A 121,896-nucleotide genomic window follows, 5' to 3' on the forward strand; every position below is an offset into this window, starting at 1 on the left:
GGTTTGGGGGTAGAGCCTTAAGGAACCATTAATTCACACAGCCCCTTTGAGCAAATTAGGAAAAATACCTCTTTCTCTTGGAGCATAGCTTGGTGGGAAGGGCACAGGCCGATCTGGGCTCCACTTGTTTCCTGGGCCAGGCAACTTTTGCAGTGCACAACCTGAACAACTGCACAAGGGAGCCTTGTGGATACTCTTGCCTCTTCTCCTGGCACCAGGACCGTACTGCACACAGGCAAATAGGACCATTAATTCATCAAATGCTCATCAAATGTGCTGAGCTCTGGGGACACAGCTGAGAAAGGCCTTTGCATTTCAGATCCAGTCTGTTCACAGAAACAGGGAAAAGTAATGAGTTGAAATGAGGCGAGCCAGGCACTGTGCTGAGAGTATCATCATGAGTCTTGTCATTTTATCCTCTCAACAGCTCTGGGCTATAGAAACAGAATTCACCCCTGGCTCCACAGAGACCTATTACAGAGTGACTACAGTGCCTTAGACAGAAATGGCCCAAGACAAGGAAGGGGCTAGGAAGCGACTCCCTGACGCCTCCGGCTCCGTTCTCTTGAGCTCAGATGGCACCTCCCACTGAAGTCAGGGGACAATGCAGCCTGAAGGGTGAGCTTAGGGCCGCAGACAGAGCAGAAAAGGGTGGAAGCTGAATCTGGAGTAGCAAATATCACTAACTGTATTTTGCAGATGAAGAAACAGGGACACTAAGGCCCAGACAGATTCAGTAACTTGCCTGAGGGCACATAGCTCATAAGTGGCTAGGCATGAGCGGGGAACCAACCACGCAGAGCCTCCCAAAGCACAGGGGCTGCAAAGGTCCAAGTGAGAGATGTCTCTCCCTGAGGGGAAGGCTCAAAAATGACTTCCCCAGGGGGCGCCTGGGTGCCTCAGACGGTTAAAGGTTTGACTTCAGCTCAGGTCATGATCTCACAGTTCGTGGGTTCGAGCCCTGCGTTGGGCTTCGCTGTCGTCAGCACAGAGCCTGCTTCGGATCCTGTCTCCCTCTTCTCTGCCCCTCCCCTCCCCTCGCTCTCGTGCTCTCTCTCTCCCTCTCAAAAATAAATAGTTTTTTTTTAAATGAGTCCCCCAGAAGCTAAGACTAAAGGCAAAGTCGGGGCAGGGGTTAGGAAAGGGTGGAATAAAGCTATTGGTAGATGAAGTGCATGTGCAAAAGCCCTGGGTCAGGAGAAGCGATCGTGGCTTCGAGAACGAGAGGGGCAGAGCCAGCACTGGGGTAGGAAAGCTTAGGGTGGTCCCCCGAGGAAAGGCTCCCCAGCAAAATTCACAAGCCGGGGAAACAGGCACTGGAGAGCTTCAGTGAGGGGCCATCTGACCTAGTCTGCCTCCCAGGAAGATCACTCCAGAGTGAGGGTGGGAGTGGTGAACTGGACAGCCTCGAGCTTTGTAGGAAGCAGAATCGTCGGTAAGACCCAGGCTCTGGGATGGAGGGGGAGGGGGCACACCAGGGTCGCTGCTGGACTGGAGGCATGGACAGCTGGAGGGGCCTTGTTGCTCTCTATTGTAAAGGGGGTCGGGGAGCGAGCCTGGGGAGGGGCGTGTTCCAGGCAAGGTTCTCGGTTGCAGACGATAGAATCCAGCTCGCAGGCTCTTCGGGAGGGGCCGGAAGAACTCAGCACCTGCGCCCGGGCCAGACGGTTGCAGCACCTGTGCCCCTGGGCGTCCTGGTGGCCACCGTCACCAGAGTGGCTCCTAGACTTTCTGTAGCACCTCACCCAGGCTCGTGTGACTGGCCAAGCCCAGACCACATACGGATGCCTGGTTGCCGGGGCCTCTGGGAAGCATGCTTCTGTCTCACTGTGTGGGAAATGCCCCCAACCTAGGAAGGATGTGAGTCACCAAAAGGTATGACCAGTGTTGGCCAGACACAGGCAGATGTGAGTTCCATTTGGCTCATGCTGAGATCGAGGGGTCTGTGAGGCCTGCAGTGGGGGTTATCAGCAGTTTTGGGTGCCTATGCTGGCTGGAGCTCATGGGGAGGTGTGGGCCATGCCATTTAAGCCATTTTCCCCTCAGAGATCTCAAGCACCCTTGAAGTGTTGTTTACAAATTGTGTGATGACTTTTAACCCTCACTCAGGTTATGGTTAAAAAGTATTACGATACTCAGGTTCTATGGACTTAAGAAATTGTGTTTTCAGTTGATATAGTGACTTGTTTACTTATTAAAAAAAAAGTCAGGATTCACTAATATTTGCACTAGGGTGGGGCTGGATAAATTCGAATCTTGGATTTGAATTTGGGAGTCGTAGAATTTCTTATCTGGAAAGATCCTCAGAGGGTTGCAGCCATCGGCACGGGTTTCCCCATGTCAGGTCTGGCCCGAGACTGAGCGGGTGCAGCTTGGCCTTCAGAGAGCCCTGGCCTCAGGCCTGGCTCCACCTCTGTCAAATGAGGATAGGATAGCCCTATGTCCAAGGGCTGTTAAGGAGTAGATGGGAAAATATGGACGGCACTTGGTTCCAGGCCTGCCTGCACACACCAGGCACTAAATCAGTGACCAGCCCTCTGCTCTACCTAAAAGCCCTTCAGGTATTTGAAGACAAGGATCCAAATGAAAACATTTTCACTCTAGCATAGCATCGAAAACAACAACAAAAAACCCTTATGAATAAATCTACTGAAAGACACATAAGACCTCTACGCTAAAAATTATGAAATGTTATTGAGAGAAATTTTTTAAATAGAGAAACATACTATGTTTTTTGGAATGGAAGACTCAACGTTTTAAAGAAGTCAGATCTACTCAAACTGCTCTGTAACTCAACTCAACATAAACGCAATAAAAATCCCAACAGGTTTTTTGGTTTTGTTTTGTTTTGTTAGAAACTGATAGGCAATTATAAATTTATAAAAAAAATACAAACGGCCAAGAACAATCAAGGCAATGTTTCAAAAAAAAGAACAGGGGGTGCCTAGATGGCTCAGTCGGTTAAACATCCGACTTCAGCTCAGATCATGATCTCACTGTTTCCAAGTTCGAGCCCCATGTCGGGCTCTGTGCTGACAGCTCAGAGCCTGGAGCCTGCTTCAGATTCTGTGTCTCCCTGTCTCTCTGCCCCCTCCCCCGCTCTCTCTCTCTCTCTCTCTCTCTTCAAAATAAACATTAAAAAAAAAACTAAAAAGAAGAACAAAATGGGAGGACTTAGATAAGCTAATATCGAGACTTGCTCTAAAGTTCTATTCAGGAAGAATGCCGTGGGGTTGACATCAGGATGGCCAAATAGCCTGAAAGAATAGAACTGAGTCCAAAAAATACAAAACAAAACAAAACAAAAAATAATTGAGTCCAGAAACAAGCACGCACGTAGGTTACCTAATTTATGATAGAGTGCAATGGGAAAAGGTGGTCTTTTCAGTAAATGGTGCCAAGTCAATTGGATATCCTTATGGAGGAGACACTATCTTGACCCTGACCTCATATTTGGCCATAAAGATGGATGAGATTCTGACTCATGCTACCACATGGACGAACCTTGAAAACATTATGCTATGTCAAAGAAGCCAGATACAAAAGCCTGCATATTGTAGGATTCCATTTATATGTAATGTGCAGAATAGGGAAATCTATTGAGACAGAAAGTAGACAAGTGGTTGCTTAGGCCTGGGAGTCGGGGAGGGATGAGGATAAGGGTATGATAGCCAAAGGACACGGGATTTCTTTTTGAGGTGATGCAAATGTCCTTAGATTGCTGATGGTGGCACATCTCGGAATATCTTACCAGCATTGAATTGTACCCTTCCGATGGGTGGATTGTATGGTATGTGAATTATCTCTCAATAAAGCCATTAAAAAAAAGGAGAGTATCTCATGATGTTGGTAGAGGTTTCTTAGGAAACTAAGAGTGCTAACCATAAAGAGAAAAATGATAAATCGAACTATGCTAAGTCAAGAACGTTTGTTTGTCAAAGACACTATTAAGAAAGCAAAAAGGTGACCCACGGACTGGGAGAAGATACTGCAACCCATATCCAGAATGTAGAACGTCTACTAATTTTTAGGGTATTTTTTTAGTCCCTTCACCGATTCCAGATATGTCTTGATTTTGAATCCCTTCACCACCCTGGTTGTTTGTGGGAGACACTGCTGATGGCTACCCACAAAACCCACCATCACCCCCTCCTCTTTTGCAACATTCTACCATAGAGCCTGGGAAGCCCCACGTTCGCTTCCTCAGCCCTCTTCCCGTTAGGGTGACCAGCTTATCTGGTTTGCCCAGGATGTGTCCAGTCTTAGCACCAAAAGTCCCCGGACCTCCCTCAGTCTCAGACAAACCCAGATGGTTGGTCAGCCTATCTGCAAGTATGAGTGGCCATAGGACCCAGTTAAATGGGACCTAGACCTAAATGGACCCAGACCTAAATGAAAGTCTCTTCAGAAGCATCTGGACAGGCTCCGGTATCCCAATAAGGAGGATGATGTGGGAAGGGAGCCTGCAGATTTGATCTGTCCCCCATCCCCTTGCCTTGAACACGGGTATTATTCCTGGGGCTATGGCAGTCATCGTGCGAGTAAAGAATAAAAGTGAGCACACCAAGAGTCGAGAAGCGAGCGTGTGGATGGAGCCTGGCTCTTTGGGGGAACGATGCCGCCCAGTTCAATCAGTGCTGGCCACCGCGGAACCCCGGGCTTCTATTCGTTTAACTCATTGTTGGTTGCATTTTCTGTTGCAGCCGGAGGCACTTCTAATAACTATATCATTCTTTTCCAGTTGTTATGATATCTCTTAACATTGAGCACTCAGAATTGATCTCAACATCCATTTCTCTCCTCTTCCTTCCCAGGAATCCCTGATTCCGACTGGGATCCCTACGGTTCTGGGGCATTCAATCCCACGCCTGGAACCTGGAGTAAAGCTAATTACAGGACTCCGTCCAAGCTAATTAGAACATTCCATCCCTGGCCGGGGTCAGGTTTGTCTACTTGCAGTCGCTCTTCTGAGCCTGCGCGTGGGGCACGTATCCCTGGCAACTGCCAGCACCCACCCCAGGGCCAGGAGGAACGCCTCGCCAAGATAAGTCTCCACCGCAGAAGGAAGAGCAGAGAGACAGCGGGACCTCAGAGACCTCCCTGAGCCCCAGGAGCAAGCAGGGAAGCCCGAGGATTGATGAGAGCAGGGGAGGCCCACCTTCCCCTGGATTGCCCTTCTCCCGGGTCCTGATACCAGTCACAGCAGACCCGGGACAGCCCTCACCTCCCTCCAGGACTTGCCTAGGCAGTGCATAGCCTGTAAGGCCCTCTCCACCCCGCCTTCCTGGGAGGTCCAGCTCAAATGAAGCTTTCAGTCCCTCTGTGACAAGCATATCCTCCCCACCCCGGCTGCCCGTGGCGTTTCGCTCAACCCCTCCTAGGACCACATTCATCAATACCTTGTTATGGTGTCACTACAACTCGTTACGGGTGTAAGATCTCCCCAACACCGCGGGCTCCTAGGTCACAGCTCGTTATTTTTATTTTACGAACTTTACGTATACGTTCTTACTGTGGAAAAGTACGCACAACACAAATTTTACTATTTTAACCATTTTTTACCTGCCCCACTTCCGACCTGGGGAGGTCCAGCTCTCCTGGCACAACCTGTTGCTTCTGGGCTCAAGCGATCCCCCCCCCCCCGCCTCAGCCTCCTGAATTTCTGGGGCTACAGTTGTACGGAAGGGTGCTTAGCGTAACCATTTTTAAGTGTACAGGTCAGTGGCATGACATATTTTCACATTTTTCTGCAACCGTTTTTATCATCCATCCATAGAACTTTTCCATCTTCCCAAACTGAAACTCTGTCCCCATTCAACACTCACTCTCGGGGCACCTGGGTAGCTCAGTCAGTTTGGTATCTGACTTCAGCTCAGGTCATGATCTCACGGTTCGTAGGTTCCAGCCCCACGGTGGGCTCTATGGTGACAGCTCGGAGCCTGGAGCCTGCTTCGGATTCTGTATCTGCCTCTCTCTCTGTCCCTCCCCCACTGGCACTCTGTCTGTCTGTCTCTCTCTCAAAAATAAACGAACATTAGAACAAATCAAAAAACAAACCAACCCGAACTTTCCATCCCCTTTCCTTCTGCCTCTGGCAACCACCGTTCCGCTTTCTGTCTCCATGAAGTCGACGACTCCACGTGTCTCATGTAAGTGGAGTCACACAGTATTTGTCTTTTTGTGACTGGCTTTTTTCACTTGGCATAATGTCTTCAAGGTTCAGTCACGCTGTAGTGTGTCAGAATTTCCTTCCCTTTTTAAGGCTGACTAATATTCTGTTGGGTGTGTAGACCATATTTTGTTGATCTGTTTCTCCATCAATGGAGGCTTACATCGTTCCCACCTTTTGATTATTGTGCGCATGGGTGTACAAATATCCGTCTGAGTGCCTGCAAGCAATTCTTGTGGGATTTTTTTCCTTGGTCCCGTGAATGTGGTATATTAGGCGAACAGATGTTTGTATATTGAACCATCCTTGCTTTCCAGGAATACATCCCACTTGGTCATGGTGTACAATCCTTTTAATATGCTGCTCAATTGAGTTTGCTAGCATTTTGCTGAGGATTCTTGCATCAATATTCGTAAAGGGTATTGATCTGTAGCTTTCTTTTCTTGTAGTTTCTTCCTCTGCCTTTCGTTTCAGGGTAATGCCAGCCTTGTGGAATGAGTTGGAAAGTGTTGTCTTCAATTTTTTGGAAAGGTTTGGGCGAGATTGGTGTTAGTCTTTCTTTAAATTTTGGGGGAGAATTCACCAGTGAGGTCGTCAGGTTTAGGGCTTTTCTTTGTCAGAAGGTTTTTGATTACTGAATGAATCACCTATTCAGGTTTTCAGTGATTCAGTATTGATAGGTCGTGTGTTTCTAGAAGTTTGTCCATTTCAAGTAGGTTGTTGGTGTGCAACCTTCTTATAATCAGTTTTCTTCCTGTAGAATCAGTAGTGATGTCCTCACTTTCATTTCTGATTTTAATAACTTGAGTCCCCCGCCCCCTTATCCTGGTCTCTCTCAGTCCATCTAACTAATGGCTTATCGGTTTTGCTAACTTTGTCATGTTCTGAAGAGGCAAATGTGGTTTCACTGACTTTCTCCCTTGTTTCCTGTTTTCTATTTTATTGATCGCTGCTCTAATCTTATTTCCTTCTTTCTGCTAGCTTTGGGCTTAATTTATTCTTCTCTTTCTAGTTCCTTCAGTGGTAAAGGTAGGTTGATGATTTGGGATCGTCCTTCTTTTTGGTTTTTTTAAATGTTTATTTTACCTATTTTGAGAGAGAGAGAAAGAGCGGGGAAGGGACAGAAAGAGAGAGGGAGAGACAGAATCCCAAGCAGGCCCCGCATTTTCAGCGCAGAGTCCAACGTAGGGCTCAGTCTCACGAGTCATGAGATCGTGACCTGAACCGACATCAGAGTCAGACACTCAACCACCTGAGCCACCCAGGCGCCCCCTTCCTTCTTTGGGAACGTGGTCTTTTACAGCTATGAGCTTCCCTGTTAGCACTGCTTTCGCTGCATCCTGTAAATTTGGGTCTGTTGTGTTTTTATTTACATTCACACATCTTTAAAGTCATTTGAAACTTCATCTGAGCGGCCGCTTGCCCACAGATGGGGAGAAGTCAGAACCAACTGATGCTGGGGTCTCTTCGCGCTCGGGCCCACAGGACAAACGAGAACTTGGCTACTCCAGGCAAGCCCTGACTGTCGGGGAGAGGGACTCCCCTTGGCATTACCCATTGCTCAGGCCACACTGAATGTCTGGCAGCCTCACCTGTTCTTTTCCAGCCCTAGAATCCGAACATCTTTTGCTGCTCCTGGGAGTCAGAAGGGTGCAGACTCTTGTCCCAGGTGAGGTGTCCCCTTCTGGACGCAGGACCCGCCCTCTCTCCTTTGGAAGGCTTTTATAGCATGATACGATGCGGGAGCAATTTCTCAGTGTGGCGCCACACTCCAAAATTTCAATAAGCCTCTGGGTCTTGAGTTACTTGTTTGAACATGTTTCACCCCAATTCAACTACACGTACCTTTGTCTTGAATCCTCCTTCTCCAGAGGCCTGGAAGTTGCTAAGTGTGTCCAAAGGATGGATGAGTAGATGATGGATGCCTGGAGTTGATTTTTTTTTTTTTTAATCAGAAGGGGGGTGGGAGTGGTGGAGCGTGTCCCCAGGGATCACCTGCCAGGAGAGGGGTCTATACTGTCCGCGTCAGGTTCTCCCGATGGATCGTGATGCTCATGGCCGACCCTCGTCCTTTCCTCATTGGCCCTCATCCCTCACATCACACCCAGCACCCCATCTGTCTGTGCGAATATCTGGGCAAAGCAGCGTCGGATACTACAACCAGAGAGGTCCCATATTTTTCTCAGGGTCCCACAGCGAGGGCGGAAGACCTTCCCGGTTATCCGTGACACTGAGAATACCGGGTGATACAGCGGCAGGTGTGACAGCTGGCCCGTGACCACCACCATCTCAGTCTTCCCAAAGGACGAGGAAACTGGGGCTTGACGAGAGGCCGTGTCCCGCCCAAGGTCAGGCAACCAGCAAGCAGCAGCCTCAGGATTTGCACCCGGGGTCTGGCAGACTCCTTCGCCAGCCCCCCTAACACAAGACTCTCGCAGTTCGGTTCAGCCCAAGCCTCTCCTTTTAGAGACGAGAACTGAAGAGGTAAGCCTGAGCCGTGAAGTGTCCTGTCCGAGGTCACGCAGCTGAGGAAGGCAGAGCCGGGGTTAGAAGTTGCCAGCTGCTTCATCCAAAGCTCTTTCTGGACACCCACCCCCCAAGGTCCACGATGAGCAGTGTCAAGTTTCTTCTCCCGTTTCCTGAAAAGCCGAAAGGGGGCCCCACCCCGCAAGGTGCAGGGCTGGTATGAGAACCGGCCCCTCCTCCAGCCCCCCCCCCTCCCCGGGTGTCGCCGCCTCTCTCCGAGGCAGCCCTGCTCTCCCGCCCCCGCGGGGCGGCAGGCAGCACGGGGGCGACGGGACCCCCGTGCAGACCGGGCGGGCACCGCGGTGAGGGAGGCTGGGCGGCCGGGCCGGCAGGTGAGCACCCGGCTCGCTCGCAGTCCGCACGGTCACTCAGGCAGGTGCAGCGCCAACGCTCCCAGCGCGCCAAGCTGTCCGTTCCGCGCAGAGCTTGGTTTTGGACGCCAGGGCCCACCCTGAGCGCGCACGGTCCAGGCCAGCCGGGAAGTCAGGGGACTGGGGTCGAGCTCGGAGCCCCCCTCCTGGCTGCGAAAGCAGATGCCCCCCCACCCCCCGCCCCATCCTGTGTGTAGGCACCAGCGCCCAGAGCAAGCTGGTGTTGGGCCCCGGGATTGGGAGCTAACTGCCCCCTCCCCCCACCAGCCGCCCTCAGCTCGCCACCCATGGGCGCTGAGGGGCAGATCCGCAGCTCCCTCACCTTCCGGGTGGGGACAACCTGGTGCATGCTGACCGCTGTCCCAGAGGTCCCCAGCAGAGCTGAACCCCAGCTGCCCACAGCAGTAACCGGGTCCTCCCTACACCCTACTACTGAACCTCCTTTTCTGCCCCACCTCGTTTTCACTCCCGTGTCCATGCTCCTTGGAATCGCTTTCTGGATACATTCCTTGCATTCAGAGCTTGGCCTCGGCATCTCTTTCCGGGGAAAACTCGCCCGAGAAACGGGAATTGGCATTGTAATAACAGCCAGGGCTTGATTGAGTGCCTGCGATCGCCCAGATGCTCAACAATTAGATGAGAAATCCGTAGTTGTGATTGTTTTCCGCATCACATCACTCAGGCCAGTTATCTCAGGCTGCAGTAACAACCCCCAAATCTCAGTGGCTTAATACCACAAAGGTTGGGTTTGGGGGGATGAGGCCTCTCTCCTCACAGATCTTCAGGAACCGGGCCACGGGGTGCTCAGTGCCTTGTGACACCATCTCAACGTGAGGCCTTAGCGGTTGCCAAGCCAAAGACAAGATCGTGGAGAACCAGCCATTGGCCTCTCTTCCAGGATGTAGCATCTACTAACTACTATGGTGTGGTTTCCCTGACCCTCGAGTCTCGGGTACCACGCCTCCTTGGGGGAGTGGGGGTGCGGGGCTGGGGGTGGGGGTGGGGTGAGAATGGAATGCATACCTCCTGGTGCCCAGCGGAGGGGGGGACTAGCAGCTCTGGGAGCACCGGTACAGCTGATCACTTGACATCATCCCATCCGTCACTTGACAGAAGAGGCTCCCTGGCCCAGAGGAGCCAGCTCAGCAAAGCGTCCACGGCTACCCTCTGTTAAAGCCGCCACTGCAGCTCTGGACCCCGGTCTTTGCCCGAGATTTCTGAAGGACCGCCCGCGCTCCACTCTGCACTCACCGGGTCTGCGCCGGCTACTGTCGTACCCCGAATCTTAGTGGCTAGGACAGCAACCCTACTGCTTCTCCCCCTTCCTCAGGAATTCTGGGAGCTCTCCTGGATGCAAGTGCAGTCCAGAGCCCCTCGGAGTCTCCGCTTGGCATGAGCTCAGGGCTTGTCCCTGGGCTTCCTCACAGCATGACAATGACCTCAGACATCAGCACTGCCTGGGGGACATCGCGGCAAACCAAGCGGAAACTGCAATGTCTTTTCTGTCCTAAGCCTCAGGGTGCTTTGCACGTGCTGTTGCCCCTGCGTGAGTTCACCTTCTCCTGGATTTCCGGATTCCGGGGGCGAGGTGAGGTCACATTGCAGAGACCCTGCAGGACAGAGATATTGGTGTGGACACCGCATCATGGGGGTGCACCCGCGCCGCATCCTGGCGACTCTGCCCCCACACGGGGAACCGAGAGATACGGAAATTGAGAGCCGGAAGGTCACGGTGAAAGTGAGTTGCAGAGTCAAGACTACGACTCAGGGATGCCGACCCCTGTCCCCACAACCTCCCAGCCCACTGCAAGGGTCCTGGCCGGACCCTTCCTTCAGGTTGAAAAGTGGAGCTTTTTTAGAGGAATTACTCAAAGGGATGGAGAAGGAGGGGGTGTTGAAACAGGGAAGGGACGCCACCTCCTCCCGTCACACCCCTCTCCTGCATGGAGAAAGTTCTCGAACCACCCAAATTCAAACACGAATCCACTTGTCCGAACTTCTCTTTGTCACATTGTGGAAACTGAGGCACAGGACAGGAAGGGGGTTGGGTAAGGTCACGCAGAGGGTGAGTGGCAAAGTGGGGGCTTGAGCCAGGGGTTTCCTAAGCCCCTGGGCCATCGGGTGTGTGTGGGGGGGGTGGATGTGGGGACAGCATGCAGCTCAATGAGACAGAACACAGATGTCAGCCTGCTTTCCAAACAGAACAGCTGGCACCGGACTTTTAAATTTTTTAATTTTTGTGTCTTTTTAAATGTTTTCGTCAGCCCTCCCCGGGGCTGTAAAAATAGAGCAGCACAGACGCAGGCAGGGCTAAGCCAGGAGCCAGCCTGAATATGCAGCTGAAGGCTGCAGAGCTGCGGAAAGCAGCAAAGCCTGATGAATCAACCAGTGTCCTGAACAAGTCGTCTGCCTCCTTCCCCACTCCCTGTTGCTCCCTCCCTCCCGGCCTGCAAACCAGAGGAGAGGAGCCCCTGCCGGAAAGGGAATGGGCGGGGCCTCTGGGTTCCGGGGACAGTGGGTCAGAAGCCCAGGGCGATGGGAGGAGCCGGCTGCCTTGGGATCACCTCTTCCAGGGAGCCTTCCAAGTTTTCAAGAAGGTGCTTCACCTCCCAGGAGAGGTGTGGAGACCTGTTTTCTCTTTCTCCCAGTCTGGCTTCTTTAAACACACCCTTTGCCTTCCAGAAGCCCCACCCGGGGGGGCTGCCCCACCCCTCCCAGGAGTTCAGGGTTACTGCACGCACGGACACAGGTCCTTCAACCTCACCTAACCCTGGTTTCTATCTCTCTGTGAGATCGGTTTAATTCGAACATCTATTTATTTATGGGTCCCGCAGACACCCACCAGGCGCCGACCAGTCCCTGGGCCGGGTACAGATGAGGCTAAGACAGTCTGACCTAGAAGACATTTACAGTCACCCAGGAGGCTGGGGTGTGGGGAGGTCACTGTAACGGGAAGCTGATGGCTAAAGCTGCCATAACAAGCTAAGGCCACCAGGCAGGTGCAGAGTGGAGTCTCTGCCCACCTCTGTCTCCTCCCCTCACCCCTGCTTCCTGTCCCCATCTACACTAGCAGCCACATGGGCTTGTTTCAGCCCCCCAAGGCCCTGTCCCTCCTGCCCTGGGGTCTTCACACATTATCCCGCTGTCTATCACCCTTACCACCTCCCCTGCCTAGCTAATTCCCGCTCCTCCTTCTTGTCCCAGTTTAAATGCCCCTCTCCCATGGAATTCACAGAGCAGCGGGTACCTACGAGGTCTCCACCATCAGGGACCTGATCCTCGGCTTCCTGGATCTGGAAATCGTTTTCCAGAGGCTCCAGGGAGAGGAGGCTCAGGGGGCTGGAACCGGGAGACCACCGTATCCACGGGAGAGCTGAGGTCCCCTAGCTAGCTGGATTGCCCAGGAGCGAGCTCCTGGCGTCCACTCGGTGCTGACACGTGCCCGGGGCTCCCCGGGCCTCCTGAGGTGGCCACCCCTACTCGGAATCCCTGCAGGGGAGAGAGTGGGGGGGGGGTCCTCATGGCTCACTGTCACCTTCTCCTTTGCTTGTGTGGCCCGTGCTCAGGAAGGCGACCACGGGGCCCGCCTTCCCCGGTGTGATCTTGCACCTAGGGCAGGGCCCCGCACGCTGATGACCGTCCCCCCTTTGCCTTTGGCCCTCAGGGATCAGCTGGAACCTGAGCGTGAGCCCAGGCTGGGGAGACAGCACGAGACCTGGCTCAGGTCTAATGCAGCCGCAGATGATCACCCAGACTTCCTGCCAAGACATTGCTGCAGAAGGAGGCCCACCTAGAGGCCAGTCGCTGCCCTAGGGGGTGGGGGCCACCCCTGCCAGGCCCTGGTGGCTGGCTCTTCATCTGGGGGAAGGGTCTGTGGAATGGCCCCCAGCTGAGGTGTTGTGCTCAGACTCTGGCACTTGGACGTGTGGGCACGTGGGCACCGCCCCCCTCCCCGCCCCCGCCGCCTGCCGCCTGGGTTCTTGATGGAGCTGAGGGTTATATTCCGCATCGGCGCGTACTCACCCCTGCGCTTGCAGCCTGCCGGCAGTGACACAAACCATCTCACCGAAAAATCGCATGTTGTGTGCCGGTCACACCGGAGCAAAATCATCATCTCCCAGCTACCTGTCACCTCCAACGTGCTTTCTGCCACGAGGTTCTGCCAACTCCCCCGGGCTCAGCAGGCCCTTGAGGGCCACAGTAGCTGGTAAACGCAGGACCTGATGACAGCCACCCCCGGGAGGACCCTCACTGTGACCTGAGCCCCCTGAGAGAGGCACGTCTCCCAAGAGCCACCCTCTCTCCCACCTCTGTCTGTTATAGAGCCCACGTCCTAATCTCTGACCTTCTTCTCTGCAAGTCAGAGAGGTTTTCTGTTGTTCCCGGGAGCCCCGCGATCTGTCTCAACCCTGAGGAGACAGCCTGCCTGTTTCAAGCCCACACGCCACCGCTTACTAGCTGTGTGGTCTTGGGCAAGTGGCTGAACCTCTCTGAGCCTTGGTTTCCACATCCGCAAATGGAGACAATACCGGTATCCGCCTCAAGGGCTCGCTGTGAGGATCACATGGGGCAACAGGTATAGTTAGACCAGCAGCACACGGTAGGCACGCCACCCTTACCCCCGTGACCTACGGCTCACATGCCAGCCTGAGGCTGGGGCCTGTCACCTGCTGGGGCCCATGCAGCAGGGACACTGGGCAGAGGGCATGTCAATGTCGGAGGAAAGGGGCAAGTGCCGGTGGAGCAGACTTGAGAAGGACAACGCACGGGGACGTCCGAGAGGTCGAGCAAGCATGGGCAGTGGGCCTGGAGCCCAGGAGCACAGGCGGGCTGCAGGGGGTGGTGGGGGGCTGCCTGGGAAGGGGAGGGGGTTGCTGCATGCGGAGAGGAAGGGCCAGGGAAAATTCCAGCCTGTTGTGGAGATCGGTTTGTTGGTTCCTCAGCAAGCTAAGCATAGAATGACCATATGACTCAGCCGTTTCACTCCTAGGTATACACGCAAAAAAAAAAACCGGAGAGCAGGTGTTCAAACAAAACCTCGCACATCGTTGTTCACAGCAGCGCTGTTCACGGTCGTCAAAAGATGGAAACAACCCAGGTGTCCTTCAACAGGCGAATGGTAAACGTCAACGTGTAATCTACCCACACAAAGGAATACTATGTGGTCATAAAAAAGGAGGCCCTGATGCATGCCACAGCACGGATGGACCATGGAGATACGGTAAGTGAAAGAAGACAGACACAGGAGGCCATTGTTTGGTTCTGTTCATACGAAATCTTCAGAGCAGGCAAATGCACAGACGGAGAGTGGATGGGTGGTTTCCAGGGGCCGAGGGAGGGGAGAATGGAGAGTGACTGCAAGTGGGTTTGGGGTGATGAGAAAGTTCTGGCACTAACTAGACAGTAGGGCCGGTCGCACAGCATGGCGAATGTACTTTAATGCTATTGAATTGTGCATTTGTTAGCGGTTACAATGAGAAGTTTTATGCTATCTGTATTTTACCACAATTAAAAAAATAAATCAACGAAGTCACACCATTTGGCCACAGGCTGACGTCCTCTTCTGGTCTCTTTGCTGCCACATAGGCTCCCTGGAGAACTGGGCTCTTCCTTTGGCCCTGAACATCACACCGCGGGAGGAGAGGCTGGATCATCGAGGTCAGGGCAGTGAGATGGGAGGGTGCTGACCACTTCCTGGCTCTGGCCGTTGGCCACCAACCGGCTATAGGACCATGGGTGACTGGGGCAACCTCTCTGGGCTCCAGGGGCCCTATCTGTGACCGCAGGGTTGGATTATCGCTGACGACAGAGGTGATCTCAGAGAGTCTGTCTCTTCTTTCTCCGAGAGCCTGGATGGAACCACATGTCCTGTACTGACTCATGGGAGCATCAGAACAGCCAGCACGGTCTATCCCAGGACCTCTTGTCCAGGCTTCCGATGGCCCCAGGGGCTGTGGGGGCCAGCACCCTCCCCCTGCCAAGCTCTCAGAGTCCCTCGTTCCCAATTCTGGAAAGTAGCCCAACATGTGAGTCAGGGATTCTATTTTTTTTAACTTTATTATTATTATTATTATTATTATTATTTTGAGAGAGAGAGAGTGAGGGAAGGGCAGAGAGAGAGGGAGAGAGAAAGTCTCAGGCAGGCTCCAAGCCCAGCGCAGAGCCCAATGTGGGGCTCCATCCCACAACCCCGAGATCATGACCTGAGCCAAAACCAAGAGTGGGACACTTAACAGACTGAGCCACCCCAGGGATTCTTAATATTTCCTGGATCAGTCTTCTTTGAGAGCCAGATAAAACTGATAGACTCTCTCCCTAGAACGGTGCCCAGAGTAGGGTTAAGAGCCCCTGTTTATGGTGATTTATGTTCCTACGGTTTAGAGATTAATAGCAGCATCGGCATCAGATGGACCCAAGTCCAAATTTCGAGCCTGCTATGATTCACTATCCCTGTGTACATCCGGGTTTTCCATCTGCAGAATGGATGTATTAATAGCACTCACCTCAAGGATCGGATGATTCATACAAAACACTTGGGAGATGCTTGGCACTCAGTAACTGTTGGCAAGCTCAGACTCAGCTGCGCTTGGAGACTATCACCTCCCAGCTCTCACCTCCTCAGCCAAAAGAGGTCTCCCTTTGTCATCTTGTCCTCACTCTCCCAGCCCTCTTGCCCTGCCTTCCAAATGTCATTTCTCACAGCTGTCTTGCTCTTCCCCGCCCCCAATGCCAGGGGAACAATGGTTCTTGCACTTGGTCTCCCAATCCAACAGCTCTGCCATTGGCCCTTTCTCCCTTTTCTAAGAAGATGATCATATTGTCTACAAAATAATTTCTCTCTTCTTTTTCAAGACTCCAATCTCATGACCAGTCCATGTATCTTTGAAAGCAGTGTAATTTCTTTTTTGAACGGTATGTATAAATACATGTATAATATACATGTTTAAACACACATATATCATACGTGTGTTCCTTATTTTTGCTCCTTTGATCTGTCAGTTTCTGAGAAAAATCTATTAAAGGCTCCTGCTCTAATCGTGACACTGGCCACTTCTCCTTCTAGCTCTATCTATCAGTCTTTGTTACAAGCATCGTGAAACCATGTTGTCGGGGCATAAAATTTCATAGCTTTCATTTTGTTGGTAAACTGTCTCTTTTAGCAACATGAATCCAACTTTGTCCTCTGTTAATGTTCTTTGGATTCTGTCTTGTCTGATATTGAGGTATACTCACTGATATCCTTTTGTTAGGACTTACGTAGTATGTCTCTTTCTATTCTCCTATTTAGAAACTTCCTGAGTCGATACCATTTATATGTATCTCTTGAAGGCAGGATCTTATTCTTTGTGGAGATTTTTCTTGTGATTTTGACTCATTCACATTTATTGCAATTAATGGAATGTCTGAACTTATTCCTGATATTATTTCTGTATCGTATTTCTTATGTTTTGTGTTTTTTCCCTCTTTCCACGTACTTGTTAGATTGATTTCATTTCTTCCATTTCAGTGTTTCCTTCTAATAGTTTACAAGTTATACATTCTACTTCTATTTTTGTGCAGATTTCCCTTAACATTTTCACACACACATTTAGTCTTATCCTACAATTACTAGAATTAATCAGAATCTATATCCACCTTCCCACAAGTTTTAACATACGTTTGTTCTCCTCTGTTCCACAAACTCTTTAACTCCTTTGTTGATTAATATCTGTGTTTTTAGCTTCAGACTGTTAATTCTTATGCAATAACACTTAGATTTAATAAATTTTATCGGTTCTCGGCTAGTCATTGTTTCTTGTATTTCATTTCTCCAATTAATTTTCCTTCTTGCTAGAGCACTTCAGTTAGTATTATTTTCAAAAGGGAATTTTTTTTTAATGCAAAACATTCCAAGAAATCATGTGTCTTCAGGATGTGGTTTTATTCTTACATTTAGCTGGGTATAGAATTCCGAGTCTGAAGTTATTTTCCATTAGATTTTGAAGCTAATTACTTCATTTTCTTCTTGCTTCTAGCATTATGTTGTTTGCAGGTAGCCTGGTTTTTGTCTGGAAATATTTAGAAATGTTTATCCCCAGTGTTCTAAAATTTCAATACTCTTCCCAGTAGTGAATCTCTATTCATTCATCCTGCCTGGCACTGGTGACCTATTATAATCAGAGTTCTGAGACGGTGTCAGCCTCCACAACAAAACTCTGTTCTTTGTATCTCCCTCCTTTTATTTTGTACCTTCTATCTCTTCGTCCTTTTGTGCTGCATTTTAAGACTCCTTAATCTTCCAACTCACTGTTTGCTCTCCAGCTATGCCCACTCTGCTATTCAGCTGATCGATGGAGGGCTTTTTTCCATGACTAGCTTTTAATTTTCCAAAATCTCTCGTTGGTCTTTTTGAGGGTCCAATATTCTACCACATCTAAGGATACTGATCACACTAGTTCTAAATCGTTGCTCTGGTTACATAAGGTCCCTGACCTTGGGCATCCATCCTCTTGTTTAGGAGTTTGACGCCATCAGTAGTGGGACTTATCCTTGTGCCCAAGGTTTGCTCTAACTGCAAGCACCTCGTCGATTTCCCGCAGCCTGCCTTCATTCGTTCTAGGGGAATGGAAGGTACCACCACCCAATCCTTATTGTTCTGTGCTTAGGGCTCTCTAGTCTCCCTGGGTGTCACCATCTTTCTAGGACACTGTGTATCTCTCCAACTGTAGCACCCATGCTCCCTCCTCCCCACTCCTCCAAAACACAGATACCTGCATTCTCTGCCTGGCCCAAGTGTGTGTGTATATGTGTGTGTGTGTGTGTGTGTGTGTGTGCGTGCACACGCGTCACATGCATGTGGGTGGTAGGGAAGAAAGTTCAACTCACCCGGTGGTTTCCACGGAGGTACCCTAAACAATTATTCTGCCAGGAGCCCAGGACCCTCTTGAGTCCCCATATCCACGCCTCCAGAGCCTCTGGGCCCCCTCACGATTTGCAGCAGCCACCCCTCCCCCATGGCTCCCTCCCTCCATCCGCCCCAGCTGCCTTCCCTTGAAGGTGTTAGGCACAGTTTCTGACCTCTGCACGCCTGCAGGTGTTTTCTCCCTACTGGGAGCAGCAGCTCTGGATGGCGGGAACGGCATGGCCTTTGGAGCTGGACGGAACCCGGGCGTCACAGTCTCAGCTTCAATTTTCACAAAATCGAAACCAGATTATCCTTGCCTTACTTCATAAGCCATGTGGAGAGATTAGTGACGTGAGAAAGGGTCTGGAATATACTCAGTAAATGTTGGATCCTCTCCCCCTTCGGCCTCTTTCATCCACAAGACAGGAAATTCTTTCCCTAGAGCCCAAGTTTGAAGCCAGGGGTTCAGGCAGTTAGTGCTGAGGTCAGAAGAGGGAGGTGTCCCGGGAGACTGGGGCAGTCTGCGAGAACTTTCTTGGGGGTGGCAGGGGCAAGCAGGGGTGAGCTAAATGGGGAGGAGAAGGGGGCGCTTGCGGGTTGCGGGGGTGGGGCGGGATGGGAGAACAGAAGAAGGTCGAGCGGGAAATGTTGAGCAAACAGTGGTAAGCCTTGTTTAGAGTCAGAGGCCAGGCGCTCAAATGCCACCAGGGCCCGGGAGATGACTGAAACATGTGGGCAGGCCGGGGTCATGGAGGGAGCGGAGACAAATCCCCCAGCACACGCGAAGGAGTGAGCACTCCTGCGCACCGGACAGGCTGGACACGGGCCCTCGGCGGGTCTGACAGCAGGGCCCCACCTTGCAAAAGCCCCGCTCAGCACTGCCCCACCAGGAGAGCCACCAACTGTTCCAGCCAGACTCCAGGGCACGTGAGTGGCAGGGTGTAAAAGCTGCCCAGAGAAAACACTCTTGGCCGATAACACGAGCCTCAGGGCTCGGCACCTCTGGTTTGTGTGGACCATCTAGTGAAGGAGGGGAGAGAGGAAGCATGGATGGAACCCTGCGACAGCGGAGTCTCCGTGAGGACAGGGACCCATAAGGTCTCTCAGCACCTACATTCTCCCCTAGCCGGGCCCACCCAGGACTACAGTCTCCCTCCTGGTGTCTCCCTGGAGCCTGAACTGCCCCCCACAGCCCTGGGCTGTTTTAGGGGAGGGTTACAGCAGGTGGGATTCATCCATCTACTTAGTCATCAGTGGCTGAGGTCCCCTCTGTGCGCAGATCAGGCTCCACCCACAGGAGTTTCCAGAGCTTACACGGGGTCAGAAAGAGATGTTGGTGGTCGGGAACACCAGTATGGGACCAGAATATAGGGCAGATCTGGTCCAGCCGACTACCAGCTCCAGAGCCCCAGGGAGGCACCGAGCAGCCAGAGATGGTCCTCTGGCGCCACCCTGTGGCCATAGTTGACAACTGCAGGTCCCGCGCTACAACCTGCGTCGCCTGTTCCCTGTCCTTTCACAAAAGAGGATCCTAGCCTGGGAGGTCACGGCAGAATCAGGTAAGAACACTGTTCGCATCACAGGCTGGGTCTCCTTGGCCCCACTTCTCTCCGGCCTTCTAAGTTTTAAGTACCTTGATCATTTCTGGCCTCTTCTATGCCCCAGCCTATGCGTCTGACCCAGCTTCGTGCAATCTAATCAAGGATTTTAAAAATTTCAGCCAAATTGCGTTCATGGGACAGCCGACCGGGTTCCTGTTTCTATGCGTTTCTATCCTTGAGTCAGTTTGTCACAGCCCCAGCTTCGTCTGTAAAGGGCTGGAGGCAAGGTTTCCTGCCCAGCAGCCAGGCTGGACACGGGCCCTCGGCGGGTCTGACAGCAGGGCCCCACCTTGTCCACAGCAGCCCGGGAGGAAGGAGGAAGGGGCAAGAAGAGCTGGTCCAGGGGGGCCAGAATGGAGCTTAGGGAATTGGCTCCTTCCTTCTTTCCCTGCAGTTGCGCGCGCACTCACTCATCACTAGTGTCGCAGTCCACCCCGCTCCTCACACACAAAACACACCCGCGATTTCAAGAGTGCGCTGTGCTGCCACCTGCTGGCCAAGTCAGGACAAGCACCCCTGGTTCCCATCAGAGCCTCCAGAGGTCCCCCACCAAGCCGGTGGCAAGTCCACTCTCCAGACTCCCTGTTCCCAGTCCCTCCCATTGCCAGGCGGCCTCCTGGCTCTTCCCTGCAGGCTCTGGGAGCCCCACGTCTCCTCACTGGGTGGCCCAGGGCTTGATAACTAACCTCTCGGTGCCCGAATTCCTGGGCAGGTTGAGGGAAAAACCAAATACATGTAAGTTAAAAACGCTACAGATATGCAGATAGATGTCTGTTATTAACCATAACTGGTGACAATTTTTTTTTAATTGCCATTTAAAGCTAACTCAGTCTCTTTCCACCTAAAATGGTCTCCTTTGGTCTCTCAGGCTCTTTCTAGAAGCATCTAACTCTTAAGTCCCCACTCATTGGAGGGGCTGCTATCCCCTCTTGCTCTTCATAGGGTCTCCCTCATCTCCTCCCCGGTGAGAGGACATTTGGATGCAGGAGCCGGCCTCTGCTTGGGGCACTGGCCACACCTCATGTCTCCTGGTTTCAGGCCGTGAGCCTCACCCTACCCGCTTGCACTACTGAGCCCCTGCTTCAGGGGTAACAAGGGTATGCTCTCGGCCCAGCCAGATTGGGTGGTCCCCCTGCAGCCCTCAGCCCCAGGACCACCTTGCCCCTCCTTGGTGGCCACTAATGAGCTCCCAGGATGGTCCTTCTCATGCAGGGATTCTGAATTCGTTCCTTTCCGTGCTAAAGGGAGAGCCAGGATCTTGGGGACCAACTCGGTCCCACCGCTCAGTAGCTCCTCTGCTTGTGAAACTGGCCTCCTCAACCAGCTGGGGTTGCTGCTGGAATTTCTATCATCTCTCTCACACCCCTGACACCCACGCTTTGGAGAGGATGGGGATCCTCCCGCCCAGGAACCTGCTCATTCTCGCTCTAGCTGATTCACTCATCACAGTACCAGTGGGCCACTTTCTCCCTAGGGGGGACTTACCCAAGCCATCTCCCCCTTCTTGCTCACCCCACGGGCCTCCTGTCCTAGACAACAGGTGCCTGCCAGGACACTGGCAAATCGAGGGGACAGGAGGTTGTATACCAAGTGTCACGCATGCTCTGTTACATTTGTCCCTCTGCCTGGCCTGCAGGAGAATCAGTGAGCTTCCCTCTCCTCCTTCTCCCTTTCACCTCCTCCTCCTCCCCCCTCCCCATACCCCTTTCCTTGGGCTTGTCACTGAGGGCCAACCAGCCAACTCCTCTGGCTGCTAGGAATTGCAGTTCTGACCTGACCCTTATCTGCCCCTTGGGCCTGCTGCAGGCTGAGTGCCTGAATACTCTCCTCTTCAGACGGAGGCCCATCCCTTGAGCACTGCCTCGGCTTTAACCATGGACACCTGAGCCCTTAGGGAATTCTGGATTGGAGGACAGTGTTATGTAGAGGTCACAAGCCGCAGAACATGGCTACGTGGGCTAAAATCCTGGTGGCACCACCGACCTGGCACACCCTCGGTCGGGACAGCTGGCTCTGCTGAGACCACAGCCCCATCAGTAAGTGGGAGTGACCACAAGAGGGTGGTTATGAGGCCACAGAACGTGCTCTTCAGCTTGTGGAATGTGGAAGTACTAAGGAAATGACCGTTAGTGAGGTTATGATGTTGGAATGGGACCCAGTGGGGAAACCGTGACCCAGAAGAGTGGAATAACTATACTAAATCTTTCTGCCTCAGACCCCTGGCTAACCTGGAGGCCATGGCTCCCTCCAGGGGCTCTGGTCTTATTTCCAACATCATCAAAGGGGTAGATCTCCACTCCTGACAGGAGCTGAGCCTGTTGAGGCCAGCCAGTGAAGAAGGCAAGGGACCACGCTGATGGGCCACCTCATCTCGGGGCAGGACAAGCCTGGCTTTGCTACCAGGAGGTGGAGTCCCTTTTCTGCAACTCATTAAACGGTGCTGAAGCCAAACACATACTTCATGGGCTTTGAAGAAAGTCACCTTCATTTCACTTGTGTGTATCCTGTTGAAAGGAAGGAAGGAAGGAAGGAAAGAAGGAAGGGGGAGGGGGGGAGAGAGAGGAGGGAGTATGGAAGGGAGGAAGGTTGGGAGGGAGGAAGGGAGGGAGGGAGGAAGGGAGGGAGGTTGGGAGGGAGGAAGGGAAGAAAATCATAAAGCCGAGAAGTCCTGGCCTCTGTCATCAGCTGCTGCAGGTGTCCCTCCCTCCCAGCACAATGAGGGCAATGATGGGGCCCGGCAAAGTGGGTGCCACAGGACAGGCAGCACCTCCATGCTGGTTCTCTGCCCAGGCTCCACCTCCGACCTGACCTCCCCAACTCTTGTCCAGGTTCGTTCTGCTGCTGCTTCCCTCCTACGCTCTTCGGCAACCCCCTCCAGCCCCAGGCCCTCTGCACAGCCTTCCCTCAGCCAGGAGGGCTCTCCCTTCCTCTACCCAGACCTCAGCCAGTGCCGCCTGCTGGAAGGGGCCTGTCCGGGCCCGAGGCTGGCCAGGGCCCCACTCCAGTTGCTCCCGCAGCCCCAGACCTCTCCTGTAGCTCGGGGAATCACAGTGAGTTCTGGATGGCTCCTCTGCTCGTCAGGTGGGGCCGCATTCCGAGGCACTGACTAAAACATCTTTGCCGCTACAATTCTTTTTTTCTCCTTTAAATGAATTAGGCGGCTGAGGCCGCTGTCGCCTCAGGGTGAGGGATCCTGGATGAGCAAAGAACAAGCTCAGCAATCCGTAGCTTCGGAGTTTGTACACTCAGGCTGCCAATCAGTCCCGAAGGAGAGGCTGTGGGAGAGCCAGCCTGCTGAAGCCAGCACAGCACCCACGCCATAGCTCTGTAAGAAGCAGACCTAGAATCGGGCCTGCGCGGGCTGGGAGCGGACAGCAAGGGCTGGCAGAGACGAGGGACAGAGTGCCTGCGAGGGGGCTCTGTGCCCTGGCCGCCCCCACCCCACCCCAGCTTTTGCCCGTGGCCCTGGCGCTCCCTGCGGGTCACCAGGAGCCAGGAGCACGGGGAGGAGGCAAGCAGGCAAAGGGGTCGCACCGCCCCCCAGCGGGGCACAGTCTGGAGCAAGTCTCTCCCTGTGGCCGAAGGGCCCCCCCTCCCCCACCAGACGTGGAGGGGACAGGCTATCCCAGCAGTGTCGGCACCCACTGGTCCGGCGACACCAGCGTGAGGTTGAGGAAGGGGGTTCCCTTCCCCACTGCCGTCGACATGAAGAAAGGAGGCCCCTGCATCCGCACACCCCACCTCCCCACCACATATCCCGACACCCCTCCCACCCCGTGCTTGGGACACTCCCTGGGAGGAACCAGATGTGGCTGAGAAAAACCTGATGGGATTAAGTCTCCGTCAGGAGCAGAACGAGGCCCCAAGAGAGAAATGAGCTAAGTGGCTTGTTTTTTCAGAGAGCCAGGCTGGGTGGGTCTGGTTCACTGCTGTGGCCTTGGGCTAGCACCAACCCCTCGAGCAGCGGGTACTCCGTCCGTGGGCCCTCCTCCCGGCCAGAAGGTCAAGTCGGGCGAGGGTGCGGTTCTCACCAGGCCAGAGGCTGCGATGCCCTGCCAGTCCCAAGCTAGGGCGTCCCGGTGGATCTACACACCGTGACTACACAGGGGCGGCTCTAGGAAGAAGGCTTGCGGGCCCGGTGGGCAGGAAATGGGCCCAGGAAGAAAGTATATCATGCAGGTGAAATGGTCTCCTGGCTCTTAGACAGTGGCCATGTCCTCGAGTGGGCAGCCACAGAGGGTCTCTGGGGAGCAGCTGAGGGGCCAGCCCTTCAAGGTCTCACTTCGTCCAGAGCCACAGGCTGGGAGGGCCAGGACTCCTCTGGACACTGCCCTGCTTGGACCAGGTGACTCAACCCCAAATACACTCCTTGTCAGGACGGACGTACAGAGCCCCCACCCCAGCCCCGGAGGGATACAGCTGCCGAGGTGGGGACAGCACAGTGGAAAACTGCCCTTGCCCGAGCAGAGTCCTTCCTTCCTCATCTGGATGCCCGAGCTGGTGAGGCCCTGAGAGCCAGAAAGTCAAGAAGCTCAGGCTGGCTGAGCTTCAGCAACTTTCCCTCACCTTGTCTCCTACTTGACCCTATCTCCTGGGGCAGCCCTAGTGTACCTGTCACAGGGGGCCTGGCAGGAAGACTCCAGAGATGGGACAATCAGGGGTTCCCTGCAAGGGCAGTGGAGGGGGGAAGCCTTCAAGAAAGCCTGGGGATGTGATGGCTGGTTCATGTCACCCTTCCCAGCAGACCGAAAAGAACAAAAGTGGAGACTCTGACATCACCCCGCCCCCTCCCCACTTGGCTGCTGGGATCTCAGGGACGTGGGGTGAGAGGAGCACAGAGTGGGGGACCCTGCTCTGAACTGTGCAGGACAGGAGGGGCTGGAGACCTGGGGGCACAAGGAGGGGACCAGTCAGCATGGTGGAGGGTCTACTCAGGGGACCACTATGGCCGCCAGCTTCTCCACCTGCCCATCCCTCTTGGTCCCACGTAGCACCTGCAGCACCCACGGCGATGGGCGGGGAGGCTCCTCAGACCCCCTCATCAGTGTGGGGGGCAACCCCCCAAGATGTGCAGCTGGGCTCCCAGGGGCCAGACGCCGGAGGACCTCAGGCAAAGGCTAGAGGTGGCCACTCCTTGAGTGACACGTGAACAGCATTTATTTTCCAGGCCTTCAGCAGACGTTGCAGCCTGCTGACTGTGCTGTGCCCCGAGCAGGGCCCCAGGGCCGGAGGTACAAGAAATCTCGGAGCCGGTCAAAGGCAGGATGGCGTGCGGTGCCTGGAGACGGGCGTGCCCTGGAATTCAGGGTGTCTGCTGAATCCACGGTGGGTCCCTAGGGGAGCGGGGACCAGGTGGGCAGGCAGGGAAGGGGCTGCAGCTCAGAATGAGGGCTCGGGGCCCTCTCACTCCGGAAGCACCTCACTGCTGGCACCCTCGCCGATGAGCCGCAGACCCGGGAGTGGGGACTTCCCTGAGGGGTGGGGGAGGCCTGCTGGACCCTCGGCTCCTTCCGGTCTGGAGCCCCGAGCCCTGGGCAGCCCGGCCGTGGCCTGAGGTCAGCCTGCATCCCCCGGGGGGCACGTGTCTTGTCCAGGGCCCCTGGGCCAGCCCTGCCCCGAGATCAGTTTAAGGCCTGGCAGGGCTGGGGAAAGGGGGGAGACATGCAGTGGGCCCGGGACATCGGAGAGGGAGCCCCGGGCCAGAACACTAGCCCTCCCCCCCCCACCCCTCACAGGCCCTGAGGTGGGAGCCCTGAGGCCAGGGGCCCTGCGGAGAAGCCCGGACGGAGCACAGTCCAGCTCAGCGGGGCCGCTTGCTGTCCAGAATGGCCTTCCAGTCGTCTGCCCACGAGTGCAACCTGCGGCTGGGAGGCTGCAGCTGCAGGTGCCGATTGTGACAGGCCGTGAAGAGGATGTGCTCCCAGCTGGGGGTCGGCTCGGCCCCTGTGGGCAGGAAAGCAGCACTTGAGGCCGGCTCCAGGAGGCCCGGGGCGTCCTCAGCAACAGCGGGCCTCTCTGAGACCCGGCTTCCCCGTCGGTCAAGTGCTGACTGAGCCAGCACCGGCTCACTGGGGGGTTGCAAGGGTTGAATGAGATGGGCCACGCGGAGGAGCACCTGGGACGGCCCCCAGGGGACCCAAAGCAAACGGTGGCTTCCGTGGTGGTGGTGATGGTGGTGGTCGTTCTCACCACGGCCGCCCTCAGAGCTGAGCCCTGCTGACGCCCTGCCCTTCCCCTCCCTCGTGCTCGGCCTTCCCTTCCCTCGCTGGCCAGTGCCGGCTTCGCAGCTTCCCACCTGTCGACCGTGGGTAACCTTCGATCCCTCAGGTCCACCTGTCCACACCAGCACTCTGGTGCTGATCCTGTCCCCCGGGTTACAGCCTGACTGCCCGGCTCCTCCTGCACAGGCCTCCCCCCTGCTCCCCGTGGTCGGAGACAGAAGCTGGGCGGGGCTCCATGCCCCCCACGTGCCCTGACTCTCCTTGTGGAAGCACGTGGCTTGGGAGGTCAGGGGTGGGCACACGCATGAATCCCACCCTGTGGCCACACTGTGACCCGTGTGGAGATAGATGGGTGTGTTTCCCGAGCCAGCTCCAAAAGCCATTAGGGAAGCGATATTCTGTATTCTCCCACTGAGGTGACCAAAAGAATAGGCGTTAACTCTGAAAGCCCTGATGGCTACCAGGAGAGCCTGACCGAGTACAAAGGCAAAGCAGAGCAGTCAGGAGATAAAAGAAACCGAATTCTGACTGGTGTTTGAGTTCCTAGATTTACGGCAGCAGAAGCCTTCCTACCCAGTTAGGTGCGCTGATGAATTTCCCCGCTCCCCTCGAAGGTGGTATAAGGTTTGTTTGTTTGGAGGGAGGGAGGGAGGGAGGGAGGGAGTCACCCATCAGCAAAAGGGACAAATATAGCTCCTTCAACTAGACACATTATGCTTTTCTGTTTTCCAGCAGGTTCAGTCCACATTGCCCTTGGGGGAAAAAAACGGCTTTGTTGCTAAAAACAAATGCTTGGGGGCCGGCCTGGTCCTCATTTTAGGTGAGGTAAAAAGGGACTCATCCGACGAGTTACCCCAGGAGCTGAGACCCGCTTCTCCCGACTCCCAGGGGCACCCCTTCCAAGGCCAGATGCTGCCGGACGCTGAGAATAACCTTGCCTTCCCGGTAGGGGAGCACTGGAGGCTGAAGGCCTAACACACATCTGGTGATTAAGTGGGGACCACTCAGGACAGGGGCCGTGAGGCCAGCCCTGCATGCTGTCGCTCCCAGTGGCTCCCAGCTCTCCACACTCGCTCCTCACCTGCGGCAGGCCACTTGCCTGTGATGTCTGGCCGGTCATCTATGAGAAGGTCGGCGGAGACCACGGTCTTGTCTGTGGCCAGCACAATCTGATCCAGAAAGTCGGGGCCAAAGTGCTTCTCCACCCAGGCATACTGGAACACAAACAGGGAGGGGGAGAGGAAGGGGCCGTCAGGCCTGGGCACAGACACGGCTGGGGCACAGCCAGGCTTCTTCCAGGAGGAAGGGCCGCCATCAAGATGTGATGATCCCAGTGGCAGCAGAGGAAACATACTCAAGGAGATGGTGGGACTTGTCCATGTCCCCATAGCTAGAAAGCGGCAGAACCCTGGCTCAAACCCAGGCTGCCCGCACCCCAGCTCCAAGCCCGCACATGCCTGGCCTACTCAACCCAACACGCATGCTATGAAGGCCTCCTGCACCTTTTATTTTTAATGTTTATTTATTTTTGAGGGGGCGGTGCAGAGACAGAGGGAGACAGAGGATTCGAAGCAGGCTCTGTGCTGCCAGCAGGGAGCCCAATGCAGGGCTCGAACTCATCAACCATGAGATCATGACCTGAGCCGAAGTCGGACGCTCAACCGACTGAGTCACCCAGGCGGCCTGTCACCACCCATCATGTTTTAAAAAAAATTTTTTTTAAGGTTTATTTATTTCTGAGAGAGAGAGCATGAGCATGAGCAGGGGAGATGGGGAAGTGGAGGTAATGGGAGTATTACCTCACGGGACTCCTTTGGGGATTAAATGGGACAATGTACGTAAAAGTCTTAGCACAGTGCCTGGCACACAGAGAGTGCTCGTACAAGGCAGCTGGACAAAGGGTGCCACTGCTGGTCTCATCTCTCCTCTCCTGTGGTTCTGATGTGTCTGAGCTGCAGGACTTAAGCAAACCATTTAACCTTCTAAGACCTGTGTCTTTGCAGTGTGGTTATGATCACATTAAATCTGCGTAGGACACAGAGTAATGCCTGACACGTAGTAAGTAGTTAACAGATGTTACTTTAGTTAAACTTTGAGAGCCCTGAATTATATGTAAAAAAAGCTACTCGAATAAAGAAGTTTAGCAAGATGGCAGGATACTAGGTCAATACGCAAAAATCACTTGTATTTCTATACCTTTGGATATTGAAACGAAAGAAACAATACCTTTACAATAGCTCCAAAAATAAACATGAAACAGATGACTCTACTCTTAGAAACAGTTTAGATGGTAAATTTTTTTTAATTTTTTTTTTAAATTTTTGAGACAGAGAGAGACAGAGCATGAGCAGGGGAGGGGCAGAGAGAGGGGGAGACACAGAATCCGAAGCAGGCTCCAGGCTCCGAGCTGTCAGCACAGGGCCTGACGTGGGGCTCGAACTCAGGAGTTCATGACCCGAGCCGAGGTCAGACACTTAAACCAACGGAGCCACCCAGGAGCCCCCCTTTTAAAAAAAATTTTTTTTTAAACATTAGCTTTTTAAATTTTATTTGTTTGCACTAAAGCAAACAGTTCATCCATTTCTCCCATCCCCCACCTCTTACAACCACTGACCTGCTCTCTGCATTTATGAGCTTGGGTTGTTTTGTTTGTTTGTTTGTTTTCAGATTCCACATATGAGACAGATCATACAGTATTTGTTTCTGTCTGTCTGACTTATTTCTCTCAGCATAATGCCCCCAGGGTCCATCCATGTTGTCACAAATGGCAAGATTTTCTATGACTGAGTCATTTCATTGTGTATAATAACTAAATTTCTTTATCCATTCATCCATCAACGGACACTTAGGTTGTTTCCACATCTCGGCTATTGTAAATAATACTGCAACGAACAAAGGGGTGCATATATCTTTTCAAATTACTGTTTTTGTTTTCTCTGAATAAATACCCAGAAGTAAAATTGCAGGATCATTCGGTAGTTTTGTTTTTCATCTCTTGAGGAATCTTCATTCTGTTTTCCTGAGTGGTTGTACCAATTTGCATTCCCACCAACTGTGCACAAGGGCTCCCTTTTCTCTACATTTCTCGCCAACACTTACTATTGCTGGCCTTTTTGGCAACAGCCAATCTAGCAGGTGTGAGATGACACCTCATTGAGGTTTTGATTTGCATTCCCCTGATAATTAATCATGTTGAGCATCTTTGCACATACCTGTTGGCCATGTGTGTATCTTCTTTGGAAAATGCCTACTCAGATCTTTTGCCCATTTTGTAATCAGATTGTTTGGTTTGGGGGTTGTTTTTTCTTATGGAGTTGTATGAGTTCTTTATATATTTTAGATATCGTTTTTGCAATTATTTTCTTTCATTCAGGAGGTTGCCTTTTCATTTTGTTGATGGTTTCCTTTGTTGTGTAGAAGCTTTTTAGTTTGATGTAGTTATCACTTGTTTATTTTTGCTTTTGTTGCCTTTGTCTTGATGCCAGATTCAAATCACTGCCAAGATGTATGTCAAGGGGTTAACCGCCTATTTTTCTTCTGTTTTAAGGTTTCAAGTCATACATTCAAGTCTTTAATCCATTTTGAGTTAATTTTTGTGTGTGCTGTAAGACAGTGGTCTAGTTTCATTCTTTTGCACGTGGCTGTCCAACTTTCCCACCATTTCTTGGAGGTTGTCCTTTCTCCATTATCTATCCTTGACTCCTTTGTCCTAAATTAATTGACCACACATGCATGGGTTTATTTCTGGGCTCTTTATTCTGTTTCATTGATCTAGGTGTCAGTTTTATGTCAAGACTATACTGTTTTGATTACTATAGCTTTGCAATATCGCTTGAAATCAGGGAGCGTGACACTTCCAGCTTTGTTCTTCTTTCTCAAGAATGCCATGGCTATTTGGGGTCACTTGTGGCTCCAAATTTTTGGATTGTTTGTTCTAGTTCTGTGGAAAAATACCAATGGTTTTTTTTATAGCAATTGTACTGAATCTGTAGATTATTTTTGGATAGTATGAATATATATTTTTTAAGTTTATTCATTTATTTTGAGAGAGATAGCATGAGTGGGGGAGGGGCAGAAAGAGAAGGAGAGAGAATGCCAAGCAGGCCGCACACTGCCAGCACAGAGCCTGCTGCAGGGCTCGAACACACAAAACCATGAGATCATGACCTAAAGGCCCAAACCAAGAATCAGACACTTAACCAACTGAGCCACCCAGCACCCCTGGATAGTATGAAAAAAAATTTTTTAAAGGAAATTCTTTTTTTTTTTTTTAATGTTTATTTTTGAGACAGAGAGAGACAGAGTGCAAGTGGGGGAGGGGCAGAGAGAGAGGGAGACACAGAATCTGAAACAGGCTCCAGGCTCTGAGCTGTCAGCACAGAGCCTGATGTGGGGCTCCAACCCACGAACTGTGAGATCATGACCTGAGCCGAAGTCGGACGCTCAACCATGAGCCTCCCAGGCGCCCCAATATGAAAATTTTTTAAATATGAATTCTTCCAATTCATGAATACAAAATATCTTGACATTTATTTGTATCTTCTTCAATTTCTTTCATTAAGGTCTTATAGTTTTTAATATACAGGTCTTTCACCTCCTTGGATAAATTTATTCCAAGGTATTTTATTATTTTTGATGCAATTATGAATGAAATTTTCTTAATTTCTCTGACAGTTCATTATTAATGTAAAGAAATACAACAGACTTTTGTGTAGGATTTTGTATCCTGTAACTTTACTAAATTTGTTTATTAGTTCCAACAGTTTTTTGGTGGAGTCTTTAAGGTTTTCTATATATAATATCATGTCATCTGCAAACAGTGACAGTTTTACTTCTTCCTTTCCAATTTTTTTTTCTTGCCTAATTGCTGTGGCTAGGACATCCAATATTATGTTGAATAAAAATCCTGTCTTGTTCCTGCTCTTAGAGGAAAAGCTTTCAGCTGTTCACCCTTGAGCAGAGTATTTGCCCTGAATTTGTCATAATGACCTGTATTATGTTGAAGTACATTCCCTCTATATCTGCTTTGTTGAGAGTTTTCATTAAAATGGATATGGAATTTTGTCAAATGCTTTTCTGCATCTAGTGGGATGATCATATAGTTTTTATCTATTTTGTTAATGTAGCACATCACTTAGTTGATTTGCATACGTTGAGCCATCCTTACACTCCTGGAACAAATCCCACTTGATCATGGCATATGATCCTCTAAATGTATTGTTGAAATCAGTTTGCCAGTATTTTATTGAGGAATTCTGCATCTGCATTAATCAGGGATATTGACCTCAAATTTTCTTTTGTGTGGCATTCTTGTCTGGTTTTGGGATCAGGGTAATGCTGGTCTCATAAATGTGTTTCAGAGTCCCTCCACTCCCCTTCCATTTTGGGGAAGAATTTGAGAAGGGTTGGGATTAATTTTTCTTTGAATGTTCGTCAAGATTCACCAGTGAAGTCGTCTGGTCATGGACATTTGTTCACTGGGAGGTTTTTGGTTACTGACTCATTCTCCTTGGTAGTAACTGAGCTGTTCGGATTTTCTATTTCATCACGATTTAGTCTTGGAAGGTTGTGTTTCTCAGAATCTATCCATTTCTTCTACTGTTGTCCAATTTGCTGGCATATAATTATTCTCGGTGGTCTCTTATCCTTTGTATTTCTGTGGTATCAGTTGTGACAACTCTTTCATTTCTGGTTTTATTTGAGACCTCTCTTTTTTCTAGCACATTATTTTATGTATTGTAAAAGGCTGTGTCCTTTTTATTTTACTTCACAGTCATTTTTATATATAATTTACATACCATAACATTCAGCAATTTTGAGTATACATTTCAGTGGGTTTGCTTTAGTAATCCACTATGTTGTGCGACCATTGCCCATGTAATTCCAGAAGGTTTCCATCATCCTCCCAAAAAAACCCTATGCCAATTACCATGAACAGCCAATTTTTTTATAAATAGTAGCTGGGGCCAAAACATAGCATGAGCCCCAGTTTGAGACTCTCCTAGGTAGCACAGGAGGTGGGAGGTACCACCAGAGAAAGTTCCTGAAATGCTGGCAGTATGACTCTCACTGCTCCTAAAAGAAATTATGGTTTGTTTTGGTGGCAAATGATGTGCTTTTAGTGTAAGTCTTACAGGAGGTTTAAGTTCTGGGAGCAGTTGGACAATTGTGGTGTGAAATATGTGAAGAACTTTCATTCATTACCTTCTGAAGTTCAAAACTTGGCCGACATTTTTTATTTGAGTTCAAGTGAAGAGGCTCACTTATGGAGTGGAAATGTTTAACATTTATTCTTAAAATCAAACACAGAATCTAGCAGACATATCAGCTGGAGACCAGACTTCACATGAAAAGCACGTGTCCCATTGTTACGTCCAAGCATCTCACTTAATCCCACTTGTGATCGGAATACGGAAAAGTAACAGTAAAATATCATGCTTGAGCATGGAGCATTCACCGTAGATTGTTTTTAAATCTCTTCGGGGGGGAAAAAAAAACTAGTAATATCGTGCTAAGTTCTGAATCAGGTGGAATTAGAAAACGGGGTCAGCATAGCACAGGTACAGAGCACAGGCCCTGGAGTCAGACTGCCCAAACCTGACAGTCTGGGGATAATAACAATACCTACTTCAAAAGGCTATTATGAAGGTTAATGGGTCATTGCAGGTGAAGCCCTTGCCTGCATGTACATCTGGGTGTAAAATGTCAGCACGGTCGAGCCAGAAAGAAGGTTCTGGTTCTGATAACCTGAATGGTACATAATTCTGACGCCCTAAGTATGATAAAGAAGCTGACCTCTTAGCAATTGGGTTTCCTTCCTTTGATTGGGTCTCGAGGGGAATCAACTAAGGAGAAAAACTCCCACGTCTGCTGCCAAAGGCTGATGCTGTCCTGGGGGCAGGTGCGGAGGGAAAAACTCTGTGAGAGGTCCAGGTCGTGGGCACCCACCGGGGCTGCCATGAGGGCAAAACATCCATCCTCAGTTGACGTCCTGAGACAGGACATCACTCCACCACAGGCACCAGCAGAAGAATCAGCAGCAGCCGCCTGCCCCCAGCCTCAGCTGGCCAAGGACAGAGGGTCCGTCTACTAGGGATGGGAGGGCACACGGACGGTGGGAGGGGAGGTGGCTATAGCTACTTTCATCTCTTGGCAAGACACAGTCAGTCCGCCTTCCCCTCTGGCTTCCGGTGGGGGCGGGGCGGGGGGGAGGAGGTGACAATGTAGCTGAACGGTGACAGAGGGCTGGGAGATGAGCTTGCACCCCAGCCTGATCCCAAGCCCACATCCCAGCCAGGCCCCAAGGCCACCAGCCAACACAACTCACCCAAAGTTCCTCAAACATACCCCGCATTTTCCTGTCTTCATGTCTTTGTTCAGTACTCCACTCCCTCCACTGACCGACCCTCTGTGGCCCGGCCTGGCCCCTGCCTGACGCCAGCACAGCGCCAACCGTGTGACCCTCCCTCCCTGTAGTGCGTGTCATGGTAGACCCTCCTTGTGGGAGCCAGGAATTCTATCTCCTGGAATCTATCCTGTGGACACAATCATATGAAGATTTATTTACAAGATGACTTTGGCTATTAGCAATCATGTTTTTCCAAGAATACTTGGTGACAGAACAAAGGCTAAAACTACATTAAGTGGAAAGAGGATGCTAAACCACGGGAGATTTAAGTTTTGTTAAAATACATGTATTATATTTAATATGCATCAAAGAGAGGGCGCCTGGGTGGCTCAGTTGGTTAAGCATTTGACCTCAACTCAGGTCATGATCTCACAGTTTGTGGGTTCGAGCCCCGCGTCGGGCTCTGTGCTGACAGCTGGGAGCCTGGAGCCTGTTTTGGATTCTGTGTCTCCCTCTCTCTGCCCCACCCCTGCTCTCTCTCTCTCTCTCTCTCTCTCTCTCTCTCTCTCAAAAATAAACGTAAAAAAATTAATACGCATCAAAGAGAAACTAGAAAGAAACACCTCAAAATATTAATAGTGTTTTCATCACAGGTAGCAGTTTTACAGCCAGGGTTTTGATATTTTTTCCCTTTGTTTGGTCAGGGCATCCGCTGCCCACTATCACTGAGCCCCTTCCTCTGATAACAGCACCTCACTTTTTCTCTTCAAAGACCCCTGGCCTTGATGGGATGTCAGTCAGGATGCCCACCCTCCCCTGACCAAGGGTGGGGAGCGTGACCTGAGCTCAGCCGGTAAGCCTCCCTCCTGGGAACGTGAATCTTGGGCAAACACACCCACGGACGGAGAACGAATGGGGCTGTGGTCTTTGCGAGCACAAGTGCTTGGAGAGACTGCCTGCTGGCTCTGGCTCCCCAGCGGCTTGTCGACGGGCTGCTCCTTCAGATCCTCCGGTGGTTCTCTGAGCAAAGCAACAGCCTCCTAATAAACCCTAGTTTTCTTCAAGTTAGCGGCACACCGTTGATGTCGCTTGCAATGAAGGAGCCCCAAGTGGTATCATCTGTGTTCACTGGACTCTGAGCCCTCTGCAGTGCGCAGGCGCTGCGGGTGGGAGCAGCTAAGGGCGTGGGCTCTGGGACGCACGGCTCTGGACCAAGCCCTGCTGCCTGTGCGATCGCCAAGCTCAGGGACGAGCTGCCTCGCCTCTCTCAGCCTTCCTCTTCGTCCCTCACATCAGAGGAGCACCCTGTTTCACAGGGAGCTGCCGTACTGATAATAAAAGTACAGTGCCTGGCATAGCTAAGGCATCAGATAAATGGCAAACATGGTTACTGGAATGTGTTTGATGAGTGCCTGTTGAATCTATGCATCCGACAACAAACACTGAGTGCTGTCAGCGTGCCAGGCACTGGGACCAAAAGTGAGCAAGACAGACACAGTCGCTGCCCTCATGGGGCTTGCAGTCTAACGGGGAGACAGATAACAAGACACAGACGAAGACGTAAACCCCTTGCGAGTGTCTATACAGGAAACAAGGGGCTGAGGGACGGAACAGCAAGGCAGGGAAAGAACAAACTTTTAGACACGGGCAGGAAACGGGGTTGGGGGGGCGGCTGAGTGAGGCCTCAGGGAGGAGGAAGAACCAGGCACGCAGACGGCCCAGCAGGTTTAAGGGCACGCGCCGAGAACACCGGGCCTGCTTGAGAAATAGGAACACGGAGCATCCATTGAGAACGGAGGATCAGGAACTTAGGATGGCAGGAGAGACGGCTCGGGGGGCCTTGCGGGTTATGATGAGGAGTTTGTGTGTGTGCGTGCGTGTATTTTAAAATTCCATTTTAAAGTGCGGTGGAAAACTACTGAAAGGTTTTACAGCGTGGGACTCACATGATCTACTTTGTAGAACCGTGTGGAACTGAAACGAGCAGGCAGTACGGACGGCTCTTTTGGCGGTTCTGGGAAGAGAAGCTAAGGTGGTGTGACGGAGAGAGAAGCAGGCGGATGCCAGGACCCCGAACGGGAAATGCAACTTGCTGATGCCCTGGGCGTGGGGGGTAAGAAGGGCATCACCAAGATGGCCCTGTGGCTCTCAGGCTCAGAGGCTGGCGGACGATGCCAGTTTACTGAGAGGGGCAGACAAACATGAAATGGGGACATCAGGAGCCCGGGGGCATCAGGTTTGAGTTACCCAGAGCTCAGAGGGTGGTCTTGGGCTGAAGCCGTAAGGTGGGAGGGTGGGCATCAAGACGGAGCTTGAGTCCACAGGAACGCAGGAATGGCTGCCATTTTCTCAGTCTTACTCCACTAAGCACCAGGCAATCACCCTGACCACCCACTACAAGCACAGTTGAAATAGTTACTCTGGCCCAGGGACTCACCCCTGCGGGTGCACCTGGTGGACTTGTTAAAACACGCTGGGCCGCTCCCAGAGCTTCCGACTCAGAAGGTCACAGGAAGGGCTGGAAAACGTCCACTTCTCCCAAACGTCTGGGGGATGCAGATCCCGCCGGTCTGGGGACCTGACTTCGGATCATTGCTCTGCTAGAAGCAGCGGGCCAGGCCTTCAGTCCTAACTCCACACTTACTGGTGGCAGGTCCTTAGCTCCCTTGAGTTTAGCGCAACTCATGTTAAAAGTCGGAGGGTAACCAGGGAATGGGTGAGGAGCACGGAATGCAGTGGTGACGGCCAAGTGCCTTGCCTAATGCCACCGTTCCCTGCTCAGCAAGGGTGAGTTCCCATTGCACTTAACGCACACCCAAGGCACTCAATGTCGTGCGGACTGTGTATGTTTGGTTCCTAACACGGAGTTGGAGAGAGGAGAGACTGTGTGAGACACTTGAGAAAATTCCGTGCCGAGCAATCCCCCTGAGGGGGGGGGGGGGGGGGGGGGGGGAGCGGTGTTCTGGGTGCCCAGTCCCGCCTTCCCCGCCTTCCTGGACTTGGGAGGCTGCCCCCATTTCCCGTGAACCCACCTGTGGGAGGAGTGCCCACCTCCCGGGCAACACACCTTTCCTGTGGGTTTGGTACCACAGGTTCTCAATTTCCAGAAAAGCCCCAGCGTTACGTCATTCTAGTTCTTTCCAATAAAGATGACATGAGCATGTGTAGCAAGACGCCATGTAACCGCCTCACCTTTGTAAGACTTTTGTGTGAACAGAGTCAGGCACCCCAGTATTTCGGTGGGGGGTGCCTCCACGGCCTCCCCTGGCACGTTTCTCTCGTCTCACCCTTCACAAATGATGCTTCCCTAACATGGGGGTGGTCAGCCTCCCCAGAGAACCTGGCACCCTCCCCAGGGTCCACGCAGAGAACGTGCTGGAATTTCAGACTGGTGCCAGAGAAGATCTTTGGGAGAGGAGACGCTGGCACGGACAGGAGGGAGGGACGGGAGAAGAGGCAGACACGAGGCCGCCCGGGCTCCCGAAGGCTGTGCGGTGAGGGCCGTGCCTTCCCCCGGGGGGTACTGAGTGCCAGCACCCCTTACCCGCGGCACCATGGGGTAAAGGTGAGAAGGGGCAAAGCACCAGGCCCTCCAAGCAAGCTGCACATCTTACCTTCTCGTAGGGACAGTACTTGTACATCTTGATGGGACTCGTGCAGATGAAGACATCAGTGCTGCGACAAGAGGAAGGAGAGTCAGCCTGAGCACCCACGTCTCCGCGGCCTTCGTCACCCCCGCCCTCCTGCTCTGCGGGCGTCAGGCCCTCACGGGTCTGCACCCGCCACCTGGAACCGGAAAACCCACTGCCCTGCATTGCTGTCCAAGCCAGAGACATCTGCTCTGTCCCACGGCCCTGAACACCCACGTGCGACATCACCTCCGGCCCCGCGACCAGCTCGGGGACGGGCATCCCACGGACTGTGTATGTTTGGCTCCTAACACGGAGTTGGAGAGAGGAGAGACTGTGTGAGACACTTGAGAAAGCACTTCTGCATGTGGCCGGAGCCAGTTAGCTGGTGAATCTCTCGCCCTCTCGGGGGATCTGAACGGGGAGATGCCGAGAGGAGGAAGCATGAGCGACGAGAGGCCTTAAAAGGATGCAGAGCAAGTTACCTGAGGGAGAATCAGGGCCTCATGCCATGCAAAGCAAAGAACCCCGTGAGGGAGGAGCCTTGGGAGGGAGTGTGCCCGCCAAGCCCTCCGGCGGAGGCGACAGAGAGCAGCGGCCCCATCCTCTGGGTCAGGCTAAGCGGCCAGACGATGGCAGGGAGGCCCCTCAAGACGGGCACGGGCTCTGCTGAGGAACACCGCCTCCCCACCGTCTGGTGACAGTGGGGAACTGACAGGAAGGGCCTCGTCCCCACGGCCCAGGGGCCCCGACACAGCCATCTGGTCCCAAACAGCCACATAAAGCTGGCATCGAACGAGCCTGGGAAGACTAGGTTTCCTGGCTCCTTTTCTCTTTGGCAAATTAGTCCCCCGAGAGTCCGACCGACGTCAGACTGCCAGGTCCCCAGGCGAGAATGCCTGTGCCGTCCAGCGACCCCCGAGGCTTGGCTCTCGTGGCGCTGCCCCTGCCACCCTCACTGTCCCCGCCCGCGTGCAGGGTCCGTCCCGTAGGCACTCAGCCTCTCCTCGAGGTGCGCTCTCACCCCCTGCCCGCACTGAAACCTGGCCTCCCGCGAGGAACCTGCCTCCCCTGCGTGCCTTGCAGCGAAAGTTGTTTTTCCCTCACACCCCACGTGCTTCAGAGACACAAGATGAGGAGGCTCTTCCTCGCTTCCAGACCTTTCCTCCTGTTAGAGTGGATGGTTGGTCAGGTTCTAACAGGAGGCCTAGAGGCCAGCAGAGAGGAAGTCCCGGTCAACTGTGAGGAAAAGTCACAGGCGCCGTCCAGGCAGCACCCCGAAGCAAAACCACGGGAAACCGGATCAAACCAGACAGGCCCAAGATGGCTGACAGAGTATCACTAAAATCTCCTCCCTAAGGGAGCCTTGACAGGACCCCCCCCATCCCCACCCCCGACCAAATCAGGAAGAAAAAGCGAGTAACCCACAGTCCTGGAAGGGACCGCCCCCTGCTTCCAAGAAATCCCCGACTCAGGGAATGACTATTCCACCCTGCTGCTAACACCTGCCGGTGAAAGGCAGAGACTCAAACCTCCGTGGGCACAGCTCTCTCTTGAGCTCGCGGGGCCTCACCCCTCGAGAGTGTACTTCCGCTTTAATACACCCCCTGGCCTGTACTGCTCATCCGTTGCGTTGTGTCTGCCCTTGAAATCTTTCGGGAGACCAAGAGCCTCCTGCGACACCTTTGGACAGGCTGGGCCGAGGCCTCGGGGCCCCGGGCCTCCCCCGTCCACACAGCAACACTCCTTCAAAATCCCTGACTCGGTGAAGCCTGTGCCCGACGGCCCCACGCCTGCTGCCCTTCCCAGCTGCCGTCACCTGCCCAGGGGCCGTCCCTCATCCCCCCCACCGCCCGAGGGCTCACCGACGTGCCTCCGTCCCGCCCCATCAGCCTCCTCAGTGGCCACAACGTGGACACGCGCACTGCGCACACACAGTGGACCCAACCCCACCTCCCAGGTCCAGCCTGCACGCCTCCAAAATCCTCCTCTGCCCCACCTCCGACACCCTTCCCACGGCCACACCTGGATTGTGTCCTCACTCTGCCCGCCCCCTGCTGTCCTCCTGGCGGAGGCATCTTCACTCAACGGCAAGACAACAACCCCGAGGCTCAGCACGCTTCTGTCATCCCTGGCCACCGCCCTCCCTCAGGTCCCTGTGGCCCCCCTGCCATCTCCCCGCTCATCCTTCTCTCTCCCCCCCAAGGCCCTGAAAGAACCCAACTCTCCGGCTTCTACCTGCACCCAAGGAGCCCAATGTTGCACCTAATCAGTTTGGCCGTTTTAACCTTAAATTCATGACCACAACCCCAAGGCAGTGGTGCAGGAGCCCGGCAGCCTTTCCCCGCGAGGCCCCGCCGTGTGCTCGTGTTTCCGCTCCCCAGGACAGCCAAGGCACCACCCCCCTTTCCTCAGACTTCTCGGCCGCGAGACCCCCTGTCTTCCCATCGTGGATTCCAGAAACGTGCCTGTGCCTGAACTTCCTTCTCTCGCTCAACGGCACGGGAGGAGCAGGCCTGCCTCCCTCCCTCCTCTCAAGGCAAGCCCTTCATTGGTGTCCTGGATTCCATCCCTTTATCTTCGCAAGGAGATACTTGCAGGGGCGACACTTCGCAGGGGCCCTGCGACACCTCCTTTCCCTGCGCTCCTCTTCCATACAACTCATTCGAGCGTGTTCTGTTCTCTCCCGTCTTGTAACATACATACATACACACGCGACCTTGACCTCACACCCGCCCCTGTGACCTCCCATCTCTCTGACCCAATACATCTGCCAGGCGGCCTGCACTTGGTGACCCCACTTCCTCACCTCCGGAGCCTGCTTCAACCCACCCAGCCCGGAGCCCACCCCCTCTGCTCCACGGAAAGTGCCTGTTGTCACCAAGGACCCTCATGTCACCATACCCCACGCACACCCCACTCTCCTCTTGCTCACCAGCGCCCGAGCGGCCGTGCCCTCCTCTGTGACAGCTCCTGCATTGGCACGCCTGCCCCTCGCCGGCCGCCCCAGCATAATCTCCCAGCCTCTCTGCTGGTTCTGACCCTCAGGGGCTCTTTGCCTACACTCCCTGCTCAGTGACGTCACCCAAGGCTTTACACATCATCTTTATGCTGGTGCCCCCCCTCCCCCTTTAACTTCACAGTCCAGCCCTCTCCCCCGCGTGCCAGGCTCGCATCCTTAATGGTCTACTGAAGATCTCCATGTGGACATCTCGTCAGCATCGCAGACTCGGTTTTTCCAAAACGGAACATGTGGTCCTCCCCGCTCCCCAGACCTGTTCCTTCCCTAGTTAATGGCACTATTCTATTCATCTAGCTGCTCAAGAAAAAAATGAAAAATCACGCCTTTTCCTACCCTTCCCCCAGCTCCAATATCCATCCCCAGACCTATGGGGTCTACCTCCAACGCGTGTTTCATTCCACCGACTTCCCTCCACGGTCCTCACCCCAGTCCCAAGCCCCGCCATTTCTTACTGAGTTACCACAACCACCTCTGATGGTTCCTCAGTTTCCAACTCTGCCCCTGCCAAGCCTTCCTACCCCCATGTCCCAGCCTAGCATCCAGACTGACCTTTTTTTTCCCTCCCTGAGGGAGACTGTGAGCAGGGGAGGGGGCAGAGGGACAGAGACAGAATCTGAAGCAGGATCCAGTCAGCACAGAGCCCAACGCAGGGCTCAATCCCATGACCCTGGGATCATGACTTGAGTCAAAATCAAGAGTTGGACGCTTACCCCACTGATCCATCCAGGTGCCCCCACAGTTAACATTTTGAGGAAACGTTTTCTCTAGTGTTTTCCACAGCAGCTGCACGCCTTTACAATCCGACCAGCAGTGATAAGGGTTCCAAATTCTCCACATCCTCGGCCACACTTATGATTGTCCTATTTTTTTTTTTTATTATTACGGTCATTCTCGTGGGTACGAAGTGGTATCTCATTACGGTTTTGATTTGCATTTTCCTACCGACGAATGATGTCGGGGCCAATTTTCATGCCCTCGTTGGCCATTTGCATATCTTCTTTGGAAAATTGCCTGTCCAAACTTAGCGCCCCAAGCCCATGTTTTTAAAATCTAAGTTAAATCCCATCATTGTCTCTTCGACCTGCTCCTCTGCCAGTGTGCCGTCCCTCCCACCCACACCACGCTCCCTGAATTCTAGCCACACTGGTCTCCTCTGAGATGTCACTCAAACGAGCAGAATCCTTGCCCATCTCAGGGCCTTTGTACCCTGGCTCCTTACTAACTAGCTCATTCCTACCACTTAGCTCTGAAGTCAAATGTCACCTCCTCAGAGAAACCTTTCCACCCCACCTGAAGCAGTCCCTTCCCTGTTTACTCTCAAATATATCGCCTGTTTATTGCCTTCACAAAGCTTATTGCAAACTGAAATTATTTTTCTTTATACTTGCCATCTTCCCCACCGTATTGAAAACTCCTTGAGACCTGAGACCTTAGGTTGGGTGTCTTTATTTCGTGCTGGTACGGTGCCAGGCACATATGAAGTGACACACAAAATACGTGTTTAGTGAGTGAATGAATACATTGCCTCCTATGCCAGGCTCCGCGATCGTAGGCATGCTCACAACACCGACTCCACCTTTGGTGTCCTCCATCTTGCTCGTGGGCAAGCAGTGGCCTCCCTTGGGGGTACGTGTTCCAGGCCCCTTGGAGGTTAATGTATGCCCTGACCGGAATGTAGAAAGGCTTGCTCTCATCTCTCCTAATGATGTTGAGATACCTAGTAGAGGTAACATAGTTTCTTCCCCCGTCTTCTGGTACCCAGATGGCACCATGAGGTCTGTCAAGCGTTTAGTCCTTCTGACCTCACCACAGTGCTCTCTGCCGTCTCTTCCCTCTAGAAAATCTACGGCCTCACGTCAGGACTTGGCAGGGAATGGTTGTGCAGTTCTGGATCACTGCTCACCCGATCGCCCCATCAGAGTCATCCTGAATTGAAACTGTGTAAACTGTACAGAGTCCCCAGAAAACTGTATGTTTTCTGGTCTCAAAGCGCCTTCTCAGTTTGGAGGACGCTTTACTGTCCCTCTTTCACCTTCTAACAATAGGTATTGAAAGTCATGGCTAAACACAGGCGCGAGCGGGGCACCTGGGTGGCTCAGTCGGTTAAGTGTCCGACTTCGGCTCAGGTCATAAGCTCATGGTTCATGGGTTCATGGGTTCGAGCCCCGCGTCGGGCTCTGTGCTGACAGCTCGGAGCCTGGAGCCCGCTTCAGATTCTGTGTCTCCCTCTCTCTCTGCCCCTCCCCTGCTCGTGCTCTGTCTCTCTCTCTTTCTCAAAAATAAACATTAAAAAAAAAAACAACACAGGTGTGAGCACAACTAAACTTAGCCTTATAAATGAGTGGTGCTAAGTAGTCCCCCTAGGATGTCAAATACTTGCTTTGGCAAACACTGCTACCGTTTCATACATGTTTGAAGTTATACATATTATAATGACAACTACGGGGAAAAGATCTGTATGCAAGAAAACTCCAGCAAAAACACCAAAATATAAGTGGTTGTCTCAACGTGATGAGGTTCTAAATGACTTTTTATCCTATATTTTAATTTTCCGAATTAACCATTGTTTTTTTAAAACAAACATTTTTCAGCCTTCTCTTAGGGACTGACCTTTGAAGCCAATTATAATCCCGATAGAAAGTGCTCATTGCTTTAGACATCATGAGTTCCTTTTATTCATCACATACTAAAATCCATCATATTCTAGGGGTGCCTGGGTGGCTCAGTCGATTAAGCGTCCAGCTCTGGATTTCAGCTCAGGTCATGATCTCATGGGTTTGTGAGTTCGAGCCCCATGTTGGGCTCTGTGCTGGCAGCATGGAGCCTGCTTGGGATTCTCTCTCTCTCTCTCTCTCTCTCTCTCTCTCTCACTCTCTCTCTCTCTCCCTGCCCCTCCCCTGCTCATTCTCTCTCTCTCTCAATAAATAAATAAACTTAAAGAAATCCATCATACTCTAAGCACTAGGGAGATCCAGCTATGACTCATTCAGTTGCCGGCAGTGACTCCAAATCAGTTTTGGCTATTTTCACACGTCAAATGCCCCTTTCAAGGATAAGTCATGCTGACTAATGGCACTTTATATGGAATATACTATGCTAGTTGTTCTGGGGGAACATCTGCAGGAAGAATAGCATTTAAGTATCACTTAGTGTGTATCAAATTTAAATACAGAGCACAGACAAGAGGTGGGTGGGGGGATGGCTGAAACAGATAAAGGAGATTAAGAGTGCACTCACTATGATGAGCACTGAGTAATGTACATGATTGTTGAATCATTATATGGTACACTTGAAACTAACGTAACACTGTATGCTAACTATATTTCAATAAAAATTGTTTTTAGATGCATATGGAGGGGCACCTGGGTGGCTCAGTCTCTTGATTTTGGATCGGGTCATGATACCAGGATCGTGAGATCAAGCCCCATGTCGGGCTCAGCACTGAGGGTGGAACCTGCTTAAGATTCTCTCTGGGCGCCTGTGTGGCTCAGTCATTTAGGCGTCCAACTTCAGCTCAGGTCATGATCTCATGGTTTGTGAGTTCGAGCCCCCTGTCGGGCTCTGTGCTGACAGCTTGGAGCCTGGAGTCTGTTTCGGATTCTGCATCTCCCTCTCTCTCTGCCCCTCCCCTGTTTGTGGTCTGTCTGCCTGTCTGTCTGTCTCTCTCTCTCTCTCAAAAATAAATAACCATTAAAAATTTTTTAAAAAAAAGATTCTCTCTCTCCCTCTGCCCTTCCTCTGCTCGTGCTCTCTCTAAAATTAAAAAAATAATAATAAAATAAAAATGCATATGGCTTTGATCCAGCTGGTCCACTCTTGCACAAAAATACTTGCATGTGTACTCATTGTAGCCCTGATAAACAAGGAGCAATGGGAACCAACTTAAATGTCTATATGGAACGCATTAAATACATGATGGAATATGTATACAATAAAACACGATGCAGTAGTTACAAAGAATAAGATAGTTCGATAGTGTTGTTGGGGAAAGGTAGCTAACACATATTGTCAGGTACAAAAGAGAAAGCAATAGAATAACATAGAAGACCACATCCTATTTTATAAACAACAACTATTCTGTGAATGTTTATTCAGCAAATACCTCAGCCTGTACCCTGTGCCAGGTAGCACCCTAGGGACCAGGAATATAGCTCCGTGACCCCAGGGAGCTGACATTTGAGAGAGGAAGGGACAACACAGACACACAACATCAGCTTAGAGAACATACCCGGGGGGATGGGGAGGAATAGCTGGGTGGGGACAGTGGCCTCTTTAGCTACAGCAGCATGGCCACTTTGAAGGGGGGACACGAAAGCGACTCAGAGCTAAAGGATTAAAATCAATGTGGCCACACCAAGTTCTAGAAGGGAAATATTCCAAGAGGGTATGTTAAGAGTTCTGTAAGATCAGAAACAAGCTTGGTGCATCCCCGGGGCAGAAAATAAGCCAGCGTGCCTGAAGCAGGTGAAAAGAGGTTGGAGGGCGACACAGCGGGTAGCAGACCACCTCACGGGCCCGGCGGACTTAGGGTAGGAAGCCAAGAGGGAGAGAGGGAGGGGCAGAGAGGGAGGCAGACAGAGAATCCAAAGCAGGCTCCACACTGACAGCACAGGGCCCTACGCAGGGTTCGAACGCACAAACTGTGAGATCGTGACCTGAGCAGAAGTCAGACGCTTAACCGACTGAGCCACCCAGGTGCCCCCCAAGAGGTAGTTTTAAGAGGGGACCAACATCAGCAGAGTTTGGTTTAAAAATATCTCTCTGGCTGCTGGGTAGAACATACAAATTTATATACAGATAAACCTGTATTTGTAAACCATACAAATATGTACATAAATGCATTTTTTTATTAAAAATTTTTTTTCTTAATGTTTTTATTTATTTTTGAGACAGAGAGAGACAGAGCATGAGCAGGGGAGGGGCAGAGAGAGAGGGAGACACAGAATCGGAAGCAGGCTCCAGGCTCTGAGCCATCAGCACAGAGCCTGATGTGGGGCTCGAACTCACAGACTGTGAGATCATGACCTGAGCCGAAGTCAGACACTCAACCGACTGAGCCACCCAGGTGCCCCAATACATAAATGCATTTTAAAAGGTCTGTAAGCATACACCCCAAATTGTTAACGAGGATAGAAAGAGCGGGGTTGAGAGAGATGTACATGGGAGAGTGGAGAAAATGGGCAACTCACATTTTTTCACATATGTACACACTGCATTTTTCATAAGAATATACTCATGTGTTACTGAATAATAATAATAATAATAATAATAATAATAATAATAATAAAGGGTAGGGGCACCTGGGTGGCTCAGTCAGTTAAGCGTCCGACTTTGGCTCAGGTCACAATCTCGAGGTTTGTGAGTTCAAGCCCCGCTTCGGGCTCTCTGCTGTCAGCACAGAGGCTGCTTTGGATCCTCTGTCCCCCTCTCTCTCTGCCCCTCCCCCGCCAAAAAATAAAAATAAACACTAAGAAAAAAAGGGTAGTTGCCACTGAAGATAGTCCAAGGAAGCACAGCCCCTGCTCAGTGCTGGTGGAGGAAGGACACAGCATGCCAGGAAGGCTGTTTTAGGACAGTGGGCAGTAAAGGTATTCGCTCACTGTTCCCCTCCTACCTGGCACTCCCTTGCCTTCTGCACCTGCCAGATCCCTTTTCATTTTTCAAGATGACAGCTCAAGTGTCGCCACCTCCTCTGGGGAGTATTAGCCCCTGCCTTCTGTATTCATACATCTACCACACCACTTCTAGAACTATGTTCTAGTCATCTGTTTACTAGTGAACTCTTTGAAGGCAAGATCTCTTACCTACTTCTGTATCTGCAGCATCTTCTAGGAAGCCTAGCATGTAGCAGATGCCTGACAAATATTCCTTAAGTAACATTTTAAACCTTGATCTCTGTCTACTTCGGTACTAGATACAAAGCTATCCACTTAGTTACTGACTAGCTCCCTCTCTCTCTCTGTCCAAACTTTGGGCACTGACTGACCTTAGGAATCTACCCTGTTAGGAGCCAAATGGAAGTACAAGACCTGTGGTAGGGTCTAGACTTGCATTTTCACAAAAGCGTTACCAGGGAAGCTGTGGGGGGGAAAGTGTTCTAGGCTAGAATACATATGAAGAATGCTATATCCTCTGCTACCCCAGTGAAGGGTCATGATGCACACACCAGCAATCTGGAAGCCCTTAGAAGTCTGATCTTAATCCAATGCCCTCCATACTGTTTTGGTTAAAGAATACTTTTTTGTTGCATACCTACTAAATCTTGCAGGATAGTAACCACAGCAGCTAACATCTACTGAGCACTTACAATGTGCCAGGAGCTATATATACTGAGGACTTTCTCATAACCCTCCTTCTACACTTGAAGAAACTGAGACCCAGAAAGTTTAATAATTTGCCCAACATCTGAAAGTTAGATTCGGGAAAAGCCCAGATTTGAGCCTGGGCAGCCCAACTCCAGTTAGGATATAACCTTAACCACTATGCTATCTAGCACCCCAGAATACAGTTGGCTGAATGCGGTCCAGGAAACGCTGATCCAAACCCAAATAGAATTTTGAACAGCTTCAGTGCAGATACACATATGCTTTGCCCCTCTAGGCTCTTCCTGTAGGTGGAAGAAGTCGTACAACAGTATTCCACCATAAATCAAGTTCAAATCATAAACCAGAATGAAATACAGTACTCTGCAGGACCTGACTCAAGTCTAAAACTAAACTGCCAGCCAAATGAGTCTGAAAAACTCTAACTCAAAGTTCTAATGGTGGAACTTTGAACACTGATGATTTGGGGAGGCATTTATATGGCACGGTAAAGACCAAATCATACCTTATGTTTGATTGGTCATGCAGGCTGGTAAATTCAAGCAAAACTGTGACCAATAAAAGTTTATACAAGTCTAGAAATAAATCTTAAGCACTTATGGTCAGTTGATGTTTGTCAAGGAAGCCAAGACCATTCAATAGAAGGAAAAAAGAGTCTTTTCAACAAATGGTTCTGAGAACTGGATTTTCACTGACAAAAGATTGAGGTGGGACCCCTTCCTTACCCTTTATGCAAAAATTAACTCAAAATGGATCAAAGACCTACATGGAAGAGCTAAAACTATAAAGTTCTTAGAAGAAAACACAGGAGCAAGTCTTTGTGACCTTGGCTAAGGCACATGATACTTAGATACAACAGCAAAAACACAGGGGCAAAAGAGAAAAACAGATAAAGTGAATTATATCCAAATAAAAACTCTGGGTTTCAAAGGACACCACCAAGAAAGTAAAGCAACAACCCACATGGGATGAGAGAATATATTTGCAAATCATATATCCGATAAGGGACTTGTTATCTAAAATAAAGAACTCTCAAAAATTAGCAATAAAAAAGATCAATAACCCAATTGAAAAAAAATAGGAAAGGATCTGAACAAACATTTCTCCAAAAAGGATAAACATATGGTTAAAAAGCACACAAGAAGATGCTCAAAGCATAAGCCCTCAGAGAAATGGCAAATCAAAAGGACGATGGGATATCTCTTCACACCCACTAGGACGGCTACAATAAAAAAGACCACACGGGGAGCCTGAGTGGCTCGGTTGGTTATAAGTATTCAACTTTGCATCTCAGCTCAGGTCTTGATCTCAGAGCATGAGTTCAAGCCCTGCACTGGGCTCCATGCTATGTGTGAAGCCTCCTTTAAAAAAAAAAAAAAAAACAAAGCCCACAAGTGTTAGCAAGGGTGTGATGGAATCCTCATCCATTGCTAACGGGAATGTCAAATGGTACTGTCACTTTGGAAAAGTTTGGCAGTCCCCAAAATATTAAACATGGATTTACCACAAGACCCAGAAATTCTGCTCCTAGGTATATATACACCTAAGAAAAATGAAAACATATGACCACAAAAAAACCCAAAACTTGTACATGAGTGTCCATGGCAGTATTATTCTTAATACCTAAAAAGCAGAAACAACCCAAGTGTCTACTAACTGATGGACAGATGAACAAAACGTGGCATATCCGTACCGTGGAATATTACCCAGCCATGAGGTACTGATTTGTGCTAGGAAGCAGATGAACCCTGAAAACACAAGATGGCATAAAAGAAGCCAATCACAAAAGACCACACAGTGTATGTACATGAAATGCACGTGAAATGTCTCACACGGGCAAATCTACAGAGACTTAGAGTAGACGGTGGCTGCCTAGGGTTGCAAGGGAAGGAGAAGAAGGGGTGGTGACTGCTGATGGGTTTAGGGTTTCTTTTGGGGGTGATGAAAGTGTTCTGAAGTTGACCATGGTCATGAGTGCACAACTCTGCGAACACACCCGTTGAATTAGACACTTTAAATGGCTGTACGGCACGCGAACTACATCTCAGGATGGCTTTTGTGTTTTCTGTTTGAAGTCCTCAGGGAAGGCCATCATCTGTAACTGCTGATGGATTTTAGTGGGTGGTTATGGAGCGGGAGCTTCAGCTCACAGAAGCAACTGCTCCACCAGAAGCAAACAGAAACACCTCACACAATACTGCTTCCTCACCACCTTTCTCATTAGGTCTCCCGTTAGGCCCCTTCGTACCCCTTACTCTGTTCCTTTTCAGCACTGATCACAGTCCGTGATTATCTCCGCTTGTGAGATTCTTTAACGTCAGCACCCACTCTCCGGCAGGGCTGTGAGCTCCAAGACGGCGGGACAATGTGTTGTTCGTCTCTGTATCACTGGTGTCCAGGAGCATCTAACAGAGTCGGTTCTCAGATATTTGCTGAATACGGGCTCATCCAGCACCCAGTCACCCAGGTCCCGTTAGATTCAATATTTTCTCCTGTTACTGGATCAAAACACCTTACTAGCCTACAGGCCGAGTGTGTGTCACTCAGGGTGTTACCATGTCCAGGGCTGAAGAAACAAGCATGGAGGCCTGTGCAGGGACGAGGGAGAGAGAAGGCAGGGCGGCAGAGGGTGGGGGCAGCAGGGGAGAAGGGAAGGCGCCGGCAGGGGGAAGGCGCAAATACTCAGGCGGGAAGACAAACTTACTTTTCTAGGTTGGCCATCTGCTTCACAGCTTCCACAGCCCCCGGTAGAGGCTCCAGGTCAAGAAAGAAATTTTCCGATTCCCATATGCTAATGGCCTTCTCCTAAGAAGACGAGAGAGAAACATGCAACTTACAGGGTACTCAGCACCTCGCCTCACCACAAGGACGGCACAGCTGGGAAGAGCTGCTGACAGTAAGAGGGTGAGCCTTCCACGCTCCCCTTACCCCCCAACACACACACACACACACACACACACACACACACACACACACGGACACATCCCAGTGGGAGGGCAGGTCACATGGAGTATGTGTGTTCCAGCCCCTCTCCAGGGGCTCCGACTTCAGCAAGGATCCAGCAGAGACCAGCTAAGGTGTCAGGGGCCATGAATTCTGAAGCCTGCTCTGCTAGAGGCACGGCTAGGGCCACCTGGGACCCAAGGTAGGTCATGAATCATATGCACTTGCTTGATTCAAACGGCCAGAGGCATTGTAGAGGCTCTGAGGGTGGACCAGGTCTTGCCATGGCACTAGAGTCCTTGAATTCAAGAGCTGGAGGAACTTAGAGATTTTTCAGCGCACCTCTGTGCAGTGTAGGTTAAGGGGGGGCTGGTGGAGAGCAGGTGGAAGGCCAGTTGAGCAGAACTCCAGGCTCCTCACTCATATCAACTACGACAGCCCTTTTGTCTGCTTTGTGCATTGATATGTCAGTAAGTACTTTGTGTAAAACGTATTCTGCAGCTTTTAAAGTTTGAAAGCCATGGGGCGCCTGTATGGCTCAGTTGGTTGAGCGTCCGACTTCGGCTCAGGTCATGATCTCACGGTTTGTGAGTTTGAGCCCCACTTCGGGCTCTGTGCTGACAGCTCAGAGCCTGGAGCCTGCTTCGGATTCTGTGTCTCCCTCTCTCTCTGCCCCTCCCCCGCTCATGCTCTGTCTCTCTCTCTCTGTCTGTCAAAAATAAACATTAAAAAAATTGTTAAAATAAATAAATAAATAAAGTTTGAAAGCCAAAAATCCAGACCTGCATCTGTCATATGAGAAAATCAAGGCTCTGAATAGGGAAGGGTTTTTCTGAAATGTCACCCAGCAGAACAGTGGCATTGCTGAGAGCTGAACACCACCTCCCAAGTCCCAGGCTAGAAGTTTCTACCTCGTGTTACGGGGCCAAAACCAAGTCTGCAGAATGCCACAGTTCTCCAGGCCCGGGACAAGGGGAAGGAAGACAGACCCAGGCCTCTGAGGAGCAGGAACCTGAACCCCATGTGTGTGGTGCAGCAAGGGTCTCTGCCAGGCCACAGGCCACACGCTCCAGAACCACCATGTCATACGGGCAGGGAGAACCCTGAGATCACACTGGCCATATTCTTGCAAACTGTGGGGATTAAGCAAATGAGTAACTCTTGCTAATGTCTGTTCTCGTTTGAGCCTCACATCCCACAAGGGGCAAGAATTGCTATCCTTGGCTTACTGATAAGGAAACTGACGTTTACAGAGGATTTCTTTTTCAAGGTCACTTATGGGTGATACTGTCAGAACATGACTTACGGCTTCTGACTCACACAGAGGCAGCATAGGCTGGTGGAAAGCACACTCGACAGAGGGGTAAGAGGTCCTGGCCCCTTACTGTGTGACCCCGGGCTAACCACCTCACCTCAGTAATCGCGTCCCAGCCACCTCTCCCTCCTTCCATCACTAACGGGGCTCTGAAACCCTGGTCAAGGCACTTCCTGTCTCTTGGCTCAGTTCCTCAACTGTTCTGACCACGTGGGATTCCAAGTCAGTTAAAATGAGCACTGCCTTCCACCTCAGCCCCGGTGACCCCTCAGAGCACCATGGAGACCAAAGGGGATACAGATAGAGCAGTGTTTTGTAAAGCAGATGTGCCTACATAATTAAGCTGGGTTGACTGATTGGTTGTCTTTAACTGTAGATGCTGGGCCAGCTCAGCCCAGGTGAGACCCGGGGATGTCCTGCTGTGAGCTGTGCTGGGGATTTATTAAAATCCCATTTCCTGCAATGTTCCCAGAAGCAGAACTCAGCATGTCACTCCCAGAACACCCCTTCCTTCGTGTCCCAGGAGCTCTGTTCCTTTGCCTCGTCCTTAGAAAATGGTAATTCATCTCCTTAGTCCTGGGGCCTGCACACTTGTACAAAGGACTACAAAAACCACTGTCCTTTCCAGGATCGGGGACGGGCTTTATTTTATTGCCCTAATACACTTCTGGAAGGAAACAAGGTGCCCAGACTGTCAATACCGTGCACCGTCTATAAACGAACACACACACAGAGCAGGGGGGTATGTTACTGAGGCCGCAAAAAAATTACTAGGGTATTCTCTCCACTTCGAAGTTGGTAATCAGCCATTAGAGCTGGGAGGAGTGAGCACACAGAACTCTGGGAAAGTCACCTTCTGAAGTGCATGGTGTTAAGAGGGACATGGTGCTTGATTTTCTTTTCAACCTGCCTCTCAACAAACCAATTATTGTCAAGTAACCTTTTCTAAGTCGAAAGAAAAGTTACTTGTTAGAGCAGGACAGAGAAGAGGACTTTGGGGTGGCAAAAGCTAAATGTGCTTGGGAGGCAGACGGACTTGAGTTCCAATCCTAGCTGAGCCCCTTACTGGCTATATGACTTAGGACAAGTTTCCTCGCCTGCACGATGGAGACATAATGTCTATCTCACATGGGAGACAATGCAGTCAACCTACGGATACAAAATAGGCTCTAATACCATCATCATCATCATCATCATCATCAAACTTCTGGTGACCTAGGGGATCCTAGGTGGCCAATCAAGGGATGCCAGAAAACATCCAGCCTCTTTAAGCCGGCAAGGCAAAATCCTGTTCCTTTCACCAAACAGTTTAAGCTCACAAACCAAGCCATCTGTCTATAAACGTGCCTGGATATTTCCCCTCCATCCGTGGCGGACTCAGAGAGCAGAGCACATCAGGAGTCAGGGGGATGTGGCGGGCTCAGGTTCAGCAGGGCCGCCAGAGCAAGGGGATAAACCAAGGAGTTGATCCCACCCCATCTTGACCACTGACGCATTGTGTGATGTGCAGCGCTCCACTTCTCTGGACCTCAAATACCACTGGGAACTAATGCATTCATGGAAAAGGGCAAAAAAAGAAGGGTAAAGACACTCATCAAATTCGCGAGGATGAAGAAGTGGGCACGTGACTGTGGCAGGGGTCAAAGAGGACTTTACCTGTAACATTTATTTCATTTAAAAAATTAAAAGACTCGTGGCCAAATGCACCAAAACTTAAAAAGTCTGCTGAAGACAGTATATTACGCTTCCTATTCTCCTGACTTTTGAGAGGACAGCCACCAGCTCCTGCGCGCAGGGCTGCGCCCTCGGTCCTCCCCAGGCCCCCCTTTCACACGAGGACTACCCCGAGGCTCAGGGCGATGACCCACCCAAGGTCACGCGGGCTCCCGGCCCAGGACCGGGAAGGAGGGCCTCAGTCCCGCCGGGCTGGGCTAGGGGCCCCGGAGCGGGAACGGCGGCCCCGCCGCGGCGCCGAGCGGGGCCGGGGCGGGGGGCGAGGGGGTGCTCACGCTCAGGCCGGGCTGCAGGCGGCCGTACTGCTCCGACAACCAGAAGCCGCGCCGGTCCTCCAGCGCGATGTAGGGCTGGTCGGGGAAGCGCGCGCGGAACTTCCTGAGGAAGCCGCCCTCGAAGTCGGCCAGCACGCCGTCCATGTCCACCAGCACCCGCAGGGAGCGGCCGCCCGCCCGGCCCGCCGGCCCGCCCGACCCCCAGCGCCGCCCCGCGGGGAACGCCGCGCCGCGGGGCCGCCGCGCACACCAGCAGCCTAGCCGGATCATGGTCCCTGGCGGTCGCTCGCCGCGGGCTCCGGGGCCTGGGCCGCGCCACCCCGCCGGGCTGGACCCGGAGACATGACCGCGATGGGGGAAAGAAACCCCTGCCGGCTCGGGCGCGCGGGCAGCGCGGGGCGCGGGGCGCGGGGCGCGCGGGGCGCAGCGCGCAGGCTCTGGCCCCAGAGCGAGGCTGCGGCACGCGCTCCGGCGGAGGCGGAGCTCAGGGGGCGGGGCTTTGGGGACAGGCCACAGTCCCCTGCTCTCCACTCGCGTCTTCTCCCGGGACCCCGGGCCTGGACTGCCTCCTCCCACAGCCGCAGCGTGACTGCAGGAGCAGTGCGCGCTGATGGAGCGAGGCTGTGTCACTGAGCATTCACTGTATGGGGCTGTGGACAAAACTGACCAGGTCCCTGCCATCCATCCTGGAATTTACCTCTTAGAAGGCAGACAGATGAAAAGCAAACAAACGTACAAAACGGGCAAAAAATTTTTCAGAGAGTGACAACAGTATGAAGGAACCAAAACAGGATGATGTGCCCCCGGAGAGCCTCCCTGCTTTACAGCGAATATCTGGGGAGAGGCTGATATAAGTAGGACAAACAAACACCTTGCAAACATTACAAAGCCTTCATAAAACTGATGGTTTTCAAATAAATCTGTAAGTATATATTATTTTGTACCCTGGTATAGGTTTTGTTTGTTTTTTTTTTAGCAAAAAAAAAAACAACCCACAAAAAACAAAAACAAAAACAAACCAAAAAGCAGACGATGATGCAAAAAGCACCCGATGATGGAGAGGTGGGGAGACAGGCAGGGTGGTCAGGGAAGGCCTCTTGCAGGAGGTGATGCTGGAGCAGAGACATAAATGATGAGAATAGGGGATGTAAAACACAGAAAGACCGAGCGGTCCAGAGAGAGAAAGCAGCAAGGTCAAAGTCCTAAAGCAGGGAAAGAGGCTTTAGGGGGTAGAGAGGCCACTGAGACCACAAGCTTCATTCTTATATTTCCTTGGCACCATACTTGCTGAACATCTCCTATGTGCTTGGTGGTGGATATCAAGCAGTGAACAAAGTCCCCACCCTGATGGAACGGACATTTTTGGATCTTTCCGAAATTATGGTGAAGGAAGGGTAAGGTAGTCCACTCTGAGGCCAGAGAGGTAGAGCCACAAGGAAGCAGTGTGGAGCGGTTAAGAAAGTATTTGGGCTGTGCTGTCCCACTGACCCATGCTCCAGCCGGGGCACATAGTAGGTCCTCAGCACCTTGGCACAAGTGGTTACTCTCCTGACATCTCCCGGATTCAAGGGAAGAGACCAGGTCTGATTCGTCCCTGCATCCTGAATGAGTGAGTGAGTGAATGAATGTGATCCTGCAAGTAACCTTGTCTGGTTACTCCCTGACCCCATCACTAAGACTCCCCACTGTGTTTCTCCACTTGGATATTCATTCTTTAATTATGTCACCATGTGTTGCTTCCTAATTTTATTATAAAAGTTTTCACCCAGAGGAGTTGAGAGACTTGTATCATGAAGATACATATGCCCACCACCTGGATTCCACAGTTAACAGTTTGCTGTATTTGCTTTACCATACGTCAGTGCACCTTCCCATCCATCAGCCCATCTTATTCTTGGATGCATTGCAGAGTAAGCTGCAGACAGCAGCATACCCCACCCCTAAACACATCAGCCTAGGTAGCTTTAAGGGAGTTCAATATATTTAAAGGTAAATTTTACAAATGAAATGCACAAATCTTAACTTTATCATTCCATGAGATTTGACAACTCATCCCTAGGAATTCATCCCTAGGAAGATATGGAACAATGCTATCTGGATACAGTAGCCACTGGCCATGTGTGGTTGTTGAGTAATCAAAATGTGCCTATTGCACCTGTGGAGCCAAAGTTTCCATTTTATTTAACTTTGAATAATTTAATTTAAATAATCCACATAGAGGCACCTGGGTAGCTCAGTTGGTTAAGCGTCCAACTCTTGATTTTGGCTCAGGTCATGATCTCACAGTTCGTAGGTTCGAGCCTCATGTCGGGCTCTATGCTAATGGCGTTGAGCCTGCTTGGGATACTCCCTGTCTCTCTCTCTCTCTCTCTCAAAATAAATAAACATTAAAAAAATTAAAAATAAAAACAATAATGATCCACATGGCTGGTGGCCTGCATGTCAAACAATGCAGCTCTAGAACATTTCCATCTTCCCAGAAAGTTCCTTCCTGCTCCTCCTCCATCAAACCCATCTCCCACTGTTCTCATTTTTTTTTCACCATAGATGAGTTTTGCCTGTTCTAGAACTATAAATGGAATCATATGTTATATATTAGTTTTGTGACTTCTTTCACTTAGCATGTTTTTGAATCATTTGTGTTGTTCACGTTGTATCAGAAGATTCTTTTATTGCTGAATTCTATTTAATTGCAGGAATATATGTCATTTTGTCCATTTTCCCATTGATGGGCATTGAATTATTTCTAGTTTGGGGCTATTATGAGTAAAGCATCTATGAACTCATACAAGTCTTGGTGTGGATTTTCTTCTCTCTTGAGTAAATACCTAAAGCGGGATCATTGAGTCCCAGGAAAGGTGTGTGTTTAGTTTTATAAGAAACTTCCAGATATTTGGCGAACTGATTGAGCCATTTTACACACCCATAAGCAATGCATGCGAGTTCTGTTTGTTCCACATACTCACCAACATTTGATGTTGTCAGTCTTTTTAGCCATTCTGGTGGGTTATCTCACTGTATTTTATTTCTCATACAACACCATGTTTTGCTTCCTTTTTCTAAAATTATTTGCTTTATGGGGCACCTGGGTGGCTCAGTCAGTTAAGTATCCAACTTTGGCTCAGGTCATGATCTCACGGTTCATGGGCTCGAGCCCCACATCGGGCTCTGTGCTGACAGCTCAGTGCCTGGAGTCTGCTTTGGATTTTGTGTCTCTCTTTTTATGCCCCTCCCCCACCTCTCTCTCAAAAATAAATAAAAACATTAAACTTTTTTTAATAAAATGATTTGCTTTGGGGCACCTGGGTGGCTCAGTCGGTTGAGCGTCCAACTTCAACTCATGTCATGATCTCACAGCTCATGAGTTTGAGCCCCGTGTTGGGCTCTGTGCTGACAGCTCAGAGCCTGGAGCCTGCTTCAGATTCTGTGTCTCCCTCTCTCTCTGCCCCTAACCCACTTGCGTTCTGTCTCTCTCAAAAATAAATAAACATTAAAAAATTTTTTTAATGATCTGCTTTATTGTTTACTTGTCGGTTTATTTTTTGTCTTCCCCTTTTGGAATGTATGTTGCATAAGGGTAAAACCTTGTCTGGTTTGTTTAGTTTTATGTCCCTAGTGCCTAGAACAGGGCCTGACACATAGTATGTATTCAATAAATTCACTTGTGCATGCATTCAGCAAACAGTTTTTATGTGCCTTGAACAGAGTAGATATCACTAATCCCATTTGATAGGTGAACAAACTGAGACTAAGTGACAAGAGACATAGCCATGTTCAGCATAGCTAATAATAAATGGCAATCAGAGCTAACAGATACGGATGCCTCCTATGTGTCAGGCACCATCTAGGCTCTTTCTGTGAATTGTCTCACTTAACCCACAAAGTTGCTATGAAGAAAACTAATATTAACCCATTTTAAAGGATAAAAATACTGAAGCACCGAGAGATTAATAACTTGCCCCTTGATGTGGTCATTTTAAATAAATGATTTTGATACATGTCCTTTCAAAAGATGGAGCTGAATTCCTGTGCCCTGGGATACGGCTGGATTTACTTATTCACTTCTGACCAATAACATGGTAGAAGAATAGGTCATTAAAAGGCATTGTGGCGTCTCTCTCTCTCTCTCTCTCTCTCTCTCAGTACTCTCCCTGCCATGTCTATGGATACTCAAGCAGCCCCATGGAGAGGTCCCCATGTTAAGGAACTCAGGCCTTCTGCCAATACCCAGAGAGGAACTGAGACCACCTGACGTTAAGTAGTCATGTGAGTGAGCCACCTCAGAAACAGACCCTTCCACCCCAGTCAAGCTTTCGGATGATGTATCTTCAACTGATACCTTGACTACAATCTCACGAGAGACCTTGGCTCAGAACCACCCACCTCAGCTGGTCTCAGATTTGTAACTCAGAAACCGTGAGATGGTAAATGTGATTTCAAGCCTCCGAGTTTCGGGGTAATGTTACACATCAATAGGTCACTAATACACTAGGTCACTAGTAAGTGTTAGAATTGGGATTCAAATCAGTCGGATTCCAAGCGCCACCATGTACACAATGACATAGATCTTTCACCGAGTGTCTCTCAGGGGCCAAGCTCTGTGAAATGGTCTCCATGCATTAGTGGCTTTGATCGGAACCCGGTACCTGATCTTTGCACTGTAGCGCAGTGACTGGGGACGCAAGTTCTGGAGTTCGACCGCCTCCGTTTTAATCCTGACTCTGGCACTTACCAGCTATGACACTTTGACATGTCTTTAAACACCACTCATTAAATTTCCTCATTTGCAAAACAGGAATAATAATAGCACCTGCCTCCTAGGGTTCTTGTGGAATGACATGACTTTTTGCACTTAAAGCTTTCAGAACTGAGTCATACACATAGTAAGCACTCAATGCGTATCGGTTGTATTACCTCACATGTTGTTTTCTTTATCAGTCATGGTGACCTACACACAGCGTGCAAGCACTTTATCGTGTTGTATCTTCACAATGACCCCACAGGTGGGTATCTTCATTTCACAGGGTAGAAATAGCCTCAGGGAGGTAGAGTAACTCTTCCCAGGTCACACAGCGGGCCTGTAAATCAAGTCCATATGACTTCAAACCAATCCTTTTCATCATATGACCCTCCGACCTCTGCATTAATCTAGATGTTCTGCTAACCGGGTTAGGGCGGACAGAGAACTCACATTTACTGCGGGCTTACTGTGTGCCAGGCACTGCGCCAAAGGCTTTCCATATGTTCTTTCATTCACCCACGGGCCATAGCAGTGATTCACTGCATGTTTCCCCAGGTTCCTTCCTATGCTTGGCACGTGAAAGGCACGCAAAGAGTTCTTGGTGAATTGAAAATAGCCTACAGTGTGCCAAGTTGATTTTTATGATAAAAAGGATTATTTTGCCCTATTGGTGGAGGACCCCGCCTGCCAAAAGCATTGTCTTTGCATAAAATAGATAGGATCTCCTCCCACCCCACCGCTTGGACCTGTGTCTTCTTCCACTGTCCAGGCTAGTGTTTGCTGGTGATTCCTCCCAGGCAACATGATGGCCGCAAGAATAAGGCTTCATAACTCCACGGTGGGAGGCGGGCAGAAGCTTGGATCTGCGTGCTGTTCTTTCTGTCTCTACAGCATAGCTGTTTGTACCAATCCCCTCCCCACCGGCCCCCCGTGCTGGTCTACACTGAGATGCCTGCGGTCCTGGCCTGGTGCCTCTTCACAGAGTCCTTGAACTGCAGCCTCTGTGTTCTGACCGTCTCCTCGCAGCCCTGGGTACGCGTGAGCCACAGCATAGCCCATGCAGGATGCTACCTCAGGTCCACTTGGTGCTGGACACCTCCCTCAGATATTGCAGGCCTGCCAGTGAAGAGCCGTGCTGATCTGGCACCAAGTTGACACGCTCCTTCTCCAAGAGGGCTTGCCCCCTTCCCCGTTGATGCCAGGGAAGCTCTGGGAACGCCGTGGTTTCTAACCGACCTGCCCTTTGAGGCTTTCGACTCAAGAGTGAGAAGAAGCCAGGGCCAGCATCTGACTGCTTCCCTATCTAATTTTCCTCTCAAGCTCCTGGTTCCAGAAGCCTTTCCCATTTCTTCCTAGGTGTCTAGAAACTCCCTTTGGATAGAGTGCTCCCCACGGCAAAGAACACCATGCATTTCCTTTGCTATACGGAGGGAATTTTTACAATTTAGAAAATTTTTTTTAATGTTTATTTATTTTTGAGAGAGACAGAGACAGAATGTGAGTGGATTAGGGGCAGAGAGAGGGGGGAGACACAGAATCCGAAGCAGGCTCCAGGCTCCCAGCCGTCAGCACAGAGCCTGACGCGGGGCTCGAACTCACGAGCTGTGAGATCATGACCTGAGCCGAAGTCAGATGCTCAACCGACTGAGCCACCCAGGCGCCCCTAGAATTTAGAAATCTTAACCAAAAAGCTGACTTTGAATCAAATGGCCTTTGTATTCTAGCTGCTGCTATTTCCCCTTCCCTTTCTGGGGCTGCATAAACCTCATGGCTTAAGCTTATACAGCAAAAGGGGTAAAGAGAAAGAAGCCAGCTAACTCATAAGGGGAAGGTACGTCAGGATGTTTTTCAGATATGCTCTGCCCAAGAAAAAAAAGAAAAGACTTCACCAAAATTTAAAACTTTTTATGCTCCAAAGGGGCCTACCAAGAAAGTAAAAAGATAACCCACAGAATGAGAGGAAATGTTTGCGAATCGTATATCTGGAACAGGACTTTTACTCAGAGTATGGAAAGAACTCTTACAACTCCACAGTGAAAAGACAAATAACTCAACATAAAACGAGCAACGGGTACGAATAGACATTTCTCCAAAGAAGACACGGCCAAGAAGCACAGAGAAGACTCTCCACATCATTGCTCATTAAGGAAATGCTAATCCAAACCACAGTGAGATACCGCTATATACTTAATAGTGGCTAAAATTGACAAGACTGAAAATTCTGAATGCAGCAAGAACGTAAAGTAACAAGAAATCTCACGCATTACTGGTAGGCTTGTAAAATGTGCCACAACTTTAGAAAATAGTTTGGCCGTGGCCTCTAAAAGTTAAACTTAGAGTTACCATATGACCCAGAAATTCCACTCTTGGATATAAATCCAAGAACATTGAAAGACTATATCCACACCAAAACTTACACATGAATATTCATAATGGCATCACTCATAATAACCAAAAGGTGGTAATAACCCAATTGCCTATCAACTGATAAACAGATAAACAAAATGTGGTATTATCCATGCAATGGAATAGTATTCAGCCTTGAAAAGGAAGGAAATTGTGACCTGCTACAACATGGATGAGCCCTGAAGACATTATGCTAAGTAAAAGAAGCCAGACATAAAAGGTCACATACTGCATAATTTCATTTATCTGCAATTTCCATATTAGGCAAATTCATAGAGATGGAGAGTAGATTAATGGTTGCCAGGGGATGGGAAGAGGTAAGAGGGAATGGGGAGTGACTGCTAATAGGAAAGTGACTTCTTTTTGGAGTGAAGAAAATATTCTCGAATTAAGTAGCGGTGATGGTTGCACAACTTCGTGGTATATGAAAAACAGCTGAATTATAAGTAAATTGTAAAAGGGTGAAAGATTATGGCATGTGAGTTATATGTCAAAAACTGAACAGAAAGGGGCACCTGGGTGGCTCAGTCGGTTGAGCATCTGACTTTGGTTCAGGTCATGTTCTCACGGTTTGTGCCCCATGTCGGGCTCTGTGCTGACAGCTCGGAGCCTGGATCCTGCTTCAGATTCTGTCTCCGTCTCTCTGCCCCTCCCCTGCGCATGCTCTCTCTCTCTCTATTAAAAAAAAAAAACAAAACAGAAAAAACTGAAAAGAAAAAATATACTATGCCTCGAGTATGTATGTTTCATAGTTTCCTTAGATATGAAGCAGATACAAGATACCATGACATTTACAGTCCAGTCAGTTCTTATGTAAAAATTAAAGGCTCAAATAAATAATGTTTATTTATTTCTGAGAGAGAGAGAGCGCGAGCGAGCACGAGCCAGGGAGGGGCACAGACAAAGAGGGAGACACAGAATCCAAAGCAGGCTCCAGGCTCTGAGCTGTCAGCACAGAGCCCGATGCAGAGCTCAAACGCGGGAACCGTGACATCATGACCTGAGCTGAAGTCAGATACTTAACCGACTGAGCCATCCAGGTGCCTCAAAGCCTCAAAGATTTTAAACAGTAAGACATTTGAGTGTTGATTAGCTGTTTTGTTTTAGGATTTTAGAAGACATTTTTGTCTTTTTTCTCATCCTGGGGGAAAGAATTCACTTTTTCACCATTAAGAATCATGTTAGCTGTGAGCTTTCTGTAGATCCCCCCCCCCCCCGTTTTTAAATCCAATTAAGGAGTGCCTTTCTATGCCTAGTTTTCTGAGAGTTTTTAAAAATCATGAATGGATGTTGCATATTGACAAATGCTTTTTCTGCATGCAGCAGTTTATAGGATCATACAGTTTTCTCTTCTTCAGGCTGTTGTTGGCTGGATTACAATGATTTTCAAACAATGAACATCTCATACATTCCTGAGAAAAACCCTACTTAGTCATGGTATGACCTTTTTTTTTTTTTAATCTATTGCTGAATTCAATTTGCTTATATTCTGTTGGGGGTTTATATGCTTATGTTCATGAAGGATATTAGTCTGTAGTTTTTGTGGAAGTTTAAATTGTTGTTTAAGAATTTCTTCTTTTAAAATATAATGTGTAATGCTATACTATTTTCTCTAAGCACTGCTTTAGTTTCATCTCACAGAGTTTGATACATTGTACTTTAATTTTCATTCAGTTCTAATTTTTTTCTAATTTCCCTTGAGACCTCTACCTCCGCCCATAAACTGTTTAGAAGTGTGTTCTTTAATATCCGAATATTTAGAAAATTTTCAGTTATCTTTTTGTTTTTTGATTTCTTCTTTAATTCCATTATTGAGAGAACATGCCTTGTATGATTCCAATTCTTTTAAATTTGTTAAGGCCTGTTTTATGACCCACTACATGGTATAACTTGGTGAACGATCCACATGCACTTGAAAAGAATGTGTATTGTGCTGTTATCGGGTGAAGGTTATATTAAATGTCAATTAGATACAGTCAGTTGATGGTGTTGTTTGGTTTTTCTATTTCATTGCTGATTTGTTGTCTACTTATTCTATCAATTACTTACAGGGCAATGTTAAATTCTCCAATTGTAATTATGGATTTGTCCATTTCAGGGTTTTGTTTTCTTTTAATGTTTATTTATTTTTGAGAGAGAAAGAGACAGAGAGCAGGGAAGGGACAGAGAGGGAGGAAGACACAGAATCTGAAGCAGGCTCCGGGCTCTGAGCTGTCAGTGCAGAGCCCGATGCGGGGCTCTAACCCACCAACTGTGACATCACGACCTGAGCTGAAATCTGGTGCTTAACTGACTGAGCCATCTAGGCACCCCAATTTCAGGGTTTTTAAAGTTAATTTTTGGTTTATACATTTTGTGGTTCTGTTAGATTTATATATATTTAAGATTGTTTTATCCTCTTGGTGAATTGACTTTTTCAGCATTATTTTTATCTCTGTTAATTTTCCGTGTAGGATTTATCACTACAGAATCTGCAAACACTATAAGGATAAGAGAATACCATGAACAACTGTCTGTACATAATCTCACTATGTTTGATATTAATACAACCACCTCCAACTTTCTTTTCACTGTTTTCAAAGCATCTCTTCCCATCCTTTTATTTTTTATCTTTGCACTAATTTGAGCTGAGTTTCTTATAGATAACAAACACTTGGATCTATTTTTTGATACATTCTGACAATATCAATTCTCTTATTAGTGTGTTTAAACCATTTATATTTAATGTAATTGTGCATATTGGATTTAGGCCTACTATTTCATTATGTTTTCTCTTTGTTTCCTCTGTTTTTGATTTCCTGCCTTCTTTTGAATTATTTGAAATTTTCAGTATTTTTAATGTATCGATTGAGTTTTACTTTTTAGTAGTTACAATACATACTTAACTTTTCGTATACTACTAGTAATAAATATTTTACCACTTCGAGTAGAATATAGAAACCTTACCACTATAAGGTCCATTTACACTCCTGTTTTCTGTTGTAGTCGTCACATTTACATCTACAAACACTGGAAATTCCATCAAACCATATTATATATTTTTTTCATCATGCTAAATGTACTCTTTAATCCCCATCACCTATTTCACCCATTCCCTCCCACCGCCCCACCGCCCCATGACCATCAGTTTGTTCTCTATAGTTAAGAGTCTCTTTCTTGGTTTGTCTTTTTTCCCCCTCTGCTCATTTGTTTTGTTTCTTAAATTCCACATATGAGTGAGGTGACATGGCATTTGTATTTCTCTGACTGACTTACTTTGCTTAGCATTATATTCTCTAGTTCTAGCTGTTGCAAATGGCAACATTTCATTATTTTTATGGCTGAGTAATATTCCATTATATATATACCACTTCTTCTTTATCCATTCATCTATTGGTGGATACTTGGGCTGCTTCCATAGTTGGCTATTGTAAATAATGCTGTCATAAGCATAGGGGCGCAGGTATCCCTTTGAATTAGTGTTTTTGTATTGGGGGGGGGGGAGGGTGTTGTACCCAGCAGTACAATTACTGGATCATAGGGTAGTTCTAGTTTTTATTTTTTATTTTTTTTTTTTAAATTTTTTTTTCAACGTTTATTTATTTTTGGGACAGAGAGAGACAGAGCATGAACGGGGGAGGGGCAGAGAGAGAGGGAGACACAGAATCGGAAACAGGCTCCAGGCTCTGAGCCATCAGCCCAGAGCCTGACGCGGGGCTCGAACTCACGGACCGCGAGATCGTGACCTGGCTGAAGTCGGACGCCTAACCGACTGCGCCACCCAGGCGCCCCTAGTTTTTATTTTTTGAGGAACACTCGTACTGTTTCCCACAATGGCTGCACCAGTTTGCATTCCCACCAACAGAGCAAGAGGGTTCCTTTTTCTCCACATTCTTGCCAACACTTGTTTCTTTTTGACATTCTGACAGGGGTGAGGTGTTAGCTCATTGGAGTTTTGATTTGCATTTCCCTGATAATGAGTGATAATGAGCATCTTTTCATGTGTCTGTTGGTCATCTGGATGTCTTCTTTGGAGAAATGTCTGTTCGTGTCTTCTGTCCATTTTTTAATTGGATTATTTGTTTTTTGAGTGTTGGGTTGTATAAGTTCTTCGTATATTTTGGATACTAACCCTTTATTAGACATGCCATTGGCAAATATCTTCTCCCATTCAGTAGGTTGTCTTTTATTTTTGTTGTTTCCTTCACTGTGCAGAGACTTCTTTATTTTGACGTAGTTCCAATGGTTTCTTTTTGCTTTTGTTTCCCTTGCCTCAGGAGACATATCTTAAAAGAAGTTGCTGAGGTTGATGTGAAAGAAGTCACTGCCTATGTTCTTTTCTATGATTTTTGTGGTGTCAGGTCTCACATTTAGGTCTTTGATCCATTTTTAACCTATTTTTGTGTGTGGTGAAAGAAAGTGGTGCAGTTTCATTCTCTGGCATGTAAATGTCCATTTTTCCCAACAGCATTTGTTGAAGAGACTTTTTTCTACTGTATATTCATTCTTCCTTTGTCAAAGACTGATTGACCATATAGTTGTGGGTTCAGTTCTTGATTTTCTATTCTATCCCATTGATATTTGTGTCTGTTTTTATGCCAGAACCATACTGCCTTAATCACTACCACTTTGAAATATAACTTGAAGTCTGGAATTGTGATACCTCCAGTTTTGTTTTTCTTTTTCAAGATTGTTTTGGCTATTCAAAGACCATAGTATAAATTTGGCTTTCAAGCATTACTAACTGGACTGAAAAAAAGAATGGGATGCAGCCTAGAGTGGAAATAGGTTGTGGTGTGGGCATGAGGAATTAAATTAGAGGTATCAAAAATACCTTTTGGAACTTTAAAGGTAGAAGCGGAAGGAAAGGAGAGTAGATCCTCCAGAATACAGCTAGGAAAGCTCTACCTTGACTACCCTTCTAGCTCCGTACAAGGCACAGCTTGTTTGGAGGAGGTTGTGCTATTAACATATAAAGGCCACTGATACCTGCTTGGTAGCATTTCTACAAAGTTGTCATATGCTGCATGAAAAGAAGCCTGGACTGGGATTCTAGCAATGGAGGTCATATTCCTATATCTGCCACTAGTGTGCTGTGTGACCTCGGGCAAGTTACAGCTCCTCTCTGGCCTTCATCGACTCACCAGTAATAGGAAGGGGTTGACAAAATAGTCTCAGACAAATCGTTCTTGATTCTATCCATCTTCTACGTTTATTTTATTTTTGGGACAGAGAGAGACAGAGCATGGACAGGGGAGGGGCAGAGAGAGAGGGAGACACAGAATCGGAAACAGGCTCCAGGCTCTGAGCCATCAGCCCAGAGCCTGACGCGGGGCTCGAACTCCCGGACCGCGAGATCGTGACCTGGCTGAAGTCGGACGCTTAACCGACTGCGCCACCCAGGCGCCCCCTGTCCATCTTCTAAACAACCAACCAAACAAGCCAATTCTGCATGTGGCTGTGGGTAGAAACTTGGACCTGCTAAAGTGATCAAAGAAAGGTGGTGAATCTGGGAATATAAAGCGCGTTGGAGCAGAGTGCAAGGAAGTAGGGCATGTTTTTGTCTGGGTTCTTTCTTCTCACCCGCTCACCCCATGTTGCTGTATACTCTGGCAGTGATGTGGAGGGCTGCTACTGCCCCACTGACTGAAACTGAAGGCCTTTTCCACCCCCACATTTCACACTTGCACAATGTATATGGTGAATGGAAGTTCAGACTCTGGAGTCAGATATAGATTTAAATCCTAGTTCTGCCAGTAACCAACTATGTATCTTTGGCCAAGCATCTAAGTCTCTCTGAGCATCAGTTTCCTCTTCTGAACAACAAAGAACAAAAGTTGTATTGAGGTGCCTGGGTGGCTCAGTTGGCTCAGGTCATGATCTACCGGTTCACAAGTTCCAGCTCTGTGTTCGAGCCCATGTCAGGCTCTGTGCTGACACCTCAGAGCCTGGAGCCTGCTTCAGATTCTGCGTCTCCCTCTCTCTCTCTGCCTGTCCTCTGCTCATGCACATGTTCTCTCTCTCTCTCTCTCTCTCTCTCTCTCTCAAATAAATAAGCATTAAAAATTTTTTAAAAGAATAGAAGTTGTATCAAATGAGGATAGTCTACCTTAAGCTGCAGCAGTAATCAACCCCAAATTCTCAGTTGCTTAACAAAAGTTTTCTTCTCACTCATTATGGTAGGCAGCCTCCAAAATGGCTCCCAGGAAGCCCTGCCTCCTGGGAGTCATACTTGTGAAAAATCCCTGCTCATGGGTGTGGGCTGCACCTAGATTACAAAAAAAGGCTAGGACTTCAGTATTGCATCTTGTCCCACCCCTCTCGGAATTCACTTGCCATGTTATGAGTGGCCTTATGGAGAGGACCAAATGGCAAAGAACTGAGAGAGATCTCCAGCCAACCATCAGCAAGCAACTGAGGTCCTAAAGCTGTGAGTACCTGAATCCTTCTAATAACCATGCAAATGAGCTTGGAAGCCAACTGTCTCCCCATCAAGCCTTCAGATGAGATCACAGCCCTGGACAATACCTTGATTGTGGTCTTATGAGAGTCTTAAGGCAGAGGTACCCACGTAAGCTGTGACAGAATTCCTGATCCACAGAAATTGTGAGATAATAAGTGTTTCTGAAACACTAAATGCCAATCCTCTAGATTTTGAGGTCATTTTTACAGAACTCCATGTCCAAAGCAGTCTGAGGAATGCTTGACCCACCCTAGTCAGGGACCCATGCTGATGGAGGTTCCATCTCAACACCTGCATCCATGGGCACCCTGACAGAGGAGGAACCGCACACTGGCACTTAAGACCCCTACCCCAAGAGTGACACATGCCACTTCTACTTGTGTTTCACTGACCAATGAAGTCACATAGTCACAGTCACACTTAACTTCAAAGGAGGGTGGGAGGAAAATAAATGGAATATTTGTGAATAGCCCCTATGCCTCACACAATAAAATCTGCCTCCAAGGATTTTTTGGGAGGACCATTAAAGTGCTGTATCAGGATGCCTGTAGCTACAAGTAAGAGGAAACACCATGGGAACTTAAACAATAGAAGTTTGGGGGTGCCTGGGTGGCTTAGTTAAGCATCTGACTGTTGATTTTGGCTGAGGTCATGATCTCATGGTTCGCGAGATCGAGCCCCACGTCAGGCTCTGCGCTGACAGTGCAAAGCCTACTTGGGATTCTCTCTCTCCCTCTCTCTGTGCCCCTCCCCCTCTCAATAATTAAATAAACTTTCAACAGTAAAACTGTAAACAATCAAGGCAAATTTTTGGCTCATACTTTTTGGCGAAAGGTCTAGAGGAAGGATTACTGCAGGTAAAAATGGATCCGGTGACTCAAAGATGCACAGGGCTGGTTTCTGTACCTCTCTTCTCCGTATTTGGAGATATTGGCTTCATTCTAAACCTTGCTCCCCTTGGGGCTCCGAGGTGGTTGCCAGAAGCTGTGGGCTTCCTTGCTCAATCCAGCAGGGAAGAGTGGTCACAGAAGTCCCGAGCTTTCCTCTGATTGGATCATCCTAGTCATATGCTCAGGGTGGCTTGAGGGGACTGGTGATGGCATGTGAGGATGGTTTCCCTGGGTCACTTTGCTCAGATCTCCAAGTCAGGTTCCCTGGAACCACATGAATCTCCAAGTAGAAATGGAATGTGTGGATAGTGCGTGACACTGTTTTTTTCTCAGTATTATCTACTATTCCTTTCCTTTTTTTTTTTTTAACTATTCCCTTCTTTTGAGTCACTTTACTTGGTAAAGCTATTTCACTGATGAATTTGCAAATATGTAGTGGATCTGAAAACGCTTTACAAATTGAAAAAGCTGGACAAACCTAAGCGATTGTTATTATTGTTACAGACAAGTAGTACTCATGAGAGACACCAGGATCCTTCTCATTCACCATATTTTAGCCACACTGGCATTTTTTCCCGCCCAGAAACACACCAAGCTTGTTTGGGCCTTAAGATCTTTGTATACTGTGTTTGCTCCTCTTTCTCTGGAATTTATTCCCCTGGATCTTTTTTTTTTTTTTTTAATGTTTATTTATTTTTGAGAGAGAGAGAGACAGAATGCAAGTGGGTTGGAGGCAGAGAGAGAGGGAGACACAGAATCCGAAGGAGGCTCCAGGCTCTGAGCTGTCAGCACAGAGCCCGACACGGGGCTCGAATTCACAGACTGAGAGACCATCACCTGAGCCAAAGTCAGAAGCTCAACCAACTGAGCCACCCAGGCGCCCCTCCCCTGGATCTTTTTTAACGGCTCTTCTCATCCTTCAGACCTCAGAAACATTTCCTGACCTTCCTGCACCCAATCACCACGTGACTTCTTCAGACCCTATATTAACTATATGAAGTTATTTTGTGCATTTGCTTGCTTACTGTCTTACTCCCCAAGCCAGAACTTCATGCAGGCAAGGACCTTCTGTCTTGTTCACAGACACAGGGCTTGACACATATTAGATACAAAGTAGATGTGTGTTCAAAGAATGAAAGAACAAATGATTAAGTGTAGCATCTCCACCCACTGGTGTGTCTTTCTTTATTGTAAAATGTGTCTCAAGTAATTGACGGATTTTGCAAATGACTAGCCTTAACAAAGATGTAAATTAGAATATACTCAAGGTTATCCTTATAACCCCAATCTCTTTCAGTCAGTTCCTTCTGGAGAGGAAGACAGAAAGGTAGAATGAGTCTTAGCTGTTTTGAAATGAGTGTAATTTGTATCCTGGCTCCTCTCTGCCAATTTAGTGTGCATCAGAATTACCTGTTTATCTCAGATTACAGGTAACCACCCACCCTCAGAGTTCCTGATGCAGTGAATCCAGAGTGTGGGTTCAAGAATTTGGATTTCTAAGAAGTTCCCAGATAATGCTGATGCTACTGGTTGGAGAACCACATTTGGGGAGCGGCTGGCACAATCCAAATAGGCAACAAATTTTAAAGTAGGATTAGCAGCTGTGGCTGTTTTGAATTACTATAGTGCTCTACTCCACAATGTTTTTCAGCTTTCATTCAAATCCATGTATATCCGTAGAAGTGTGTCCCCTAAGTCAAAATATCTGTCCTATGTGTTGCCAAAGATCAAAGTTCAGGGTCAAGTGCTGCCATAGAACATTCAGGGGCATTTCCATCTTAGAGTACAAGTGTTAAAGTCATTCATCTAAGCATATCCCAAATTCATCAATCTATTTCAATCTACTTTTTCAATATACAATTATTATTATTATTTCTTGTTGACTACTATAATATCTTCCTAAATGGCTCTTTAAAGTCATCCATGACAACATTTTCTAAGTGCAAACCCAATGACGCTACTCACTTACATAAAACTCTCAGCAGTTTCCCCATCTTCTCAAGGAAAAGTCTAGTATCTTTAACACAGCTGACTTGATGTGGTCCCTGCCTACCTCGCGGCCCCATCTCATACCACTGCTCTCCAACCATCCTGATCTACTTTGAATTCCTCAATCTCAGATAGCAAACTCCCTCCCACCACGGCTGTTCTCTCAGGAAAATTCCTTCCCCCTTACCTTACTAACTCCTACTCTTTCTTCAGAGCTCAGCTTATGTCATTTCTTCAAGAAAGTCTTTCCAATTGTTCCCAGGCGAGGTCAGTTTCCTCTGTTGCATGATCCTACAGAACTTTGTTCCATTCCTTCAGAGCACAACTGCTTTTTTCGGGGTCTTTATCTGTTCATTATCTTCAGGGAAGAAGGAGCGGGACTGTTTTTACACACCTAGCAGAGCACATTGTAAATGCTCGATAAATATGTTGGATGAAATTCAAAATGTACACTAATTTGCTCAGTCCCCACTATGGACCAGATCCCGTGGTAAGCCCTTAGAAGATACAGAAATGAGTAAGAAAGATGCTTCAATTTAAGGGACTCCAGGCCAGTTAAGAGCAATGGGTATGATATGGGCTTTGGAGACAATTTTCTGCGACAGAGTGGAAGTGGCTATATGAGAGGGACAACGTGCTTTGGGAGTCGACTGGAAGTAGGACAGATCAATTTCAAATCAATTCATTCAACATATACCTGAATCAAAATGCAGTCCTCACTCACTATGTGCTGTGCGCTGTTCTGTTTTAGTGATTGAGGTTATTGTAAGAATCTTACAGATGGGTAATACAAGGCAGGGGACGGCCAAGTAAACTTGTCCAAATTCACGCAGCTACTAAGTAGTAGGAAAGGGATCTGAATCCAGGCATCCTGCCTGGCTCCAGTCTTCATTACAGAAAAAGCCTCGTGGAAGAGGTGGCAATTAATCCAGGCGCGAAGGATTTGTCTAGGTGGAAAACGGCACGGTCATTCCAAGCAAAATCCGGGAAATATGCGCCTAATTATGAGTTTAGCGTCTTCCTTTGCTCACAGGCCCACTAAACAGCAGGAGGAGTTTCACAAGGCAACGGGATAAAAAGCGAAGGAAAGGAAAGCCAACTTCCGGCTACGGGGAGTAGCGGAGCTGTTTCCATGGAAACAGTAACTGGCCCCCAGGTAGGTGAGATCTCGCGGTGCTTGAGCCGGCGGAAGTGACGTCCGGCTGCTGTCGCGGCCCTGTGGTGGATCGCCGCGGCCCCTCCTCCCAGAGCAGCCTCCTTTTCCCGCGTGAGCTGCCTCTGCTGCTCGGGCCGCCGGGGGGGAAACATGGCGTCTGCCCTGGAGCAGTTCGTGAACAGTGTCCGACAGCTCTCGGCTCAAGGTGAGGCCCTGGGCCGCCGAGCTGGGCCTGGGAGGGCCCCCCGGGCCGCGGGGACGGGCTCGCATCCCCAGCCGCCAGCGCGGACGGCTGGGACGTCCCTGTTAGTGCCGAACCTCGCCTCCGGGGCTGGTCTCGGGGTTGCGGCGCTTAGACCAGGGCGGGATCGGGCGAGGCTGAGTTCAAGCAGCCCTCTCGCGCTCTCGGTCTTCGTCGCTCTAGTCTCCCGGCCAGTGTGCTCGGCCGCCTGGCTATCTCCCCTCCCTGGGGCCGCCCGGACCCTCCTCCCCCCGGCCCGGGCCCCTTCCACTCGGGCGCTTCGCTTGACAGTTTTGGGGGCGGTGACTTCCGCTGGACGCCTTCCCGAGCGCCCGTTGGTCTCTTCGGCCTCCCTTCCCTGCGCTGATTGGTGCACCGCCTCGTCGGTCCCGGTGGCGCCTGGCCGCCTCCGGCCTAGGCCGCGGGTAGCGGGCGCGAGGCGAATCCTTTCTGGGTGCCTTGGCTCGGAGGTTCGCCTTGGCCGGCCGGCGTGCCCTCGGGAAGCCTCCGCGCCTATTTTAGTCCCGCTGAATGCCGAGGGAGCACTCACTCGTAGGGCTGCATTTCCAGGGGTAGAACTGTGACCATTACTACTTAAATTTTCGTGCTTTTTGGTTCATTCAGCTCATCACCTGAGTATAGAGCGCTGGACTCCGAATTAATTAGCTGCAGGCTGTGAAGGTCCCTTTAAGTACCCTGTTTCTTCATCTCTAAAATAAAAATAAGACCCTACTTCAGAGGGTTGTTGGGATTGAATGAGAGAAATCATGTAAAAGTACTTGAAACAGTACCTGTTATTTCGGGTGCGATAGATACAGTTGCAAATGATTGCTAACAGCTGTTAATTGTAAACTTCTAGGAGCTGCCTGACCTTGGATAAGTCACCTTTAATCTCTTGAATCTCTTTATCTCCATTTGTAAAAATGGAGGAGTGCGATTTACCTCACTGGGGCAAGTTAACTGACCGGGTTGAAGCCATGCCTAATGAAATACTTTTTTCCCCTTATTATTGATAGAAACTAGGTTCACAGGTAAGGCACAAACTTGCAGCCTCCATGAATGAAGGAACCATTCATTCATTCATTCATTTATGCTACAAGTATTTGGTTTCTCCTTCCTGGGGTGTAGTATGGTTATTTAGATTTGGATTGGAATCCTGACAGTGGCTTCTTGGGCCAGTTTTCTCATTTACAAAATGGGACTGGGACTATTTAGCATCAAGTAAGATCACTAATCTGAAAAGCTCTGTATGCGTGCTCTGGGAGTCACTGCCTTAGGAACAGTCAGGCAGAGATAAACAAGATACTTTCACTGCCTATGGCTTCTGTGCCTCATGCTCAGTGCATAGGAAATGTTTATGAGGTTTCTGTTTTTTCTGCACTTACTCAGAGTTTCCTAACATGGACCTTAAGTGAAGGGAACTTCATAATTTCCAGCTTTCTTTGATTAGAGGGAATTTCATTGGCCACATCTCTGGGCTCATGTCAGATGCACCCTGTGGCACTGCACTTACTGTTAATTCTTCCCTTGGCCCACAGTAGTTAACTATCTTACGATTTCATAATGACCCAGCTTTTATTTTAAGTCTCAGCTCTATATTGGCTATTTAATTGGGGGAAAATGATGGACTGAAATGCTTGTTTCTCTGTGGTTCTTATCATTGTAAGTGTAATTATAGAGTCGTGAGTATAAAGGGGGGGGGCCAATTATTTAGAAGAAGCTATTTTGTATTTACCAGTGAGATTTGTAATAAAATGTGATGGTATTTTCCTGTTCAACATGTGTTATCATGAGAGATAGTACCTAATCAGATCACAGATTTTTTTTATTCCTGCTTTGCAGTGCATGTGATAATAATAGTATATTTCTTTATTTTTGGAAAAAATTTTAAAGTATAGTATAGAAGCCTCAGAAACAAAATTACCAAGCTGCAGTCACTTGGATTTTAAATTTTTTGGTATTCACGTGGGGTTTTTTTGGGGGGGGTGGTTGGGGGGGATATGGGAAAAAAATCCCTCAGCTACTAAATAGAAATAGCTGATATATATAGCTTGAAGTTCAAAATGTGAAAGAGAACTATAAAGGAGGAAACTTAAGAAGTTGTTGCCCATGCCCTTATATACATTTTTTTAAATATTTATTTTTGAGAGAGAGAGAGTGAGTGAGGGCCATAGAGCAAGGGAGACACAGAATCCGAGGCAGGCTCCAGATTCCGAGCTGTCAGCACAGAACCCGACATGGGGCTCGGACCCACGAACCGTGAGATCACAACCTGAGCTGAGGTCGGATGCTTAATCGACTGAACTGTCCAGGCACCCCTGCCCATTCCCTTATATAAACTCCATACACACCACCAACCACCACCAGAAAGACAGCTAGTAGAATTTGGAGGTATAGAGTGTGGCCATGGTGTCTTGGAATAACCTATCAAAATCAGTGAGTCTACTTCAGAGTACCAATTCAGGCCTAATTAGATTCTATACCTTAGTTGTGAAAACATAACATTGTGGTATGGGGGGGGGGGGCGGGGAATCGGTGGATCAATTAGGAGATTAATTAACAGGCTGTTGATTGATTCGCTGGTAAGTAAGCACTGTATTCTGAAACTGGAGACATGAGACAGCCTCTCCTCCTGAGTTTATGTTGAGTTACCTAACCACCACAATCCTAGGTGATGCAGAGAGGGCACAGAGAGAACACATTTTTCAAGTTAGCTCGGGGAAAGGGGGTAAGATGAGGGTCCGAAGTCCCAGGCCGATTGCTGCATGAAGTGTATGAGTCAGGTAGTGGAAGACCCAGGAGAGCAGAGTGAAGGAAGGAACAGCAAGCTTGCAGAATAGGATGTGTAGAGGCAGAAAGGTGAGACGACATGGAATGTTGAGTGAATTTTGTGAACTCAGTGTGACTAGGGAGTGTGTGTTGGGGGAGAGAGGGGTGGAAGCAGGTGGTAAGGCTGGGGAGGTGCAGCGGCCTCTTACCAAGCTGAAGCATTTGGACTTCTTAAAGCCTTTGGAGTAATTTGATTGGATTTTACATTTTGGAAAGGTCATACAGGTACAATATGAAGTATGGGTTGGAGAGAGAAAGAGTGAGGTAAGGGGACCATTTAGAAGATTTATGATGTAGTCCAGGCAAGAAGTGATGAGGGTCTGAATAAGGCAGGGGAGAGAGAAAGGAACGGAGCCAAGAGACTTAGGAAGTAAAATTAAAAGTAAAATCGTATTTGGTGGCATTTTGGATACAGAGAGGGAGGTGAGGGTGGTGGTGATAGTAATGTGTGCATTTCTGGCTTGGGGAATCGAAGAGGGAATAGAGGAAAAGTAGAAACTTTCAGGGCCAGAAGGAAATAGGAGGTCTAGTTTTGAGTCAAGGCCATTTCACTTCTCTGACCCTGCTGACCCATTTCCCCACCTGAAATGAAGGAGATACAAGAAGTCACCTTTAGATTATTTCTTGCTCTGAGGAATGAAGTCTGTGGTTATAGAGTTTCTCTAGTTTGGTTAGTGCTGTAACTGAATGATGGTGTTATTCCTGTTTTCCAGGGCAAATGACTCAGCTTTGTGAACTGATCAACAAGAGTGGGGAACTCCTTGCAAAGAACCTATCCCATCTGGACACTGTGCTCGGGGCTCTGGACGTACAAGAGCACTCCTTGGGTGTCCTTGCTGTTCTGTAAGAGGCGTCTCCTTTTACAGTTTAGTGCTAAACCTGAACGCTTGCTAAACCTGAACGCTGTAGCCTTTCTGGCTATAGGTGTTTTTGTTTTTGCTTTTTTGGTGTAGAAAGTATACCATGTTAAACAACAGTGAGCTCTTTTGCACAATTATAAAGTCAAGTCCTCATAGTTACATTTTACTCCTCCTAGCTAATCCTTGTTTGTTATATTTTCAATTTTGTTATTTTTTAATTCTGTTTATACAAATTTTGAAATTTATTAAAAAAATTTTTTCATGTTTTATTTCTTTTTGAGACAGAGAGAGACAGAGCGTGAGCAGGGGAGGGGCAGAGAGAGAGAGGGACACACAGAATCCGAAGCAGGCTCCAGGCTCTGAGCTGCCAGCCCAGAGCCCAACGTGGGGCTAGAACTCACAAACCGCGAGATCATGACCTGAGCCGAAGTCGGACGCTCAACCGACTGAGCCACCCAGGCACCCCTACAACTGGTTTTTAAATGACTAAATAGCCCTAACTACATGGGAGCTCAAAAGAAAACTGGTTTTGAAAACTTTGGGTTAAAAGTTCATGTTCAGTTCCTTCACGAATATTAGACCACGTGATATTTGGCCTCGTTTAATGGAGTTTTCTTTTTGAAAATTCTTTTTTGGGGCGCCTGGGTGGCTCAGTCAGTTGGGCGTCTGGCTTCGGCTCAGGCCATGATCTCACGGCTGTGAGTTTAAGCGCCTCATCGGGCTCTATGCTGACAGCTCAGAGCCTGGAGCCTGCTTCAGATTCTGTGTCTTTCTCTCTCTCTGCCCCTCCCCTGCTCACGCTATGTCTCTCTCTCCTTCAAAAATAAATAAACATTAAAAAAAAATTCTTTTTTAAGCATATTTTTCTCAGCCTTCATCTGTGTCTGTGTTCTGTGTTTTGACCTTGCAAAGAACCGGGCCAGTCCCATATACTCTTTCCTAGTTTTTAAAAATATCGGTGACTCATTTACTTTCATAGAGCACTGGAGATAGGATGAACTTCTGGCCCCAGTGGCTTCTTCATTTTCCCTTGTAAAATATCAGGAGGAATTGATTCTTTTCTCTTTATTCCAGATTTGTGAAGTTTTCCATGCCCAGTGTTCCTGACTTCGAAACCTTATTCTCACAGGTTCAGCTTTTTATCAGCACTTGTAATGGGGAGCACATTCGATACGCAACAGACACTTGTAAGCCAACTAACATTTTGTTATTTCCCACCGAATGCATTTTACCTGTGTAGTCATTGATGTCAACATTTTGTCCTTGCCATCTCTAGTTGCCGGGCTTTGCCATCAGCTGACAAACGCACTTGTGGAAAGGAAACAGGTAAGCAATGGTAGTCAAATATTTTAAGAAATCTCTGATTTACACAATGAACTCCTTTGTTAAGGTTCCAGGTTAGTACTGAGTGTCCTAACAGATCTGTGTGGTCGCCAAGCATCTGCTGTGAGGACCTCCAGCTCGTACATCAGGTGAGGCCTCTCAGATGCATGGGAAGTAGGGCCTCAAGGGAGGCTGCTGCTGGCAGTGGATGTTTTTGGAGCTACCGTTCTGGTGCCCTTTATGTAGTAATATACTGGGTTTTTGTTTGCTCAGACTTTGAACTTTTAATTATGACATTTTAGCTTTACAATATGAAGAATCCCCATGTACCTTTCACCCAGATTCTCCGGATGTCAACATTTTACCCCACTTACCCTTTTCTCTCTCTCTCTTGAGCCATTGGAAAGAAAATTGCAGATATGTTACCACTTACCCTGAATACTTCAATGAGTGTTTCCTAAAAATTAGGACATTCTCTTCTACAACCACAGCACCGTGATAAATATCAGGAGATGAACGTTGATACAATCTTTTAAACAAATCTGGCCTTATTCATATTTTGCCACTTACTTCCCTAATGTCCTTTACAACAGAAGAAAATCTCAGGTCATGAATTCCATTAGGGTGTCCTGTGTCTTTCATTTCCTTTAATCTGAAACAGTTCTTTGGTCTTTAACTTTTGTGATACTGACACAAGTTATAATTTGGAGTGTTTTCAATTATTATTTGAAATTGAACTTGAAGATGGAGCTTGGAAGGAGACCAGACAGAAAGAACCATTTGGGATTGTGTAGGAATATTAAACAAATTGTGGTTTGAAAGAAATGGTTAAAAAAAATCTTTATTGAAAACCTCATGTGAGTTATTTAGCTATTTTATATATATATGTATAAGTATATATGTGTGTGTGTGTATATATATGTGTGTGTATGTATATGTGTGTGTGTATACATATGTGTGTGTGTGTGTGTATTTAACGTTTATTTTTGAAAGAGAGAGAACAGGGAGGTGCAGAGAGAGGGGGGACAGAATCCAAAGCAGGCTCCAGGCTCCGAGCTGTCAACACAGAGCCCAACAGAGGGCTCGAACTCACGGGCCGCGAGATCATGACCTGAACCAAAGTCATACACGCAACCAACTGAGCCACCCAGACGCCCCTTATTAGCTATTTTAGAGTCATATCTCCTGTTCAGAAACTGACCGCCTCACTTGAAACTTTGTCTTGTTATTTATCATCAGGGCAGGAAATGATCTGTTTATAAGTTATGACATTGGTTTCAATAGTCATTTATAATCGATTAAGAGATGGTGGTGGTGGAGAGAATTTACAGACGATATCTAGACTGCCCTATGGTAAGATGCCAACATCCTTAGCCATAGTTACGCTTACTAAGCATAGGCTCTTTATTGTAAATGATTTGGAAATTTTTTGTTTGTTGCAATGTAAATACAATGAACTGTTGACAAAGTAATATTGCTTTTGATTATTGATCTTCATCGTAAGAAAAAAAGGTTTATAACCTAAAAAATGGTGCTGAATTACTCTAAAATAGTGTAAGAAACAGCTTAAGAAAGCATTTTTTGACTGAACAGGGACAGATATTTCCTGAAAGAGTATGGAAACCTCATTTTGTTCTTTAAAGGAACCTATCAATTAGTGTTATTTTTTATTTGTAAGTGACAACATAAGATCCAATGTGCTGCCATCTTTGAGAACTTATCTGAAAGAGATGTCATTTCTGACAGCCCCTGCGAGGAATTGGCGTCCTTAAGCAAGCCATAGACAAGATGCAGATGAATACAAACCAGCTGACCTCAGTCCACGCTGATCTCTGCCAGGTAAGCAGCAGGGGAGTGAGTCACATGGGGTCAAAGGTGGAAGTTGGGCTGTGCGCTTGCTCAATAAAGGAGAGCAATTTGGTGGGGACTGTGATGTGTTCTAGAAGTTGAAATGTGTAGGGACGTTATCAGTGCGGGAATTTGCAACTGGCTGCTAGAACGCAAACTATCGAATGGGTCTCAGCCAGCGGGCTTCTGAGATGAGTAAGCAGACCGGTTAACGTTTGCGATGTTAAAAATGTCCCAAGTCACTTTTATGTTATTTTATGTGGTTCAGACTCCGGAAGGTAAAAGGGAAGGTGATTAATGAAGTCACCTTGCTCGTGAGCCACCCATCTCTCCTTTCCAGAGGAAATCAGTGTTAGTTTTTTGTGTATCCTTCCAAAGATATTTTATGCACATATAAGCAAATATGTGTATTTTTCTCTCAGTTTTTTCGTACCAGTAGCAATAATCTGTATGAACTCATATGTACATTGTTTTTTTTTCTACTTGATGTATCTTGGAGAGGTCTCCGTATCAATGTTTTACAGCTACAGATTATACCATAATGCTCTGGGGTTTAACCAGCTCCTGTGGGGTATGGATTGTTTCTTTAATAGCATGGTACCTGGATTATTCCAAACACGTGTTCTAGTTTCACATCAAGGTGCTTTCTTTCTATTTTTTAAAAAACTTTTGTGCTTGAGGTATGACCTACACACAGTAAAGTACATTAGTCTTAATTGTACAGCTCTGAGTTTGTACCTGTAACTACACCTGTACCAGCATCATCCAGTTACAAAACGTTGCCATGTGCTTGCTGTCTTGAGTTTGAGTTGAGCAATTCCCTACGCTTACGGAAACGATTCAGAAATTAAAAAGAAATAATTGAAGAAAAACTGCCATTTTTATCACACCATATTGGTCTATTTCTATTCTGCTAATTCAGAAAGAAAAAGGACTCACTTGTTTGTGCATCTATAAGCCGAGTGGGTGCTGGGCAGGCTAAAAGTAATAGCTAAGCTTTAATTCGTCTGTGGAGTACTTTATCTCCTGCCTGCTTAGTCTTTTATTTTTTTTTATTAAAAAAAAAATTTTTTTTTCAACGTTTTTATTTATTTTTGGGACAGAGAGAGACAGAGCATGAACGGGGGAGGGGCAGAGAGAGAGGGAGACACAGAATCAGAAACAGGCTCCAGGCTCTGAGCCATCAGCCCAGAGCCCGACGCGGGGCTCGAACTCACGGACCGCGAGATCGTGACCTGGCTGAAGTCGGACGCTTAACCCACTGCGCCACCCAGGCGCCCCGGTGCCTGCTTAGTCTTTTATAAACACATGCTGTTTTGTTCTGAATGCTTAGGAAAACGGAGTAATGTGTCAACACTTGGAACAGTTTTAATCAGTAAGATGGTTTAAAATGTTTTCTTCAGGGGCGCCTGGGTGGCTCAGTCAGTAAGTGTCTAACCTTAGCTCAGGTCATGATCTTGCAGTTCATGGGTTCAAGCCCACACATTAGTGCAGAGCCTGCTTGGGATTCTGTCTCCACTCCTCCCTCACTTGCTCGCTCGCTCTCAAATTTAAAAAAATAGGAAATAAAATGTTTTCTTGAACTTTCTGGAATCTATGAATTTGCTCCTGCTAAAGCCTGCCAAGTACAATTAAAATGATGATTCAATGTAAAATTTTTCACAGCTTTGTTTGCTGGCAAAATGCTTTAAGCCTGCCCTTCCATATCTTGATGTGGACATGATGGATATCTGTAAAGAGAATGGAGCCTATGATGCAAAGCACTTTCTATGTTACTATTATTATGGAGGGATGATCTATACCGGGCTGAAGAACTTTGAAAGAGCACTGTACTTTTATGAACAGGTAATCATCTCTCTAAATGCCCCTGAGGTTCTGTTGAACTTGTATGCTCGAAGAAGTGCACAGCTGGTGTGGATTGATCTTGGGCCTCTGAGTTTCAGGTGGAGGTCCTTTCAAAGATCATTTGTCTGGGATCATCATGTACATGGTGGTAAACTGTCCTTGAGTTGAAGGGCAGTAGGTGTGGAGGGAAGAGCACTAATGAGTGGGGTCTGATCTAGGCTTTGCCACTCGTATCCTGTGTGATTCAGGTTAAGTTCTGTGTGTCTCTTGACCTTTACACAAAGGGAAGAGATTGAGCTGAATGATCTTTGAAATGTCTTTTTGTTCTAAAACAATGTGTGGTGTTTTGTTAAGTTTTATTTATTTTAATAAGTAAAACGGTCTCATGGTTCAAAATTCAAAGGGTATTGAGCATACAGTGGAAAGCCCCTACCTGCTTTGTCTATGTGATGGCCCCTGGTCTGTGTAGTGACCTGTATAGTGCATAATTTGGTAGAATGTTTTAGAGTCTGAAAAAGAGATACAATATTGGCTAATACTAGAATTTTAAGAAATTTGTCAGAGGTTTAATATTTCTTATATTCCTATCACATATTAAGATAATAAAGGATATTCTAAGCCTTGAAGGAGCTCACAATTTAGTTGAAAATGCTAAGACATAAATACACATGCATGTATTTATTAGCATTGCCTCAGGGAATTGTCACCAGAAGGTGCTGTTGGGCAGGGATGATGTCATTAGAACATGTCTAGTCAGGAGCATTCAACTGGCTCCGTCGGTAGAACGTGCAAGTCTTGATCTCAAGGTCGTGAGTTCAAGCCCCATGTTGGGTGTAGAGCTTACTCAAAGCAAAAAAGGGGGATGTGTGTAGTCAAGTAAGGACCTTCAAGGTGACTTCTCTTTTTTTTTTTTTTTTTTTTTTAACATTTATTTATTTTTGAGACAGAGAGAGACAGAGCATGAACAGGGGGAGGGTCAGAGAGGGAGAGGGGAATCCAAAAACAGGCTCCAGGCTTTGAGCTGTCAGCACAGAGCCTGACGCAGGGCTCGAACTCACGGACCACGAGATCATGGCCTGAGCCAAAGTCAGACGCCTAACTGACTGAGCCACCCAGGCGCCCCAAGGTGACTTCTCTTTAAGAGTACATAGTCAAAAGCTTTAGTTTTTCAGAAAATTATAAACATATTTCATAGCCACTGGGCAAATGATTTTATAGTCCAGTATGATAGCTGACAGCATATTGATGATCCAGAAATATCAAGATGATGAGGGCTTTGGAAAAGGCAGGAAAGTATGTAATGCACTTAGAAAAGATATTTCTATCCCAAATAATTAAAATGTTAAAAGTAAAACATTTTTGGTACAGATAGGAACGTTTTTGCTGAAAATCTATTTATACCCTGATTTTGCCTTGACCAGCACTGTCTAGTGTTAAGGTACTTCATGCAACTGTGTTTTAATAATATACATGAAGCTATAGATGGTATTAGTACCTTAATTTCAGAAGGTGATACAGATTTCTTACTGCTTAAAAAAAAGAATCCAAGAGAGGGATGTACGTAGTGGAAAAAAATCAGATCATTCAGCATTACATAAAGCAAAAAGTGAAAGAAAGCAGCTTTGTCTTCTCATATCACACCACACATTGACCTACTTAGTTTACTGGTCTTCGGTTGGTGGGAATGTAAGTCAATTGCAGTTTTTCACTGTTTAAGCAATGCTGTAGTAGAAATCATTGCACGTGTAAACATATGCACTCATTTGAATGTTTCTGTAGCATCTCAGAGAAGCACCTTACAGGCTCAGTGGTTTGGGTTTTGATTTGGAATGTTTGAGCTGATTTGGGTGTGATAGTTTTCATTTCTCCCTGACCTTCATAAATCCGGGTGAAAGAGAGTAGAAAGTCAGCCACAAAAGAGGAGAAGATATTTGCAGATCTCTGATAAGAGACTTGCAACCAGAATGTACAAAGACCTCTTACAACTCAACAGTAAAAAAACTAAAATTTAAAAATGGCCAACGAAGAGACATTTCTCCAAAGAAGCTATACCAACGACCCATCGGTACATGAAGAGATACTCCTCATCATTAGTCATCAAGGACATGCAAATCACAACCACAATGATACCACGAGGACAGCCCAAATTAAAAAGAGACAGCCAACAAAAACGAGCATTGACGAGCAGGTGGAGAATTTGGGATCCTCATAACTGCCAACGGGAGTGTGAAACAATGAAGCCGCTAGGGAAAACAGTCTGCAGCTCCTCAAAGTGTTAAGCATAGAGTTACCACCCTGGCCCAGCAATTCCACTCCTAGAAATATACCTGAGAGAAATGAAGACAAATGTCTGCCCCAAAACACGTACACTGATGTTCGTGGCAGCTTCGTTCGGAGTGGCCAGGAGGGGAGACAACCCAGATGCCCGTCACCTGAGGATGAGTAAACAAAATGTGGTCTGTCCATATGGTGGGATATCATTCAACCATAAAATGGAATGATGCACCAGTACCTGCTACAACACTGAAGAACCTTGGAAACAGAGAGGCCAGTGACAAAAGACCACAGATTTATCTGAACTGTCCAGACTAGGCAGATCCATAGAGACAAAGTGGCATGGTGGTTTCCTGGGGCTGGAGGGAGAAGAGAATGAGGATTGACTGCTAGTGGATATGGGGTTTCTTCTTGGTGGGGTGAAAACGTTCTGAAATTTGGTAATGGTAATAGTTGCACAGCACGGTGAACATACTGAAGCCACTGTCTGGTATACTTTAAGAGGGTATTTTATAGCACGAGAATCCGTTCTCAAGACATTATTAAAAATATTCATAGGGCACGAAATGTAAGAATTGTTTTTAATTAAAGTGATACGTGTGGCTGATTGATTGCCCTTTCTGCCCTGGTGTGCTCTCTCTTCTCTTGCTCAGGCCATAACTACTCCTGCCATGGCGGTCAGTCATATCATGTTGGAATCATATAAAAAGTATATTCTAGTTTCTTTGATATTACTTGGAAAAGTACAACAGCTACCAAAATATACGTCTCAAATTGTGGGTAGATTCATTAAGGTGAGTTTTTTAAATTGATTTCTTAGGTGACATGTTAAGTCCATAAGGAAATTATAATGATACGTAGTTCTGTAATTTTATTTTATAGTGATTTGGCTCTCCCGGCAGCTTCAAGTTAGCAGACATTTAATACGTTTCATAGTGGACGTTATTGTCTGGGAGCTGCTGTTCTTGCAGAATCTTGGCCTCTATTCCAGTCCATGCACCCTCTGATCACTGACCGCGGGGGAATGTCACTTAGAAATCTGTTTTCAAACTTTTGCTCTGAGTAATTATTGCCATAGATGCCAAAGCTCCTGTAAAGGTTGATGATGATGATGATCTTCTTCTTCGTCACAGTTTAGCGAAAGTACTGAAAAGACAGTGCTGAGTTTATGGAACTGCATCTGCCCGAGTGTTAGGAAATCTTTCTAGAGCCCCTGAATGAAAACCCCAAGTTCTGCTCACTGAACTTTTGTTTCCACTGAGGACCCAGCTTTGGACCACATTGAAAAATAGATTTTTTTTTTTTTTTTTAAATACATCCTCATGGTTTAGAATAAAATCGGGCAGTTCAAAAGGTTATAAGGTCACAGTCATTTGGATAACAATTTTAACCCTGTTATTCGTACAGAACTCAATTTCAGGGTATCAATTTGAAAATCTTCCTAATGAGAAGATTTTTATGCTGTCTTGTTGCAGACAGCCCTGTGTCCTTCACTACAGAGCCTTGCTGTGGTTCTTAGGGCTCTGGGCTGCCTAGTCACAGATGAGGGAGGAGAGGAAGGTCCCTTGAATCCCATGAAAGAGTCAGAGGCAGGGTAAGTTTAGGGTAGCCATTCTCAGATCATTTGGGAGAAATCCCATGGTCCCTTGAGCTGGCCTGTTCGAGGAAGAGTAGTTGCGTAAGACGACGTCTTCATGACTGTCCTTCACAGCATTCGTGGTTTATGAGGCTAGCATCCATGGTGAAGAACACAGACTTTGGAGGAGAGACACAGATTTGAATCCGCGTTACACCTGTGCTCCTCATGACCATCCCACATTCTCTCAGACCTCCGCCCCAATCTCCTAATAATTATTTATTTATTTAATTTAAAAAAAAATTTTTTTTTTCAACGTTTATTTATTTTTTGGGGGGACAGAGAGAGACAGAGCATGAACGGGGGAGGGGCAGAGAGAGAGGGAGACACAGAATCGGAAACAGGCTCCAGGCTCTGAGCCATCAGCCCAGAGCCTGACGCGGGGCTCGAACTCACGGACCGCGAGATCGTGACCTGGCTGAAGTCGGACGCTTAACCCACTGCGCCACCCAGGCACCCCCCCCAATCTCCTAATATTTAAAGTAGAGGATAATGTATATAAAATGCATAAAGCAGCTCAGGCTCTTAGGAGGCCCTCAGCTGCTGTTGGTTCTCTTGCTCCTATCTTCCTTTTTGTCGAAAATAGATTGTCCTGTTGCATCTGGTGAGGGGTGTGTGTGTGTGTGTGTGTGTGTGTGTGTGTGTGTGAGAGAGAGAGAGAGAGAGAGCAAGAGAGTTGAGAATGATAGGAATCTTGCCTTCTTTTTTCCCAGTGTAATTTATCAATAGGAAAAGAAAAAAGACGCATGCATTTATTAAGTGCAGTATACTTTCACCTGCTATGCCGTTATTTGCTCTGAAATAACAAAGTTTTTTTGTTTTTTTTTTGTAAATTTTTTTTTTTAACGTTTATTTATTTTTGTGACAGAGAGAGACAGAGCATGAACGGGGAGGAGCAGAGAAAGAGGGAGACACAGAATCTGAAACAGGCTCGAGGCTCTGAGCTGTCAGCACAGAGTCCGACGCGGGGCTCGAACTCACGGACCGTGAGATCATGACCTGAGCCGAAGTCGGACGCTTAACCGACCAAGCCACCCAGGCGCCCCCAAAGTTTTTTTGACAATATGTCACTCCATAGTGAATTTCTATCTTTGGTCTTAAAAACTAGGCATTTGCTCTGGGTAACAATAGGTTAAGGTTAAGCAATAGGTTGCTTAGGTAACAATAAAGGATATTGAATATATTTGCGCATGATATAGCACTGTGTTTTCTTTTTGCTTCCTATACAAATTTTATATCTCTAATGTTTTAATCTGATTTCTTCCCACCTTTAAACCTTCAGCCTCTTAGCAACGCATACCACGAGTTAGCACAAGTTTATTCAACCAATAACCCCTCAGAACTCCGCAACCTGGTGAGCAAGCACAGTGAAACTTTTACTCGTGATAACAACATGGGGCTGGTGAAGCAGTGCTTGTCTTCTCTTTATAAGAAGAATATTCAAAGGCTAACCAAGGTGAGGCAAGCGACGCCCTCAGATAACATCTCCTGGTTCCCCCGGGGCCTCTCCCTCTTCTCTCTCTTCCTTCTTAGTGCTGAGGAAGCAGATACAGGGATAAAGTGTGGCACGATTTCTTTACTAAGCAAGAACTCTCACAACCGATGACTTAGAAAGAGTTTGATTTATACCTTTTGGTCTTTTCAGGGCTAGAACAGGGTTTTTGAGAAGAGGAACAGGTGAAGAGGAAGACAGGTAGGAGATACGGCTACATGGGGAGGCAGAGACAGGTAGCCTGAGAGAGGTAAACAGTCCCATGGGCAGAGGGGTGGCGCTAACGATGCAGACACAAGTCCCTTGTGACCAGCCGTGGACCCTCCCGGGCTGTGCTCATCTGTACTTGAACTTCTTGCTCGAACACTCAGCACTACCTTGACGTTGCCATTTAGGCCACAGATGAACGAGCTATGTGCAGTTGAACTGTAGGAAGTAATGAAAACGACCTGCTGCTTTTGGATTAGAGGAAATATGCTTATTACCCGGTGTTCAAACGGTACCAAAAAGCATGAGAGAAAAATGAAATCCCACGTGACCTCCAAAGGCATGTGCTGCAAGTAACAGGAAGCGAACAGCCACTTCAGCAAACAGGATTGCTTTTTCCTCTTGAGAAGTAGTGTAGTCAGAGGGGGCGTTTCACAGCTGGCGAGAATGTGGTCAGTCTGGCTCTGGGCATACCCTTTACCCTGCGGTAGCCGCGGGACGGGGCGGAGAGGCAGAGGAGCCAGAAAAGGGGGTGTCTGCTGCTGGGTGCCCTCTCTGTGGGAGGGCCGCTGGGCTCTGGGTGGAGTGTCAGGCAGTGAGAGCCTGGAGAAGCCAGAGGAGAGTGGTGACAAGGGGACGGTCATGGAGGCAAGTGAGCCGCGCAGGGGGGAGAGGGAGGAAGGAGAGGAGACGGCCAATGAACAAGAGGAGGAAACTCCTTCCAAATACTCTAGAGAGACCAACCCTAGCTGCCCCACTCACATACGGAAATCAGAGGATTCGTAAAAAGTTGGTTTGTAGAAGGAAAATGAGAGAGACAGTAGCTCAAGAAATATTAGAAACAAATGTAACCTGTCTGCCAGAGGAAAACTGACTTTATCTATGGGCAGACAAGGCCGGGACCTAAGAGATTCAGCGTAACAAGCAGCCTGATTCTCCCCACGTAAGTTTTTCTTTTGAGAACCACTCTGTCCCTTGCTGTGTCACCATTGAGAGGTAGCTGTTGACAAACAGATGCCCCCTGCTTGTGACTAGCACTTGCACGTTAGCTAAAAGAATCAAAATGTTAACACAGGTAAGAGAGGGTACCTTTCAGAAAAATGTTAAATTGCAGAATGGCAAATAAAAGTTAAATGAAGAAGGTTAAGTCTTCGCTGGTGGCTGTTGTGCTTTTAGGCATCATGTCTTAGTGCCAGAATTCTAGAAGGGGGAATAATCCACGGATTTTCTAGCCACGCCAGGCTCTTTCTTATTCCAAAGTCAGAAAACCAGAAGTTTTTCAGAAAGTCTCAACAAGGAGACCGTGTGTCCATGTCGGTGACGGGAATGATGTTCTGTGACATTGCTGGCTGGAAGGCAACTAGGGACAAGGGGTTCTCACATGGGGATGAAATCTGCCACTTCATGTTAATGTTTTGATGGACATTTTTCTAGATTCTTCTCTCTCTTCTCTCTATGTATATGGAGACACTCACAATTAAATGTGATTAGGGTTATGTTCTAAACCTCTTTCCCTGGCAAAGTAAGCCTGTATCACAGCTCCCCTATATAGTAGTCTGTTTTATGGATGAATCACGATTGATTCATTCAACTGGTCCTCTGCTGATGGACATTCAGGTGGAAGTTTCTCTTTATTTTGAAACAGGAAAAATGATCCATGTATTTAGAAATGTTGACTTTTAAGTCTTCATTTGTGTTCAACTGCTTATGTACTTTAAAAATTAACAATTACATTTTCTTGGATGCTACATCCTGAACTAAAGTATACATAGACTTTTTGGTCATTGGCTTATTAATTTTCAACATCAGGGTTTTAACATGCTCTGCTCTGAAAAGGCCATTGCTGTAAATATTGCCAGCTTTCCTTAAGAAAGAGCTCTTTTAATTTGTTCCTGAAGGGGAACATTTTCATCAAGTCCCAAGCAGAGTTGTGGGAAACACTGGCTTCCTTCTAACGCCCCATGTGTTTATACATTTTAGCTTTGCATTTTGAAGAATGAAAGTGATGTTGTCAATTTTATTTAATAGGTAGTATGTTTACAGTACAAAATTCAAAAGACACAAATCTCCATGCAGGTCCTATACCCCAGCCACCCCTTTTCTTTCTCTCTGAAGAAAGTGTTACCCGTTTCTTGGGTGTCCTAGAGGTTGTCTGTGTGCATATACGTACATATCCATACACACTCTCACGGGTACATAAAGTTTCCTTCCATTTACACAGCATGCCATGCACACTGTTCTTCATTGAATGGTGTACATTATCTTAGGTTCCATTTCAGTTCATGAGAAGTATCCTTTTTAATTTTTTTTTTTTTTTTAACAACAGCATAGTCATCTATAGACCCAATTATACCAGACGGCACCAACCAATCCTTCTAGGTGGTCCCGGTGCTGCAGTAAAGAACTTTGTGTGTGTGTCACTTCACTTGCGTGTCTGTGTAGGATACATTTCCAGAAGTCCTTACACCTCTAGGAAACCGAGAACTAAAATTTACACGGGTTTCCTCAACTCTAAGTCATCTTCACAACAAAAAATTATTTTGCACAGTCACAGAAAGCAGATTTTGAGTGATTCATTAGAGCTCTGTACACATTTAGTGAAATTTATGTCCTCCGTTGTTTCTACCTGTGATTAATTCTACTTCTGAATTTCAGACCTTTTTAACACTATCATTACAAGATATGGCAAGTCGTGTGCAGTTATCTGGACCTCAGGAGGCAGAGAAATATGTCCTACATATGGTGAGTGTGTCTTCATTTCTAAAAAGTTCCTTGGTGGATTTTTGTCCTTAGAAAAGTAACAGGCGTTCATTATAGAAAATACAAAAAAAGAGAGAGAGCAAGAGAGGGACATCCAGAGTCAACCTCTGGACATTTTGGTTTATTTCCTTACAATCTATGGGGTTTTCCAGTCATAGGTACCCATGTGATATACATGGTATGTCCTGTTTGTCCTCCTTACTTATATTTGTAAAACACTTATGAAGTACAGAGTCCTAGAGCAGTGCTACTCAACATGGTGCTCTACAGTGAGGACATGAACTTGTAGCTGTATGGAGGTCAGGGCACACACACTCCTGCCCACACCGACGAAGTCCTGTTCAGCTAGAGAGGGAGCAGTCGTTGACTGTGATGTGACTTGCGCCCCTTCCCTCCTTGTGGGCCATTGTCAGTTCATTAGTACGCTTAGAGTTAGCATTAACAATGAAGGGGGCTAAAGCAGACACTATCTCAGCACCTGCCTTCAGAAGTCAGATACTACCAGCATCCCTGTTTAAAGTGTCCCAGATGCATCTGTCCACTCCCCAAATTTAGAGAAGCATTATTTAAATATGCACAGGGTAACCCACCGAGTTGATAGATTGTAATCTACCTACCTATTCAGTTATGTAAATACATGGCTAAGATCTGATCCTTCAGAACAGACTTATGTCCTCAGCCCAGGTCAAGCAAATCTTAGGTGTAGAAAGTCAGCATTTTACATTTTTCTGCTGATGATGTCCCCTTTGATTTTAGGAACACTGCCATATCAGGATTAGGAATAATGAAACTATTTTCCACTGTGATAATGGAGTACTTTATTTCCATAGTGCAATTTACAAACGTTTTGAAGTTTTAATCTTTCATCCTAATTCTCAAAACGCGCGCTCATCCCAAACAAACAAAACCTGTCTGACTTGACCAACTTTGGAGTGCTCGCTAGGAGCACCTTGCTAAACCTCCCCAGGGGTTTAAGCATCAGTGAGCCACACAGTACCCCCAGGAAACTCACTATTTGGTGGGTGAGAAGAAATACATGAGTGGTTATGACACCAGCAAGGAGTCAGAAGCTATGCTTTGAGGGATCAAAGGAGGAGGAAGGGGCTTTGAACACTGCGTGACCAACCCAGACGAACCCTGACAGGCTCTGGATCAACCAGGGGTGTTTTGTCTGCCAGGGGACATTTGGCAATGTCTGAAGACATTTTTGGTTGTTACAGCTAGGGGTACTACCATCTAGTGGATAGAGGCCAAGGATGCTGCTGTACGTCCTACGATGCAGAGGACAGTTTCCACGACAGAGAATTCTCTGGCCTGGTATATCCATCCTGCCAAGCTTGAGTGTAAGCTCAAGACTTGCCCTGGAATATAAGGTCTATGAGGGTAGGGATTTTTTTTTTTTTTTAAAGAAGACATTTTTTTTTAAAGCAGTTTGAGGTTGATAGCAAAATTAAGAGGAAGGTACAGAGATTTCCCATATGTCCCCCGCCGCTGCACATCCATGACTTTCCCCATCATCGCTAACCCTCACCAGAGTGGTGTGTTATAGTTGTGACATGTGTGCGTGTGTCATGGTTGGTGAGCCAACCTGACACGTGGCCACTGCTGTACTTTCTGCAGGTTTGCACATATAATGCTATGTATCCATCATTATGGTGTCACACAGAGTTATTTTTACTGCCCTAAAAAATCCTCCGTGCTCTGAGACAACCACTGATAATTTTTATTGTCTCCATAGTTGTGCATTTTCCAGAATGTCCCGTCGTTGGAATCATGCAGTATGTAGCCTTTACAGACCGGCTTCTTTCATTTAGTAATCAAGATTTAAGGTTCCTTAATGTCTTCCCATGGCTTGATAGCTCCTTTCTTTTTAGCGCGGAATCATATTCCATTCCTTGGATGTGGCACGGTTTATCCATTCACCTCCTGAAGGACATCTTGATTTGCTTTCAAAGTTTGGCAATTATGAGTAAAGCTGCCGTAAACATCCCTGTGCAGGTTTTTGTGTGGACATAAGCTTTCAACTCCCTTGGGTAAATACCATGGAGTGTGATTGCTGACTCAGATGGTAAGACTATATTTAGTTTGGTACCAAGCTGCCAAACTGTCTTCTCAAATGGTGGCAACATTTTGCATTTCCACCAGCAGTGAAAGAGAGGTTTGATTGGCCCACATCCTGACCAGCATTTGATACTGTCAGTGTTCCAGATTTTGGCCACTCTAATAGGCGTATAGTGGTATCTTGTTTTAATTTGCACTTCCCTGATGACATACGATGTGGACCAACTTTTCATATGCTTATTTAACATCTGTATATCTTCTTTGGTGAAGTCCCTGTTCAGATATTTGGCCCATTTTTTAGTCTGTTTGTTTTCTTGTTGAGTTTTAAGAGTTCTCTGTATGTATTTTTCTTTTATTTTAAAATAATCTCTCTGTCCAGTGTGGGGCTCAAACTCACGACCCCCGAGATCAGGAGTTGCGTGCTCCACCCCCTGAGCCAGGCGCCCCGGTCCGGTCCTTTGTATATTTTGCATAACAATTCTTTGTCAGATGTGTCTTTTGCAAATATTTTCTCCCAGTCTGTGGCTTGTCTTCTCATCTTCCTGACATTGTCTTTTGCAGAGAGAAGCTTTTATGTTTAATGGAGCCCAACTTATCCATCATTTCTTTCCTGGATTGTGTCTTTGGTGTTCTAGCTAAAAAGTTATCATCACACCCAAGATCATCTAGGCTTTCTCCTATGTGGTATTCTGGGAGTTTTATAAGTTTTGCGTCTTACATTTAGGTCTGTGACCCATTTGATTTAATTTTTAAGGATGTAGCGGCTGCATCTAGATTCAGTTTTTTGCTTGTGGATGTCCAGTTGTTCCAGCACCATTTGCTGAAAGGAGGATCTTTGCTCCTTTGTAGTGCCTTTGCTCCTTTGTCAAAGATCGGTTGACTGTTTATGTGGGTCTATTTCCGGGCTGGCTATTCTGTTCCATTGATACATTCGTCTGTTCTTTCACCAATACCACATTGCCATGATTACCGTAGGTGTAGAGTAAGTTTTCTTTTCTTTTTAAGATTTTATTTTGTTTTATTTTTTAATTTTTTTTTCAACGTTTTTTATTTATTTTTGGGACAGAGAGAGACAGAGCATGAACGGGGGAGGGGCAGAGAGAGAGGGAGACACAAAATCGGAAACAGGCTCCAGGCTCTGAGCCATCAGCCCAGAGCCCGACGCGGGGCTCGAACTCACGGACCGCGAGATCGTGACCTGGCTGAAGTCGGACGCTTAACCGACTGCGCCACCCAGGCGCCCCTTAAGATTTTATTTTAAATAATTTCTACACCCAGTGTGGGGCTTGAACTCACAACCCGAGATCAAGAGTTGCATGCTCCACCAACTGAGCCAGCCAGGTGCCCGTTTAGAGAAGAGTCTTAAGGTCAGGTAGTGCCAGTCCTCCAACTTTGTTCTTCTCCTTTAATATCGTGTTGGCTATTCTGGGTCTTTTGTCTCTTCATGTAAATGAGAATCAGTTTATTGATATCCATAAAAATAACTTGCTGGGATTTTGATTGGGATTGTGTTGAATCTAAGAATTGAATTCGGAGGAACTGACATCTTCATGATACTGTCTTCCTATTTAAGAACATGGAATATCGCTCCATTTATTTAGTCCTTTTGGATTTCCTTCCTCATCCTTTGATTTCCTCATAGATCTTGTACATCTATTGTTAGATTTATTCTTGTTTGGTTTTTTTTTTAATTTTTTTTTTTTAACGTTTATTTATTTTTGAGACAGAGCATGAACAGGGGAGGGTCAGAGAGAGAGGGAGACACAGAATCTGAAACAGGCTCCAGGCTCCAAGCCATCAGCACAGAGCCCGACGCGGGGCTTGAACTCACAGACCGCGAGATCATGACCTGAGCCAAGGTTGGCCGCTTAACCGACTGAGCCACCCAGGCGCCCCTATTGTTAGATTTATTCTTAAGTGCTTCATTTGGGGTGGGGAGGATCCTAATTGTATCGTTTTCTTTATTTCAAATTCCACTTATTCATTGCTGGTATGCAGGAGAGCAATTCACTTTTCCATATTAACCTTGTATCCTGCAACCTTGTTGTAATTACTTATTAGTTCCAGGAGGGTTTTTTGTTGTTGATACTTTCAGCTTTTCCATACAGACAAACTTATCATCTATAAACAAAGACACTTTTGTTTTTCTTTTCCTAACTTTTTATTTCCTTTTCTTGTCTTCCTAGACTTCCAGTACAATGTTGAAAAGGAGTGGTATGAGGGTGCATCTTTGCCTGGTTCCTGACCTTTGTGGGGAAGCTTTGAGTTTCTCACCATTAAGTGTGATGTTAGCTGTAGGATTTTTGTAGATGTGTTTTTTTAATTTTTTTTTTTTTAACGAGAGATAGAGAAAGACTGAGCATGAGCAGGGGAGGGGGAGAGAGAGGGGGAGACACAGAATCCGAAGCAGGCTCCAGGCTCTGAGCTGTCAGCACAGAGCCCGATGCAGGGCTCAAAACTCACAAATCATGAGATCATGACCTGAGCCGAAGCCAGACACCCAACCGACTGAGCCACCCAGGCACCCCTGTAGATATTCTTTATGAAGTTGAAGAAGTTCCCCCTCTAGACTTAGTTTACCGGAGTTTTTATCATGAATTTTCATTGGATTTTATGAAACACTTTTTCTGCGTCAATTGATAGGATCATGATCTCTTTAGCCTGCTGATGTGATGAATTACATTAATTGATTCTTGAATGTCCATCCTGCCTTGCGTACCTGGGGTGAATCTCACTCAGTTGTGGTGTATAATTCTTATATATTATTGGATTTGTTTATATTTTCTTGAGGATTTTTGCACTTATGTTCATGAGAGAGGTTGGTCTGTAGTTTTCTTGTAATTTTTTGTCAGGTTTTATTAATATCAGGGTAATGCTGGCTTCATAGTAGTTGGAAAGTATTCTCTTTGCTTTTGTCGTTGAAAGAGATCGTATAGATTGGTATAATTTCCTCCTTAATTGTTTGGTAGGATTCACCAGTGAATCCTTCTGGGCCTGGTGGTTTTGTTTTAGAAGATTATTGATTCATTTTCTTTAATAGATATTGGCCTATTCCGATTGTATGTCAGGGATTTTTAAAAAAAATTTTTTAATGTTTATTTTTGAGAGACAGGGCATGAGCAGGGAAGGGGCAGAGAGAGAGGAAGACACAGAGTCTGAAGCAGGATCCGGGCTTTGGGCTGTCAGCACAGAAGCCCATGCAGGACTTGAATCCACCAGCTGTGAAATCATGACCTGAGCCAAAGTCAGATGCTTTACTGACTGAGCCACCCAGGTGCCCCAGGAACTTTTTTCAGTAAACATTTATTGAAATATCACCTGCCCAGAGAAAAGTACACTTAAGTTTATAGCTAAATACATTTTCACAAAGAGAAGACACCTGTGAAACCAATACCTAGATCAAAAATCAGAGTATCAGCATCCCAGAAACATCTCTCATGCCTGCTTCCAGCCCTACTCCTGGCTCGCCAGGTTCTTATCCTGGGTTCTCACATTCTATTTTGTATTTGTTTCTGAGCTGTGTATAAAAGGAAATATACAGTATATATTTTTGGGGGTCTGGCTTTTTTTGCTCAATATTATGAGCAAAATGTTGTATGTGGCTCCATTCATTTTCAGGGCTACAGTATCTCACTGTGATTATACTCATTTCAGTTGTTTCTAGTTCTGGTTATCACAAAAAGAGCTGCTGTGGTAAAGCTAGGTTTGCATTTCATTTGGGCATGTTCTGTCCACGTTTAAAGAGGCAGCTCTCCGTGATCACACAGAGAATGATGTATTCCATTTAATGTGTGTTGGGCTGGTTGCTGTTTCATTAAGCAGCATCTGTCCCTTCCAAAGCTAGAATGTGGAGCAGTGTGTTAGGAATAACGAGTCCTATTCAAGACTTCCTGGTTTCTCACTTTTTAACTTCAGGACAGGATTTGGCTGTGAGGGTCAAATAACTCCTCAGTCATTGATGCAAATAAAGAACATAGCCGTGAAACTACCTTGGGATCAGCATTAGCAGAAAAGTTTTCTTGAAGGATCAGAAGAGAATTTGTACGGGGGTGAACCAAATGTGTTAGGGTTTCACGTTTTAAGGTGCAAGGCACTCGGACGTTATGCTGGGTGATGCAGGAAACAAAAGAAACATACACAATTCACTTCATGTGAAGTGTCCAGAACAGGCAGATCCCTAGAGCAGGAAGTAGTAGATTGGTGGTTGCCAGGGGCGGAGAGGATGGGAAAAGGAGTCACTGCTCAGTGGGGACAGGGTTTCCTTTTGGACAATGCAAATGTTTTCGAACTAGATAGAGTTGGTGGTTACACATTGCAAATTACACTGAACTGTTCACTTTGTTTTATTTATTGATTTATTGAGAGAGAGAGAAGGCAAGTGAGGGGGAGGGAGAGGGAGAGAGAACCCCAAGCAGGCTCCACGCTCAGCGCCAAGAGCGATGCGGGACTGACCTCATGACCGAGAGATCATGACCTGAGCTGAAATTAAGAGTTGGATGTCCAATGCACCCCTGAATTGCTTACTTTAAAATGGTTAATTTATACTATGTGAAACTTAGCTCAGTAAAAAAAATACAAGAGCGGGTATACGTGTCTCTGTATGACTTTTGTAGCCCTTAGTATCTGCAGTGCTGTCTAGCACATAGTAGGCGTTCAGTAAATACTTGTTGAATAAACAGATGGTGCCTAAAAATAAACATACAAATTTATTTATTGTTTTTTGTCTCCCCTCCCCCCGATTATATTGGAACATTATATATCCACATAGTATCTGAGTCTAAACTACTTTCCTGATTTCTTTTTTTTACAGATAGAAGATGGTGAAATTTTTGCAAGTATTAATCAGAAGGATGGTATGGTCAGTTTCCATGATAACCCTGAAAAATATAATAACCCAGCCATGCTTCATAACATTGATCAGGAGGTAAATCTGAATGCCAGGTTTTGATTGATGTTTGAGATGCTGTATTTGAAATACTGCTCCCATGCTCCAGGATAATTTTAGTTTTTTGTTTTTTGAGAGAGAGTGCACGCAAGTAGGGGAGGGGCAGAGAGAGAGAATCCCAGGCAGGCTGTGCGCTGTCAGTGCAGAGCATGATGCAGGGCTCAAATTCACAAACTGTGAGATCATGACCTGAGCCAAAATCAACAGTCAGATGCTTAACCGACTGAGCCACCCAGGCACCCCTTACATACAGGTAGTTCCCAACTAGTTTCTGGGAACATTTTAGTTCCTACAAAGTTGTTTTGAATATGAGCATTGCTTAACCCTCTTCCAGATTGTATGGTTGTAAGTCAGTGGTGGGTTGGATTTCCCAGCAACTCACCACAGCCTAGTTTAGCTACTGAAACACTTTAGGGTCTTACAGTCAGTATGCTTTTATCCACACCCAACCACCTTTCATAATGCAGAGCCTCATTTCTGCGGTAAAGTATAGTCAGAAGGTCAGAAACCTCTGTGTGTCAGGAGAGGGAGGAAGGGGGCTAGCTGGAGGAAGAAAGTCCTCCGTTGGGCATGGCCAGAGTGGTCCCTTTGCATTCTTCTGAGGTCACGTGTTCTGACTGCCACTCTGGGTTCCAGACAGGAGTCAGGATTGTGTGGGCGTCTGTGTTTCTTACCTCACATTATGGAAGTAGATGGAACCAGATATTAAATCTCCGAAACCTGAAAGCAATGCATAGTAACATAGTAGGCTTCCACACTCCTTGTTTTTAATTTAAAATCCCAAAAAACCATGAAAACTGGAGGGTTTGGTAACTAAGTGTGATGGCGAATTACACCTGAAATGATGCATAGTCTTTATCCCACTTTGTGCATATTTTTAGGCCTCACTGCAAAAGATATTAACGTGTTTGATTATGGGGCATACCCTAGATCCTACTGGGATGTTAGGTAATATACAGTACTTGTACAGTATTAACTTTCTGCATTCAAAAAATTCTGATTCCAAACCTGTGTCGCCCCAGGGGTTTCAGATCATGGGACTGTGAACTTGTAGCACCCATATTAGTAGCCTAGGTTAAAAAGGAGGTAACCGACCTAGACTCGCTTACTAACCACCTTCAAACATGTCTATCACCAGATGCTGAAGTGCATAGAGCTGGATGAGCGACTGAAGGCCATGGACCAGGAGATCACAGTGAACCCCCAGTTCGTACAAAAGGTGATTAGGGTTCCCTTCATTAATTAGAAGTGGCCTGGACAGAAAAGGAACATGAACTTGATTTGAGGTTAAATGCTTATTAGTTGCCTGAAGTTCTTGAAAACCTTTGTGACCAAGTTCATGGAGAGATTCACTGAGAGCATTATCAAACTGCAGCCTGGAAGTATGCAAACTATGGCCTGTTTGTACACAGGGTGACCGACTGTCCTCACAGAAGAACAGGGTGTGCTTGTTTGGGGCCGGTGGGAAATCTCTGGCAAGGGCAAGTGTGAATACATCCTCTCACTTTCTTCTTTACAGAGCATGGGATCACAAGAAGATGATTCTGGAAACAAACCGTCTAGTTACTCTTGAAACTAACATCCATCCTGAGTTAGATGAGAGAAACTGATCACCTTGGCCAGTGGCAAGCGGTAGGAGGGCAGCAGGGAGGACCAAGCCTGTTTCACCTGGACATTAAGAAATTACATTTTGTTTTGACATCTTCAGTCCCATATGCTTTAAGAAAACCATTCTCTCTGCAAAGAAAGGAAAAAAAATGCAAACTTTAAAGTCTGTTGTGGATTTATTTATCCTCAGATTAATGTTGTTATTGCATTAAATCTACCTTTTTGTTTTAAATTACTTGAACATTAATGTGTCTTCTGTATCGCTTTTTTCCCCCTCTGAAAAGTTTTTAAGGGCTATGTTCACTGTGAACAGAAATGGTTAAACTTGAGGAATTTTTGGAAGATTTGAAAAGTCTGGGAGTCCATAACACAGAAGCTAAATTTTTATAATTAGAAGTAACCTGCGTCTTAGTGACAGTCCCCGCTGTGAATCCGAGATGCTTTGTGCTCTTTCTGACCTCTGGGTTGGGCTCCACTCTTCTGCAGTCTTGAGACCAGGGCCGGACTTTGCTACATTTTCTTCCAGAAGGATTTTCAGTGAAGCTGCACAGCTGCCTTGTGATTATTCCCAGGGTCTCTCTGCAGAACTCTGCAATTTGTCTGACAGGGCTCACCAGTTAAGCCCGGGAATGGTGTGGAGTCTTTGTAAAGTAGGAGAAGCCTGAAATAGAATTTAGTCCTTAAAAATGTCCCTCTCTTGCTGGCAACATTCACTTTTTTAAATGTGTCAACTTTATAGTCGGTCACATTTTCATTATCAAAAAGAAATCTCATGAGTCATGTAAAAAGTTGCCCCTGCTAGGCTTTGGGGGGGCATGTGGTCTGTTGTGGTAACTACTCCGTTTTGCCGCAGGAAAACAGCCACAGTGAGTCCCAAGAAAATGAACACAAAAATAGGCCGAGGGCTGGATTTGAGCCTTCGTCAAAACCCTCAAATTCTCAAGCTCAGATTAGTGCCGCTTGTGGACTACATCATTTCCACTTACTTTTACATGTGCCTATACTAAGGAGAGAACAGTTATTTCACAGAAATTTTCCTTTTATCAGCATAGCAAATTCCAGACTTTTTTTAAAAAACAAGTTGGACAACTTCTGATTTACCTGGATGTACATTAAAATCACCTAAGATGTGTTTGAGAATCTTAGTAGCGGTGAGTCATGACTGTTTAAAGAATAATTCTCTCGGCTTCAAAACGAATTCATTAAAACACCACATTATTTTGAGACCGAAACTATGGTATTTAGGGCCTGGTCCTACTATATGCAAACCACATCCTGGCCCCTCCTCTGTCAGTGTTGTCTCCACTTAACGCCTGCCTTATTCTTTCTGGTTGTAGGGCTAGAACTCTGCATACCGCATTTCTTTTTTTGCCAGCTCGAGGCAGACTGGAAGGCTAGAGAGGAAAAAAGGACAGGCTTCCTACTGTCTGCTTCCTGTTGAATAGTAAAACCCCAGCAGCAGCTCTTCGCCCTGCCTTTGCAAGGATGGTTCAGCGCAACAGCGAGGACCAGGCTGTGATTCCCATGCTCCTAGAATTAACCTCATCACACCCCTGGAGAGATTCCAGAATCGGAAGGCGGGCCTCCCTCACCTGCCCCCATAGCCCAGTTAGTTCCACTGGGCACCTCCCACCTTCTAAATTCTGTTAATGTTAATGTCTTCCCTTTGTTTCCCCAGCCCTGAGGGTGGGATCTTTCCTGCAGTTACTACCTTGGTGAGACATTTTCCCCCTTTCTCCAATACCTAGTTAATGCATCGATTAAATTATTTCTGTTAAAGAAACAGGTGAGTGGTTTCTCTCTCTTGACAGGAGTTACCTTTGAAAATCTTGGGTCAAGGAGATAAGTGGCCTCATTTGTTACTAAGAGAATGTAAGATTTCACACATGCTGCCTCTGAAAAATCTGGAGCCTGGCTATGCCCAGTGTCTTGGTTGAACAGGTATCAGAATCTGTTTGCATGAATAGTTAAGCTGAGTTCTTCTCAGCAGCAAATTACTTTCTGAACACGTTTACTTATGGATACCTGTTGCCTTTTGATGGTGCCAAAAGATGGTGAGTTCGTACCTAGGGAATTAAGGCAGTTCTGAGGACCAGGGATATAGCCTTGGGCTGGTGTTCATTGATGGACCTACCAGTTTTTTGAGGAATTTTCAAGTTTCGTCTTTTTATGGTGATATCGGTGTTAATAAATACTCTGGATTAATGAGAACGATTGCCCTCAGATTTCAGTACCTGCTTCATGTATTTGTTTCTATGTTTCTATTTCCTGCAGTTACTACCTTGGTGAGACATTTTCCCCCTTTCTCCAATAGGTGCCAAGTAAACCACCCAAAGGGACAACATTTAGCTTTTAATACAGGCTTTCTTAAATGTGTGTGCTTGATCTGAGTGACCTCAGATTTGGGATCTTGTAGTAGAAGGTATTATTCAAAGAAACCTCTGGTTGCACGTTTTTGTATGGTAGCTGTTTTCTGAGCCCAATAATGGTAGCGATGAGCAATAAAGTGGGGGAGGAGGGTGTTCTGCCTTGGATGGACGGCACCTCCTTTGTTTAGTAAATTGAAACTCTAAACAAAGCTAGGTGATAGTACTATAACGGATGCCTTAGTAACAGTAATGCCTTGCAGTCTAATCAGGGACAAATACTTGCACTTTTCTAACAGTTTGGCAGAGGGGCAAGTTAAGTCTTGGGTTTTTAGGTGTGCTGAATCCTTGGTGTCCATTGGTGGACCTACCTTGTTCAAGTTCTCTCCTCTGTTTATGCCAATGGTCAGAATGGTATTCTGATTCTCTCCCCCTACTTGCTTTACAGAGATAGAGTTTGGGTTTGTAAGTTCTGAGTTTCTGGGTTTGCGACTTGAAATGGTAACCAATTTGTAGAAGAAAACATTATTTGCACGCAAGTCTGAGAAGTTGCGAAAGGCCCAGAGAAAATAAATGACGGCAAATCAGGTATTTATGAATAAGAAAAATCAATGGTATCCTTTTAAGGCAGTTGAATCAACGACGGTAAGCAGAGACAAACTCCTATCTGCATCCTTTCCTAAAATCAGAAGTTGAGACAAGAGAATTTCTGTTAATTGTAAAAGGCATTTAACAAGCCTGGATCCATAATGACCTGGTAAAGTTTATCAGACATAAAGAAGCCACTTGGCATTTAATATTTAACCAGCAGCTAGTATTAGGTTAAAACACAAAAAGCCAATCAGTTGAATTCTGAGGGGAAGGGTTTCCTAAAAGTTTTCTGAAAGTGCTATGGTTAAAAAAAAAATGCTAAATTAACATGAGCGGCTTTTTTTTTTTTTTTTAAGAGAAAATATTACACTATTAATAGTTCTTGCAACTAGCTGGACACCTTATACGCAGAGTTAATCGTCTAATAACCTAAAACTTCAAACTGACTTAGAGGCTTTGCATGAGTTCCACCTTCAGAACTCACTGTTTCGACAGCCCCCCAAACTTAAACACCTCTGAGAACACAGAAAGTTATTTTAGATGTTGGACGAAAGGAAAGCTTAGATTATTTTTATAACAGAGAATCTATTGTAATACCCTTAAAATAATGAGATGTGATTAAAAATATTAGATATAATTGCTTACAAATGAAACACACTTCTTCCTGAAACTGAAAACTGATTCAGGGATATGGTGGTTTGATCATAAAGCCCAACTGTATTGTATAGCCATATAAGACCGTATGTTGGTAAGGGCATACCTAAAAACCTCCATGAGGAATTTCACAGTGAGAATTTGTTCAGTGGTCTTGGTTCAGTGGTTCAATGGTCTTGGCAACTTGTGTCCCTAAAGCACTCCATCAGTCTGGATGATGAGCTGGTCAATACCTAGTCAGTCAAGCCTTTTGATTAGTAGTAGGAAGGCAGAAAAGCATCAAGAAATCTTTAGTTCTGATTGAGCCCATTTCACTGGTGGGAAAACACGTTCTGGACTGTAAATGCCAGGACCCAGGAAGAGGGGCAGAGGGAGAGAGAATCTTAAGCTCCACGCTGAGCGCGGAGCCTGACGTGGTGCCCAGTCCCATGACCCCAGAATCATGACCTGAGCCAAAAATCAAAAGTTGGACCCTTAACTGACTGAACCACTCAGGCACCCCCATAAAATTCTTATTATGGGATAGAAGCTTTGAGTTTAGCATGGTATTTCATTTCGTTGAACATTGTTGGGCATTATTGCCTGCTTTGCTTTCTCACTGATAATGTGGACTACATTTTCTGGCTTCCAAGATGTCTCTTTCAACTGAATGTCCTTGAAAGTGTATACTGTGTGGCAGCATAGTTTAATTAATCTTTGGCACAATTCATTGAGGCAAGGAATTGGCATGTAGTTGTTACTTTTAAACAGATTTATAGGTTTGAGAAAGCACCTCCAGAAGATGTAGGCGGTGGTTCTGGAAAGGATACTTAATGACACAAATGGAGTCCAGCTATAGTCCAATGCACACTGAATTGCATTGAAAATGGCAGTGGTTGAATAAACTGTCCTCCACTTGGCACAGTCATTAGCCTATCATTATGAAAATAAGGATAATCTGAGCCAGGTGGTGTCCTCCACTAACAAATCAAGGAAGTTAATTCTTCAAATCAGTTACAATACAGGAACAGATATTTGTTGTTTCTTGGCCTAAAACCTGTCTAACCAATGTCAGTTTCAAGAATAGCTACCACGAAGAGGAAAAATGGGAAAAAAACCCAAAGATTACCAAAAAAAAGGGAAAAAAAAAAGAAGCATTTTCCTGGCTTTCTTGAAACAATAGAATATGCAAGCAGCTTATATATATGATGTAATATATATATATAATATATAATATGTAATATATATATTAATCTTGTAAAATAAAAATAGTCATGGTAACTGAAATTTTTGGAAAGGATTGTAAATTACTTCCTTATAGTGTGGAAGTCAGTTAATCAGATTTGTATTTAGCATTGCTGCTATGGTAATTTTTCAGGGTAAATCCTGTTCACTTTGACAAATGTTGGCAACGATGTTTTCTTTTAGAAATTGGAAAGGCACAGTCACATGAGGTGGCTGCAAACATTTCTTGCATCTTTCCACTAAGGCTTTCAAAGAATTCTGCAAACTCAGTAAAATTCAATTATCTGAAATAAAAAAAAAAATTTTTTTTTACATTTATTTATTTATTTATTGTTGAGAGACAGAGACAGCACAAGCGGGGGATGGGCAGAGAGAGAAGGAGACACAGAATCCCAAGCAGGCTCCAGGCTCCGAGCTGTCAGCACAGAGCCTGATGTGGGGCTCGAACTCACAAACTGTGAGATCACGACCTGTGCCAAAGTCGGCCGCTCAACCAACTGAGCCACCCAGGCACCCCTGAATTTAATAAAAAAAAAAAATTTATGTTTATTATTTTTGAGAGAGAGAGAGTGAGTGGGGGAGGAACAGAGAAAGGGGGACAGAAATCAAAGCAGGCTCCAAGCTTAACCAACTGAGCCACCCAGGCACTCCTCAAGTATCTGAATTGTTGATGGCAAAAATAAAAAAACAGAATTCCAAATCAGTATATCCTTGTGGGTTTTCTGTTATTTCTCTCAAAAATTATCTTGTGACTTACTAGCCAATATATTCAGTTTGTGCTGTTCAGTATCAAGAGGAACTGGAGCGGTAGGACAAGTAAACATATAAAGGCAATGCCTAACCTCGTAACTCCCATAGTCCTTCATCTTTTATCACACCACTAAAAGAAGACAGAAGACAAATTGTAAATTTGTCTTCTGTCTTCTAACATGGAAATTCAAAGAGAGAAAGAAATGACCCGGCTATTTGAAATAACACAACCACCTACTTCTACTTCAAAATGGTTCATGCTTTTTCCCCAACACTTGAGACAACCGCCCTCTGGACACCCCCGGCGGCAGTCACAGGGACCAGGATTCCGCCATGAGGCGCCCAGAGAGGTCGGCGGTCTTTGGACCGGCCCGGACACAAGGTGGCAGCACCATCTCGTAGGTCAAACCGAATTTCCTGCGGTTCAGGGTGTGATTCACATCCCTCTAGCTCTTCACTTTAAGGACCGACGTGACACCTTGCACTGATGGCCTTAAAATTAAGCTTTGAGTAGACAGACTCAATAACAGGCACCCGGGTCTTAAAGATATATATTGCTTAATAATTGACTCATATTTTTAAAAAGCCTGGATGAATTATAGTTCGGGTAGGTGAGTGGGTCACGCACATGCGCACTCAAGCCGCACCCCACCTCCAGTTACCGAACCGGCCACAACACAGCGTCGCGCGCTTGCCCACGGTCATGTGACGGCCACCTCCCGGCCACCTGCCCGCACGTCCCACCGAAGACGGGGTCCGTCGGAAATTTAATAAAAGCCGCAGGTGACACTATAAGACATTACCCCGCTCTAACGTCAGACATTCTCTTTCATTTTCTCTTCGGTGTGGACCGGGAGTACTATACTAAGCTGGCTATATTTTTCCTCAAATGTCTTTTGAAAATGTTTTTTAATTTTAAGCATCCTCCCCTCCCTCCCCCCGTAGTTTCCTCCATTCGCCGGGCCGGCGCGGCTGAAACCATTCCGTACTTCTCGGTGGGGGGAGGCGCGGAAGCCTGGCGGAGAAAGACGGGGGTGTCGGGCAGCCGCTTCGGGTTCAGGTCAGAGCTCGCGTGGCCGGGCTCGCGCGGTCTTCCCGAGGGTGCGGGCTGGGTAAGGCCCCGCTCGCGTCGCGGTGCAGAGGCGCCCTCGGCCGGCCCACACGCCCCCCCTGCGGGGGTGGGCAGATGGTCCGGCCCGGCCGAGTCACGCGCCTCGGGCTGGGCGCCGCGGCTGCAGCGGCCGCTGGTGAGTGAGGCGGCCGGGGTCCGAACCGAGGCTTCCCCTGCCGGCCGGAAGGCGCGGGGACGGGCGGGTGTCCCCGCGGGCCGACGAGCTCGAGCAGGGGCGCAGGGCGGGTCCTGTGAGGAAGAAGCCGTCAGGTGCGCCGCGGCCCGGGCGCCGGAGCTGGGCTCGGAGCTCTCTCCGCCCCCTGGAATTCAGCCCCGCCGCGGCCCCCGGGGCGACCCGGGCCCCGACTGCCCTTGCGGGAGCGAGCCCCGGAGCGGTCCCCTGGCTTGTCCGGGCAGTTCGAAGAGGGGCTGTCGGGGCTGCTTCGTGGAACTTGAAGGGAGCCTGGCTTCCCGGAGGAGGGTGGTGGCGGCAGGAGGGAGTCCCTGGGGGCGGGGAAGGGGAATGGATCCGCGCCTGTGGGCCTTGGAGAAGCCTGACCGCCTTCGGGTTAGCTGCGGGGAGGGACCCAGCCGGGCTCTGAGTTGCTGTGCGGTGTTAGTGATCGGAGTGGCCGGGGGCCAGAGTGGAAGGGGTTGCAGAGAACCTGAGATGTGGATGGAGGCGGGGCGGGGTGGGGTGCGGGGCAAATCCACGAACCGTAAAGGGATGGGGAACGTGACATGGGTGCAGACCCCATCAGCGTCGTCGGTTTATTCTCCAACGTTAGAGATGCTGCCGGGAGACTGCACTCTTGGCATCCCTCCCACCCGGGTTTTGCCTTCCTCCTGGTTTAGGGAAGAGGGTGTGTCAAAATTCTTTTTTCCTCAGGCTGGCGTTCTGAGGCGGGCACTCTGATGAGCCGATGGGCCTAGAAGGATGGTGGAAGAGCACATTTCCCTCCAGTTTGGTGGGTATTGTTAGATGCGCCCTTATCACCTGGGAAAAACGTTTCCCCAAGAATTGGCTCATTGTGGGTTGAGGTCCCAGCTTTTGGAGGCAGAGGGCAAGGGTTCGCTGAAAGGAGGTACTGGTTCTCCAGCCCGTGGTGTCCCGCCAGAGTGGCCCTAGGGGCTCCGTGTCACAGCAGAGAAAGTGCTGGAGGCATTGGGTTACCAACATTGTTAGGAAGAGATTGGGAAATAGCAGCAGGTGACTGTGTGTGCCCTACTGTGTCACACATCAGGACACTTCATAAACCAAAAACCAGGTGAAGGCAGTGGGAGTAGGAAAGCCACCATGGTGTGACTGCGCTGGAGCTGGAAGTAATCCCCTGTGGGACTTTTCACTTTGCACCTGCCGAGATCCAGCTGCTGACCTAGTGAGACTCCCCTGTGGGAGACTAGGTGGAGAAGCCGCAGGGGATTCTGATGGTCATTACTGGCTAAGAGCTACTATGATACTGGATTTCTTTGCAAAGCCCTCTGTGATCCTCTGTGGTCCTATGAGAAGACCACAGAAAGCGGGGATGAAATAGGCCCAGGGCCAGCCTCAGCCACTGGGGGAGGGGGGCCGTGGGAAGGGCTCTGCCTCCTCCAGTTGTTTGGATTCTTTCTTGGAATATAAAGTCGAAGAGATTTGGCCAGGGTGGGGTGTGAGCGTGTGTGCAGATTTCTGCCTCCTTGGATTCCGGAAGGCTCGCTGGAAGCGAAGAACTGTTAGGCATACTCAAGCCAGTTTGTTTTCTTCAGTAAACATCTGATGAGATTGGAATTGGAGAATGAATAGAGAACTGATCTCCTGCTACTCAGAATTATGATGCCGCGTGCAGTGGTTAACCTGAGAGGTGGGGGTTCCTCTGTTTCTCAGCTTTAGGGTGGTGCCAGATGAGGATAAATAAGATATTGGACATCACCTGGCAGGTAAGAGCTGGAGACAGGCTTTTTCTGTGTGACTTCAGAGCCAAGTGGTACCTCCCTGTCTTCCACTGGCTGCCTGGCACCATGGTACTCCTGATCGGAAGAGTCAGAAGTCTTGTCCTCTTGTCCGACAGGACTGCTTTTCTTTAAAAAAACAAAACAAGGGGGTGCCTGGGTGGCTCTGTCCGTCAAGCGCCTGACTTCAGCTCAGGTCTTGATCTCACGGTGCGTGAGTTCGAGCCCCGCGTCGAGCTCTGTGCTGACAGCTCAGAGCCTGGAGCCTGTTTCTGTGTCTCTCTCTCTCTCTGCCCCCCCCACCCCCGCTTGACTCTATCTCTTTTTTAAAAATAAATAAACATTAAAAAATAAAAACAAAATAAAAACCAAAGCAAAAACCAAAAAACCGTTAGTGAGAATCACCCAGGCTGACCATGGGTGCTGGGAAGTAGCTTAGCAACATCATCTCTGATCTTTCCTTTCCATTCGAGGAAGAGAGAAACTTGTAGGTCTAAGGTCTGAAGGGTTGAATTGGCATGGTGTGGGTGCTGCCAAGGCAGTCCCCTTGTAACCAAGGGTAGGAAGGATGATGACCTTATATTTTTAAATATTTTGTATTTTTAAAAAGACATATTTCTATCTAAAGAAATCCTTTACGAAATATTCCTGTAGAGGTGTAAAAGTTCAGCTCACATTTTGGCTGCAGAGCCAGCTTGCTGTCCGCTGCTGCTCAAAAGGCAAGAGGCTGGCGAAGCCATTCAGAGCCGTGGGCAGCCCCACGTCTTCTGTGATGTTCTGATTTTAAGTCGGCGGTAACTGCTTGCTTTTTGTGTATCACTAAGTCAGTTGCTCTTAGAATTCACTCTAGTTTTTTTTTTTTTTTTTCTTCACTAGAAAACGTCAGGTCTTAGAGCTGAAGTATGGCCGCCCTGCCTGACTCATCTGGAAGTGGCCTTGCACGCTGTTGTGTAGGCGGGACGGTGGACGTGTGACTTTGCCGAGTGTAAAGGTTCGTGTGGATGCTCTACACGTCGGGTGAAGCTTAGCCAAGTGCTGCTTTCATGCGAATGTTTTGCTGGAAGGAACCTTATTTCTCTCCCCTTTTATGTCTCTCAAGGAAGATGTGGCCTCTTTTTCCAGGGTTAATGCCTCTGCCTTTGGATCTTAGTACTAATTTTCTGAGGTTCTTACTCCATCAGTGGTCACCTCACCACCCCTTTCACAGTGGATTCTTAAACCATCATTTTCCTTAATCTCACCAGAATGAGCCTGGTGGAACCCCTATTTAAATTTGGCTTACTTGGGTCTCGTGCCCCTAGGCTCTCAGACTGCTGTTCCCATGGTTGTGCTCTTGAACCTCTCCTGCCCATAGAGATCCTCAATGAGTTCTCCACTTCCTGTGGCAGCAACTGCCCCCTTGTTACGGGCAGCTCCTAAATCCCCTGTCCAGTATTTTAATGTGGCGCCTACTGTGCGTGTCAGGAACTGTTGTAGATACAACCTCAGGCTGACTCCTGTCGCCACTTAGGGAATGTTTGTACAGGGAAGCACAGTGCAGAGGAGGGGAGAGTGAGGCGGTGGGAGTGAGCGAGTGTTCTGGGGTGCTGGTTCGGGAGGCCTCTCAGCAGGAACGTGCCGGGCAGAACGAAATGGTGAGGATGGGGAGTCGGGTAGAGGTCTGTGGAGTGGCTCGGGGCTCCCTGATAGCGCGGTCTGGAATCTCCACGCAGCTCCCCGGGTTTTCCAGCTACATGTCCTGCTGTCTCTCTAACCCTGTCTCCTCTCCCACTGCCCACTTCCCTCCGGGAGGTGCCCCAGCTCTCCCTACGTGCCAGGCACGTAATCCCCGTCTGATCCCCATGCCTGACTCACGTCAGCCCAGCTGATCTTCTCTCCAGTTTCTGTTTTGTGTTGGCCTCTGCCATTCCCACTGTAACATTCGAGCTCCAGCCCCTCCCTCAGGGACAGGGGCAGGGCAGGGGCAGTAGTAGTCGTGGCAGCTGAGAGATTGTCTGCGAGATGCCAGCTGGGTGGCAGAGTAAGCGAGCTGGCTGGAGAAGGGAGGCTGCTGGGAGGACGTAGTGACGGACACACCACGTGGGGTTTTGAGGACCCTGTCACCCAGGACTTGCTCACTGCCCCCCATGCATGTTCGCACTGGGTCTGCCACTTTGTCTCCCTGGGTTCAGCTTCCTGGGCAGGTGCCTCTGACTGGCCAAGCCTTGGTCATCTCCATGCAGGGGGATGAGGACAGAGGATGTCTCGCCTTCTTCGGCTCCGTGATGGGGGAGGGGGTCCCCAAAGAGAAGAGGGTTTAGATCCTGGCCACTGGCCACTATGCTCCTTTACCATATTTTTCATCAGAACCTATCAAAGGCTCTCCAATCTGTAGATAATTCCGGTCTTTACTAAGGCCTAGAAGGCTTCCTAAAATCTACCTCCTCCTCATCTTCTGCCTTCATCACCCATCTCTGTAGACAGACCCCTAGTCCTGCCCCCTCCGCCTCCACAGCTCCCTTCAGCTCTCACTCAGCGAGCCCTTGTGTCCAAAACCGCATCCCACCTCTCCAGCACTTCTCTGCCCTGGCCTTGCCGTACTTTCCTTCCCAAGGCTGGCACCGTAGGAGAGCAAGCAGTCTGTCGTGTGTCCCTTCCCTCCTAGGGGTAAGCTCCGTGAGGGCGGTGGCCTATCACCCAGCACAACTGCTATTGATTGAATACATTGCAAAAGTGTCTCCTCCAAACCCCACTGTTACTTATTTGTGTCACGTTTGCCCCATCGTCACTCGCACATGTGTTCTCTTCCGTGCTGTCTACCCTGTAGCCCTGTCACAGCTGTAACTGAAGGGTTTTCTGTGTGATCCTTGAATTACATCCTCCTTCCTCTGTTGTGACTCCTGGTCAGCACGGACCGAAGACGTGGTTTTTCCCGTACACCTGACACAGTGCTGGGTGGGTGACCCGCCTCTGCTGGCCAGGAAGCCTGTCGGTGGTGTCTCCCCAGTGCCTGTGCTCCAGAGGAGTTGGCGGGTTCTGTAGCGTGAACACAGGCTGGGCGCTGATGTTGTTTCCTCTCTTCCCCACCCCCCATACACACAGGCCCCCTTCTGTCTCCAGGACACCATGAACGCCATCATCGCTCTCTGTCACTTCTGTGAGCTCCACGGCCCCCGCACTCTCTTTTGCACCGAAGTTCTGCACGCCCCACTTCCTCAGGGGGCTGGGAATGGGGACAGCCCTGGGCAGGGCGAACAGGCCGAGGAGGAGGAAGGTGGCATTCAGATGAGTAGTCGGATCCGCGCTCACAGCCCGGCGGAAGGGGCCAGTGCGGAGTCCAGCAGCCCGGGGCCCAAAAAGTCAGATATGTGCGAGGCAAGTGTCTCTCAGGGTGTTGGAGACGTTTATTTCTCAACAGGGACTCATGCCGTGTATTTGACCTCCTGGAGAGTGGGCAGGACACCCTGTGGGACTAAGAGCAGTGGACGTGACCTCACGGGAAGGTGTGAGCACGGACCGTTCTTTGTGGGCCCTGTGGAATATGCTTGCTTCTTCTCATGTCCTTTTAGTTCTTTCCCTTCACCCCAGCGTTCGCTTTTTCAGCCCTCCCCTCTGCTGCTCATGTCTGCATGCCAGCCCATCGTAGGCTCCGCTTCCTTCAGTCCAGTATCCTCGGGAAGTTTTCTCGTGGGGTCCTGGCTGTTACTTCTGGCGTCATTTTGTGAGCTCTGGGGAATGAGGGTTAAGTTCCCTCAACAGGCTGCTGCTTTGAGTGACAGCTCTAGGTCGGGACCTGAAATCAGAGGCAGTGTTAGACCTGTCACTGCAGTGTGAACAGGAATCCAACTGCATGAGCTTGGTTCCACTGCGAAGCAGGTAGCACGCCCAGGATTGCTGTGTTTATTGCTGGAAACACCCGTGAGGAAGCAGAAGGTGGGGAGAGCCTCGCTGCTGTGAACAAGTCTGACAGCTGTGAAGGAGAAGGAAGGAGAGAGGAGGGCTGAGCAGACAGAGTCCTTGAGCTGGAATTGCCATGTCCTGCATCTCACGGGAGGGGCTTGCCTCCATACCCTCTTGTGCAGTCTCAGGGTGGGGAGAGCCTCCGGGATGCGTGATCTCGGCACCAAGGTGGTGGTGGCTCCGGAGGGGCAGCAGCTGGGGCCACCAGTCAATCTTCTCCACAGCACACGATCTGAGCTTGTGTTCTTAGGCTGCTGCAGCAGCTTGGAAGTCTGGCAACCTCCTGAGGCCCTCACTAAGTGGCTATGTCAGGACCAAGGACAGAGGCTGGCACACAGTATGTGAGCCACTTTGCAGCCCCGAGCCTCAGCTTTGCCTTCTGTAAAATGGTGATTCTCACCGTAATTATCTCATAGGGTTGCGCTTTGGATTATATGAGGTAATGTATGCAGAGCTCTTCATAATACCTGCTACGTAAGTGCTCAGATTAGACCTCGTATTCACACTTTTGATGATCTTTGTGATCTCTCTGTCCTGGTTTTCCTGTTCAGGAAACATTTGAGATCTTCAGATAAGTACTCTAGAAGCCAGTTATTTTTATATGAAAATCGATGGAGTCTTTTGTTCCCATGTGCACAAGAAAGTTTGTTACCTGCTTCCTAATTGGTTCTCTTTTCCTTCTGGGGGGCAGGGCTGCCGGTCACTTGCTGCAGGCCATCCTGGGTATATCAGCCATGATAAAGAGACCTCGATTAAATATGTCAGTCACCAGCACCCCAACCACCCCCAGCTCTTCAGCATTGTTCGCCAGGCCTGTGTGCGGAGCTTGAGCTGTGAGGTGAGCACCATGACCCCAGGGGGCACTCTGGGGATATCACACACATCCAAGGTGCCCCGAACAAGTTCAGTACTGGTTACAATGAGGAAGACAGAGTCCTGCCCTGAAGAGGACGTGGATCAGTGAGTAGGGGCACGGAGCAGCCCCAGGTCTCTAGAACGCCAGAATAGGTTGGGTTGGACTCCAGTTTTCTAAATGGTTGCTAGCTTATAATTTCAAGCAACAGACTTCTGTCATCTGTCCATTCTTGGTGAATATATTTCTAAGATATTAAGTATTTCTAGGATATTTCATTTACCATATCAGATATCACTTTTTTATTGTCTCTGTCATCATTACAAGCCTTAGTGGTCACCATGTGCTCTTAGAACCTGCTGAAGGGTAAATCAGTTTGTTCCTTAACTATACCCCGCTGCTGTTTTGATTTCAAGTGTTAGTTCGAGTCTTTTGATTTCAAGTTCTTAGTCTATGTTTGTATCTGTCACGAATTCATAATCCCAGTTGTAAAATTTCCCTTTTCCCTACTGACTTGAGCAGACACACTGAGCGCCTCTCTGTTTTCACTTACGGTAGCTGTGTGCCTACCTTCAGCTCGTTCCCTCTTTTTGATTTCCTGTTGGCTAATCTGCTAGAAGCAGATGATTGTGCCAGATAGAATTGTGTATAAAGTAAGAGTGAGTATGTCATGAGGGAGACCTAACTTTTCTCCTATAAACGAAGTATGCAGATTTCATTGAACGGACCCTACGGTGACTATTTTGACCTTCTCCAGTATATTCCAGATGAGTGACAATGGCAAATTTGAGTCTGGAGTATTTACAATATTTGAATAGGAGTTATTTATGGCTCAAGGTAGAAAAAAGTCATGAACCTACTTGCCCTTGCAATCCATGATAACGAATGTGATCTTTAGACAGTTTGATCCCAGGAGCAGATGAAAGCAGTTTTCCTGTCTTGGCCCCCACCTTTCCCACTCTTCCTATGACAGATGCTAGTTAATTAGGCCAGAGAGATAAGTCTGAGGAGGAGGATTTGACTTTGTGTCACTAAAGCCAGCACAGGACTGTATCCTGGAATGACTGCTGATTTTCACAGGTCTGCCCTGGCCGTGAAGGCCCCATCTTCTTTGGAGATGAGCAGCATGGTTTCGTGTTCAGCCACACTTTCTTCATCAAAGACAGCTTGGCCCGGGGCTTCCAGCGCTGGTACAGCATCATCGCCATCATGATGGACCGGATTTACCTCATCAACTCCTGGCCCTTCCTGCTTGGAAAGATCCGAGGGATCATTGATGAACTTCAGGGCAAAGCACTCAAGGTGACCCCACAGAAAGAGTGGGTGGCAGTGGGGGAGGAACTTCATGCCGACAGGGGGGGTCAGAGCACAGGTGGATTTATGACCTCTAGGTCTTGGTGGCTGTTGCTCTGTCTGAATCTTCTGCCTTCAGACTCAGGGCTGGTGATGAGCCTCACCGTCAGTCCTGCTTGCTTTACTGGGCTCTCTGGAGTCCGCTGTTGTCCCAGTTCTCCTCCCGCTCTGGCTTCTTTACTGGGGTTGAATGCCCTGGTGTCTCCCTGGTGCCTGTGCTTCCTCTAACCTTCATTTCCGAAGCCTGTCCATTAATCGTGTTGTAGACCCACCACCAGCGTAGGCCTCTAGCTGTGGCATCACGTCTCTCAGGATAGGCTGGGTCATGCTGTGGTAACAGACAGCCCCCGGACCTCGGTGGCTCAAAGCCACAGTTTGGTTTTTGTTCATGTTCTGTGTCCATGGCAGGGAAGTGGGGGGATCTGCTTACTGCAGTCAGCCCAGCAGGCGGAGCCACAGCCAAAGGGGATTGTTGCTCGTTTCTCTGCTGGAGGGGTAGACGGTGCTGGAGGGCCTTGTCTCTCTCCGTCATTGCCAGAACTGGGCACGTGTCCCCCCCCCCGCCCCCCCCCACCGGGTCCCTCCGTGGAAGCCTCCGTGGGCCTGGGACTGGAAATATTTGCAGAGCAACACTGATGACCACCCCCACACGTGCCACCCGAGTACTGTCAAGTGCCTAATGAGTGGGTTGTGGGAGAGGGACAGGAGGGCACTTACCCCATTCCTCTTCCTCGGGTGGCTTCTAATCAAGATGCGAAGCAAAACCATTCTGTTTGGAATTGTGAGGCTGGCGGCACTTTCTGTGCCCTTCAGAGGGGGACTGAGTTTTCAGGAGCAGGATCCAGGATGTGGATCCTGTGAATGAGCTGGCTCTGGGTTTCTTGGCTGGTTTGGTTTGGTTAAAAGGCTACCTCTTCCCAGGGCGTGTGGGTGGCTCATTCAGATCAGTGTCCGACTTTGGCTCAGGTCATGATCTCACAGTCTGTGAGTTCGAGCCCTGTGTCGGGCTCTGTGCTGACAGCTCGGGGCCTGGAGCCTGCTTCAGATTTTGTGTCTCCCTCTGTCTTTGCCTCTCCCCCACTCACATTCTATCTCTCTCTCAAAAGTAAACATTAAAAAAAAAAAAGAAAAAGACTAACCCTTCCCTTTGCATTTCAGGTATTTGAAGCAGAGCAGTTCGGATGCCCACAGCGTGCCCAGAGGATGAACACGGCCTTTACGCCATTCCTGCACCAAAGGAATGGTAATGCTGCTCGTTCGCTGACCTCCTTGACAAGCGATGACAACTTGTGGGCGTGCCTGCACACCTCCTTTGCTTGGTAAGGAGATTTTCAGGTCTTTTAGCACCAGTTAGAATGGGTACAGTCACAGTATAGTGGTTGGGTTATGCATGAATCTGGGGAGAAAGGTTGTTGGATGAGTTCCCCTCAGTGCCTCTCTGCTGTGTACTTGTTGGCAGGCACCGACCTGGGCTACAGTCCTCCTTTCCCTCCAGGTGTCTCCCCCTGAGTGTGTGGAAGATTTACTTAGGTGGCACTCACTTCCTTGTGGTCTGTTGGTTTATTATTTAAAAAAAAATTTTTTTTTCAGTGTTTATTTTTGAGAGACAAAGAGTGAGCGGGGGAGGGGCAGAGAGGGAGACACAGAATCTGATGCAGGCTCCAGGCTCCAAGCTGTCAGCACAGAGCCCAACATGGGACTCAAACCCACGAACCGTGGGATCATGACCTGAGCTGAAGTCGGATGCTTAATCGACTGAGCCCAGGTGCCCCTATTTATTTAGTTTTTTAATTAATGTTTAAGAGAGAGAGAGACAGAGAGCATGAGCAGGGGAGGGGCAGAGACAGAGAATGTCAAGCAGACTCCACACTATCAGTGCAGAGCCCTGCTCGGGGCTCAAACTCATGAACCTCAAGATCATGACCTGAGCCGAAACCAAGAGTTGGATGCTTAACTGGGTGAACCACCCAGACTCCCCTCCCCGTGATATGTTTAAAATGATGCTCCCATACCAAGAGCAGTGATCACCTCCCTTTTTTGTCTACAACAATAAACGTTTCTCTCACACAGCTCTGTGGGTCAGGAATTCGGGAGTGGCTTAGCTGAGTGGTTCTGGCTCAGGTTCTCAGGAGTTTATCGGTTGGGTCTGCAGTCATCTGGCAAGCTGGTGGTGCTGTGGGCATGGTCACGTCAAGCACCTGTTGTTTGTGAGGAGTGTGCCATTCGCTAACACCTGCCAAGTCAGGAGGAAAGGATTGCCTTTGAAAACCACCATAGTCTGGCCTCTGGCCTCAGATCGCTTCTGTTCCTTCCATTGTAAGATGTTCTCATGAAAACTCCCAAACTCTCGTTCTTGTGCAGCAGCGGCCCCAGGTGTGGGGGCTCGTCGTCGAAATCAGGCCCAGGTACAGATGAGGCACCTAGAACGAAGATCTTTGGGGGTGGCCCCTGAGGACCTGTGACGTCAAGAGAAAGTATCTGTCTCCCCCACTCAATGTACAGTCATTTAGGGAGGTTTTCAGACAGACCCAAAATAGAACTAGTCTAATGAACTGCACACCCTCATCATCCAGCTGTAGTAGTTACAACATTTTACTGCTTTTTCTGTCTCCTCACTTTTTTCTGGAGTGTTTTCTTTTTGTTTTTTTTTTTTTTCTTTTAACATTTATTTTTGAGACAGGGAGAGACAGCGTGAATGGGGGAGGGGCAGAGAGAGAGGGAGACACAGAATCTGAAACAGGCTCCAGGCTCTGAGCTGTCAGCACAGAGCCTGACGCGGGGCTCAAACTCACAGACCGCGAGATCATGACCTGAGCCGAAGTCGGATGCTTAACTGACTGAGCCACCCAGGCGCCCCCGGAGTTTTTTCTTAAAGCATGTTTTAGTTGTATCATTTCAAACATAGAGCCATTATCCAGCAAAACTGACAAATTCCATCGTATCATCCAGCCCAATCCATGTTCAGTTTTCCTGTTTTGCCTCAGAACTGACCGTTGAAGTGGGGTCGGGTCACCCCTCCACTTGCACATTGTTCTCTGTGCCTCCGCCCCCGACTCTCCCGTGCCTTTTGTTGGAGGACCTGGGTCACTTGTCCTGCAGAATTCTTGTTTTGGATTTGGCTCAATGTAACTGCAATGTGATCTTTTATCCCATATTCTCTGTAAACTAGTAGCCAGATCAAAAGGCTTGCCTGGCTTCAGGTTCTGTTTTTCTTCTGTCAAGAACCCTTCACAGATGGTGCTTTGTTCTCCAGGCTCCTGAAAGCGTGCGGCAGCCGGCTGACTGAGAAGCTCCTGGAGGGCGCCCCCACAGAGGACACCTTGGTCCAGATGGAGAAGCTTGCGGGTAAGCCGGGAGAGCCCATGCTGGAGGCCTTGCCTGTGGTGGCTGGCGGGGGCCATGTCACAGCCTCCAGGCCCCCCTCCGTCCTCATGAAGGGGACCCAAGGATGGGAAACCGGGGGGAGTATCTGCAAGGGCTTGCCCTTTATTCTTGGGTGTTTTTATCGTGATTTCCTGTCTCCTTTTTGACAGTCCTATGAAAGAATCTACTGCTCTGGGCAGGTTGGGAAAATCTGCTAGTTGGGGTTGTTCGAGGGTGGAGAGGACGGATCGATTAAAGGTTTTCTTGTCCCTGTTTTACAATATCCAGGTGCTTGGTCTCTCTAGACAGTCTCTCATTCTTTGTTCTTTAATGACAAAATGTTATGCTTCAGCTGGACCCAAGGTTTCTGTCAAGGATGGTTCCCAAGCCTTTCCAATGTCTGGGCAGTCCTCCCCAAGTTTGTGACCAGATCTGGGGCTCAGGGTCCTGGGGGTTTTAAGTAACTCCCCAGGTGATTCTGGTGCGCTGTGCACCAGCACAGGAACCTCTGGTCTCAATCCCTGCCGTGCTTTTCCCTCGGAGGTGATTTGATTCTTGGTGATCTAGGTCCACGGCCTCAGCTTCGGGGTTGGGTAAACCAGACTTGTGATGTATGTCGTGTGTGATGTGTTACCAGTAACGCTTGACGTGCTTCAGGTTGCGTGTAATGGACCTTAATGAATCGGAGCTGGTTCTTCCTAGTCCAGGTGACTTTGCACGCACTTGGATTCCAACATGCTTCTTTCCTGAGTGGGAGAAGGGGGTAGAGTATCAGCAGGAGCAGGGCAAGCTCTGAAAAACAAAGCCGTTCTGTCCGCCTTCGTGTCCTCGTGGATCAAGTCGGGCCCAGGACCATTTGCTACTCTGATTAGAAATTAGAAATTTCGAGGCTAGTGAAGATGGCAAGGGTAGTCTGTTGGTGAGAGTATTTACACAGAGAGCCAAGCAAGTCCATCCGAGCCTGTAGGAAGGATAGACATGGAGGCACGCGGGGCTCTCTGTCATGTCTTGGACTGTAGTTTAGCTCCGAGCACACACTTGGATTTGGACAGACCTGGGGCCAGATCCTGGCTCTGCTCCTGTCATGTTCTGTGTGCACAGATCAGGCCTCTTCCCTGCAGGTCTCACTCGGAACACGGAATGAAGATGTCCTCATTTGTGACAGTTGTCACACAGATTAATGGAAATAACAAGTATTTCTTTATCTGTAAAATGAGAATAGCACTGACCTCAGGACACTTGGAAGGATGAAGAGGAATAGCGTGTGGCCACCCCCAGCATAACACCTGCCTGGGGAAGTGTTCAGTGAATGAGCTGTCAGCTTGCTCAGCATTGCATTTTTCCATGACCGTGAGCATCTCTTAGTCTTGCAGGTGCCTGCTTCCTAATGCAACATGAGGCTTTGAGCTAACTAAATAAGTAAGCAGACCAACCCTCCCTGCTCACCCCGGGGCTCCGAGAACAAGATGTATGAAAGCTGGCCCAAACCAGAAATCGGGAGATGCCTTGTGCTAAAGCGGACACGACCCTTTTGCATCCAGGGAATGAAGGGATCCAGGGGCAGCATGTTCATAAATGTCTGTGTTGTCCGCCTTGCAGACTTAGAAGAGGAATCAGAAAGCTGGGACAACTCTGAGGCTGAAGAGGAGGAGAAAGCCCCTGTCATGCCAGACGGTGCAGAAGGGCGGGAGCTGACCAAATGCCCAGCAGAGTCTTCCTTGCTCTCAGACTGTGGAAACTGGCAGCCCCGAAAGCTGTCTGTCTTTAAGTCCCTTCGGCACATGAGGCAGGTAGGCGGCAGAAAAGCACACCCCCACTCAGAAGCTCTAGAGAAGAGCCCAGCCCCCTCATCCAGCACGCTTTGTCCTTCTGGCCCGTCGTGTTCGAAAGCTGGCAGGAGTGTCGGTTAGGAGTAACCAAAAAAATCCTTGATGGTTGGCTGAAGACGGCAGTGGCCGTCTGGGGTTTCTTAGCCACAGGATGTGTGCTCCCCTTTTAGTGACGATGTGCATGTCTGTTTTAAAGAAAGACCTGCGTGGTTGGCTTCTCACGGTTCTCTCATCGTGTCATTCTGGAACCTTTTAAAGGAAGTGAACGTCACTATTGATTTGCCTGCAGCCTAGACACTTTGTAAAGTAGAAATGATGGCCCTTCTTACAAGAAATTGGAAAGAACCCAGATGTCCAACCAAAGGAATTGCATCCAAATGATGGGATGTCATTAAACACAAAGAAGAGAGCAAGCAGTGTATTGTGCAGGGTGGTAGGTGTGTTTATATGCGGTAGCAGAGACGGAGTCTCACGCAACACTATTGACCATGGTTATATTTGGTCATACAGGAGGAAGAGGTCACAAGATTGTAAGGACAGTCCCTTTTTATACTTTTCTGTGGCTATTTTTACAGTGGGTGTGAGTTTTATCAAAAGATATTTCTGTTTTGGAAAATGGAGTAAGGACTGATTTAATGGCAGATGCTCTGTGGGGCTGGATGAGGAACAGTCACCCACCAAAACCATGTATTTGGCTAAAATCATCCTTGTCGATTGCTCATGTGGTTTAAAGTTGGAAGGAATCTTAAATTCCATGGGAAGTGGGAGTATTTTTTGAAGCTATAAGAGTCTTCTAAAATCTCTAGTATTTCTGGCCTCCCTTTTTATTTTTTAAAGCCATGCTCATAAGCCATAGGATAACAGACTGAATTCTCCTAAAATGCCAGTATCAGGGAAGTTATAAAAAGTCGGGTGGAGAGAGGGACTGTTCTGGCTAAAGTAGGATAAAGATAGCAGAATAAATAAAACAGTCGTGATCCTTAAGTGAATCCTGGATTGAAAGAGTAGCAACTATAGAGGATATTGTTAGAGGTTTGGGGATCCAGATACTGGGTTGGTGGCACATGCATGTGGGGCTTCTGGGTGTGGTGTGTACTGGGTTGTGTCGGAGAGCCCTGTCCTTTCTGGGTGCTCAAGTGTCATGCTGCCTGCCCCTTACTTTCAAATGGTTCAGCAAAATAGTGTATATATAGAGAGAAAGTGAATATTGCAATTCTCTGCCTCAAGTGTTTAAAAATAAAATTGGAGAAAAGATCTCAAAGTGTGCAAGGGCTTTGCGGTTAGGCTTTCAGGTGCAAATCCAGAGGCTTCCTGCTGCATCTTCCCGGCTGCAGGCTAGTTACCAGCTCTTCTCTCTTGACCCATCTCCCTTCCCTGTACAGAGAGCACACAAATAGCTTGAGGTGCATGGAAGAAAATTCACAGAGAAAACCCTGAACTATATCTTTCAGGTCCTGGGTGCCCCGTCTTTTCGCATGTTGGCCTGGCATGTTCTCATGGGGAATCAAGTGATCTGGAAAAGCAGAGACGCAGACCTTGTCCAGTCAGCTTTTGAAGTTCTTCGGGTAAGAGGATTTTTTCTCTTAAGTATTTTGTAGCAGGACCGGGTTTGTCTAGTGGGTTTTTTTTTTAAATCCTGACTTTGGGTGTGAATGTTAAGAGGCATTAGTGGCTCAGTGTAAAGGTTTGTGCCTGAATCTAAGATATGTGTTGTTTTCTCCACTGTGTAAAATGGCAGCCATCAATGGTCGTTCTTTCCAGTGGAAGGAGTCTGTGCTACCCTGATAGATTGATAACTGACTACCTTATACCCCATCCCCAAATCCCTCCAAGAAGTCACGGGCATGGTTCACAGCTACCAGAGAAGCAGGTCTGGGTCACCACACGTTCCTGGGCACAGAACATTCCCAATGAGTCAGATGGGATGCAGGTCTACCATGCTGTCTGCGCCCCAGTGGCGCAGAGGGCGCCAAGGCGTAGGTCTGACTCTGATGATATTTAAGTCATCAGAAACCTGGTGCATGCCTCACATCTTGCTAGGCCTTTGAGGGCACAAGATGAATGTGACACAATCTATCAGAGAGCTTAAAATCTTTTTGTGGGATGAGGGAAGAGACAGAAACCGAAGATCGATAGATTAATACCGCAAAGCAAGAGGTAACATAAGTCCTGTATGACTGATTGCCGGAATAGGAGTCGGGGCCGTGTGGGAGACACCCCAGTGGGGCTGGGTGACCAGGAATGCCTTCTGGGAGGAGACAGGCTTTGCACTGAGCTGCAGAGGGCGCTTGGGGTGTGGGTGATGGAGACAGGCAGTGGCGGGGGACATTCCAGCTGGTGTCAGCCTGAGTCACTGGGTCCTCTCTAGACTATGCTGCCGGTGGGCTGCGTCCGCATCATCCCTTACAGCGACCAGTATGAGGAGGCCTACCGGTGCAACTTCCTGGGGCTCAGCCCCCACGTGCAGATCCCCTCCCACGTGCTGTCCTCAGGTGCGTACCTTTCCCGTCTGACCCGAGTCCCCGCGCCTTAGGGCACACGAGCAGAAGTGGGTCTCCGCCGTGGACGTGAGGATGCTGCTGGCTCGAAGCAGGAGGAGCAGCTTTCCCGGCGGCTCTGGGCGTCGATTTTCTGTCCGTGAAGCGGGTGAGGGTTGGACAAGGCGGCCTCAGAGTGAGGGTGGCTTGTCTGGATGTGTTCTCGGTGGAGGGCAGGATACAGTCCTGGGGGTGGGCACAACACACATGGCTGCCAGGCTCTCGTCATGCCATCGTGCTGAGTTGGTGATGCCAACAGGATTCCGGAGACGACGACTCTTTTACGTGCCTTAAATCCATCCTTGATGTTCTTGAGTACAGTGGGGCTTGCTCAGCCCGGCTCCTCCCTCAGTGCTGGCAGGTTCCCTCCTCCGGGCAGAGCCAACAATCTAGTCAGCGTCCTCGTCTTTTGGTTTGGGGGCTTTAGCAGTCGGCGTGGGTGTAAATCCCAGCCTCCCCAGGCAAGCCAGGGGCTTCTCTGAGCACCCGAGCACACCGATGCAAGGTGGCCAGGAGGTTGACGGGTGGAGCTTCTGGCGCCCAGCAGTCCTGAGCTGCCGCTGCAGTCAGCACCCGGGCTGGGTCCTGAGTCCCTCAGATGGCACCTGTTTTTGGAACACGGGTTCCTGGTGTCAGAGATGGGCTTGAATTTCTTCACCACTACTAACTGTGTGACCTTGAGCCAAACCGCTTTGTTCCCCTGTCATAAAATGGGGCTAACAGCGGGACCCTGCCACAAGGGCTGTTTGGCGTTAGCTGAACTGAGGTATGTAATCAGTAGTGACTGTAACATAATGCGTTCGCTGAGGCAAGAGTTAATCCTTAACCTGTATTCACAAGTACACCAGAAAAGGCTTTAGATGCCCAAGTGTTAGTCCGGGGAGGTGTTTCCGCTCTGTGATCCGAGATGACTCGGAGTGGTGGCGGGAGGCAGGCTCCCCGAGCAGTGCGTTTTGTGTCGCTGCAGAATTTGCTGTGGTCGTGGAGGCCCACACAGCCCCTCGCTCCAGCCTCCACCCGGTCGGGTGCGAGGATGACCAGTCCCTCAGCAAGTATGAGTTCGTGGTGACCAGTGGAAGTCCCGTAGCCGCGGACCGAGGTGGGCGCTGCTGAGCAGGGCTTCCTTTCGCAGGGGGAGCGGGAAGGAGGGTGAGGCTGCCTCTCGCTCCCCATCGCGCTGACGGCCCCGCCCTTGTTCCCAGTTGGCCCCACCATCCTGAACAAGATGGAAGCTGCTTTGAGCAACCAGAATCTGTCTGTGGGTGTGGTGGACCAGTGCCTCGTCTGCCTCAAGGAGGAGTGGATGAAGTGAGCACACGCCCTATCGGCCCCCAGAGTTGGCTTTCCCCGGGGGCGGGCTGGCAGCCAGCGGCAGTTATATTCTGCTGGCGAGAGCCAGAAGCTGTTTCCAGAAGAAGAAGCCGTGGCCTCTGTGAGAAATGGGTTAGAATAGGAGTTAACAGCGTGGGTTCAGATAGCATCTTCGCCATTTAGTCTGTTAGCTGGGTGGCCTCGAGCAGGGTCAGCGCTCCTCGTCCCCACGCGGGTCCTCTGTGACATGGGAGTGACACGTGCCTCCAAGAGAAGCAGTTATTTTTGCTGCTTAATTAACTTTAAAAATCTGAAAGCCAGATAACAGACGTTCCCTTTCCGTTGAAGCTAACTAGTTATTCCGTTAGTAATTTTTCCTTAGTAATTTTCTGTCAAATTCAATTAGACCTTGTCCTGATTTAATAATATAATGAAGCTTGGGAGCACTGAACTCCTTTAATGAATTTAAAGAAAATGTGCGTTTTCTCCCATCCTGAGGCCCCAGCCATGTGACCCAGGGCGGAAGTGTGGGGCAGGCGAGAGGTCCTGGGGTGTGCAGGCACCTGCAGGGCTCTGGCTGGTCCTGAAGCCGTCCGGCCTCAGCCCAGAGCCCTGGTGCGATTATGCTGTGGTGTCTGAGCGCTCTGTGTTTGATTTTCTTCAGCAAAGTGAAGGTCCTCTTTAAATTCACCAAGGTGGACAGTCGGCCCAAAGAGGACACGCAGAAGCTCCTCAGTATCCTTGGGGCATCCGAGGAGGACAATGTCAAGCTGCTCAAGTTCTGGATGACGGGTCTGAGCAAAACCTACAAATCGCACCTCATGTCCACCGTCCGTAGCCCCACGGCCTCAGAGCCTCGTAATTGACCCCGCCATGGGAATCTGAGCCCACGTTCACCTGAAAAGCGGCGATTGCCATCTTCGCCACTGAGCTCAGAGACGGGTCTCGGAGGGCAGTCACAGACCACTCCTGTTTCCTGGTAAGGAATGGAAACTGTTGGGGCTGAACTTTGCCCTCTCTGTGGGATTTGGGTCTGGTGTAGTTTTCAGTACCATGCCACAAGCCAGGTGGATTGCTCCAGCTCTGAAGGGGGCACAGAGACACTTGGGACACTAGGTCCCCTGTGTGTGTGCACCTCTGTGAGAGATGACCAAAGACAATGTGCATCTCCTGTCTCTCAAGGATTTCGATCTCAGAATTTATAGGGAAAACACGTGAGGCCAGTCCCAACTTGGGTATTTTGGCCACAGTAAAAAACCTCTCTTAAGGTTAATGTTTGAACCTTTCTGTTCTGAAACCCAAGACTTTTCCAGGTTTTATATGTCTTTGTGTATGTTTTGCTACAGTTGTGACTTTTCAGGGTCTGTGCCGATCCTCAGTCATTGTTAGTGATCTGGTTTTGGGCTCTAGAAATGGCTTTTGGGGTGGAATGGATGTTTTCCTCATCTTTGGGCCCTTTGGGGTTCATGTTCTGGAATCATGTAACTTCCAAGGCTTCTGGCCATGCTCTTGGGTGGTTGCTTTGGCATTTCCCTATAGCTTGAGGACAGGCCCTGATCTTTTGTTTTTACACAAAGATGATACTTTGCTGAAATGTCGGATGGAGCCATTTGTCTTGCCTGACTCACTGGATGTGGAGTTGAGGAACCCACCACAGTTCTCTCCCATATCACTTTGCCCTTTATTGATTGCTTCTTTAAACATTTACATTTGGCAGCAGGTAACAATTTTCAGAATATGGTGATTTAAGAACATTTTCTCATGCCAGTGTGCACCTTTAATAAGGATTCATGGCTTGGAGGGATTTTTCCAGCAGTTTTGCTGATTTGTTTATAGTTCTTTGCTTAATTTATATTTAACATGGAGACTAAGTTTATATGACTAGGTATCTATCGTGCAAGAACATTGAAACACAATAAAGATGTATTTTTTTAAACTGTTGACTATGTGGTTTTGTTGGTTTGATACCTAGAATTTTCTTGGGATCAGTCACAGAAAATATCATGGCTAAAATCAAACCTGTGTTGATAGAACCATTTTGGAACTCTGGAGTCTGTTAAAGACTTGCAAATTCTAGAAGACTTGGACTGGACATTGTGGTCAGTTTTGATCAATTTCAGCTCGTAGCACAGAAGCACTACCATCCCCCAACCCTAGCCACATAGGTGT

The 121,896-nt window shown here is 48.0% G+C and overlaps 3 protein-coding genes across 6 annotated transcripts; 2 read left to right on the plus strand and 1 right to left on the minus strand.

Moving 5' to 3' along the window:
* Positions 1-24,669: 24,669 nt before the first annotated feature.
* NT5M (5',3'-nucleotidase, mitochondrial) lies at positions 24,670-52,803 on the minus strand. Of its 2 annotated transcripts, none has more exons than XM_047832009.1 (5): positions 52,362-52,803; positions 48,799-48,899; positions 36,735-36,795; positions 26,872-26,986; positions 24,670-25,494 (listed from the first exon to the last, which is right to left on the minus strand). In XM_047832009.1, exons 1-5 carry the CDS (start codon positions 52,629-52,631, stop codon positions 25,352-25,354), a joined length of 690 nt encoding a protein of 229 aa, XP_047687965.1. In that variant the 5' UTR covers positions 52,632-52,803; the 3' UTR covers positions 24,670-25,351. The 2 variants fall into 2 exon arrangements, with proteins under 2 accessions (XP_047687965.1, XP_047687964.1); XM_047832008.1 differs by having other exon boundaries at positions 26,854-26,986.
* Positions 52,804-70,038: 17,235 nt separating this feature from the next.
* Positions 70,039-96,149, plus strand: COPS3 (COP9 signalosome subunit 3). The gene is made up of 12 exons (XM_047832007.1): positions 70,039-70,190; positions 73,769-73,898; positions 74,990-75,102; positions 75,192-75,241; positions 76,985-77,077; positions 78,752-78,931; positions 81,859-81,999; positions 84,124-84,297; positions 87,196-87,282; positions 94,172-94,285; positions 95,445-95,525; positions 95,826-96,149. The coding sequence occupies exons 1-12, from the start codon at positions 70,136-70,138 to the stop codon at positions 95,877-95,879; spliced, it is 1,272 nt and encodes a 423-aa protein (XP_047687963.1). The 5' UTR covers positions 70,039-70,135; the 3' UTR covers positions 95,880-96,149.
* A 6,538-nt stretch (positions 96,150-102,687) lies between these two features.
* Positions 102,688-121,663, plus strand: FLCN (folliculin). Of its 3 annotated transcripts, none has more exons than XM_047832006.1 (14): positions 102,688-102,746; positions 103,500-103,578; positions 105,419-105,533; positions 107,624-107,896; positions 109,173-109,319; positions 110,415-110,636; positions 111,846-112,006; positions 113,941-114,032; positions 115,650-115,840; positions 117,331-117,444; positions 118,248-118,371; positions 119,384-119,515; positions 119,619-119,724; positions 120,423-121,663. In XM_047832006.1, the coding sequence occupies exons 4-14, from the start codon at positions 107,648-107,650 to the stop codon at positions 120,514-120,516; spliced, it is 1,632 nt and encodes a 543-aa protein (XP_047687962.1). In that variant the 5' UTR covers positions 102,688-102,746; positions 103,500-103,578; positions 105,419-105,533; positions 107,624-107,647; the 3' UTR covers positions 120,517-121,663. The 3 variants fall into 3 exon arrangements, with proteins under 3 accessions (XP_047687962.1, XP_047687959.1, XP_047687961.1); XM_047832003.1 differs by having other exon boundaries at positions 102,689-102,746; positions 120,392-121,663; XM_047832005.1 differs by having other exon boundaries at positions 102,743-102,880; positions 120,392-121,663.
* The last annotated feature ends 233 nt before the right edge of the window (positions 121,664-121,896 follow it).

This window comes from Prionailurus viverrinus, chromosome E1 (genome assembly GCF_022837055.1).
Source record: "Prionailurus viverrinus isolate Anna chromosome E1, UM_Priviv_1.0, whole genome shotgun sequence".
Classification (NCBI taxonomy): Eukaryota; Metazoa; Chordata; class Mammalia; order Carnivora; family Felidae; genus Prionailurus; species Prionailurus viverrinus.

What these genes read in the sequence shown, in the direction of transcription:
- NT5M (XM_047832008.1), bottom strand. Translation starts at nt 52,631, where the DNA reads ATGATCCGGCTAGGCTGCTGGTGTGCGCGGCGGCCCCGCGGCGCGGCG. An exon ending in GCCTGCAGCCCGGCCTGAGC is followed by an intron (nt 48,900 to 52,361) that starts GTGAGCACCCCC and finishes TCGTCTTCTTAG; the next exon opens with GAGAAGGCCATTAGCATATG. An exon ending in AGGCAAGTGGCCTGCCGCAG is followed by an intron (nt 25,495 to 26,853) that starts GTGAGGAGCGAG and finishes TCCTGCCCACAG; the next exon opens with GGGCCGAGCCGACCCCCAGC.
- COPS3 (XM_047832007.1), top strand. Translation starts at nt 70,136, where the DNA reads ATGGCGTCTGCCCTGGAGCAGTTCGTGAACAGTGTCCGACAGCTCTCG. An exon ending in CCGACAGCTCTCGGCTCAAG is followed by an intron (nt 70,191 to 73,768) that starts GTGAGGCCCTGG and finishes CCTGTTTTCCAG; the next exon opens with GGCAAATGACTCAGCTTTGT. An exon ending in ATATTCAAAGGCTAACCAAG is followed by an intron (nt 84,298 to 87,195) that starts GTGAGGCAAGCG and finishes TCTGAATTTCAG; the next exon opens with ACCTTTTTAACACTATCATT.
- FLCN (XM_047832003.1), top strand. Translation starts at nt 107,648, where the DNA reads ATGAACGCCATCATCGCTCTCTGTCACTTCTGTGAGCTCCACGGCCCC. An exon ending in TGCGGAGCTTGAGCTGTGAG is followed by an intron (nt 109,320 to 110,414) that starts GTGAGCACCATG and finishes TGATTTTCACAG; the next exon opens with GTCTGCCCTGGCCGTGAAGG. An exon ending in CCAGATGGAGAAGCTTGCGG is followed by an intron (nt 114,033 to 115,649) that starts GTAAGCCGGGAG and finishes TCCGCCTTGCAG; the next exon opens with ACTTAGAAGAGGAATCAGAA.